General features: G+C 37.0%; 5 protein-coding genes and 1 long non-coding RNA gene across 7 annotated transcripts in view; 4 read left to right on the plus strand and 2 right to left on the minus strand.

The window, feature by feature from the left end:
- LOC127834795 (uncharacterized) overlaps positions 1-988 on the plus strand; it is a 4,735-nt gene extending 3,747 nt beyond the window's left edge. Inside the window, exon 2 of the mRNA XM_052360837.1 lies at positions 1-988. This exon is cut by the window's left edge and continues 2,860 nt beyond it. The gene's annotated coding sequence lies outside the window, so the exon portion shown is untranslated.
- A 5,246-nt stretch (positions 989-6,234) lies between these two features.
- Positions 6,235-64,935, plus strand: LOC127833723 (protein strawberry notch homolog 1-like). 2 transcript variants are annotated; one of them, XM_052359145.1, is made up of 29 exons: positions 6,235-6,338; positions 19,767-19,908; positions 20,957-21,074; positions 22,089-22,179; positions 24,852-24,959; positions 26,290-26,468; positions 28,268-28,336; positions 30,079-30,161; positions 33,578-33,684; positions 34,378-34,430; positions 35,038-35,101; positions 36,166-36,256; positions 37,414-37,493; positions 39,295-39,362; positions 40,738-40,848; positions 41,571-41,664; positions 43,086-43,205; positions 44,207-44,464; positions 45,504-45,694; positions 47,258-47,459; positions 48,478-48,558; positions 49,725-49,859; positions 50,652-50,713; positions 52,542-52,643; positions 54,181-54,357; positions 57,858-58,024; positions 61,278-61,383; positions 61,509-61,653; positions 62,060-64,935. In XM_052359145.1, the coding sequence occupies exons 2-29, from the start codon at positions 19,788-19,790 to the stop codon at positions 62,891-62,893; spliced, it is 4,017 nt and encodes a 1,338-aa protein (XP_052215105.1). In that variant the 5' UTR covers positions 6,235-6,338; positions 19,767-19,787; the 3' UTR covers positions 62,894-64,935. The 2 variants fall into 2 exon arrangements, with proteins under 2 accessions (XP_052215105.1, XP_052215106.1); XM_052359146.1 differs by having other exon boundaries at positions 52,542-52,639; positions 54,177-54,357.
- LOC127833726 (uncharacterized) lies at positions 59,161-60,067 on the plus strand. The gene is made up of 2 exons (XR_008027570.1): positions 59,161-59,354; positions 59,511-60,067. It is a non-coding gene; the product is annotated as an uncharacterized LOC127833726 (long non-coding RNA).
- Positions 64,936-65,065: 130 nt separating the features above from the next.
- Positions 65,066-74,961, minus strand: LOC127833724 (uncharacterized). The gene is made up of 5 exons (XM_052359147.1): positions 74,621-74,961; positions 73,601-73,915; positions 72,958-73,101; positions 71,039-71,230; positions 65,066-69,286 (listed from the first exon to the last, which is right to left on the minus strand). The coding sequence occupies exons 1-5, from the start codon at positions 74,676-74,678 to the stop codon at positions 69,069-69,071; spliced, it is 927 nt and encodes a 308-aa protein (XP_052215107.1). The 5' UTR covers positions 74,679-74,961; the 3' UTR covers positions 65,066-69,068.
- A 4,646-nt stretch (positions 74,962-79,607) lies between these two features.
- On the minus strand, positions 79,608-80,288 carry LOC127835854 (41 kDa spicule matrix protein-like). The gene has a single exon (XM_052362280.1). The coding sequence runs from the start codon at positions 80,286-80,288 to the stop codon at positions 79,608-79,610; it is 681 nt and encodes a 226-aa protein (XP_052218240.1).
- A 1,103-nt stretch (positions 80,289-81,391) lies between these two features.
- Positions 81,392-117,540, plus strand: LOC127836518 (uncharacterized). Its single transcript, XM_052363165.1, has 25 exons — positions 81,392-81,693; positions 90,860-91,078; positions 93,829-94,050; positions 98,940-99,158; positions 99,843-100,064; positions 102,826-102,944; positions 103,740-103,839; positions 104,753-104,983; positions 105,298-105,516; positions 105,903-106,130; positions 107,088-107,300; positions 107,703-107,830; positions 108,335-108,431; positions 108,791-109,003; positions 109,656-109,868; positions 110,221-110,339; positions 111,163-111,259; positions 111,587-111,699; positions 111,975-112,089; positions 112,741-112,953; positions 113,804-114,031; positions 114,422-114,628; positions 115,207-115,434; positions 115,912-116,133; positions 116,450-117,540. The coding sequence occupies exons 1-25, from the start codon at positions 81,402-81,404 to the stop codon at positions 116,704-116,706; spliced, it is 4,734 nt and encodes a 1,577-aa protein (XP_052219125.1). The 5' UTR covers positions 81,392-81,401; the 3' UTR covers positions 116,707-117,540.
- Positions 117,541-123,086: the final 5,546 nt, after the last annotated feature.

Raw genomic sequence — 123,086 nt, forward strand, 5'->3', positions numbered from 1 at the left:
AGGAGTTGCGACAGTCTTCTGATCAGCCCATGTCAGGGTCTGTCTGTCTGTCTGTCTGTCAGACGCGGGAGCGAACGCCGGACCTCTTATGCCCAAGAAAAGACATAGAATGCATATATTCACGTTCAGAAATGTATTCTTTAGGTCTTTGGCCTAAAACATGCGCCCTCTTATGGCAAGCGGTTCGACGCATAATCCCAAGACACTAGGTTTCTCATGAGAACCTAGGATCTCAGAATGAGAACCTAGGTTCTCGCTTGAAGATTGCACATGGCTTCCAGAACCTTGGTTTTCAAATGAGAGCCTAGGTTTTCATGAGAACCTAGGTTCTCATGAGAAACTAGGTTTCTCATGAGAACCTTTGTTCTCATCTGAAAACCAAGGTTCTGGTAAGAATCTAGGTTCTCATGAAAAACCTAGTTTCTTGGGATTATGCGTCAAACTGCTTGCCATATCCGTGGTTTTCATTTAGGAACCATAGTTCTCATGAGAACCTAGGATTCCGGAATTACGTGTCTTTAATACTAAATCCGTGGTTTTCATTTGGGAACCATAGGTTCTCATGAGAACCGCGTCGGGCGGCGTAAACTCGTTTGGAATACGAGTCACATATTTTTCAGGGCGCAGGATCAATGGGGTCCACATATGATTACACACGGACTGGACAGAATGACGCCGTTTAGAACTTTATTTTTTCAGATATCTCAAGTTATTGAAATATGTTTGCAAAGTCTTTACTACTCTTTAGTGCATAAGTTTTTCTTGCAGTGTGGGCCGATATATTAAGATTGAATAATACATTATTACACATTATCAATAAAGATTAAACTGCCATTTATACCATAATGATTGCTTAATATATCACATACATACTTAAAATAGAAACTGTACCGTACAGTCGTTTGAGGCCCAAACAAGGGAACTGAATATCTGAAACTCATGAATGCTGTAACAATGAATTATGTAACGATTGATCTGAATTTGTTTTAATTTTTAGTCTTAAAATAATATTTACAATTAAAGATGTATTTCATAAACAGTTTATTTTTTTATTAACGTGTTCAGACCAATGTCGACCGATTACTTTACTAATTTCATTCCTCAAGAACACCCATGCACGGAAAACGTCGTACACATGAACAAGAAGCGGTCACCGACGGCTTTTCATGAGAACCTAGGTTCTCAGGAGAACCTAGGTTCTCAGGAGAAACTAGGTTTTTCATGAGAACCTAGGTTCTCAGGAGAAACTAGGTTTATGAAATCCCAAGAAACCAGGTTTTTCATGAGAACCTAGGTTCTCATGAGAAACTAAGTTTATGAAATCCCAAGAAACCAGGTTTTTCATGAAAACTTAGGTTCTCGTGAGAAACTAGGTTTTTCATGAGAACCTAGGTTCTCATTTGAAAACCTAAGTTTACGCTAGAGAACCTAGGTTCTCATGAGAAACTAGGTTTTTTCCGATAACCTAGGTTCTAATAGACACATAGAACATAGGTTTTCATGAGAAATTAGGTTTTCATGAGAACCTAGGTTCTCATTCTGAGAACTTAAGTTCTTGTTTGATATCCAAGAACATAGGTTCTCGACAGCTTTTTTCGCGTCGTTCTCTCGGATAACCTAAGTTTTCATGAGAACCCAAGATTTCATTTGGTTCTCATGAGAACCTAGGTATTCATTCTGAGAACCTAGGTTCTCATGAGAAACCTAGTTTATTGGGATTATGCGTCGAACCGCTTGCCATACCCTCCCATCTCCTTTTTACTCCCTATATGATTAATTACACTTAACCGTCACTTCCGGTTCCATGTGGTCATTTGCCAGAATTATATGTTCATGCTTTTGATAAAAGTGAGAAGAAAAGGAATAAATAAGGCATCACAGTTACATTTTTGATCTTGTGTGATGGTTTGATGTATTGAGCAATGATCTAAGCCTATGTCACCGTGAGTTTGCATGTTTAGCATTTCTTCTAGGTACAACGATTCATACGCGGATGGCCAGCTTAGATACCAACAAAACAGCATTTTCTAACAGTGCTGTTTAAAAAAAACAACTTACATGTAACATAACATCTTGATAATTTTGTATTTTTGACTTTTTGGTAAGTGCACATGCTTACCTAACAGGCCATATCGAGGTTGTAGTGCGAAACTATTCTATGAGCATATAGATAAAGAATAAAATAGAATAGATTCGCACTTCAATCTCAATTTATGGTTTTCATAATTTGAAATGCCGTAAGGAACTGAACATTAGCTCTGAAAATGGGGAATATTAATATGAAACAAAGAAGGAAAATAATTTGTGGGGTACACCCTATACTATTATTGGCAAGTTTTAGGACATCGCATCAGTTTCCTCGTGCTTGAGGAGGGAGTTTTAAAAAAGATATTGTTTATACTAAAAAATCAAATAATGACCGGTAAGCTATATTCTCAATGGACTGTTGCAGAATGTGACGGACAGATATAGTGGTTTAAACCCTGATGTATTTGACTGACTTTGACGATGTGCAATTTTTACGCAAAGCGGAAGTAGTCAACTGTAAACAAAAAAGGCTTTGGTTACAGTAACGTAAAACATGTATAAAGGGCTTTTGTTTAGTTAATTAATTGATAATAAAACCGAAATAAACATTAAAACTCTTTTTTAAAAGTGCAAATATATCATATTTAGTACCAAATAAATGTATATTTACAAATAAAATTTCCTCTTCATAAAAAATACGAAGTATATAGTTACGAATACGAATACGAATATACAAATACGAATACGAATATTTATTTTGCAGTCAAAGGCCACCAGCCCATAATACAGACAATGTAATTGCATTATTATATAAAATATACTGAGTAGTTAAATAATACAAAGTCATATGATGCAACACACACATGCACTTTTGTAGAACAAATACTGCTATACATTATAATTTCACAATTTTTAAATATCAAAATGCAAGTATAAACATATTTACAAGGTAAGCCACAGCGTATGATTCATTATTTATGCCAAACAATATAATTATGCAGTTTTTTTAACCAAAACATGGTTTACCTAATAATGAAATACCTATGACAAGTTAGCATGCACAATAGTAACATACGTATAAAGTAATCTAAGAATCATTATTCTTTATCAAATATGAATAAACAATTTAATACAAGCATGCAGTATTAAAATGAAAGCTAGAATGCATGATAATTACGTAATTATTACATATTAGCAGGTACATAAATATATATGTGTATATTTTATGGCAGTCTAAATGCATGGGATTTACATTTAAAAGGAAAAAGGAAAACAAATGGACATCTAATGCAAACGTTATAAATGCTTTGTGCTAATTACATGTCTTCGTACTTTATTACATTCAGACAAAAATTTGGCTATCAAAAATATGTGCTTGTCATTTTCATCGGCCATAAGCATATTGAACAAATCGAACAGTTTCTATTTGATTCAGCCACTGCGGAATAAACGCATCGTGTCTAAGTGTGTTGTACAATGTGCACTGCATAAACATATGGTACTCATCTTCTACAATATAGACATTTCGCATTAGACAAAATTTACAATATCTATGATTATTCTGTATGTTCAAGTGTCGGCCTTTCTCAATCATGAGCTCGTGTCCGGAACATCGGAAATTTTAAAGACATCTTTTTAAGGCGTAAGGCAACTCAATTGACAGATATCGTTCAATATTAAGTAATGTTTTTTTATTCCCGATAATATTTCGCCTTAGGAGAACTATCCATTTGAGCTTGGAGTTTTTGCAGAGCACAATCTTTAAGCCTGTTTTTGAATAAGAACATGAACATTTTAGCATTTCCGACTTCGTTTGCTAACCAAATATAGCCAAAGCCATTCTCGAAAAGTACTCTTTTCACATGTGTAGCCCAATTGGTTTTGCCTGATGAATCGAGATTTCGAAGAAGCATGTACATTTGTCTCGGGTATCTGTTTGTTGGCATCTGAAGAATCCTGACCCAGTATGCAATGAGTTTACCCGTGTATGTCACATACAAAGGCAGCCGTCCACATTCAGACAAAGCAAAGAAATTTGACACATGTTTGTTTAAACCACAAAGCCGTTTACAGTAGTTGATGTGCACATGTTCAATACATTCTGCGTACTGGAATCCCCATATTTCGGCAGAGTAGCACAGAATCGGCGTGATCATAGCGTCAAAAAAATTGAACGCTTGCTTTGGGCTAAAATATCCAAAATGTTTCTGGCACCTATAAATGCTTCCTAAAGCTTTCATGGCTTGTTTTGCTAGCGTCTCCTTCGTCATTGTCCATGATTACTTCGGCGTAAAGTACGCACCTAAATACTTATAAATAGACACGACTTCTACATTTGCTCCTTTGTATGTCCAGTGTTCATATCGGCGTAGAGGGCCACCATTTCTTAAAACCATGATCTTGGACTTTTCCAGATTCACTTTTATTTTAACTTTATCACAGAAAACTTCGATATTGTTGATAAGTCGCTGCAATTGCACAGCTGTATCTGCTAGTCCCGAAATATCATCAGCATACATTAATACAAATAATCTATCGATTTCAGGAGAGCCATATATTCCATCGCCTTCTTTTGTAATATACTTTTGAATGATAGCGTGTAAATTGAATATGTTATCAACAGTTGAGTATCCCGACCTAAAACCAGCCTGTGATTCATCAAGGACCATGTTGTCGTCACACCATGACATAAGTCTGTTTGTTAAAATATTGACAAACACTTTGCTTATACTATTCGATAGCGAAATTGCCCTATAATTGTTTGGCTCTAAGGTTGATCTTTTTTTGTGAAGGGGAGTAATGATACTGCCACTCCAGTTTTCTGGAAATACACCCGTTTCAAATATATGATTGAAAGTTCTTGTCAAAACTGGCACAATTCGTTCAGCAGTGACCTTAAACATTTCTATACAGAGACCATCGTAACCTGCTGCAGTATTACTTTTTAGATCTTTTAAGCTCTTGCAGGTCTCTTCATCCGTTATATCTAGGTTTAAATAATCTAGGTTTTTCTATAACCGTCCACTATTGACAAACATTGTAGAAAACTATACCAAATAAGTTCTCGCTGTTCAAATACATTCAAACATACAACGGGTGTGCATGAAATAAAAGCGCCAAATCATGTAAAACTTTTGCGCGCCTGTGGTTCCATACCGCTCGATTTTCAAATACATTCAAAATTATATCGGGTTCGTAAAAAAAGCGCCAAATCGATAGCGCTTCGATAATATGGAATCGCTTTTAATAAGTCACGCATATCTCGCAGGTGAATTCACGCTCATTACACCGACAACAATAAACACCAATTTATTACCATATCCCTAAGCGGATATATGCATAACAGGCACCAGGTGAAAACCAACAACTCACACCATCGCACCTGGACTTTGACCTCAACTTGACCCGCTCCTAACAAAATGGCCGCAACACTATCGACTTGACCCGCACCTCAGAGCAACTCAGCACCTCTGCACCTCACCGCTCCTAAAGGCTCCTAAGAAAATGGCGCCGAAATGATTGTTTTTATGCTACTAATACCATGTATTAGTGTCCAATGTATGCTATTACATGTATTTAGTTTTTGCATTTTTTTAACAGTTTGTAATGGTTAAAATGTCAAACCTGATTCCCCTAGCCTAAATAATTAGAAGTATATTTTAGTGTCGATAAAAAGGTCGAGTCTATATTATACGAACCCTTTTATATTAAAACTCTAGTAAGTGCATATACACTAGTTTTATGGCATAAAAGGAATTTGCTCAAAATTTGCCCGTTTGACCGTATGGTTAATTTGCAGACTAAGAAAGCCAGCGCTTGTATATATATATATATATATATATATATATATATATATATATATATATATATATATATATATATATATATATATATATATATATATATATATAATGTTTTTGTTATCTTTTTAATAAGTATTGCCATTTGTTTGTGTTTTTGGCAAATGGGATATTTTGCGACGAAGTTTTTTTAATTAATTGATTTTAATTGATCTTATCTTTCTATAAGTTTAAATTGTTCGTTCCTTTACGTTCTTAGCTCCTCATTATTATTACATTCTGAGAAATGAATATTTATACTTTGGTTAAAAGTTTTATCCCTGGGTCCACAAGAGCTAAATGAAGCTAGTGTAATTGAAAAGGCAACATGTAAATATGAAATGTGCAAATTAATTAGTGATGTGTAGTCGAAACAACAACAACTGTACGAGTACTGTCCCTTTTAATGGCGGGTAAAAGTAATAAAGTAAAAATTCAAAAACGAAAGTAAACGAGACTTAAACACCCTATGTAAGCAAGTGTATTCCTTGTTACTAATAAAAACTGTCAAAACATTATTAACATGCGTTAAGATTTCTATGAAAATGTTTATTTTAACGATTTAATTTATTATTTTTGACAATATTACAATAGACTGCGATACTCGATATGACGTTTGTTGCAACTTGATAAGTATTACGGATATTAACAAATACGGATATTAACAAAATGATGTTCTGAGTTGCGATTGTATTATGTTTCGTTGTCAGTTGTTGATCAAGACTCGTTTGTTTTAATCCTTGAACAATTAGAAATGTTGTTTAGGTCTAAAAAGCCTATAATGAAATAAGGTCACTTCGAACAGTCTTTCTGTTGTGCTAGCTATTTAGACTTTAGTGACGCAGTTAGTGTGTCTGAGTACCACTCTGGATGTGCGGGTTCAATCCCCCATTGGAACTCAGGATTTTTCACTTGAATGACAACAAGGCGAACGATTCAGAAAGTGGGTGTGGGCTGTTTGGTGGTTTCTGGGTGGGCCATGCGGATGCAAGACATGCTGTTGCGGGCGTGTCCGGGCCTTGAAACATTAAGAGGGGTAAGAGTGTAGTGAAATAAGGTCATTTCTAACAGCTTTGCTGTTGGGCTAGCTCTTAAGCGATGCGGTTAGAGTGTCCGACTACCACTCTGGAGGTTGTGGGTTCAACCCCCCTTTGGAGCTCAGGATTTTTCACTTTAAGCCCTTTGTGTTGGGAAACATGTCCATTAATACCGAATATCACCACGTATACAGTTTTTTACTGCAAGGGCTTTTTTCCTGACTTTGTGAAGCGGCCCTGGCTCCTCACTTTGTGAAAAATGAGTCGCGAACTTGTCAAAATTGTGAAAAATCAAGTCACGAACTTGTCAAAATTGTGAAAAATCAAGTCGCGAACTTTTCAAAATTGTGAAAAATTAAGTCGAGAACTTCTTAAAATTGTGAAAAAAACAGTTGCAAACTTCTTAAAATTGTGAAATTCAAAGTTCAATGCATTAGTATAGTTAAAGCATGTTAAACACTTGAATATTATCAAAATTTCTTTAAATAATGCAATACAGGCATATTTTCCTTCTATGAATACTGTATTTGATACAAACACATAAACATATATCTGATCAGCAAAACATTCATGTACCAAATGCAACTAAAATACCTGGTCCCAACACTTCTTTACCACAGGAATAACATTTATAAACATAGAACATTTCAAGGGCACATAACTCGGACATGTTCTGGACTTTACAGCTTTAGTCTAGAACTATGTTCTTTTTACTCTTGAAAATGTCAATAATTCTCTCAATATATGAAGAGGAAAATTCCTTCTTCGTGATAATTTTCATCAGGGCTTTCCTTAGACCTCAAATCTCAAGAGTCAAGGACTCTTGGAACCATATTTTCAAGAGTCAAAATCAAATTTCTGAGAGTTCTAATAATAACGCAGGAGAGTCAATGATTATTTGCAATTTAAGCAAATTACTGAGATATAATATATAAAAAGCAACAACTTAAAAGATACATGTATGTTAACATTTATTTCTTGCATTTTACTGTCACTACAACACTATGCATTTAAACACAATATTTCAATGATTAATAAATACAAAACATGTATTCTAATACAACATTAACTTCATGTATACAGCAAAGTAATATGTCATATGTTCTTCTTTCGCACGTTTGGGGGTGTTAGGAGCACTGTCATTTAGATCTAAAGTACGCTTTGTCGTTGGCGTCTTACACACACTTTCAGAGTTACTACCGATTCCAAATTCGAAAAGGTTTCTCTGCAACATTTTCCGAATGCACAAGCACAATTACACTTTATCCAATAACTTTGTTTGACCGTTTCGCGTGGCTATTAAATTAAGAATGAAATACAAAATGTGAAAAAAAAACATTTCCGCTGACTATCACAAAAAAAACACAAAAAAACATACGGGTGGTACCTAAACACAATAGCCTATATAAGTCGGTAAACTATAAAAGGAAATTATTTCTACTCGCCCATAAAGGTGCCTCCGTATTTAATCCCATCAAAAATTCCGACGCCCTTTAATTATTTCATGTGCCATCTTCGCTGAAGACGTGCGACAACCACGCTGTTTTCTATGCCTTCTCAAACGGTCAATTATTACGCCTACATGTATTTTGTAATCAATTAGCTCATGCAAAAATTGTCACTTTGCCACAAGGTCAGTAATTTCGGTTCTATAGTTATTTTAAGCAACTTTGATGCAAAGCGTGTAATTTGACGTTGTAGACAGTACATATGCCAGCATAACTTTCGCGCGTCTTTGAACTGAGCAATCATGAAGTAAAACAGTGATGGGTGCATTCAGCTTTGGAAATACATTCTGCCATACTCTGGAAATATCTCAAAATATGCTTTACGGTATTCTGTGGATATGGATGTTATAATTTTATATTAAATATTATTAAAACTGACGCGTATGAGTCCATTCTTTTTTGGTTGGTTTATAGTTCTTCTTAAATGCTCTGAGCTTTTATGAGTACATACGTACAGCTCAGAGGGTCAATAGCTGGGAGTTGGATTATTGCAACTAGGTGGGTTTAATACACGTCTTTTCCGCAAACAGCTGATAACAAACGCTATGATAAATAATGGAAAGTTAATACACGCGTCATCGAACCAGCAGGGTTTTAATTGGTCAATACTAGATTTCTTAATTAACCAAACTCCGCCTACTGGGTGGACTTGTGCTTCGATGATTGGAAACGGGCGTTAACGATTAGCGTGTACTAAATGAGATACTCCGCCCCGAGCCAATTATCGCTTAGTCTTAACAACTTTTGATCTCGTTGACGCAAGTCGGTATATTCCCCCGGGTCAAATGTGACGCATGACGTAATTTTCTTAAGAGTCAAAAAGGGGTCTTCTGTAATTTTCAAGCGTCAAAACCCGGGAGCTCGGGTCAAAGGAAAGCCCTGGAACATGTTCTGTGAGCCTGACCCTCGTCAGTGCATGATGATCTCCCGGGGAGGTTGTCATTTGATCTGAAACATTAGGTATACATTGAACAACAGTACTTTTGTAAGAAATGTAAACGAGTTATTTTATTTTTCACGTGTTTTCACAAAGCATAAATAGACTACATACAAAGTTTGTATCATGATTATGCGTCATGAATATGCATTTAAATTAAAAAAAAATATATGAAGGGACCACATTATTACTTTAACCAAGATTTACAATCGTAAACAGATACGAATAACAAGTCTCGGTCATCAATACTAGGGGCCGTTTTGACTAGCTTCCATCAATACATAAGCTGCGGCAGATGCTTTCACTTTTATCAAATGACGTTCCTTATAATGTTATCAATGTGCATGTTTCAAAACTTACCCTTCTGTAGAAAGCTTTTGTTTCTTCACTGTTATCCCAAATTTTAATAAATCGGGATTATTTTTCGGTTTTGTAATTTTCTTCGTGTAGTAACGAGCGTTCCGCGTCGCCATTTTTTTCTATAGTGACGTTGCTAGGCAAAGCTTTTATTCATTACCCCGGTTTCAATGGTTACACAACACTTTAAAATAGATTAAAACAAGCAAACATCGGTAACGCGAGTCGACAATTTTTCGCGAATTCAGAATTAAAAACGAGGTTATGAAACTTATATTTCTATTCCGAAATGGCCGTTTTTGACAGTTTTGAGCACATAAAGTCCATTTTTCATGATTTAAAATGGCCGTTTTTGTAAATATTCACGGCCATGTCAGGTTTGTGAATTAGCCGTGTCAAAATTGTGAAATGTCCGTCCACGGCCAATCGCAAAGAAGGAAAAAAAAGCCCTGACCTCTATGAGACCTATTTTTTTTAGAAACCTTCCATTGGGAATTTTAAGCTCCCATTTGGGAAAAATATATACTTTTTATGTCCCCCACCACTATAGTGGGGGACCAATTGTTTTTACCCTGTCTGTTGGTTTGTTTGTTTGCCCCAACTTTAAAATTTGCAATAACTTGCAATATTGAAGATAGCAACTTGATATTTGGCATGCATGTCAGGGCTTTTTTCTTGATTTTGTGAAGTGGCCCTTGCCCCCTTATTTTGTGAAAAATGAGTCTCGAACTTTTCAAAATTGTGAAAAAAATTAGTCGTGTGAAAAACGAGTCGCGAACTTGTACAAATTGTGAAATTCAGAAATCAATGCAAAGTATAGTAGAAGCATGTTTAACGCTTAAATGTTATGAAAATTTCCTTAAATAATGTAATGAAATCATATTTTCCTTGTATGGATTCTATATTCAGGGGGTTCACTGGCCCAAAAAAGGTTGTTACCATTTTATCGCGGTGTGAAAACTGCTGGTTATTCTACATGTAACTTTATTAATTAGAACAATCATTTAAAGAATCTTACTACATTAATGAATAATGGCATTGACTATATTTTTATTACTTTTAGAAGTATGTTAATACATAAATAACAACAAGTACCTTCATAAGTCTTAATAAGCTTTATTTTCATATAATTAACATTTTTTCCACTTGATAAACCAGATAACCAACATAATATAATAATGTTAACAATAATGTAACAGTATGCTGCATAAATGTTTCAGAATTATTTATTGAAACCTAGAATCACACAAATGTACATGTACATCATCTGAAAGGAAAAATAAATACAAAATCTGAAAATAAAGCATCTGAATTCAAATTGTTAAACAGTTACATTTAATTATTTGGACATGTTATAAATCAACTTCTGTTTATTATCAAATTTCACAAATTCTAAAACAACACCTATTGTTAAAAGGTTTTCTGTTATCTGTGGTGGTCGATATCCAGGTTCAATTAAAATGAACATTTTTCACATCTATTTCTTGACTGAAAGGCACAGGATAATTGCCACCACTCATTATTTATTTATTTATTCATTTATCACATTTAAGGTCAATAGCACATACACATATATGACACATAAGACATGGAAATTATCACAGATTAACATAGAATATATCACAGATATCAAGGACTATGTTGATTTTCTTTTTAAAAAATCACAATTTAAAAGCAACAAATAAAACGCTGTTACAGTATGCATACTTTTAACAATACATGATTTTTTTTAACAGTAGTACGTTTATATGAGCATGAATGCTGAGGACCTATGGATAACCCATTAAGCTGAAAGCTTATTTAGTTTAAACATATTTATTGGTTCAAAGTATAGTACATTACATTCATGTGAATATCAAAAAAGAAAAAACCTTTCATGGATAAGAAGACAAGCATCTACGATGCTTATTTGAGTTCTTCCATGCTGGAGTTACTAGAGAATAAAATGCAATATGGATCAGGTAGTTAAAAATACTATTGTATGATCATTACTTTTTCATGTCGTTCTTATACCGTTTTAATATCTTTATTTAATTCCTTGTATGACATTTTGTTGTTATTACAAAGTAAAAAAGAGCTATATGAATTTCCACAACGTGTACAGTAATTCTATATGTCGAATCGTTTTGTTGCTGCAATGAAGCCGTGGACACGCTGAAATAGATAAGTGTTGAGTTCAAGTGAAAGCTGATCATCGCCAAATAGTAGATTGTTTAAAGTCAATTAACACGGCAGATTGGAAAGGAAAGAGTTGCGTATGTTATCAAAATTTGGGCACTGCAATAAGTAGTGGGATGGCGTTTCTTCGGCACCACATGATCAAAGAGGACTATTAATGATATTTCTACGGTGTAACTCATAGTTTAATGTGCTACAGCCTAGGCGTAGACGGCAGTGGTAAATCTCCGATTTTCGTTTACCAATATTGTAATAAATAGCAGATCATGAACGTTGTCTGTCTGTCAGTAGATGTTTGAAGGCAGTTAATGTAGGGGCATTTTGTGTGGGCGTTGGAAGAGAATTCCACAACCGGATTGTTGAGGGCAGAAATGAAGATCCGTACAACTGAGTCTTTGTGAAGATTGTTGGAATATCGTTATTGCTACGAAGCGAGTAGGTGCGATCATAATGCACGATGTCAGGTTGGAAAGGTATGGTGGAGTAAGGTTGTTTTTCATTTTAAAAAGTAGAATGAGCTTATGATGTTTTCTTCTATTGGCTAGGGATTCCCATTTAAGATCCATCATGAGACGGTCAAGGCTACAGAATTTGGTGGCGCCTTTTACGATCCTTGCAGCCTCGTTTTGGACAGACCTTGCGAGACCTTCATGTCCTTTCACACTTCTTCATTGACCGCAGTTTTAGGGGCATTTATCAAAAGCAGATCAAGTTCGGTGTGAAGGAGTTGTGTTTCGCATGTTAAGCTAGTTGTGAACGGGATATTTGTGGACTTTGTAATTGACAGCTTTCATCGAAAAATATGTGCTAAAGCTTGTTGAGTAATTTGAGACGCTATTTATTATCTGAGACCTTAATTGACCAGTGATTTTTTTCATCCAATTGGGAACGGGTCAAGTACCCATGCCATTGGGAATTTTCGTGTCGTGAAATCACCAAATTGGGAAAAAACGAGTCGCGAAATCTGCCAATTGGGAAAAATCAAGTTGTGAATGGTACCAATTGAAGAATGATATTTTAATGACTTTGTTTAACTTATGTCAGCTTTAAATGACACAAGAAAGCAACATAAACTTTTATTCACAGTCTTGCACAAACAACAACATGCTATTGGAACACAAATTGTTACAGAGTGTTTCAAGTATCGTAGGACTTGTACAAATAGCTTTGTCATATTCGTCGTCAATCTGCATTTTGCTACTGTCATTTTCGATTATTTTTATTGCAGTGTACTGAGGGGAATGGGTGGACGAAACAGACACCGAACTTTTACGAAGCTAAAATCACTTAAAGATTTGCTTTTGACTTCACTAGGCTTTAATTTCTTTGTGTAATACTTACTATTGTACTCATGGTGCATATTGCCGGAAGCGTAAGAAAATTCAGACTGGTTTATATTTTGCAATAACATACAGGTATTTAATGTAGGAATTGAACGATAAATGTTTAAACCAGTCAATGATTGAAAAGTCTAATCGGCTGCAAGTTAAAACGGTCTCGAAATACTTCAAGTTGTCGTTTTCTGGGATTGTTTACGCGATTTTGATTGGGATTTTTTGTATTTATTCGGAAATTGGGAATGGGTCAGTAGGTCATTGGGAACCTGTCCGTTAACCAGACCCGTCCAAAGAAGGAAAAAACCACTGTTGACAATTGAAAACGTTAAAATATGCAATAGCACCTCAGTGTGTATAAATATTCAGAGTTAAAAAGTGTTGTATTAAACGTTCGCAGCAACGACATCGATGGCATAGAATTTGAAGGTTTCAGACATCACCAGAAGACAAGTATAGACAACTTCCATTGCACAATGACGACATTAAAGGCCCCCATATTCTCGAGAAAAAAATCTTAAAAATATAGTGCTATGCAACCCATGCTCCTGATCGTATAAACGCTCACTTCTTTAAAAAAAAAAATACAGCGCTAAAAAAACTCTGAATGATTGCGCAATATAAAAATGGTGGTCATTTTCGGGTCCGATTTTTAAGTTTTTGGGTCTTGAATTCTTTTTTTGTCTCCATTTTGGCGTAAAACAAATTGCATGGAATAACCTAATTTTGTAGGTTACAATAGTCCAAACAGTAAAGAAGAAAATAAAATGGAGATAAATGTGCTACAATAAACCTTTTGCACATAATCGTAATGATGTTATCATGTTTAATGTAAACATATCAATGTACTAGTGCTATTTTTCTCCTTTGAGGGTTTACACAAGGTCACTGTCCTTCTATTATTAAATTTAAGCAACTGATGTCTACTTCGAATAGGAAGACATTAATTAACCTGGCTAGATTTTCTAAAATGGCCTTAAATCTAAGATCTAGTCACAATTAGTATTAAGTATATATATGTATACAGTAGACTCTCTGTAAACCGGACGGTCTCGGGACCGGCCTGATCGTCCGGTTTTCAGAGAGTTCCGGTTTACCAAGAGTTTGCATATTGCCGAAATATACATGGTATGCATTGTGTACAGAATCACATAAAAATAAAACAAACCATACACATTTACATGTACCATGTGATAACTGTACGCAGGTACTGGTGATGTTAATTGCATTCTTAAAAAATGTGTTTTTAATCGATTAAAAGCAAAATATATTCCATACCGACTTGTTTTGATTAATCCCAAAGTGAGCGTGGTGCTTTATACATGTACGTACGTGGCATTTGTCATATAGGCGAGTGACGACACAAATAAGATTGTTGTAGATACACGATTTATTATCATTATACATACACACAAGCAAACAACAGTGTCATAATTATTTTTTAAGATATTTTTTAAGATATTCATAATCTCAAAACCTACTAATTCTTGAAGTGTACGATTTCACGAAAAAGTCCAAGATCACTCTTTGCTTGAAAGCACATTTCTCCTTTTGTATAAAACATGGCTATAAGATCTTTTAAAATAACCGAGAAGATTACAAGAAAGTGATCGTCGAAACGGCATGCATGAATTTTTTAATTAAATTGTTTATCATAGGCGATAATAAATAATTAATAAAACGATCGAGTCAATCACTTTTTTGTGTTACCGCACGTCTATTATAGACATTCACAGTTTGTTTTACATTACTTAATCGGACCCCCATAGTGAGGTAACGACTTGACACCTTTATGGTATGTTTAATCCGATTATCGATAATTGCGCGAGCAAAATGTGTGACACCGCACTCGCTGTGCTGACTAGGTATTGTTATTTTCACGCCTCGGGCATCTTGAGAATTTAGACCGTCCGGTATACTCAATGTATTTTACGTTGAAAATGACCAAATTTACGGAGATACCCGTCCGGTTTCCGGTTTTCAGAGAGTTCGGTTTATTCAACATTTTTTAACAAAGAAATAGAAGGAAAAAATACGGGACTGGCCCGACCGTCCGGAATCGGGAGAGTTCCGGTATTCAGAGAGTCCGGTATTGGCAGAGTCTACTGTATTGTTTGTTGTTGTGTTGTTTTTGTAGTATTTCAGAAACTTATGTCACTACCATTGGTCTAGGTTGTGTTGTCTAAGAGTTGATTTCACTTTTTATGTGTTATTGTTGTCAACATTCAAGGGCTTTTTTTCTGATTTTGTGAAGCGGCCCTGGCCCCCTCACTTTGTGAAAAATGAGTCGCAAACTTTTCAAAATTGTGAAAAAAAATGAGTTGAAAACTTCTGAAAATTGTGAAAACGAGTCGGGAACTTGTACAAATTTTCAAATTGAGTTTTTTAAGAATTAGTACATGTACAGTTAAAGCATGTTTAATACATGCATCATATTAAAATATTCACGGTTGGCACCAATCGACTGACACTTTCAACAAATTACCACTTACAGTTAGATCAACACTATTCTCACTGATTAACTCTGTCTAAAACCATAGAAAAGCATAACCCCTGTCAATATCTTGTCTTGCTTAATAAACTTCTGTAAGAAATTAAAACCAGTTATTTAATTTTTTCAGATTTTACAAAGCATAATTATATACATTCTCTTTTTCAACACTGCTGCACTTCATGAAAATGCATTAAAATCAATGTTCATATAAATGGATCACAGTTATTCTTTAGTTTAACCAATATTTACAATTGTAAACGGATAAGATATAGAATACCAAGTCTCGCTCTCTGTTATCAATACATGTGCTTTGCCAAAGATTCTAATGACTTTGGTTATAATTAAATCCATGTCTGTTTCAAAAGTGCATTGTAAAAAGGCTGTCAGGGCACTCAATCTGTCAAATCCACGGCCAAAATTTGGCCGCATTCCCCCCCCTGAAAAGTATACTTTTTTTCCCTTTTTGGGGGAAAAATTCCCCCCCCAAAAAAATAAAATAAAAAATTATAGATAGATGTGTCTCTTATATCTCAAATCTATTTTAATTTAATCTTGCGAAACATACTAAATTATGAAAAAAGCAATGAATATAGTGCAAACATGTACAAATGTAATAATTAGAGAGTAAGTAAAAAATCCCCCAAAAAGGGAAACGCCGCGAAAACACTTTTCGAAAAAGGCTCTTAACTTCTGTGTCCCTTCAGATATTGCTTTCGTATTTGGTATGCATGTGTATCCGGACAACACCTTTCGTAGCGCATACAATTTTTGACCCCTGTGACCTTGACCTTGAACTTAAGGTCAACGTTCAGGTTTCAAAATCTGCGACTGCTATTCGAAAAAGGCTCATAACTTCTGTGTCCCTTCAGATATTGCTTTCATATTTGGTATGCATGTGCATCTGGACAACACTTTTCCATGGGCATACAATTTTTTACCGCTGTGACCTGGACCTTGAACTTGAGGTTGGCATTCAGGTTTTCGAAATCTGCGACTTCGAAATGAAAAAGGCTCATAACTTCTGTGTCTCTTCAGATATTGCTTTCATATTTGGTATGCATGTGTATCTGGACAACACCTTTCCATGTGCATCAAAATTTTTACCCCTGTGACCTTGACCTTGAACTTGAGGTCCGCGTTCAGGTTTCAAAATCTGCAACTGCGATTCAAAAAAGGCTCATTCCTACTGTGTCCCTTCAGATACTGCTTTCATATTTGGTATGCATGTGTTTCTGGACAACACCTCTCCATGAGCATAAATGTTTTGACCCCTTTGACCTTGACCTTGAACTTAAGGTCCGCGTTCAGGTTTAAAAATCTGCGACTGCGATTCGAAAAAGGCTCATACCTACTGTGTCCCTTCAGATATTGCTTTCATATTTGGTATGCATTCCATGCGCATCAAAATTTTTACCCCCTGTGACCTTAACCTTGAACTTCCGCATTCAGCTTTCAAAATCTGCAACTGTGATTCAAATTTTTTTTATAATGTTCGTGTCCCTTCAGATATTACTTTAACATCTGGTACGCATCTGTATCTGGACAAGACCTTTCCAAGTTTTGACCCCTATGACCTTGACCTTAAACTTAGGGTCTGCGTTTAGATTTCGAAATCTGCTACCGCGACCCAAAAAAGGTTCATAACCACTATGTCTAACTCTTGAGCTTTACTTGAAGCATTTTTAGCTTGGCTGTTTTTGGAGAAAACCCGAGGTATTGTCATAGCCAGCTCGTCGTCCGCAGTCAGCCGTACGCCGTAGGCGTCGTGCTAAATCATAACATTGGCTCTAAAATCAAAGTGCTTCCACCTACAACTTTGAAACTTCATATGTAGATGGAACTTGATGAGTTCTACATGCCACACCCAGTTTTGGGTCACTAGGTCAATGGTCAAGGTCACTGTGACCTCTAAAAAAAAAAAAAATCTGACAAGCTTTCGCAGCCGAGCGTTGGCACCCCTTATGCGCTGCTCTTGTTAATAATAATAAACTATTTGATATTTGTAAACTTTGACAGTTATAAAGATGTTGGTGAACTAGAAACGCACTACAGCCACCACAAACTTGTGTGGATAGCAGTTTAGAATTGAAGAGAATTCACAAATTATAGTTCAAAGGAGGGCATATTTTGTTCGGTCTGTCTGTGTGTTTGTGTCTGTGTTCTATTAGATTTACAATATTCATACACAATTATTTTGGTCATTCATTAAAAATTTGTTTGCTTAATATGTTACTAAATAGAACAAAAAAGGGTTAAAGTTTGATTGTAACAACATTAAGAATTAATGTCCCATCCCCGATATAATAGTAAACAAGTAACACAGGTATGCTACCATCAGGCGACACATCCAACTCGCGAAGTTATAGTTAAGAGTTTTAAACGGCAGTTTTTCGTATAAAATTGCAGCTGTGTTGGATTTGTGAATTGTCCATGTCAAAATCGTACAATGTCCATCCACGGCAAGTCTCAAAGAAGGAAAAAAAGCCCTGCATTCACACAACCATGTCCATTTATTAATGTCCATTATATATACCGTACTTTTTATCACGACATTTCCATTACATGTCTTATGTATGTTGTTTGGCTATGTACTTATGTATTAAAATTGGTTTGACTTGATTGTGCATTTTTGTTCATGTCATATTCCCGTTGTTTGTCAAGCCCTTTATATATGCCACTTAAAAATTCAAGTAAAACAGTTAAGCATTTTTTGAATCTGCTAAACAAACTGCTGCAAAATGTCACAAAATTCAAAGTACCAGGAAAAAAGATTATAAAGAAGACGCCTGTAAACAGATGGAAACTGTTTACAGACATTATTAAATAAACCATCATCCTCAAGCTCTTCAGTCATAAGTTTATGTTCTGTAGCAAGTATTGGTTCCAGTGTTTTTTTTTCATTTAAATTTGGGTCTGGTAAGGGGACCCATTCCCAATCAAAAAAGTATATATTTTTCCCAAATGGGACATAAAAATTCCCAATGGAAGGTTTCTAAAAAGAGAATATTTTTTTAATAAGTAAATTATCTCAAAGTCTAGCTCTAGTCTAAGTTGAACCTTAGAAAATATCATATTGAATTAACTAATACAGTGCTCCAGATAGGATTTGAAAAGGGCACTTTGGACGTGCAGTATTTTGTCAAAAGGGCACTTTGGACGTGCAGTATTTTGTCAAAAGGGCACTTTCGAGCGCGCGGGCGTTTCTGGAATGCTTCCTCATGCATGCTAATTTAAATGTTATTAATAATTGTTAAATAAATTATTCCCATCATCATTAAACAATTCAAATTTAATGACTACAATGAGGAATAAATTAATTACAATGCATTTTAATAAGAGATTTATTAATCATTATTATATTTTTTAATATATTATTTTTTTTTTTAAGGGCAGGGGGGGGGGCCCTAGGAAGGGCAGGGTGGAGGTTGGGGAGGCCAGGGCGGGGCGCCCTTCGATTTAGGCCTAGCTGGAGCACTGCTAATATTATCAATTTCATAGTATTTGTATTAAATCATAAAATCAACAACATTACTTTCCCAAATTTACTCAATAGAACGCGATATTTCCCAATTTAAAAGGACCCGGCCCCATTCCCAAAATGGTGAAAAAAACACTGGGTTCTTTGTCAGCAATAACAGATTCTAGCACAGGTTTTATAAAAATGTGTGGAAGCAAAAGATGTCAATTGAAGATGTTGATTGTTACTCAAATGTTGACCACATAAGGTGCATGAAAGTTAAATACATTTGTTAATTTTGTAAAATATGCTAAACATAGTGTCAGAAAACTTTTCAATCTAATAAAAGTGTTAAACTGTATTGCTCCTGTTAAAAAAATCGTATATATTTCCCCAAATACCGTAATGAAAGAGTGTTAAACTATGCATTGTTAAGCAACGGGCCAATTTCCCAAAAAGTAGGGAAAACCCCCCTAAATGCTGATGTACTCTTGACAACTTAGTGACCCCATCTGATACCAGTATCCTCAGATGCCTTCATCAAAGCGTTTTCAACCAAAGCAATAATTGATTTCACATTATAAATATTCTTTACAGAACTTATAAACTTAAGAGTTTATGACAACCATGTCCGATCCTCTGTCAGTGTCGGAGAGCGCTCATGCAGTGTTTCTTTCAAGACAACCAGCTCTACACCCAGTGTTGCAGCAATTACAGGAACTTAGGCAGACATTTGCAGGTTGTTGTGTTTGTTTTCACTTGAAAATATTGTATGAAAAAATGTTGTTGCCTTCTGAAAAGTGCAGATTTTTTTCTTATTTCTTTGGGAATTATACGGGCAGCTGACAGGACTGGTGTAGTGTTATTATAATTGTTTTTCTCCAAAATGAGAATTTGATCAGTTTAATTTAAAAAATTGCTTACATGTTTTTAGAAACAACAATGGTTTCAACAAATTAACTTAAGAATGCGGATTTTTCTTTAATCACTTAAATACTATTAGTTTAAAATATATTTTATGCTCTCAAAATGTGCTACTGCATAAACTTCGCTTAACTTAAATTAAGTTCAATACAATTCATGTATAGCCAAATACAACTTGATTCATTTACATGCACCAACCCCAGTGATTTTTAAAGTGCAATTAAGGGCGTAAATTCAGCCGCATTCCCCTACTCAAAAGATATATTTTCTCCTTTTAGTAAAATTCTCCTCTTAATTTAAGCTTTACTTTTGCCAAAAAATATGGAAACAAAATTGGAAAAAGGGTTACTTAAGTTAGAGGCATTTTTGTCAATAATTCCACCAATTTTCATCAAAACTAGCTAGATCAGAATCTAATCAAGCATTTTTAAAGCATTGGATCAATGTTTTATAGCAGTAGACTTTAAACATGTAATCATATTGATTTGTAAAAAAAATCCTGTTTGTCTTTAAAGTCCCCATCTGCAGGGCCCATCTTTTACCCCAAAGTGAAAAAAAACTCACTGCACTATCACTATTGTCGCAATGTTTTTGTCAAATTATTACACATGAAAAAACATTTTTAGCTTTTGAGCTTGTTCTGTGATAACCAGGCATAATGCATGTGTGTAAAGTGTTATCCCAGATTAGCCTGTGCAGTTTGCACTTAAACTGGATTTTTGCTAAGAAGGGTCTTCAAACAAAAAATACCATAAAATGGAAAGTGTCATCCCTGCATGACTGCACAGGCTAATCTGGGACGACGCTTAACGCATGGCATTAAGCGCACTTTTCCCAAAAGAGGCTGTTTCATATTTTTCTAGATCCCGTTGTGATACAGAGTTCCAGTGCTAGGTCAGACGTGGCTGACGTGGTGTTGGACCGAGTGCAGCCACCCACTGCTCACAATGATGATGAGCATGAACAAAATGAAACCATCAGGTCAGTAGCACTTGATTGGTCATTGTCGACTCGGGTACTACTTAAATGTACCCCAGGTTCTCTAAAGCATACTTAAATGTACCCCGGGTACAGAAATTATACTGAAACGTACCTGGGAATTCAAACACTAAATTTGTTGTTGTCTGCTTTTGTTTTTTTGCCCACGGTAGGGTGGCATATAGCATTTGAACTGTATGTCCGTTTGTCAGTACGGCCGAAAACTTTAACATTGGCCATAACTTTTGCAATATTGAAGATAGCAACTTGATATTTAGCATGCATTTGTATCTCATGGAGCTGCACATTTTGAGTGGTCAAAGGTCAAGGTCATCCTTCAAGGTCAAAAGTAAAAAAAATACAATCCAAGGGAAGTAATAAGCTTTATAAGGGAGATAACTTCTAAACCTGCCAAATGATATATTGAAATTTTACTTCAAAGCGGCGCAATAGGGGGCATTTTATTTCTGACAAACACATCTCTTGTTCAAATTAATTATGTTAATATGTATGTCAATATTCTGTAAAATGGCCTCAGTAGCATTAAAATGGGTTTTCTATGCTGTAGTGGATATGGTGTCATTTAGGCATAGGGGATCTGATGTCTGTCTAGTGATAATGAGGTCTAGTGTTTGATTCCCTCTCTGGCAATGTCCTCAAGATCTTCTTTTAAGACACTAGCTTTTGGTTCTACCCTGGGAACAGTTGAGTGTCTCGATTAATCTAAGAAATATGCTTTATTGTGATCCATAATTTCCAATTTTCACTATAAAAATGGAAAAGATACTGATTTTTGTTATGCACGTATTTCAGTATTCTCTTTTTTTCATGGTAGCATGTTTATAGATGTTTTCTTAGCATCTATTTCTGAAAACAATTGAATTCTTTCATAGCAGGTATAGCTTATGCTAACAGTTTTTATGTTGCAATAAATTGTCAATGAATAAAATCATACGAAGTAAATTAATATAAATCTATTCTTTTCTGCTGAGCAAACTCATTAGATTCCTTTTTCAGTGCTGAGATATTCAGTGGGTATCGTCACAGAGAAATCTTGCCGGGCTGTCAGCCCCACCCAGGAGACATCGTGGAGGCGGGACCTTTAGCTGTATGTAGCTGGTTGTTATTGACATTGATTTCTCTCAAAACGGCCTGGTTAAGGGTTTGGCCATTTTAGCACTGAAAATAAACCTTTATACTTCAATAATGATTCCAAATGTGAATTCTATGAATATGAGCTGGTCTGGGAAAATGAGGCTTAATGCATGTGTGTAAAGTGTTGTTCCAGATTAGCCTGTGCAGTCTGTACAGACTAATCCAGGATGAACCTTTTTGCCTAGACTGGATTTTTGTTCAGAATATACTTCCTTTCAATGAAAATTTCCATTAAATCCAATTAAAGCATTAAGTGTCGTCCCTGATTAGACTGTGCAAACCGCACATGCTTGTATTAGACGACACTTTACACACATGTATCAAGCCCAGTTTTCCCAGAGAGCAGCTCGGTGATGTAAATGACAAGGTGTTCAGTGTTCAAATGACAAGGTGTTCAGTGTTCAAATGACAAGGTGTTCAGTGTTCAAATGACAAGGTGTTTGGTGTTCAAGTGACAAGGTGTTCAGTGTTCAAATGACAAGGTGTTCAGTGTTCAAATGACAAGGTGTTTCGTGTTCAAATGACAAGATGTTCGGTGTTCAAATGCCAAGGTGTTCAGTGTTCAAATGACAAGGTGTTCAGTGTTCAAATGACAAGGTGTTCAGTGTTCAAATGACAAGGTGTTCAGTGTTCAAATGACAAGGTGTTCAGTGTTCAAATGACAAGGTGTTCAGTGTTCAAATGACAAGGTGTTCAGTCAGGGGGTTTATTTTAGAGAAAGGGGAAGACGCTGGACGCTGGGTGAAAGGGGAAAAAAAGAGTGCGAAAGAGAGATATTAGGGGAAAAAATAAAAACTGTTCATTTCAATGTCTATAACTCATCAAAAGAGACTTGTCTCTGTCCTTTTTGTTCTTAAACACATTTAACAGGTATTAAAGTCAAAGTCCTTAATAAAGTTGCAGGTGTAGATCTAATAATGGGAAATGTTTTCAACTATATTTTTGTACTGGGGCCGGGGGACGATGTCAATTTTGTGATTTCAATTTCATGATGAATGGGTTGACGATCTTGATTTGCTACAGTATTGGAAGGGAAAGGAGCGGCAGCTGCCGATTGTCTACTTTCACTTTCACAATGTTCGATGTTGATTACCTCGGAATCCTGCTGGGTTATAACGGTTTTCGATGATTCTTTCTTAAAAAATGCCTTGATGCGTTCAGTATCTTCCGAGTTCGAATGTTTTATTTTGTTTGTGTAAGAACGCTAATTGTGAGACATTTTTTTCTGTTTTCACGTTTATACCTCGGCTTGCACATAGCCCGGATGAAAATTCGACTGGTTTCCGGTAATTAATTGACGAAACACCCTTCTCGCGCAAGACCGGTATCCAGTAAAATAGTCACATGATTATTACGATTAGTTGCCCAGTTTACATGACGTTATTTAAGAGCTATATTTAGAATAACTGGGATTCCCAGATGTTGTGTGTTCGTCTGGAAAGAGAGAGCGCGAATTCATTGTACATGGTGCAAATTGGATAATTGTCGAATGCCCCAAGGAAAAATAAACATTTCTTTGAGAGAAAATATTATATTTTGGTGAAAAATGATATTTTTGGTGGGGAAATTGTATTTTAAGGGGAAAAATTCTGGTAGGGGAAGACGCCGATATTCTTAGTAAAAAAAAACCTGTCAGTGTTCAAATGACAAGGTGTTCAGTGTTCAAATGACAAGGTGTTCAGTGTTCAAATGACAAGGTGTTCAGTGTTCAAATGACAAGGTGTTCAGTGTTCAAATGACAAGGTGTTCAGTGTTCAAATGACAAGGTGTTCAGTGTTCAAATGACAAGGTGTTCAGTGTTCAAATGACAAGGTGTTCAGTGTTCATGTACAAAGTTTGTGGAATTCTCCTCATTTTTCTTGTGATTGAATCAACACTTTGTTTCATGTTGTGCCCTTAACCCTTTCCAACCAGCATAAAACCAGATCAGCCTGAGTGACTCACAGTCGGTTCAGGTTTTATGCTGTGTGCTGCTCCTCTGTATCTTAAGGTTGGAAATGAAGCCTTTAAAACTTGATTTTATTATAGAAGATTTAAACTTGAATAAGATTTATTTGGGACTAGAAAAAGTGCCTCTATACAGGGTTAAGATTTAAACATGGACGACTTTTGTGGTAAAATTCATGTTTTGGGAGTTTTACATTTAACCCGCAACATGTGCATGCGAATTAAAGAAAAAAAAAAATCTGTTTTCTACTTACATTGAATTATAATCAAGATTTCAGAAAGGTTGTGAATGATTAGTGGTAAGTTACATATTAGAATTAGCTGCACAAGGCTTTCTCTGAAATGCGCCAAATCAGTCAATTTCAGTTCTATATTCTATGGATGAAATTTCATGTTTTTATTTCAATATATGACTTTCATGAATTTCTGATTTGGAAAAAAAAGGGAATTTGTTTAATGTTAATCTTGTGGAATGTTCAACCTTGAAAACAATTAATGTCCTAATAATAATGACAATTTTACAGTATGCTAAAGAAATTTCTATTTGGCTTCAGTTTTCTCTCCATTGAGCTCCATAAAATATTAAAGAATAACAATAAGTATACCATGACACATAATAGAGTAAATTTGTGTGAAGAACATTATAAGCCTGTGTTATTTTGTGAAATCTTTCTACAGGCCATAACCCCACCGGATACATATTACCCTCTTGAAGAGTCTCTGCCAGGGGAGATAATCTCCAGTGGGAAACTCAGCAGTCTGCAATTAGAAGGAGTTATTCAAGCGGTATGGAAGGATAGATACTGGATGAATTAACAGACTGTGTTGTTTTTTGTCCCCTACCGGTTTCTTCAGAGGGGATTTATGGTTTGCGCTCGTGCGTCTGTCTGTGAGTCTGTCTCACTTTTCTGGATCTTGCGATAACTTTAAAAGTTCTTTATATTTTTTGATGAAACTTGAAAAATGGATAGATGGATAGATGTCAATATGGACATTACGCACGTCATTTCATTTTGTTTCTACGTCAAAAATTCTGGTTGCTATGGCAACAAATATTATTTTAAAAAATTCTGACAATGGTGGAGCCAGTAGGGGACATATATTGCTTGGCAATAGTCTTGTTTTATCATATCCTGTTGCGTCTTTTTTGGGAAAGGGGGCTGAATTTCAGTGTTTTTTTTTCACCATTTTGGGCATGAGGTTGTGTCCCTTTGCATTGGGAAAAATTGCGTTGTTTTAACAAAAATTTGGAAATTATTGTTGTTGATTTTTTGCTAACAAATACTTTAACAGTGAGACTAAAGGTGATGTCAATATAATTTCTACTTAGGTTTAACTTATTGAGCGGAATTAAATGTTGAGTTGTTTTTTTTTAATCACTTTGGAACCTTCAATCCCCTTACGAGACCCAAATTTGAATGAAAACTCACACTGAATTTTGAATATATTGAAAATATGCATTTTGTATGTGCAAATATTCCTTTTTGCTCTTGAAAATGAAGAAAACCTCTTTTCCAGCATTTGCTTGCACAAATATATGTGATTGCGACCACTCGCATTAAGCTACTACATGTACTACTATTAATCACCTACTACTAATTTTTAACGGAACAGTGGAAACTTGCGTTTTAACACACAGACAAAAAGGCCAACTGGAGTTTAAAAAAAAACTACTTTTAAAACAACAACAATATAAGTAACTAGTGATAGCTAGTGAAATTTAATGTTCTTTTTATTTATTCTCCTGAAATCTCAAGAGCAAGTGCTGCATATTGTTTGTGTCCTTGTTAATCGTGTCATTAGCTATCACAGTGCCAGAAAATATTTTAGCCTTGCTGTGGGAAAAGGGGGCTTAATGCATGTGTGATAAGTGTTGTCTGAAATCAGCCTGTGCCGTCTGCACAGGCTTGTCAAACATGACACTTTCCGCCTAAACTGAATTTTTGCTAAGAGACTTCCTATGAACAAAAAATACTTCAAAATCTTAAAGTGTCATCCCTGATTAGCCTATGCGGACTGCACAGTCTAATCTGGGACGGCACTAAACATTCATGCATAAAGCCCAGTTTTCCCTGCACGCGGCTTAAATGACATTGTTGTTGTTTTACACCCACAGTGCCAGAGGCATCAGATGGTACTGCCAAGCGGTCAGAGGGCCGGATTCTTTATTGGCGACGCAGCTGGGGTGGGAAAGGGCCGTCAGATAGCGGGGGTCATTTTAGACAACTATGCACGAGGACGCACAAAGGCTGTCTGGTTCACAATATCCACTGATCTTATAGTGGATACGAAAAGGTAGTTAATAGGGTTTAATGCATGTGTGTAATTTAAAAAAGTGTCATCCCTGATTTGCCTGTGCAGTCTGCACAGGGTAATCTGGGGTGGTACTCTATGGTTTTATTGTAGGTTTTGTTTAAAGGAATTCCCTTTTTAGAGAATATGCAAATTTATCAGAAAGTGTTGTCTCATCAGCCTGTGGGGACTGCATTAAACCCTGTTTTCGCAGAGGGTTGCTCATTAGTAGTTTTAATGAATTGTCCTTTGTTTCATCGTCATTTATATTATGAAGTTTCATGTTGAATGTTTCTATCCCACATTTGTATGCCCCCAGAAGGGTGGCATATAGCATTTGAACTGTCTGTCAGTCCGTCCGTCCGTCCGAAAACTATAACATTGGCCATAATTTTTGCAATATTGAAGATAGCAACTTGATATTTGGCATGCATGTGTATCTCATGGAGCTGCACATTTTGAGTGGTGAAAGTTCAAGGTCATCCTTCTAGGTCATAGGTATAAAAAAAATCCAAGGAAAGTAACAAGCTTTAAAGGGAGATAGATTCTGTTTATCATTTGGCAGGTACAGATCATTTTTACAAGGAAACTTATATTTTTTAAAGGGATGTAATCAAAAACAAAAATAAATAAATCAAAGCAGCGCAGTAGGGGGCATTATGTTTCTGACAAACACATCTCTTGTTAACTGCTGCAGTCTCACCAAAAGTGGCTGGACCAACATACATCGTATTGTTTATAAAATTAACACATCTAAGATGAATACATACTTTTTAGTTATAAGCTTGTTTAATGGTAGGCTCACATTTACGATGTTAAGTGGCAATGCGGCCCAATAAAAAAGAGGAAATTCAATTTAATGTCCTTAAAAAATCTCCCCAGTTTTGATTTTACTACTGGTAATTAACCAGTAGACAAACTAGACAAACAAAGGTACCAGTAAGTCGTCATCTGTTTATTAAAGGCTGCGTGCCCATTGTGTAACCATATGCTAATGTGAACCACTGACTTATGACCCCATAATTAGGCACAGTTGTAAAGTCATTATTATTTGTGGGACATTAATGTTGCTGATTTCCAGCGTTAACGAATCCATAAATTTAACACAAAGACATAAAAAAATGATGGATGCAAATTCCTCTGTTTATGCCTCTGAAGGAGGGCATATAGTGAGCGGACCGTCCATCTGTCTGTCTGTCTTTCCGTCACACTTTGCGTTTAGGTTTTGCTTTTAGGTTTCGGAAAATACTCATAACTTCTATGTCGCTTCAGATAGCAACTTGATATTTGGCATGCATGTGTATCTCATAGAGCTGCACATTTTGAGTGGTGAAAGGTCAAGGTCATCCTTCAAGGTCAAAGGTAAAAAAAAAACAAATCCAAGGGAAGTAATAAGCTTCAAAGGGAGATAATTATCTGAACCTGCCAAATGATAAACATTTTTTTTTTAATCAAAGCGGTGCAGAAGGGGGCATTGTGTTTGTGACAAACACATCTCTTGTTTTTTTCTCAAATTAGAAATCCAAGAATTTGCATGTCCACCAAAAAGGGCATCTTGTGAAAACCACAAAATTTCATACCAACGAATATAAATTAATTCACAGTATTGTATTATCCATTTTTTATGAAAATTGCAGTTTATGAAGTTTTGCTTAATGAAGAAGGCTTTATATATATGTTCTTTTCATGCCTTTTTACTCTAAAAAATTGTTTTCAGTGTCACTTAACCTTGTCAATATTTTTTTATTGCTTGAAGAAAGTGCGAAATTGCCTTTGAAGTGGATACACATTTGTTTTCACAGGGACCTTGGTGACTTAGGTTGCTACATCAAAGTGATAGATGGCTGTCAAGAATTGGACAAGCACACCAGGTAGCTTTAGTTTTAAACCTATTTTTTTTAGCTCGATTGTATATAAAGCCTGAGGCTTATTGAAAAGCTCTTGAGCCTGTTATCTGGGTAGAACCAGTACTTCGTCTCTTGGGGGGGGGGGGGATCAAAAGAAGGCTTCCATAGTGAGGAACAAACCCATGACCACCCAGTTGCTAAGCGGACACCATATCCAATACTTCATATCAAATTAGCCATGATGACCAAGGTAGCTTTCATTTCTTTTAATTTTGTTTTGACCCCCACATTTATGAATTTGCAAAATGACAGTGTCACTTAAAATAGGAAAACTGTTTTCCCTTTAATAAGTTAATAAATAATGATAGATGTATTGCGCTTAAATTTTCTTTTGTGGTAGCTTCAATTCAGAGGTAGATTGGAATTGCTTTTATGAATCAATGAATGTAAATTTTGAAATTGGTTTTGTGGCATGGCCACCATGTTTCTTGTTTAATAATTGATACAATTTTATGTTCATGCTAAACTCTTAAAATTATGTTCGCTATCTGACAAAACTGGGATTAATGCATGTACGTAAAGTGTCATCCCAGATTATACTGTGTAGTCCACACAGGCTAATCCAGGACAACACTTATTCAAGGTAAAAAGTCTTTCGGTTTGTGATAGAATTCCGGTTTTTCAGGGCACCAAAAAGGTCGTTTTCGTAATTCATGTAAATTTGATGAGATAATATAGGGGGGGGGGGGGGGGGGGGATAGGGGGTGACCCTCCTCGTATTTTCCAAGCAACACGCAACGTTTATCAAGCAAACGAAAACACGGAACCAAAAATAGACGCTTTGTAATGGTTATTGCGGAACGTGTTTCGTTGAACGAGCTGCATTTTCGGTAATTTAACAAAAGCAGGTGCCCAAAATAGTAATCGTTCTTTACATTATAATCCGCGCACAAAGTAAAGGGATGCGAGCGTTTGCGACATTGTCGAATCATTTACGTCAAACCAGTGCCATAATAAAAAATAGTTGCTTTTCGACGTAAAACAAATACAAAAAAATGTTCCTTGAACCGAATTCAAGTACAAAGGTGCTAGAATCGGAGTTCAAGAATAAATAGCGATGGGAGTGGTTGGCTGAAGTTGATGAACGTGATTGAACTCGGTGTAAAATTTGGCGAATGGCTGAAAAAAACAGACATCCCTGGTGTATGATTTTGTGTTCCATGCGAAAAGAGTCAAAGACAATAAGTAATAAATCAGCTGGAACAAGGCAGTGAAAGCCCATGCGATCGATGTGCATTAAATGTATTGCCTGGTATATGTTCATTGTTGATTGAAATTTTCGGTTTCTGACTATAACAAAAATAAAAATATATTTACTCTCTGTTATAAAATGAACTTGCAAAACAGATGTGATCTTTAAGATTTTAGTTTGTTTCGTAGCTATTTTTTATTTTGCTAAGTCTCAGGAGCTTCCGGGGGGCCAAAGGCCCCCTACCAGGGCTTTGACCTGGACCCACCGGGGGTCCTGGCAGCCCACAGGCCCCCAGCAAAAAAATTCAGGTTTTTCAGTTTTGCCAACTTTTAACCCTGCTTATTGCTTTTATAGTATTTTTCTTTAAAAGAAGTTTCTTAACAAAAATCCAGTGTAGGTGGAATGTGTCGTCCCTAATAAGCCTGTGGGTACTGCACAGGCTGATCTGGGATGACACTTTAGGTACTTACATCAAGCCCAGTTATCCCAGTACAAGGCTCATTATATCTTTCAGGGTGCTTGGACTTCCGTCTGACTTCAAGGAGGGGGTAGTGTTCAGTACGTACGCCACGCTGGTGTCTTCTGTACAGAGGGGAGGTAACCATTGCTTAGTGATTTGTATACCTCCGTCCCATTTAACAAGGCAGGGCGTAATGTTGGACAGTCGTTATTAGGAAAATATCTGCAGGTAGCTTCACTTTGCTCCTTTTTATGCCCTCGGATCGAAAGATCGGGGGCATATTGTTTTTGGCCTGTCTGTCTGTTTGTCATTGTATGTTTGTGTCCCAAAACTTTAACCAAAACTTCAGCCTTCGTTAAAGTTTGGTCATAACTTTTTGAATATTGAAGATAGCAACTTGATATTTGGCATGCATGTGTATCTCATGAAGCTGCACATTTTGAGTGGTGAAAGGTCAAGGTCATCCTTGAAGGTCAAAAGTAAAAAAAAAAAACAATCCCAGGGAAGTAATAAGCTTTATAAGGGAGATAACTTCCAAACCTGCCAAATGATATATTGAAATTTTATTTCAAAGTGGCGCAATAGGGGGCACTGTGTTTCTGACAAATACATCTCTTGTTATTCTCTTGACTGGTCAACACAAAAGTCTGAAAAATCTGTTATGCAAATATTTTATTGCAAATGAAAATACTGTTTACTCTCTCCCAACTAAACTATAAACTAAAATCTTCTAAAAACTAAACAGATGCTTTGTTAAGCATTTTTTCCCAATACCTTTAATGTGCCGAATGCCATAGTCTACTAGACTCTCTTAAATCTGTATGCCGAACAGCTGTAGCCTTAGTACAATCCTTTGTTTCAGTTTACAAATTTTCCTCTTTAAACTGAACAAAGCAGAAAAATGAGCGATAAAATATTTGCCAATTTTCTTTGGCTTGGGACATTCTCGAAGTAAATGTCGAAGAGTGTTTATCAGGTGATCCCCCGCCTTATGTAAATTTGTGTAGCATAATATATAGGAAAAACTCGATACAGTTTTTATTGTTAAAAAACCAAAGGTTAGATAACTTTGCAGTGAGTAGTCGGTTGATATTTTCACAGGTAAATAGCCCTGTTAAAAAGTGACATAGAGGTTCCAGTTGTCTCATTTATTGCTGAAGTTTCAGGCTATTCTGGTTATATGCTTGTTGTATTCAGCCATTTTCTTTTCGCTTCTGAGCTGAAAGAATTTAATAGTTACAACGAGGCTCCAGTTGCACCATGTTGTAGAAATGTCTGAGTTGATCAGGACAATATTTTTAGATAGAAAAACAAAATCAAAACAAGGGACAAAATTGTCAAAAACCAGGTTTTCATTGTGAAAACAAAGTCTGATAAAGGGAGACAACTGAAACTGAACTTTTGAACTGAACAAACAAGATTAACCCCCTTTGTTTCAAAATAAATATATTTTTAGTCGTGGCGATCTTGACCTTGGAGATATTTATGTGATTCTTTTGTGCGACACACTGTCCCATGATGGTGAACAAATGTGCCAAATGATCGCAATGAATGACATAGTAATGTCCCGGACAAGCTCATTTATGGCCATTTTTTACCTTTGAACTCAAAGTGTGACCTTGACCTTGGAGATATCGACGTAATTCTTTCGTGCGACTCACCGTCTAATGGTGGTGAACAAATGTGCCAAATGATTTTAAAATCTCACAATGAATGACAAAGTTATGGCCCGGATAAGCTTGTTCCGCCTGCCAGCCAGCCCACCCGCCGACATTCGCCAATCTAATAACCAGTTTTTTCTTTCGGAAAACCTGGTTAACAATGTATGCATACTGGTATTATATTGCATAAATTACTTTATCAAAAGCCAATTTCAAAATGCTTATCTTTGATCCCAGTGGTCAAATTACAGTCTTAGCAGTTTTTGTATATCAAAATCAACCTTTCAAATTGATTTAAAACGTATTGCAAAAAATCTTTTAAAGTAATCTTTTTTTTTTGGTATGGTATTTGATAGAAGAATTATTGTTTATTGCATGGTATTTTACAAGCACATGGTATCAACAAATGAATTCCATTTGTCAAGTGACGTTTTGTATAATAGGACATATCTGAATGTCAATGGGCAACAGTAATTATACCCCCATTGCCATTGGTAATGGGGGCTATATAGGAGTCACTTTGTCGGTCTGTCTGTATGTTTGTCGGTCAGTTGGTCTGTCCCGAAATCTTGTCCGGGCAATATCTATGTTGTTCATTGTGAGATTTTAAAATCATTTGGCACACTTGTTCATCATCATTGGACGGTGTGTCACACGAAGGAATTACGTCGATATCTCAAAGGTCAAGGTCACACTTTGAGTTTGAAGGTAAAAAATGGCCATAAATGAGCTTGTCCAGGCCATAACTTTGTCATTTATTGTGAAATTTTAAAATCATGTGGCACATTTGTTCACCATAATTGGACGGTGTGTTGCGGGAAAGAATTACACCCATATCTCCAAGGTCAAGGTAACACTTTGAGTTCAAAGGTCAAAAATGGCCATACATGATCTTGTCCGGGCAATAACTATGTCGTTCATTGTGAGATTTTAAAATCATTTGGCACATTTGTTTACCATTATTGGACAGTGTGTCGCGAGAAAGAATTACGTCGATATCTTCAAGGTCACATTTGAGTTCAAAGGTCAAAAATGGCCATAAATGAGCTTGTCCAGGCCATAACTATGTCTTCGTTGTGAGATTTTAAAATCATTTGTTCACCATCATTGGACAGTGTGTCGCACAAAAGAATTATGTCGATATCTCCAAGGTCAAGGTCACACTTTGAGTTCAAAGGTAAAAAATGGCCATAAATGATAATGGCATAATAATTCTTAAAAATCGCCATAAATTATATCCTCTTGTTTTGTGAAGACAACATGCAAAATAGTCTGTGTCAATGTGGCACGTGGGGCTATACGTCACGTCTGTGACAAAGCTGTAGTTTTAATTTTAACATTCAATAATTTGTTCACACAACATAATTATATTAAGACGTAAGGGTTTAGCTTATGATATGTAATAATATGTGGACACAACAAGTTGTAACTTAGTACTAACAGTACTTGGCAAAATTTATTGTATTTCTTAATGGCCCTTTATATACCTCTAAATGGTGTTCAATCATTGGATATTCTGTGGAGACCAACAGTTTTCATTTGAACCAAACTTGATTTAGAGAAAGTATTTAAGGTTATAATGTCTCATTTTGATGATTGTCTGGTCACATGACTCATTTCCAATTTAAGACAAATATCATGTGAAGCTAATTGAGCTTTGTTTTTGGAAAATTGGGCTTAATGCTTGTGTGTAAACTGTTGTCCCAGATTAGCCTGTGCAGTCTGCACTTTCCGCTTATATGGAATTTTTTGTTCTGAGGAATTCTCTTTAAAAAAATCCTGTTAAGGCAAAAAGTGGTGTCCCTGATTAGACTGTGCGGGCTTATCTGGGATGCACATGCATTAAACCCCATTTTCCCAGAACGAGGCTCAATTGTTGACGATACTTTCAGGCAGTGGTAGGACCCGACTACAACAGCTGGTTGACTGGTGTGGAGGGGAACAGTTTGACGGCTGCCTGATCTTTGATGAATGCCACAAGGCCAAGAACTTTGTGCCCGTATGTAGAATAATTGATTGACCAGTATTCGTGTCAGTCAAGGATAAAATTGACCAATGAACTGTTTTATTTTTGTAATAAATGATAGCCAATGGTTGCTTTGTTGGGATACTTATGAATTGTTAGCTCTGCACCTTTTTTGTGGGGTGGGGTGGGGGGATTTATTGGAAAATTAACTATGATTTGAAGTTTTGATTCACACCTGTGTGTTAACCCTTTCCCACTCAGAAGCAAAGTGAAAATGACTGTTTGCAAATAGCATACAACCAGAACAGCCTGCCAGTAATTCACAGTCTGTCAAGGTTTTATCCTGTTTGCTGCTAATAAGGGTTATGAATAAAGCCTTTAAAACTTGAAAATAGAAAGAATGGTCTTTAATTGAATTTGACTTTGTAAGGGATTGTAAATAGGTAAAAATATGTATCTAAGTGGTAAAGATTTAAACCATTAAGACATTGGCTGAGAATCACCTAACACATGATCTTCTTATCTTTATATTAAGTTTTATAAAGAACCAAAAGGTACTTAAGGGGTTGTCTGTATGTTGTTATTGGTGTAATTGGTATTTTTCATGTATTTGACATGAAAATCGTTTAGTAGGATGCCAATTATTACAAAAAACATTTATGTGCAATGGCTGTCATTGGCTGATGACATGATTTGTTTAAACAGACATAAATTGTAAATTTTCAGGGTAAAGAGCAAGCCAGCACCAAGGTTGCCCTGGCAGTGACGAGCATACAGAGGTTAGTGTACCCTCATGGTAATTTTTTTATGCCCCCAGTAGGGTGCCGTGGCATATAGCAGTTAAACTGTTAGTCCGTCTGTCTGTCTGTGTGTCCGTCCGACAACTTTAACATTGGCCATAACTTTTGCAATATTGAAGATAGCAACTTCATATTTGGCATGCATGTGTATCTCATGAAGCTGCACATTTTGAGGGCATTTTTTGTATATAACTATGTTTTAATAACACAAGACAGGAAAGGACGAGTGGAAAACTGCCAGGAACTTGTCAAACAGGATAAAAGCCTAATATAAAGTGTTCATGCCCTTTCAAGATATGGGCCATGCTCTGTGAAAATGGGGTTTAATGCATGTGCATTAAGTTTTGTCACAGATCAAGTTTAGACAGACTACACAGGTTAATCAGGGACGACACTCACGCCCTAAACTGGATTTTTGCTGAGAAGAGACTTTCTTGAAACGAAAAATATCTTAAAAGCGGAAATCGTCTCCCCTGATTAGCCTGTGCAGATTGCTCAGGCTAATTTGGAACGACACTTTACGCACATGCATTAAACCCTTTTTTCACAGAGCATGGCCCATATGTTTGTTTGAAATGTTTTCCAGGATGCTGCCTAAAGCCAGGGTTCTGTACTGTAGTGCCACTGGTGTCACAGACGTGAAGAACATGGTAGGCGCCTCCAGTCATCAACAAACTGTTTGCTTGTTACAAAGTCCAGTATCAAGAACATTCTCAATTTTTGAGCTCAACACAAAGTTGAGTCCGAATAAAGACTTAAGAATGTTTGTGATACAAGATCCTGGAGTTTGTACACTTATAATGTATTGGCTAATTTTTATGCCCCAGATCAAATGATCGAGGGTATATTGTTTTTGGCCTGTCTTTCTGTCTGTCTTTCTGTCCCAAAACTTTCATGTTGGTCATAACGTTTGCAATATTGAAGATAGAAACTTGATATTTGGCATGCATGTGTATCTCATGGAGCTGCACATTTGGAGTGGTGAAAGGTCAAGGTCAAAGGTCAAATATATGGCTTGAAAGCGGCATTAGGGGGCATCATGTTTCCGACAAACACATCTCTTGTTGTTTTATGTGTCTATATTGGAAAATCAACAGTTTGATATTAAGCTAATTTCAAAAGTCTTTCAAAGCACTGGTCATGGTAATTCTGTGTGTTACTTTCTACCCAAAGTTAATTTATGGTTGCCATAACTTGAAGTTTTGTCCAATACCAGAGAATACCAGAAAAGTTGAATGGGTTGTGATTAATTTGTAAATGGTTGCTGATTTTGCATGAAGCCCTGTTGAATCAATATATGCCTCATTGAATTTTCATTGATAGTTAGAAATAAACAAACATTGTTAACTAATCACTAATTGATGTTAACTATGTTTGTTAAAAATAAACAAACATATCCGTAACAACCGTTATTGTTACCTAATAAATCGAAATTCTGTGGGTTGTGCAAAATTCTTTTTATTCATAAGAGTTGCACTAAGGCCTCATTCTGGGTAAACATTTCTTAATGCATGTGCGTATAGTGTCGTCCCAGAAAAGTCTGTGCAGGCTAATCAGGATCAACACTTTCAGCTCGTATGGTATTTTAATTTGAAAGAAATGCTCCTCTTAGCAAAAATCCAGTTAAGGTGGAAAGTGTCTTCCCTGATTAGCCCTAGTGCGCACAAGATTTAAGCCCTGTTTTCCCAGAGCGACCCCTACTTAATGTTTGTAGGCTTTCATGGAACGTCTGGGGCTATGGGGCGAGGGAGCCCCCTACAACAACTTTGAGCAGTTCCTTGTGTCTGTACAGAAAAAGGGACTTGGTAAGTGAGGCCATTTCAATTAAACCTTTCCAAGTCAGAAGCCAAGAGAAAATGGCAATATACAACCAGCATAAAACAAGAACAGCCTGCCAGTTACTCGTAGTCTGTTCAGGTTTTATGCTTTTTGCTGCTCATTAGTATCTAAGTGTTTAAAAATAAAGCCTTTAAAACTTAAATCTATTAATTAAGGTAGTAAAGGGTTAACCAGTCGCCAAATTGTCGATTGCTCTGTACACTTAGTTATCTTGCATATGACAATCTATCCTTTACTCTTGCATGCTTTGTTGGAAAAAAAATCATTTTGACAATCAAGTCACTAAATTCAAAGCTGAAGGTTTCACTTTCAAATATGTTGAATTATATAGTTTCAAAATGAAGACATTTGAAGGTAAAATAGCCATTTTTAGCTTGGCGTTTTCGGAGAAAACCCCAGGTATTGTCATAGCCAGCTCGTCGTCAGCTGTCCGGTGTCTGCCATCCGTGTTGTGCTACAACCTTAACATTGGCTCTAAAATCAAAGTGCTTCCACCTACAACTTTGAAACTATATGTAGATGCACCTTGATGAGTTCTACACCCCACATCTATTTTGGGGTCACTAGGTAAAAGGTCAAGGTCACTGACCTCTAAAAAAAAAAATAAATTATTTATTTAAAACTGCACCCGTTATGCGGTGCTCTTGTTCTGCTTTGTTTTTGTTCAGAAAATTTTAATGTTATGTAGTTTCATCAATAATTCTTTCAAATCAATTATATTATTTGCTCCAACTTGAAGGTAAATTAACACATAAAATGCCCAAGTTTACTAGATACAGGTCATATTCTCAAAATGGGGAAACAAAGCTATGGATACTGATGTTAACCAAAATGGTGTTGGGCAGTTGGTCGACAAATCACTACAAAAGTCAATGTGATGGCAAAATCCCGGCCACTATACTTGCAGGCATACAATGTAATGGCAAAATCCATGTCACTTTACTTGCAGGCATGGCAGATTTTCATATACTGTTATCAGTAATTTTTCAAAATTAGTTGATCATTTTTTTCCCCAATTTATGGTGAGTTAATTGTAAAAATGCCCAATTTTACCAGATATATGTAATAGTGTCGACAAATCACTAATAATGTAATGTCATAATCACTTTCACATTACTTGCAGGCATGGCTGAGATTCTTGCCATGGAGATGAAGTCAGCGGGCATGTACGTGTCCAGGGGCCTCAGTTACAAACAGGCAGAGGTACAGGCATCGTCCAGGGGCTATAATCTGAAATACTTGTAGTTGGTTTTCTCTCAGTTACAAACAGGCGTAGGTACGGGCATTGTGCAGGGGCTAGAATTTAAAATACTTGTATTTGGTTTTCTCTCAGTTGCAAAAAGGCAGAGGTACAGGCATTGTCCAGGGGCTAGAATGTAAAATACTTGTATTTGGTTTTCTCTCAGTTACAAAAAGGCAGAGGTATGGGTGTCGTCCAGGGGCTAGAATGTAAAATACTTGTAGTTTGTTATCTCTCAGTTACAAGCAGGCAGAGGTATGGGCATTGTCCAGAGGCTAAAATCTAAAATACTTTCAGTTGGTTTTCTCTCAGTTACAAAAAAGAAGAGGTATGGACATCGTCCAGGGGCTAGAATAGAAAATATTTGTAGTTGGTTTTCTCTCCGTTACAAACAGGAGTATGTAAAGGCATTGTCCAGGGGCTAAATGTAAAATACTTGTACTTTGTTTTCTCTCAGTTACAAGCAGGCAGAGGTACGGGCATCGTCCAGGGGCTAGAATCTAAAATACTTGTAGTTGGTTTTCTCTGAGTTGCAAACAGGCATAGGTATGGGCATTGTCATGAGGCTAGAAGGTAAAATACTTGCAGTTGGTTTTCTCTCGGTTACAAACAGGCGGAGGTACGGACATTGTGCAGTGGCTAGAATATTAAATACTTGTTGTTGGTTTTCTCTCAGTTACAACCAAGCAGAGGTACGGATTGTCCAGTGGCTAGAATGTAAAATACTTGTACTTTGTTTTCTCTCAGTTACAAACAGGCAGAGGTACTTGCATCGTCCATGGGCTAGAATGTAAAATATACTTGCAGTTGGTTTTCTCTCAGTTACAAACAGGTGTAGGTACGGGCATTGTGCAGGGGCTAGAATCTAAAATACTTGTAGTTGGTTTTCTCTCAGTTACAAACAGGTAGAGGTACGGGAATCGTCCATTGGCTAGATTCTAAAATACTTGTAGTTGGTTTTCTCTCAGTTACAAAAAGGCAGAGATACAGGAATCGTCCAGTGGCTAGAATGTAAAATACTTGTAGTTGGTTTTCTCTCAATTACAAAAAGGCAGAGGTACGGGCATTGTCCAGGGGCTAGAATGTAAAATACTTGTATTTGGTTTTCTCTCAGTTACAAAAAGGCGGAGGTATGGGCTTTGTCCAGGGGCTAGAATGTAAAATACTTGTACTTTGTTTTCTCTCGGTTACAAAAAGGCAGAGATACAGGCATTGTCCAGTGGCTAGAATCTAAAATACTTGCAGTTGGTTTTCTCTCAGTTACAAAAAGGCAGAGGTACGGGCGTCGTCCAGGGGCTAGATTCTAAAATACTTGTAGTTGGTTTTCTCTCAGTTACAAAAAGGCAGAGGTACGTGCATTGTCAAGGGGCTAGAGTCTAAAACACTTGTAGTTAGTTTTCTCTGAGTTACAAACAGGCGGTGGAATGGGTCTCAACTAGGGGCTAGAATAAAAAATACTTGTAGTTTGCTTTCTCTCAGTTACAGACAGGCATAGGTACATGCATCATCCAGGGGCTAGAATGTAAACTACTTATTTACTGTAATGTAAAATACTATTTGTTACATGCTCTTCTACTGTTGCTTTCTTGAAATTAATGTTGAAAACTTTGCCAAAACACATCTTGAAAATTTTTCATTTACCTTTGATGTTTTTAAATGGATTATAATGCCTAATTATGATGCAAGCCAAATACTCGCTAGAGTCAAAAAAGAATTAATTGTAATTATCTTGCATGAAGAAGCTGGATTTGGGTTCAATTTCAGTTCATAACAGTGGAGGCATCACTGAGTAAGGAACAGAGAAAGGTGTATGACACAGCAGTGCATGTGTGGTAAGTAGTATTAGACTTGTTCTGGGTAAACTGGGCTTAATGGATGTGCGTAAAGTGTCATCCCAAATAAGCCTGTGCATTCTAAACAGGCAAATCAGGGATGACACTTTCCGTTTTGATGGGAAATTTCATTTAAGGGAAGGAAATCCAGTTAAGGCATAAAGGGTTGTCCCTGATAAACCTGTGCAGACTGTACACGCTTATTTGGAACTTTCCAAACATGAAACAAGCAGGTGTTTTCCCAGAGCAAGGCTAAACTTATGAAAACTTTTGCTACATTCTGATTGGATAATTTGACCACATAACCTGGACTGAACATTCTGATTGGATAATTCGACCACATAACCTGGACTGAACATTCTGATTGGATAATTCGACCACATAACCTGGACTGAACATTCTGATTGGATAATATGACCACTTAACCTGTCCTTTCAATCCAAATTGACCCACTTTGTATGTTAGTTTGATATTACTCATGTCTCAGGATTTTTGGGCCTCACTTAATAAACTAATCCATTTTCAACACTATCATAGTATTCTCTTTACACAGTTATGAGTTGACATTTAACAGGAAAATATAAGCGTTGCTTAGTCCATTCTATTCTTTTCAAATCGTGAAAAAGGACCACAAACGGAAAGATAATTCTGTGTTTCTCTATGTGATTGTCCATGTTTGTGAATAGGGTACAATAATTTATATTGGATGAAATGTCGTGGTTTAAATAAAAGACTTTTGTGAGCACCTTGATTCGTGGATTTCTGATTTTGGCAAAGAAAGAGAAATTTGCGTCTGTAATTTTCCTATGTGTTTGTGTTAAGTTTGTGGATCAGATTTTACATTTGAGCTTTTTATGCCCCAGGTAGGGTGGCATATAGCAGTTGAACTGTCCGTCAGTCAGTGTGTATGTCAGTCTGTCCGTCCGTCCGAAAAAACCTTAAACGTTGGCCATAACTTTTGCGTTATTGAAGATAGAAACTTGATATTTGGCATGCATGTGTATCTCATGAAGCTGCACATTTTGAGTGGTGGAAGTTCAAGGTCAAGGTCATCCTTCAAGGTCAAAGGTAAAAAAACTCAAAGCGGCGCAATAGGGGGCATTGTGTTTCTGAGGAACACATCTCTTGTATGATTCTATTGTGACGGTGAAGTTGGACATAACTCAAAATTTGAATTACATTTGAAACCTTATGCTTGGGAATATGTAAAGCATTACATTTTTATGTTAAAGCAATACAGTTAAACTTTAAAATTAGAACAGTGTATGTGAATTTTTTTTCATCTTTTGAATTAAAAAAATTACTGCCTAGTTTAGTTTATATTCTTTTACATCATAATGCATCATGCATTATAGATACCTTCCTCCTTTTACAGGAACGAGCTCCGTAAAGCTCTCGAGTCGGCTGTGGTACGGACAGCCAGTTCAAATACTCGAGTGTGGCAGCAGTTCTGGTCCTGTCATCAGCGCTTCTTCAAACAGCTCTGGTACGCACACATGCAAGCACTTAATTACACTTTAATGAATGTGTCTGAAGTTTCGTCCCAGATAAGCCTGTGCAGTCCACACAGACTAACCAGGGACAACAAGTTCGGCTTTATGGAATCTTCGTTAATTTGAAGTCATTTTAAACAAAAATCCAGTTGTTTCTTAAAGTGTGATCCCTGATTAGCCTGTGCAGACTGTACAGGCTATTCTGGGATGACACTTTAGACATATGCGTTAAGCCCAGTTTTCCCAAAAGGAGGCTCATATATTGTCTTCAAAGATTATTGAAGGTCAAATTACAACACTGTTAACAAAACTCTGTCTGTTTTAAAGCAGTATATCAGGCAGTTAATCACCTATTGTGATACTTCTGAATTTCAATTTTGTAACATGAACCGGAGCATGATGTAGATTCTACTGACATTTCAGTTGGCTGGGTTAATTTGTTAAACTGGAAGGTTGGGGTTACATACTTGCTAAGTTGTAAATATTACACTAGCTATGCTATGGTTTTGTTTTTACAGCCTGGGTATGAAGGTCCCTGTTTTGTTTTCCAGCCTGGGTTTGAATGTCCCTGTTTTGTTTTCCGGCCTGGGTATGAAGATCCCTGTTTTTTTCCCAGCCTGGGTATGAAGGTCCCTGTTTTGTTTTCCAGCCTGAGTATGAAGGTCCCTGTTTTGTTTTCCAGCCTAAGTATGAAGGTCCCTGTTTTGTTTTCCAGCCTGGGTATGAAGGTCCCCACTATCATATCAGAAGCCAAGAAGGCCATGGACAGGGGACAGTGCATTGTGATTGGTCTGCAAACCACTGGCGAGGTAGTATTTGAGATACGTTCAGGAAAAACTGGGCTAAATGCATGTGCGTAAAGTGTTGCACAGATTAGCCTGTGTAGTCCGCACAGACTTATAAGGGACCAAACTTTCTGCCTACACTTGATTTACATTCCGAAATGACCTCCTGAAAATGAAAAATTCCATAAAAGAGAAAAGTATCCTCCCTAATAAGTCTGAAGAGGCTAATCTGGAACGATTCTCTATGTACATGTATTAAGCCCAATTTGTATGAAAATATCTGTTTTGTTGCTGGGATGGGGGAGGGGCCCAGTTTAGATTCAATGATGACAAAATCTAAAATATATTATTGTGTTAAGTATTATGCTGCTCTATTGACCGGTTTGTTATATCTTCAAAGTACTACATGTTTGTTGGGTATAATGCAATTAATTTATTGAAGTCATCTTTCTGGAAATAGAAAAACAACTTTTGTCTTCAGTAGACATGACTCCTCTGGGTGCAATAGTTACTATACCCCTCAACTGCCTGTACTATTTATATAATATGTCATATAATAGTGATTTTTTCCTTCTTTATAAAGTTCCCATGAAAAGTACTTTCCCAATTGATGACAAATTACAAATTTCCCAATAAGTGTCTGAAAAATTCTCAAAAGGAAGGAAAGTTGTGTCAATTTTCTTCCAAATGTGCATCATCTGCAAGAAAAAAAGAGTATTATAACTGAACATTTCAGGCAAAACTGTAAAACAGTTTTTAACTGGGTTTATGCAATTAAGTACTAAGCAATCGAAAATGTCCATAAAGACATATCTGAAGATTTCACAACACAATTTTCCCCAAATTTCAGTCTTTTTTGTGCATATTTTTAGCACGGCTGTTTGTGGAGAAAACCCAAGGTATTGTCATAGCCAGCTCACCGTCTGGCGTCTGCCGTCCGTGTAGTGCTAAAACCTCAACATACAACTTTGAAAATTCATATTTAGATGCCGCTTGATGAGTTTAACACGCCACATGCATTTTTGGGTCACTAGGTCAAAAGGCAAGGTCACTTCTGATAAGCTTTAATTTATTAAAAACTGCACCTACAGCCGAGCGTCGACACCCACTATGCAGTGCTCTTGTTCCCAATTTGCATGGTACTGGTACTTTTCTCAATTGGTCGAGAATGTTTAATGCATAATTTATCAAATATTATGTTACATACTATAACAAACTATATAGCACTATAAAAAAAGATGGCACAATATATAAGACATTATTATTTGAGCCACTCTCTGAGAAAGCACGGCTTTATGCCTGCATATTAAGTGTCATCCCAGTTTAGCCTGTGCAGTCCTAAAAGGCTAAACATTGTAGAATGCACAGGCTTTACTGGGACAACACTTGACCCTCATGCATTAAGCCCTGTTTTCCCAGAGCACGGCTCATTTCCTTGATTTCAGGCCAGCCTTGACAGCGAGTTAGACAAGACGCGAGGCAAACTGACGGGTTTCATGTCCCTGTGTCGGGAGATATTGTACAGATTCATCGAGAGTGCTTTTCCCACTCGTATTGTTCCAACAGTGAGTGTGGGACGATTTGCTTTAGTTAAAACCTGTATATGAGCCTCATTCTGCTAAAACTGGGCTTAATGCATGTGCGTTAAGTGTTGTCCCAGATTAGCCTATGCAATCCGCAATATTTCAAAAATGTCTTGTCGTACAAAATATGCTTGTTCTGAAAAGATGTGGAAGTATCTAAGTTATTTTTTTGCTCCCAGTAGGGTGGCATATAGCATTCGAACCGTCTGTCCGTCCATCTGTCAGTCAGTCCGAAAACTTTAAGATTGGCCATAACTTTTGCAATATTGCAGATAATAACTTGATATTTGGCATGCATGTGTATCTCATGGAGCTGCACATTTTGGGTGGTGAAAGGTCAAGGTCATCCTTCAAGGAAAAAAGTAAAAAAATATAATCCAAGGGAAGTAATAAGCTTTAAAAGGGAGATAGTTTCTAAACCTGCCTAATGATATATTGAAATTTATTTCAAAGCGGCGCAATAAGGACCATTGTGTTTCTGTCAAACACATCTCTTGTTAATTTATAAAAATTAACATAAAACAATATTAACTGCAAATGCTTTGAAAATATCTAAATAGTTTAATTGTTCCAAAATTAAATAAAAAAGTAAAAATAAGTTAACACCCTATATTTATATTGGAAATGTGTCTGAATTGAAAACCATTTATTTAAATCCCAGAAAAAGACAGATTAACCCTAAACCACTTTGATACGTATTTTCACGCAATTGTAGTCACTTAGAAAGTTATATTTAATTTAATACCTTTCTTTCAAGTTTCAAGTTTTTAAGGCTTCATCTCCAACCCTTAGTTACTGATGAACAGCACACAGCATAAAACCTGAAAAGACTGCGGTTACTCACAGGCTGTTCTGGTTTTATGCTGGTTGCAGATGGCCATTTTCACTTCGCTTCTGATTGGGAAAGGGTTAATTTATGCCTGACAGTTTTATGTATACGCCAAATCTTTTAATATACTCCTGAAAGTTGCCTGCATTTTCAGAAAGAAGGTGATGTTGCAGAGGATGAGTGGAGTGTAACCGCTAAAAACATGCTGCTTGATTTCACGAAGAAGATCAACCTGCCGGACTCACCGTTGGACGAGATTATCGACAAACTTGGTGGACCGAGTAATGTGGCGGAAATGACAGGTCGAAAAGGCCGAATAGTACGACACTCGCCAAACGACACACCAAGATATGAGACTCGAACCCTCGACTCTGAGGCCTATGGAGCTATTGATAGCCTTAATGTGCAAGAGGTAATTCTTAATAAGTGTTTATTATGCTCCCCAAAAATTTATTTTGGGGGAACATGTAGTTCGCTTTGTTAAATTGTTGTCTTTAAAAAAATTATATTTACAATGGTTATGCATATATAAACTCAATGATGTTATTAACTGGCAATATGCCATACAACTTTCACTGTATTTTCATAGTGAATAGAAAATACCCCATTTTCATGTGACATTTCTCAGCCATTGCAAATACATGATTATAGATTGGCAAATAAAGATTGATAAGTGTGAATATTGGAGTTGATTTTTGGTCAGTTTGTAAGTCGATCCATGGTTCAGGAAATTCTTATTGGATGTTAACATGTTGTTGAGGGAACTACTTCAACATTTCTCAAGCAATTTAATTAAAACTTCGAAGATGTCATCACTATGCAGTAGAGATGTACATGACACTTCAACCCCAAGAATTTATGCATTTTGGAGTTATTTTCCCTGGCTTAATCATAGCTGAAAAAGCAGAAAGGTGGTATTTGTCATGACGTTCTAACAAAGCAAGAGTTTTAGTAGAATATGAGAGATAAGAATAGAAAGAACTATGAACCTTGTTCAGGGAAAACGGGGCTTAATGCATTTGCTTAATCCTTTACCACATAGATTAGTATTTTGATGCTTTTGTAGTCAAATAGAAAGTTACGTTTAATGAAATACCTTTCTTACAAAATTCTCGTTTTAAATGCTTCATCTCCAACCCTTAGATACTGATGAGCAGCAAATAGCACAAAACCTGAACAGACTGGGAGTTTATCACAGGCTGTTCTGGTTTTGTGCTGGTTGCAAAAGCCATTTTCACTTCTTATGGGGGAAAGGGTTAAAGTGTCTTCCTAGATTAGCATGTGTAGTCCACACAGAAAAATCAGAGACAAAACTTTAAGCCTGTGCAGACGACACTACGGATATGCATTAAGCCCTGTTTTCCCAGAGCATGGCTCATGTGCAGTCTTAAAAACAGATCATCTGTTTCAGCGAGGGTTATGCAATCTTAATAACAGAGAATCCTTTTCAGCGCAACATGTTCATGGAGGGTAAGAAGCTGGTGGCGATCATCTCAGATGCGGCCAGTACCGGTATCTCGCTTCACGCTGACCTGCGGGTGGCCAATCAGTGCCGGCGCGTTCACCTTACTGTGGAGCTACCCTGGAGTGCTGACAAGGCTGTACAACAGCTGGGTCGCTCTCACAGGTCTAACCAGTCCAGGTGGGGGATGTTCTGTAGCTCTAAATTAAAGGCAAAAAAATTAACCTCTGGGAGAAAGAGGCTTAAATTCATGTGCGTAAAATATTCTCCTAGATTAGCCTGTGGATTCCCAATCAGGGGCGACTTTTTCCGCTTTTATGGATTCATGTGCGTAAAATATGGTCCTCGATTAGCCTGTGGATTCCCCATCAGGGGCAACTTTTTCCACTTTTATGGCCCTAGATTAGCCTGTGGATTCCCCATCAGGGGCAACTTTTTCCACTTTTATGGCCCTAGATTAGCCTGTGGATTCCCCATCAGGGGCGACTTTTTCCGCTTTTATGGCCCTAGATTAGCCTGTGGATTCCCCATCAGGGGCGACTTTTTCCGCTTTTATGGCCCTAGATTAGCCTGTGGATTCCCCATCAGGGGCGACTTTTTCCGCTTTTATGGCCCTAGATTAGCCTGTGGATTCCCCATCAGGGGCAACTTTTTCCACTTTTATGGCCCTAGATTAGCCTGTGGATTCCCCATCAGGGTGACTTTTTCCGCTTTTATGGTCCTAGATTAGCCTGTGGATTCCCCATCAGGGTGACTTTTTCCGCTTTTATGGTCCTAGATTAGCCTGTGGATTCCCCATCAGGGTGACTTTTTCCGCTTTTATGGTATTTTTATTTTAAAGGAGGTCTCTTCTAAACAATAATCCAGTTGAGGCAGAAAGTTTTGTCCTTGATTAGCCTGTGCAGACTACACAGACTTATCTGAGAGGACGCTGTACTCTTATTTTATCAGATTGTATTCTGCCATTAGCCAAATATGCAAATGGTTACCAGTTAGCATATTAGGCAAGAGATTTTTCTATTTGGCTACACCTTTTCCTTATACAACCCCAAAAAATGTCTGAGTTATAATAATTCTGATGCTATACTGGCTATGCGCAACCCATGCGAAAGACAAAAAATCTCACCAGACAAGAGTTCCAATAACTTAAATAATAATAAAATTTACCAGACCTTACCAGATTTTACCGTACCTTGTTCTACTTTAACCACACAAAAGAAAATACCATTTATAGAATTTATTTTTAGCTCGGCTGTTTTTAGAGAAAACCCAAGGTATTGTCATAGCCAGCTCGTCGTTTCATGTCGTCTTCGTCGTGCTTAAACCTTAACATTTTGCCAAGGTTTTGAACATCGGCTCTAAAATCAAAAATATTATCAGCTGGTTCTGGTCGGATGATTTTTCACAGAGTTATGGCCCTTTGAAATTTTCCATTAACGGTACATATATTGCAATTCTTGTCCCCCCCCCCCCCCCCCCCCCCCCCCCCCCCCAACTACTAGACGTGTCCTTTTATCTGAATATATAGTGCAATATTGTGACCTAAAAAAACTTTGGGGAGCATCACCTGTCTCCGACGGTTTCTTGTTTTAAAAAGTCTTTTCTTAAAGAAAATCCAGTTTGATGGAAGGTGTCATCCATGATAAGCATGAGCACAGCTCATTTAAGAATTCTGGCTTGCGTGGACAAACGGTTTATATCAATTGATGATGTTTCCCTCTATTGACACTGTTACCCTTCCAGTGGACCCTTATACAAGTTGCTGACCACTGACCTGGGTGGGGAGAGGCGGTTTGCAGCAGCTGTTGCTAGGCGACTGCAGTCGCTAGGGGCCCTTACAAAGGGAGACAGAAGGGCAGCGACAGGGGCCGACCTAGCCGAGTTCAACTTTGACACCCAGTACGGCCGGAATGCCCTGCGTACCATGTATCATCACATATGTCAGGTGTGTGACATTTATAGTTTCTGCAATGTATGCCATCTCATAGAAAAAATTTAATGCAGATTTTCATAAAGTATATTGGAATTCAAATAAGGGAGTTATGAGTTAAACTTCATTTGGTGAGGAAAAGTTTTTTGTTGTTTGAAACTTCAGTAAATGTACATGTATATGGCATTTTATCTACTATCGTACAGAATACTCGTTTTTGAGGTCGTAGTGGATATGGTGTCCGCCTAGCGATCAGGAGGTCACGGGTTCGTTCTATTGGAGCGTTCTTTAGATTTCCACCATAGACACCAAGTACTGTTTCTAGCCCCAGGAAACGGACTGGAGCGCGTTTCAAATAAGCCTTTGGCTTTATATGCAATCAAGCTGAAATAAATGGGTTTAAAATAATACTTGTTTTTCATTGGCTCAGCCAGGTCATTTGTTGGCTGTATTTTCCAAACGGGGGGGGGGGGGGGAGGTCAGTTAATTAATATTGGTTGAGAGTGCAGCACAATGTTTGGTTGGGATCAGTAATAGGCTTAGTATTTATTTGTATTTATTTGTATTTAATGTAGTTTACACACTACCAATATTTCATATGCTCTGATTGATTGTTTCAATTAAAGTATTGTGTAATCTTCAGTGGTATTGCCTTGTCTCTGACCTCAAAACATTAAACAACTTTTATATGATGTGTAAGGCATACATAATATCTTGGATAATGAACATTACCCACCACAAATCGCAATGAATTAAATCCTTCCTCTGGGAAAACCGGGCTTAACGCATGTGCGTGTCATCCCAGATAGCAAGGCTAATAAGTGACTACTCATTCTGTGTTGATGATATTATTCATTTAAGGAAGGCTTTTCTTAGCTGAAATACAGTTGAGGCAAAAAGTGTCTTATGAATAGCTGGTGCAAACTGCACAGCCTTATCAGGGACAAAATTGTATGCACATGCATAATGCCCCATTTCTTTAGAGCGCCACTCAATTATTTTTAATGCTGCATTACATTTTCCACATTTTCAGAAAAAGCTGGTCCCAGGTGTGTCATTGACAGATATCACAGGGGGAAAGTATGATGAAGAGGTCTTCAGCCTTCATATGCAGGTAGGTAGCCGGGCTTTTTTCCATGTCTTTGTAAAGTGGCCTTTGGCCCATCATTTTGAAAAAAAAACATTAATTTGAACTTGAGCTTTTAAAATTGTGAAAAAATGAGTCACAAACTTTTCAAAATTGGGAAAAAATGAGTCGCAAACTTTTTCAAAGTTTTATATTTTTTAATCGTTAACTTCTCAAATTTATGCAAATTTGAGACGTTAACTTCTCAGAGATGTTAAAAACGGCCTTTTTCTAAGAAGGAAAAAAGCCCTGCATATTTAGGGGTTAATATGCACTAAGTAGTTAAAATGGGGAAAATTTAATCCAACCAATACCCACAATATGTGTTCTGCCGTCTAAATAAGGCACTATGTTGGCTACTAACCCGCTTAAATACAGTGCCTTTTTCCCATAGATTATTAGAAGTTCCCTGAGAAATTGGTGCTTACAAGAAGCAATCATTGAGATCATTGAGAAAGCATTTAATACTTCCTACGAGATGAACTGTTATTCTCCATGTAAAGTAGATTATTTAATAAACGGACTGTTTAAAGTATAAGCAGGTTGTGAAACCGGTTACCGGTAATAAAATTGACACACAAATTCTCCTATTTGAGGATTGTTTTGGCATCCTACGCAACAGAATGGGGCCTTGCCAATAATACTTATGCTGAAAAAATTCTTTAAAGTTAATTACTCAACATCCCAAGTTGAGTTATTATAGATACAGCTTTGTTGGTTTTAATGGTTACTTGAATAATGAATAAACTTTTGTATGTGACATCTATGATGGTGATGTTTTGATGGTGACAAGTTGCATATGTTTTATACAGATCGGTATGTAAAGTTTCTGTGATCAAGTATTACTAGTGTTTATGGATTTGAGTATGAACTGTTGTAATGATTACATATTTCGATCATAATGGGTTTTGTAAGTTTCCATGTTCAAAGTTATAATATGTGACTTAATTTAAAGGCATGATATATATTTCCATAGTAATTGGTAATATATGTCACCGTGGTTACAGATATATGTCAGAAAATTAACCAGCATTATATTATATCATGGTTCAAGAAATAATATTATTCCATAGGTACATGTATATCATTTTACCAAAGATTATAGTAAAATATGTTACCATGGTTACAAGTATAGCATGTTACCACGGTTACAGGAGAGCCTGGTGCTGATGGGGTTGGTAGATGTTGCCATGTTGAGGTCTGGCCTCGTATTGAAGGAGAAAGATACAGGAGACGTGAGCAAGTTCCTCAACAGAATTCTGGGTCTCCATGTTGACAAACAGAATATGGTAGGCTAAGTACGGTCCCATTATTAGGCATTTGATGGAGACACTGATAATAATTACCCTAAGTAAAGACCAGATATTGCTTTAACTAGGCTTTTTAGAAATTTTTCAAAAGATTGACTGAGCTATAGGCAAGATTAAACTAATTGACTAAATTCCAATTTCCATAGGGAAATATGATAAAACTTATAACTTTTAAAGCATTTTTCTTGCCTTTTCAATACATCAAATATTGCATTTTAAAGATAAATCTGTCCTTTTCCAATGAATGCAATAAAAAATAAACCTTCTCTCAACTTCTAAGAAAGTAAATCTTGTCTGAATGCATTTATCATTGAAACAGTGTTTCAGATGGCTTATTCGAAAAAAAGCCCCATACAACAGAAAAAATCCCACCCACCCCCCCAAAAAAAAATTCTTTAAAGTTAACTTTCAATCCAAGGCAATTAGGTACACCAGATACATACAGGATATTAAAAATAAACACGTAAGACATGTCTCACATTCTGAAATGGCCTTTCTTCAAGAAGCAACAAAGGAACTCCTTAGAAATGTGCGCTTCTTTCAAATGGACTATGGAGGGACACAAAATGATCTAGTGTACTGTAACCTATTAGCTGAGTGCCCTGTTAAAGTTCCTTTTGAAGCTCTTAGCCCTTTACCCCTTAGATACATATTTTGACCCATTTGTAGTAACTCGCAAGCTGTTCTAGTTTTATGCTGGTTGCAAAAGCCATGTTTACTTTGCTTCTAATGGGAAAAAGGGTTAAAGTGGGATATATTTCTATGTTTCAGATCTTCACCTACTTCACTGAGTGTATGAAGCTGATGATAGACAATGCCAAGAAGGAGGGAAGGTATGTGGTCGGGGTGGTGGGGGTGGTTGTGGTAGACATAGAAACTGGAAACATGATGATGACCTTGAGAGAAGGTATGTGGTCCGGGGTGGTGGTGGTGGTTGTGGTAGACATAGCAACTGGAAACATGATGATGACATTGAGAGAAGGTATGTGGTCGGGGTGGTGGGGGTGGTTGTGGTTGACATAGAAACTGGAAACATGATGATGACCTTGAGAGAAGGTATGTGGTCCGGGGTGGTGGTGGTGGTGGTTGTGGTAGACATAGCAACTGGAAATATGATGATGACCTTGAGAGAAGGTATGTGGTCTGGGTGGTGGTGGTGGTGGTTGTGGTAGACATAGCAACTGGAAACATGATGATGACCTTGAAAGAAGGTATGTGGTCGGGTGGTGGTGGTGGTTGTAGACATAGCAACTGAAAACATGATGATGACCTTGAGGGAAGGTATGTGGTCGGGGTGGTGGTGGTGGTGGTTGTGGTAGACATAGCAACTGGACACATGTTGATGACCTTGGCTGCATTACCTTCAGCTTGAGAAGACATTTCACTGACAAGGTATACAGGAAACGTTAAGTTCCTTTTTTGGCATCAAATTTGCTCTTATATTGCTTTTAAGTTCACCTGAGCAAAACATGTTTATGGCAAGTTTATGTGATTTATTGCAAAATCTGCATGAAACTTGCTCTTAACATTAGCCCCAAGTAAAACACTTTGGATTTTGAAAGTTGTTTCAATTGGTGAATAACATGGTGCCAGTGGATAGGGATTTTTTCAGGTCACATTTATTGCTTAATCCTCATGATTATTGCTCAGAAGGTTAGTCTGAATGAAATCTCAGCCAAGTTCCATACTGGTTCTGGTCTGTTATATGTCTGACATCTTCATGAAACTTGGTCAAAATGTTTGTCCCAATTATATGTCAACAAGCTGAAACTGGTATGTTAGAAAAACAATGAATAATTATGTGTTACATGTGTACATTAGTTTTGCCTTCAAAAAATAAACATTGGGAATAATTGTTCTTTTAATTCGTAATTGTGTGTATCATTCTACCCATGACATCAAAAAAAATTGACATCACAAGAATAATACTGATTTTGCAGGGATTCCTATCTTTGCTAGATCCAAAATCACACCTGTGAGATATACTGGTTAACCAATACATCAGTTACATGCTCAACTCATTTGTATGCCCTCAAAGGAGGGCATATAGTGATCGCACTGTCTGCCCCTCTGTCTGTCTGTCGGTCACACTTTGTGTTTAGGTTTAAAAAAATTCTCATAACTTCTATGTTGCTTCAGATGTAACATTCATATTTGGTATGCATGTGTATATGGACAAGGCCTTTCCATACGCACACACATTTTGACCCCCTTGACCTTGAACTTAGGGTCTGCGTTTAGGTTTCAAAAAATGCTCATAATTTCTATCAAAGCGTTTATAGGGGGCATATGTCATCCTATGGAGACACCTCTTGTTATATTTCATAAAAGTGATCTGCACTCTGAGAAAAGGGACTTAATGTATGTAGGAAAAGTGTCATCCCAGATTAGCCTGTGCAGTCCACACAGGCTAGCAGGGATGAAACTTTCTGCTTAATGGAATTTTTTGTTTGAAGTAAGTCTCTTCTAAACCCCAAATCCATTCTATGCGGATAATGTTAATGCAAGATAAGCCTGCGCTTACTGCACAGGCTAATCCGAGACTACACTTAAAGTACATGTATTGAGTCCAGTTTTTTAAAATTCACATTAATCATATAGATATCATTGCTTAATCATTGGATTTTGAATACTACTGGATTTTGGTCATATGTACTGCAGGTACAGCGAGGGAATGCTGGACATCTCAGCCTCGTCAGTAGAGATGGTGGGTACGCCACGAGAGATCTTCACCAAGTTCAACAAGGGACACACCTCCACTAGGTGAGAGCTGAGGTGTTAAGTTTAATTAGTTTAAACCTGTTAATGCCTTATGGACTCTCCCATCCTTCTAAATTGGATCAATTTATTTCCAAAACTATGGATGTCTAGTATATTTATTTCTATATTTAGAATATTTCTCACAGAAATTCCTTTAAGCAAACAGCGCAGACCCTGATGAGGCGGCATGATGCAGCGTCTCATCTGGGTCTACGCTGTTTGCCAAGGCCTTTTTTCTAGACGCTAGGCATAAATGGGTTAAACCTGTTTATTTAAGCTTGATTGAATCAAAGCCAAAGACTCTCAAGTGTAATATGCATAAAGTGTCGTCCCAAATAAGCCTGTGTACTTAGCACATGCTAATCAGGGACAACAATTTCCGCATAAACTTGATTTTCGCTTAGAAAAGATTTTTATGTCCCCCACTATAGTAGTGGGGGACATATTGTTTTTGCCCTGTCTGTTGGTCTGTTGGTTGGTTGGTTTGCGCCAACTTAAACATTTGCAATAACTTTTGCAATATTGAAGATAGGAACTTGATATTTGGCATGCATATGTATCTCATGGAGCTGCACATTTTGAGTGGTGAAAGGTCAAGGTCATCCTTCAAGGTCAGAGGTCAAATATATGTGGCCCAAATCGCTAATTTTATGAATACTTTTGCAATATTGAGGATAGCAACTTGATATTTTGCATGGATGTGTATCTCATGGAGCTGCACATTTTTAGTGGTGAAAGGTCAAGGTCATCCTTCAAGGTCAAATATATGGGTCAAAATTGCTCATGTAATGTCACTTCTGCAATATTGAAGCTAGCAATTTTATATTTGAAATGCATGTGTATCTCATGGAGCTGCACATTTTGAGTGGTGAAGGGTCAAGGTCATCCTACAAGGTCAAACATCATATAGGGGGACATTGTGTTTCACAAACACATCTTGTTTTTTAAGAAAAAATACAATAAGAGAGAAATTTGTTTTTCATTTATTAATAGCAACCTTGGTACCTTAAACAAATTCTACTTCATTTCGATGGCAGGGGATATCAGGTCATATGTGCTTGTTATATGTGAGCTGCGATCTGAGAAAATTGGGCTTAATGCATTTGCGTTAAGTGTCATCCCACATTGGCCTGTGCAGTATGCACAATCAAATCAGGGACGACACTTTACGTTTCTATGGTATATTTCTATTGAAGGAAGTCTCTTCTTAGCAAAAATCTAGTTCAATTGGAAAGTGCAGACTGCACAGGCTTACCTGGGATAGATTATTAAGCCCTGTTCAATCCAGTTCAATTGGAAAGTGCAGACTGCACAGGCTTACCTGGGATAAATTATTAAGCCCTGTTTTCCCAGAGCAACATTTCGTTATCAATTTTCAAATATTTGGAAGCAAAAATCAAATACATCAATTTCCCAATGTGAAGGCTTTATGACGCAAATTTTCCCAACAGGGTTTTTCGCACAAATTTTTCCCAATTGGGCTGGTAACGGTACTTTTGGGTAAAAAAAAAATTGCTGCTATGCATACTCTCAAACCCAGGCTGGTTGAGCTAATGATAGACCGAGGCATGAGTTGGGACCAGGCCGTGGCAAGGGCAGACAACTACAGCGGCAAACACGACGGTTTCTACGTGTCGCGTCGTGAAGTGTGGGGCAAGAAGCTCTACATACTGGCCACCCAAAAGGAGAACTCCACGCATCTCTTCCGTATTGCCAGGTAATGCACAAAACATTTGAAATTGTTTTTAAATCTATTATTTATCGCGAAGATATTACTAGTTGAATGCAAGTCCAGTCGGCCAAATATCAATAACAATATCAATTTTTTTAGCTCATCTCGGTAAATTATAGTTGAGTTTCCACTCAGATGAGTATTGAAAATGTCAGTCAGCTCACAAACAATCTCATATCTTAGCCATAAAAAGACGCACTTTTTCCCGCTCAAACTCGGGGTGGAGTCAGGCTCAAATTTTTAAAATCTTATTCTTCTATGAACACCAATTTGTGCATGATAATCAAATTTATCTAAAAAAATTAGAAAATGTTCAAAGTCAAATAATGACTTAAGTATGTTCGTGATACCAGGCCCTGGTGTTTTATTGTAGGGGAGTATAGGTCGCCCTCCCTGTGTCATTTAATTTGCCTGTCTATATATAGATCAGTCTGTCAGCAAAAACTTAATTACTATCTTAAAAGTTACAAATGTACTTGCAGGGTTCGACATTAACTTTTTTTACAGCAAGACCGTCGGACCAGCTCCTCTTAAAATGTACTAGCCCGAATCTGATGTCTGCTAGACCACAAATGACATAGCAAATGAACACAAATGTGTCATGTAACTGTTAAATCAGGATTTATCAGTAAATAATCAGTGAACAACATATTTTTTTATGCATAGAGTAAAACAATAAAATAAAACTTTTTTTCTTTTCTCCGTCAAATTCAATCCATGGGAACTGACTCGATTTTCCATCTAGGATAAAATTGGTGTTTTCGTGTTTCTTCATATTTACGTTTCGTGTCAGTTTAAGTGTCGGATTCTTTTTTATTTACTGATTTGTAGGACGAAAAACCGAACTTGAACAAAGCCATTCTTTAAATTACATTCTCTTGTCTGCTACGCAAAAATGTTTACATTGACAATACCGATTTTCGATAGAAGTCGTAAAATCATGCTCTACAGTTTTACGACACTGCAGAAAATTATTAATATTCATGACAACTTGACCAATGGAAACAGGCAATTTCTGCAGGAAGCTCTCCTTTGCGTCTAAAAATAGCGATGAATCATGTGAATGCTCCGCGTTTATTTAAATACACTAGTTTTATTTTAATGTAAATAACGGATACGAGAGTAATTTTACACATTAAAAATAAAGGTTTTCACAGCAGTTAGTTATAGTTATATGAATCAGTATAGATTTTTGTATGTACGACCAGTCGGACAAGCTAGACCGCAGTTTTACTAGCCCGACCACCGATCTTACTAGACAATGTCTGTCGGACGTGCCTTAGTGTCGAACCCTGACTTGTAATATGAAGGTCATTTTCCCAATTGAGCAAAATAAATCACAGAAACTGTCATGAGTATGTGCACTTGGGCAGTACGTAATGGTAAATCAGTTTTCACAAAAAAGTGTGTGTAAGTTAAATGACTGCTGTGATATAACTTAAACACTGTTGAAAACAACTAAAAATCTAATTGAGCTTTTTAAGCTCACCTGATTACTCGGGTTAGCTTTTGTGATCGGTCTTTGTCCGTCGTCTGTCCGTCCGTTGTCCGCATTTGTTTGTAAACACTCTAGAGGCCACATTTCTTGTCGGATCTTCATGAAACTTGGTCAGAAGCTGTGTCCCAATGATATCTCTGTCGAGTTCGAAACTGGGTCCTGCCGGGTCAAAAACTAGGTCACTAGGTCAAAAAAAAAGAAAAACCTCGTAAACACTGTAGAAGTCACATTGTATGCCCAATCTTCATGTAACTTTGTCAAAATGCTTGTCTTTATGATATGTTGGTTGAGTTCAAAAGTGGTTCTGTTCTGTTGAAAAACATGGCCGCCAGTGGGCAGGGCAGTTTTCCTTATTTGGCTATATAGAAACATTTTTAACACTCTAGAAGTCACAATTTTTGCCCAATCCTCATGAAACTTGGTCAAAACATTGGTTTCATTGATATCTCGGATGAGTTCGAAAATGGTCCAGATGGGTGAAAAAACATGGCCACCAAGGGGCGGGGCAGTTTTCACTATATGGATATAGTGAAAACATGTGAACACTCTAGAAGTCACTTTTTTCGTCTTATCTTCATGAAATTTGATCAGAACATTTGTGTCCTAGAAATGTGAGTAAAGTTCGAAAATTGTTCCGGTCCGTTGAAAAACATGGCTGCCAGGGAGACGGGGCAGTTTTCCTTATATGTATATAGTAAAAAAGGCTTGTGAACAGTCAAGAATTCACATTTTTTGCCCAATCATCATGAAACTTGGTCAAAACATTGGTTTTATTGATATCTTCGACGAGTCTGAAAAAACAGATTAGTGAAAAAACATGGCCGTGAACACTCTAGAAGTCACATTTTTGGCCCAATGTTAATGAAATTTGCTCACAACATTTTGCCTAATCATCATGAAACTTGGTGAAAAAATTGGTTTTATTTATATCTCAGATTAGTTCGAAAATGGTCCTGATCGGTCAAAAAACATGGCCACCAAGGGGGGGGGAGGGGGCAGTTTTCCTTATATGACCAGAGAGAAACCTTTTGAACGCTATAGAAGTCACATTTTTTGCCTAATCATTGTGAAACTTAGTCAATGCATTGGTTTTATTGATTTCTCAGACAAGTTGGAAAATGGCTCAGATCAGTGAAAAAACACACTTTTTAGCTCACCTGATTGCTCAGGTGAGGTTTTAGCATTGGTCTTTGTCCGCCGTCCGTCTGTCCACATTTGGTTTGTAAACACTCTAGCATTCACATCTCTCAAGCATTCTTTATCAAAGTTGCTGAGAAGCTATATGGCCACAAGATCTCAGTCAAGTTCGATCACAAAATCGCATAATAAATGCCATAATTATTGCCCTTAGATTGTCAAAATTTTCATTATATTATACAAAATCCTTGTAAACACTAGAAGTTACAATTTTGTTTCAGATTTTATGAATCTTGGTCATAATATTTATTTTTGTAAGCAAAGTTTGATGTTTGGTTCATTAGGGGTCAACTCAAAATATAGGTCACCAGGTAAAATCTTGCAAAAACCTCGTAATACACGAGAGTTTTGGTTCAATAATGATGAAATTTGACCAGTATGTTTGTCTGGACAATATCTAGGTCAAGTTTGACATTTGGTAAAGACTGAATCAACCGACTCCCCTCAGGTGAGCAAACTAGGGCCATCTTGCCCTCTTGTTCTGGGAAAACAGGGTTTAATGAATGTGCTTAAAGTGTTGTCCCAGATTAACCTGTGCAGTCTGCGCAGGCTAATCCGGGACAACAATTTCTGCGCAAACTGGATTTTTGTTTAGAAAAGACTTCCATTTAACGAAAAAATTCCATAAAAGCAGAAAGTATTGTCCCTGATTAGCCTGTGCCAACTGTACACACCACAGGCTAATTTGGGACAACACATTACTCAAATGCTGTACACCCTATTTTCCCACAGCAAAAAAAAAATGAAATGAAACAAAAAACTGGAGAAAAAAAAACATTTATTTCTGCAGACCAAACACTGGCTTATCCTATATGGATGAAGAGAAATCAGATCTCAACCTGCGTTATGTGCTCGTGGACCGCGCAAAGGCAGAGGCAGGGTGGCGGGAACTGTACGAGGCGACGAGGGATAGCTGTGTGCATGGGGCGCATTGCAAGAACAGGGACTTTTGTAAAGGTAAGGAATACTGCACTTTAGCCCTGTTTTCACGGAGCAAAGCTCATACGTAAGCGTATCTTAAGATAGACACTGTACAGGTTGGAGAAGTGTGATTTTCAGACCTGCTGTGTCCTTCCTGGAACAAATTCAGCCTCATTCTGGGGAAACTGGGCTTTATGCATATTCGTAGTGTTGTTGCAGATAAGCCTGTGCCATTTGCACAGGCTAATGAAGAACAACACTTTCCGCTTAATGTATAATGATATTAGAAGTACAAACACCATTTGGCTAAAACAACTTAAGGTAATGTAAAGCATCACTGATTTTAACCAGTGGGATGATGATCAATGACACCAAAACATGGGTGGCGTTTATTGCATGAGGTTGCACAGGACATCCCTTCGAAAGCGTACAGTATTTATTTTCAACTATTGACACAATAAGACATTTGACTGTGAGAAATTGTTGTCATTACTATGACAACCTTTTATTTTGTAAATATACTGCTGTGGAAAGGATAAGGCCACAACTCATTGATCTGATGTTTGTTGGATTTGCCACACTCAAAAATCTTAAAGGGACTGTCAACCACGACGACGAAGAAAAGAAAAGTTGCAATATACCGTATTTTTTTTACAATTATTAGTTTATATTAAATTAAAATATCACGACTTGTATATTACATTACTTAAAAAAATTGTTAAGTTGTCATATTTTCAGTATATCTGGTAATAAATTTTACTGGGTATGTCTACCAGGTAACTACCAGTTAATAATAAAATAACGCCAGTAGATTGATCATCATCGTCACGTGGTAAACCCAGGAATGCAAATTTTGCATGCGTAGTGAATTGTATATATCTAATATATAAAATGATCAATATACTTGCGTTATTTATAGTGTGTATATCGTTATGTCACCTATTTTCGCGATGTGCTTTCGATTTCATATCACAAAAGTTTATTACCGAATATACTGAAAATATGAACTTTTTCAAGTAATGAAATAAACCAGTTGTTATATTTTAATAAATATAAACTAATAATTATAAAACAATACGGTATTGTAGAACTTTTCTTTTTTCGTGATTTGTGGTTGACCGTCCCTTTAACATGGAAGATACAAAAATATATTTTGCATGCTCGCTCCATTTTTATACGCCCGTATAAAATACGGGACGTATTATGTGAAACCCCTTGGCGGGCGGGCGGCGGGCGGAAGGCATCACTTTGTCCGGACTCTAATTCAAATTGTATTCATCCGATCTTCACCAAACTTGGTCAGCAGTTGCATCTAGTTGATATCTAGGCCAAGTTCGAATATGGGTCATGCCGGGTCAAAAACTAGGTCATAGGGTCAATAAGTGCATTTTCAAAGGGGCCACTTTGTCCGGACTCTATTTCAAATTGTATTCATCCGATCTTCACCAAACTTGGTCAGCAGTTGCATCTAGTTGATATATAGGCCAAGTTCGAATATGGGTCATGCCGGGTCAAAAACTAGGTCATAGGGTCAATTAGTGCATTTTCAACGGCGCCACTTTGTCCGGACTCTAATTCAAATTGTATTCATCCGATCTTCACCAAACTTGGTCAGTAGTTGCATCTAGTTGATATCTAGGTCAAGTCCGAATATGGGTCATGCTGGGTCAAAAACTAGGTCAAAGGGTCAATTAGTGCATTTTACTTTGTCCGGACTCTAATTCAAATTGTATAAATCTTATCTTCACCAAACTTGGTCAGTAGTTGCATCTAGTTGATATCTAGGCCAAGTTCGAATATGGGTCATGCCAGGTAAAAAACTAGGTCATAGGGTCAATTAGTCCATTTTCAACAGCGCCACTTTGTCCGGACTCTTATTCAAATTGTATTCATCCGATCTTTACCAAACTTGGTCAGTAGTTTCAAGATAAGTAATATCAGTACAGGAAATACTGCCATTCTATACCTATGTAGGTCTAAACAATTATGATTTAAATATTGTGTTTTAGAGAACAAATGAGACTAAGTGTACACTTATTGATATCAATGCATATATATGAATATATCAGTTATATAAGTTGTTGTTGTTTTTTTTGCTTATTTCCAAAACAAATACATCAATCATCAGTGTATCATCTCCAATGGCACACGAATCGGGCGTATATTGCTCCGTCATGCGGCGCTCTTGTTGGGGATCTAAAGTCGGTCAAAGAACTGATCAGTTTTTAGTTACCTCATCGGTTTATCGATTTGTAAAGATACCTAAAGCTAGGAAATGTACAGGTTGAAGAAATGCAATGTTCAGACATGCTGTGTCCTGCCTAGGAAAAAAATGTATAGGGTGTTCTGGGAAAACTGGGCTTAATGCATGTGTAAAAAGTGTCAGATGACAACACTTTCCGCTTGTATAGAATTTTTCGTTTAAAGAAACTCTCTTGTAAACAAAAATCTAGTGTAGTTGGAAAACGTTGTCCCTGATTAGCCTGTGCATATGAAAGGTTGTCCCTGATTAGCCTGTGCATATGAAAGGTTGTCCCTGATTAGCCTGTGCATATGCAAGGTTGTCCCTGATTAGCCTGTGCATATGAAAGGTTGTCCCTGATTAGCCTGTGCATATGCACGGTTGTCCCTGATTAGCCTGTGCATATGCAACGTTGTCCCTGATTAGCCTGTGCATATGAAAGGTTGTCCCTGATTAGCCTGTGCATATGCAAGGTTGTCCCTGATTAGCCTGTGCATATGCAAGGTTGTCCCTGATTAGCCTGTGCATATGCGTGGTTGTCCCTGATTAGCCTGTGCATATGCACGGTTGTCCCTGATTAGCCTGTGCATATGCACGGTTGTCCCTGATTAGCCTGTGCATATGCAAGGTTGTCCCTGATTAGCCTGTGCATATGCGTGGTTGTCCCTGATTAGCCTGTGCATATGCGTGGTTGTCCCTGATTAGCCTGTGCATATGCAAGGTTGTCCCTGATTAGCCTGTGCATATGCATGAAGCCCAGTTTACCCAGAACAAGGCTCAAATGTTAAAGTGAAAATGGCTGCTATGTGCAAACAGCATAAAACCAGAACAGCCTGCGAGTAACTCAGTCTGTTCAGGTTTTATGCTGTTTGCTGCTCATCAGTATTTAAGGTTTGGTAATAAAGCCTTAACAACTGCAATCTAGTAAGAAAGGTCTTAAATTTAATATAACTTTCGTATAGACTACAAATGCTCGAAAATACGTATCTAAGTGGTAAAGGGTTAATTTGTGTATTAATGACCTTGTCATGTTTTTTACTTTCACAGTGGGAAGTCGCTGCTATAGTCTTCACCTGCTGTGTGGTAGCATTGTCACCTACATGAACGCACTGGAGGCTACACTCAACAGGAATGCGCTGAAACTCAACCTAAGGTGAGGTCACACACCACTAATTTCTGGGGAATGATCCTTAGTATCCTTTTTAAATGGCCATATTAAATGAGATAAGCGTGCATGCACTGTAAATCACACGTCATTTTCTCTCGCATCTACTCCAGCAAGACGGAGTCCAGTATCCGCGTGGTGCGGGTGAAGCTGAACGACGGAGAGCGTGTGGTGGGCGTGCGATACCCGCAGATACTCATATCGGAGGTAGAGGAGACATTGCGGGAACAGAATGCTCTCGAGGCTGTTCAACTTCAGGTATACAGGGATAGATCCCGTTTTTAGCGCAGTCTTGTGGCTTGGCCCCGTCATCCACTTTATATTGGGGTTACGGTGTATATCTCTTTTATTCAATCAGGATTTATCCTGCCATTTGCCAAATAAGACAATCGCTAAAATTTACCACTATAGGCCCAAATAAAATTATTTTATTGTTTTTATATTTGATTCTTTGTAATGTTCTAAAAAGTATTCAAAAAATGGGAACAATTAAATGGTACATTTTGCTGGAAAAAAAAACTTAATTTAAACATGCATGGCCCTGCTCATGAGTTCTTATGAATGTGCGTTTGTTAGGGGACTTAGTGACTTTTCCCTTTAACCAGACCCTGTTGAATAAGGATAGCAGCTTGTCACACTGTTATATTTTCCATTTACCTTTCAGCAACAGAGAAATATGACCAATGGGGATCAGCTTCCCTCATCACAGTCATCATTGGTTACCCAGGGGTTGTGGCCTCTTTCCCAGCCTGCATCCCGATTGGCCGATCTCCTTACACAGCCGACCAATCAAACGGGGCCCTCTGCAGGCAGTAGTGAGGTGGTAGTCACTGGCAGGAAAACGGTGGTCGAAGACGTCACACCGGTTAAACCTAAATGCTTGGCAAAGGCTCTGCGTCCACCAGTTACCATAAAAAATTTCTTTAAAACTACTGAGACTTCGGTAAACATTTCTAAACAACCTGAAAGTGGTGATTGTGATGACTTGAACAGTTCTGGTTCTGGGGCTAGTAAGGAGCCAATATCTGGCGAGAATCTAGTTAAACCGAAATCAGTGCGGGAAATTAGTTACCAGGAGTTTCTGAACAGAAATGATTCAGACTCTGTGATAGACAAAAGCAACTTAGGCTCTGTGATAAACAAGTGCAAGCTGAATGTCTATAAAGCTGCTGATGGTGAAGAAAGTGAAAACAAGAAATTGGTTATTGCTACATGTATAACAGGTGCTTCTGGTGTCGGTGAAACGAAGGAAGAAAAAATGAGAGTAAACCAGGTGAATTCGGTTCAAAAGAAGCGACCACTGGAAGAGAAGTCTAGTTCACAACCACCAAAAAAGGCCAAACAGACTACGCTGTTCTCAACTTTTCAGAAAATGGAGTCAAAGAAAAGTGTTGAAGCCATGAGGGAAATTACATGCCCTATCTGCCAGAAGGTGTTTGACAAGGGAATATCTAATACAGACCTGAACGAGCACATTGATAACTGCATTATTGAGTGATACATCAGTGTTTTTTTTCTGCCTTTCTTACTTATTTTAGAAAACATTGTTCCTACGTTTTGGCAGGAAATATACCAACTTTTTAACTAGTTGATCAACTTATGAAAGGCTTGTTAAAAGCAAATTTGTTCATAGACCTCCTAATGGATGCTGCTTTTACTTTTGAAAGAAACTTTTGGTTTGTTCTTTTTAGCTTTTCTGTGGGTAAACAGGACTTAATGCATGTGCGGATGATGTCTCCAAGATTAGTTAGCCTTTGCAGTTTGCACAGGCTCATCTGGGACAACATTTTCATCTAAACTGGATTTTTGCTTAGACAGAACTTCCTTAAAACAAAAAAATACCATAAAAGCTGAATGTGTTGTCTCTAATTAGCCTGTGCAGATTGCACAGACTAAGTGCATTGGTTTTTAATCTCTGTTTTCATACTGGCTAAGAAATTGAATGGTTAGTTTCATTGTTCTGGTACATTGAAAATCACATATTTTTTTATTTTCTTTAACATGAATACATTTGTAATTGGTATTTTGCAGATTGACTTTTATGTTTATACGTCAATCGAATGTTCTTGTCTCTTGGAATGTATCTTATCGTAATGTTTATCGATATTTTCTCGCTGTTTTGTCTGAAAAATGTATACATGTACATGTAAATGTTATGCATACTCAACTTAATTACGTTACAATTGCCACCAATAGTTCATATTTTTAAGTTGCAAGTGTAATAATGTTTGCATTGCTGTGCATTGCTTCATTTTATATATAAAAGCATTTTGTTGTTACTAATTTGACATAATAAATGAAAGTGCACTTTTTATGCTCCCCCAAAATTTTTGGGGGGAGCCTATTGTCGCCACTTCGTCTGTCCGTGCGTGTGTCCGTCCGTCCGTGCTCAATTTTTGTCCGGGCTATTTTTCAGCAATTAATGACCGGAATTCAATTAAACTTTATGGGAAGCTTCACTATCAAAAGGAGATGTGCATATTATCAGCCAGTTTTGGTCGGATGATTTTTCACAGAGTTATGGCCCTTTGAAATTTTCCATTAAAGCGGGTATATACGATTTTTTATATGTGTTTAATTGTAATATATTGATAAAATATGTCAAAATAATACAAAATAGGCAAGAAAAATTATACATTAAAGCCAAATTTCATAAAATGCAGCAAAGACAAATTAGCGCCCCGAGCCGATAGTGACGTACATATTTTCCTACAATAACAGAAGCATTCGTCTTTGTATTAGGATCGGAGATAGTGTTCGTGTGTCGTATGAATAGATATCGTTGCAGGAATTCAAATAAACCGTTAAACTAAGTTTAGATGCACATCGTACATGTATGGTATACATGCTGGCGAATTCGGCTGTACAGCCGTTTTCAATTTCAGAATTAAATATCTGGCTTATTTCGCATTTTTCGACACATGTTCTTCTTAACTTTTATTTTAATTTATATTGAAATATATATATAATAAGTTTTTTACACAGTTTATATAAATTCATAAATATTTGACAAAATCGTATATATCCGCTTTAACTGTACATATAGTGCAATTCTTGTCCTCAGCAACTAATGACCGGAATTCAATGAAGCTTTATGGGAAGCTTCACTACCAAGAGGAGATGTGCATATTATCAGCCGGTTCTCGTCGGATGATTTTTCACAGAGTTATGGTCCTTTGAAATTTTCCATCAACTGTAAATATAGTGCAATTCTTGTCCGGGCTATTTCTCAGCAACTAATGACCGGAATTCAATGATGCTTTATGGGAAGCTTAACTACCTTGAGGAGATGAGCATGTTATTTGTGGGTTCTGGTTAGATTTTTTATTTAGAGAGTTATGGCCCTTTGAAATTGTTAAGTTGCTAAACCATTCATGGTATTATTTTGTCCAATGTTATGCCCCTCAAGACGTTTCCTTTTATTTGAATATATAGTGCAATATTGTGACCAAAAAAAACTTTGGGGAGCATCACCCGTCTCCGACGGTTTCTTGTTCATTTGAGTCACATTTTCAGTTGAAATAAACTTGCCAAATGCTTCATGTTTTCCAATTTGTCATCCATTTCCAAGCATCATCCCACAGCTAATTTGATTAATTTTTGAAAATTAATAGTGAACATGGTGTCATACAAACTATTTTAAACCTTTCCATGATTTGACAAGTCGATGTAAAGGTTTGCGCTTATTTATTCACAAATATCACAACATATCTGACAACTTTGGTACATGAAGAAAGAAAATACTGGAATATTAGGTTGAGCATTAACATCTGTATAAATTTTATATCTACTGTTAAACCCTTTACCACTTAGATAGGTATTTTGAAGCATTTGTAGTCCCTAAGAAAGTTACATTTTATTAAATACCTTTTTTACTAAACTCAAGTTTTAAAGGCTTCATTTGAAAACCCTTAGTTACTGATGAGCAGCAAAATGCATGAAACCTGAACAGACTGCGAGTTACTCACTCTGGGCTGTACTGGTTTTATGCTGTTTGCACATAGCCATTTTCACTTTGCTTCTGTGTGGGAAAGGGTTAAACTGTAGTTACTGTTAATAATTGCCTTGAAAGTATGAAACAGAGATTTTTGCACCTTAAATTAATATATTGCCATGCATGTTTAAACAAATACAACATAAACTTAAATTCATATATTGCCATGCATGTTTAAACAAATACAACATAAAGGCAATCAGGAGACTCCATTAAAGAGATAAATTTCATGTAGAATACAATAAATTTAGTGAACATAAATATCGTAAATTCACAACCATTTAACTATGGATCCAATACATATATATCCTATTCTATTACTGACAACTTAGCGCAACACATGTTAGCTAGCAGAGGGACCTGGAAGTTTTATAATTGTGGAGTAATAACATTGCTCCTTGCCCACAAAGGTCCTGTGTTAGGAGTAATAACATTGCTCCTTGCCCACAAAGGTCCTGTGTTAGGAGTAATAACATTGCTCCTTGCCCACAAAGGTCCTGTGTTAGGAGTAATAACATTGCTCCTTGCCCACAAAGGTCCTGTGTTAGGAGTAATAACATTGCTCCTTGCCCACAAAGGTCCAGTGTTAGGTCATGTACAAATAATATTTAAATTTACAGACAACAAAAACTTATTAAAAGATTATTATTGCTGTTTGTAAAGTATTTATTAAACATTAACATTAAAAGAATTACAAAATACATTTGATATGGAATGTAAAATGATAACTGTTGGAAATGTTATGTACATGTGAATATTGCACAGGCTACATATTCAATCAGATGAAAACAAAGAAAAACAGACCTACTTTCAACTTGTGTATTAAAAAGTCCTTTTCAAATATAATGAGATCTACAAGTGCATTTTAAAAAGAATCTTGATCTGTCCAATTACAAGAGCACAAACTTAGTTAAAATTGTATAACATCCCTAAAAATAACTCGTTCATAAATGTTTTGTGGAATGCACAAGATAAAAGTGGATAGCATACAGTGCAAAGCAGAAAAGGGTCTCACCAAAGTATCACATATGCTAACCATAAGCCGATTAGCTAAAATCATGTAAGTCATGTTCTGGTAAAACTGGGCTTAATGCATTAGTGTAAAGTATTGTCACAGATTAGCCCGTGCAGTTCGCACTGGCTAATCAGGGACAACACTTTCCGCCTAACCTGGATTTCAATTTAAAAGAGACTTCCTTTATATAAAAAATCATAAAAACCAAAAGTGTAGTCAGCACAGGCTTATCTGTAATGACAATTTACGCACATGTATTAAGCCCAGTTTTTCCACAACGTAACTCATATCGTCCTATTGAGATTCTACGACTTATTTTTACACGATTCAGTAAAAACTGGAACCTGTCCCAATAGGGACAACAACCCCAGCATGCCTACGTCATGGCCAGTTTTTACCCACCCCACCAGCATTTTTTTAGCAAGTTTGTAGAGAACCACAATTCCATTTTACTTAAAAAATGTTAAATGTTGAGTTTTGTGGATTCAGAGAAAATATTTTTAAGTTATTTTACTGATTATGTCTATGTAAATACTATGATCCCCTGGGTTCGGCCAGTTACTAAGTAGAGGGGTAATATGCCATGTTACATGTACATACCAAATATAACACATCTAGAAGTTATACTTTTGATAATAAAGTCTACAGTAACACAAATAAGGTTACAGAACTTCTTAGTTGAAACAGTGGCACAAATGTTGTAATGTTTAAAGTAGGACAATGCAATTCGCACCTGACAACTTCATATCATCAAGATCAAGGCCTGCAAGTATCAATATTGTACGTAGAAAGATGTAAGGGGGTGCCTGCGGATAATTTTATGTGGACAGACAGACTGACGGATGAACAGACGTCTTTGGTGATTCCAGCGTACCCGCCTTTGCTTCGTAATGAAGTTTTTGAAATTATAAATTTAGGTAAACAATATCTATCAGAGGTGTCAAAGTTCAGGATTATGCCTGAATTCAGGATTTAGGCTCTCGAGTACCACTTTTTATATTGATATAAATCAGAGGATTTTTTCTGTTTATTTTTAAATTCTTGTAACAAAATGTGATTTTAAACACCAATTATTATACTTTGAAGTATTGTCTACATAGTTGACATAATTAAATGAATTATCAACCCACTTTTGGCTCTTGTCCCCCTAATGCTAGGCTTATTTTCAGGATTTTGGAGAATTGACACCCATGATCTATGCAGTTAACTACAGAAAATCGTAAATGCAACTCGTATTTTAGGATCTGTCCCATACAAATCAACAGGACGATACGAATACCTTAAACATCAAGTTTATAGCTAACAACATTCAGCAACTACAAGAAATTTACAACCAAATAATGTTAATGGTAAAATCACAACACTACAATATACATTAAGTGTTAATGCAATGCCATTTACTTTCACAATCACAAAATTTAAATATCTGGTTACTATTTCATAGGTCTTCAAGTATGGGCGACTTCTGTCTTAAATGTCAATAACAACATCATTGTTTATGATATTCACAATATGTTAAGATATACTCCTCATGTCTAGCCTGCAACATGTCATCGTATGATAGAAAAGACTATTGCCAAGAAATATATGTCCCCTACCAGCTCCACCATTGTCAGAAATTCCACCATTGTCAGAATTATTTTTTTTGTTGCCATAGCAACCAGAATTTTTGACGTACTTACAAAATGAAATGATGTGCATAATGTCCATATTGCCATCTATCCATGTTTCAAGTTTCATGAAAAAATATTAAGAACTTTTATAGTTATCGCAGGATCCAGAAAAGGTTGACAGACAGACAGACGCACAGAGCGAAAACCATAAGTCCCCTCCGGTGAAACCGGTAGGGGACAAAAAGACATATGTTTTAAATGGCAATAGATAGTTACCTTTTAAGACAAAGATCCTTCACCCAAGGATGTGCCTTCTAATTGCAATGTTGCATGGTAACTTTTTGCACCAATTAGGCGATATTAGAATCATAACACGCAAAACATGCATCATTTAAAATGATGATCAAATGTGTATGGCTAGTACTAACTATTAAATGTTTGCATTTATCACATGGGAAGACCCTGTTTGTATTGAAACTGATTGTGTCATTTATCAAGTGTTGACAGGTGTATTTTTTTGCCAAGCATTCATAAAAAACAGGCTATTATTAACAACATTATATCAAATAAATAAAGGGAATCTTTAAGTTGTTTAGATGTGCAGAGACTTTGACTGCCTCGTAAAAAACAACCAACCGGTACTTGTAAACTAATGAACAGACTGTGAAATGCAATAGAACAATCTAGAACACATGTGTAATTCATGAATAGTCAAATCTCTTAGGTGCAAAATTAAGGAATACCAAATTGTCTACTGTGTTCCCATGTGAATAATATATCAGCCTCACGCTGGGAAAACAGGGTTACATACATGTGCATAAAGTGCTGACCCAAATTAGCCTTGGCAGTCTACAAAGTCTATTCAGGGACGAAACTTTCTGCCTTTATTGGATTTTCTCTTACAAAAGATTACTTTTAAACCTGAAATACATGTAAGAAAATAGTGGCATTTCTGATTAGCACAGGCTAATCTACGACAAAACTTTAAGCACATGTATTAAGCCCAATAATCCCAGAGCAAGGCGCACATGGTTTCTTGCACAAAATCTATTTAAATGTGGATTGTTTCAGCCTCTGTTTCATACGCCACCAGGGTGTTGCTAAAAAGTCGATACTCTTTGTGTCGGCCGCGCAGGAACCCCTTCTTTACTGCCCAGCATATGATTGCCACAGTAGCGCATACCCCAATACACGCAATGCATGTTGGAATTATGATGATGATCGCAGTACGCATGCCGGCTGTCTCGCCTGTCTCTACTGTACCCAGTCCTGTCCGAAAACATGAATAATCATTTTTGGGAGCATGTATAAATTCTCTCAGAAAATCAATAACAAATCTTTAGAACATGAAAAATATATCTTGAAAAAATTAATAATAAGTCTTGAGAACATGAATGCATAGTAATAAGTATTGAGGAAATGAATAATGCTGGTAGTTCTTTAGAACATAAAAAACAAACATTGAGAACATGAATTATTAGTCTTGAGAACATGAATAATAAGTATTGAGAACATGACAAAACAAGAGCACCGCATAACGGGTGCCAACGCTCGGCTGCAGGTGCAGTTTTGAATAAATGAAAGCTCGTCAGATTTTTTTGATTTTTTTAGAGGTCACAGTGACCTTGATCTTTGACCTAGTGACCCAAAAATGGGTGTGGTATGTAGAACTCATCAAGGTGCATCTACATATGAAATTTCAAAGTTGTAGGTTAAAGCACTTTGAGTTTACAGCAAAATGTCAAAGTTTTAGCACGACATGGATGGCGGAGGACACGAGGAGCTGGCTATGACAATACCTCGGGTTTTCTCTGAAAACAGCCAAGCTAAAAATCTAGAGAAAATGAATAATAAATCTTGAGAACATAAATAATTAATCTTGAGAAAATGAATAATAAATCTTGAACAAATGAATTATAAAGCTTGAGAACCTAAACAATAAATCTTGAGAAAATTAATAATAAGTCTTGAGAAAATGAATAATAAATCTTGAGAAAATGAATAATAAATCTTGAGAAAATTAATAATAAGTCTTGAGAAAATGAATAATAAATCTTGAGAAAATGAATAATAAGTCTGAAGAGCATGAATGATAAGTCTTGAGAACATGAATAATACAGTAAAATCATTATTATTTGTGGGACACCGATTTTTGTTTAACTTGTTTGGTTAAACGGCAAAAAAAATTTTAAAACAAACACATTGGATATTGACTGACCAACTTTATAAAAAAAAATACAAAATCAGACAATCATAAATTTCGTATTGAAAAAGCGATTTTTTTAAAGAACCATGAAATTTAATGGCGATGAAAATCAATGATTTTACAGCAATATTTCTTGAGACCAAATCTGTGACATTAACTGTTACTCTGGACACAAAATCTCAGCACCTTTAATTAAAGATAGATATTCATGACAAGTGAATAGTCCAGTTATCACCTTCTGTTGAGATATCATTTATTTTAAACCAAAACCAGCATGAATGAAAAAAATCGTTTTAGTCCAGAGTTTAAAAGATTACTAAATTCCTAAAAAAATGTAGTCACTAAACTCCCTTTATCTCAAAAGGATAATTTGACAACAAATTGTTCATACAAAGATTGCAGCACTATTATGACCATTTCACTTTCAGAAATACAAACGAATCTTTTTCATAACATCAAATTGCAAGGGTTGTCACTGAAATTGTTGTGGTAATCACAGGTAAATTAACACTTTCTATACGCCCCACATTTCCTTCAGAAGCATAAATGAGCCATGCTCCGCGAAAACCGACTTAATGCAAATGCCTTAAATGCCATCCAGATTAGACTGTGCAGTCTTCACAGGCTAATCTGGGACAACACTTCTTGTTTTTATGAAATTTAAGGTTGACTGCAAGTCTCTTCTGCACAAAGATCCTGTTTAGGCGGAAAGTGTCTTATCAGCCTGTGGGGACTGCACAGGCTAATACAATGGGTATGGCACTTAATCAACATTCATTTAGCCCAGTTTTCCCAGAACAAATACAAAAGCCTACCTTTAGTCATCTGTATCCATCCAAAGGATGCGTTCACAGGTTTGGTCACATTACCAGAGAAGTATGAACCCTCCTTGTAGTTCACGATACGCCCCTTCATCTCAAACTGTGTGAACAGAGGAAACCTCAGGTCCCCCGGCGTATACATCAGGCTCATGGCAAACACTATGTCCACTCCATTGACCGAGGTCCCTATTTAGAGAATATCATTACATGATTGATGTGGTAATATAGTACAAATGTAAGTAAGTTGAATCATTATGCTAGTCTCCAACTGAGCGGATGTACTGTTTTAATGTAAACAAGAGCGATCTCCACAGGATGACATACATGTATGCCCCGGATAAACCCTATGATAGAAGTTGTGAGCATTTTTTAAAATCTAAACGCATTTTTCGAAACCTAAACGCCGACTCAAAGTTCAAGGTCAAAGGTGTCCAAAATTTGTGTGCGTATGGAAAGGCCTTGTCCATATACACATGCATACCAAATATGAATGTTACATCTGAAGCGACATATAAGTTATGAGCATTTTTCAAAACCTTAACGCAAAGTGTGACGGACAGACAGACGGACAGTGCGATCACTATATACCCTCCCTAAGGAGCATAAAAATCAGCAGAGCATAAGATTAAAAATGAAATACTCTGTATGTTAAATTTTGGTGTGATAAGCTTAAAATCATAACTGAATTTTTTTTTTTACAGGATTTCTTTCAAGTCTGTCTCCCTTTACACTGATGATATTATACGTTAACACTTAGAAACATATTTTGACGCATTTTTAGTCCCTTAGAAAGTTACATTTAATTAAAGGCCTTTCTTACTAGATCCAAGTTTTAAAGGTTTCAGTTCCAACCCTTAGATACTGATGAGCAGCAAACACCATAAAACTTGGACAGATGGGCTGTTCTGCTTTTATGCTGTTTGCACATAGCCATTTTCATCACTAAGCTGAGAATCCCACAGAGGCAAGATCTGTTTCCAGTTTGAAATTCCACGAGGATGCATACACGAGCCATTATTTTGTTGAAGAACTTATGATAAGGTGTCATGTTACCTCTACTATAGTAAATATCATTCACAAAATTAGACTGATGAAATATATTTTCAAAGTTAACGAATTCTTCTTATACTGAATGAATATTATTCTGGTCTAATTACGTCAATTTGAACAAGGGCTGTTTGTAAAACATGCATGCCCCCCATATGGGCTGTCAGTTGTAGTGGCAGCCATTGTGTGAATACGATTTTTGTCACTGTGACCATGACCTTTGACGTAGTGACCTGAAAATCAATAGGGGCCATCTGCCAGTCATGATAAATGTACCTATGAAGTTTCATGATCCTAGGCGTAAGCATTCTTGAGTTATCATCCGGAAACCATTTTACTGTTTCGAGTCACTGTGACCTTGACCTCTGACATAGTGACCTGAAAATCAATAGGGGTCATCTGCCAGTCATGATCAATGTCCCTAAGAAGTTTCATGATCCTAGGTGTAAGCATTCTGAGTTATCATCCGGAAACCATTTTACTGTTTCCAGTCACTGTGACCTTGACAGTTGACCTAGTGACTTGAAAATCAATAGGGGTCATCTGCAAGTCATGATCAATGTACCTATGAAGTTTCATGATCCTAGGCCTAAGCGTTCTTGAGTTATCATCCCAAAACCATCTGGTGGACGGACGGAAGGGGGGGGATAAAAAGTATATACTCATTTAATGAGGGATATTAGGCTAAATTTCTGCTCCCAATATTCCTTAGAAAACAGTTAATGCTTAAACCTAAGCATAGAATGTTCACTTCACTACAATTGAAATTTGTTCACAATCAAGCCAGAGAAACGCTTTTTTTATCCTCAAAAAGTAGACAAATGAGCCCAGTCATAAAAGGTGACTGATATCTTTCAATATTTTACCATTCAAGTCAAATCGGGCCCCATCTTCCTCGTCATAAAACGTTGCAACAAGAACGTTAGGATTGACTGGATGTCTATACTGCACAATGAAATCAAATGTATAAGTTTTCTCTTTGAAGTTGTACTGCCCACTGAAGTGGTGCGCTGAAATAAAATAAGAAACATGATTTGAAGTTTGGAAAACGGGGCTTAATGCATGAGTGTGTGTGTGAGTGTGTGTGTGTGTTAAGTTTTGCCTCAGAATAGCCTGCGCAGTGTATACAGGCTTATCAGGGACCACACTTTTTTCCTAAACTGGAATTTCGTTAAGAAGAGACCTCCCTATAACAAAAAATGTTAACAAAAAGTACAAACTGCTGGGCCCGTATTCACCAACCGATTCTTAGACTTAAGAATAAAGAATAGACTTAGAACCAAGAAATATGTGTTCAGTGTTTGAATATATACAGGACTCCACTGGTGATTATGTCATTAAGAAAATGTTCTATGTGAAGAACAATATAGTAAGAGATGTTTACAGCAGAGTTTGACTCACAATTAAAGAAATTCTTAAATATTCTAATTTAAAGAATTTTCTTAATTTTTAGACTTAAGTCTAAGACTTGTTTGGTGAATACGAGCCCTGGACTAATCTAGAACGCACCTGTAATAAAATAGTCCATCCATTTTCTGTCATACACTGGAACGGGTGACGTTTGTGATGTTGTTTTTGTAGTTATGGCATCAGTCCTAGGAACACTTGTAGTGCTGGATTGACTTGATGTTAGATATGGGCCACTGTTGTTAGCACCACTTCCACTATTTGTTGTCACTGATGGAGACTTATCTACTAAAGGAGTGATGTTTTTATGGTTTTCTTCTGTGCTGAGATCCTGGTTATTTGGATTTCTCGTTGTTGAATCAATACTATCAGTGCTAGGTGGAACTGAGTTGTCCTCACATAATGTCAATCTTGCACCTGAAATTAATCAACCATGTCACTATATTTATAGCAAAAAATTGTTTTAACAAATCGTTAAGTTTGTATGTTTTGTGACTAAAGCTTTCTTATTTCTTTGCCTTTGATCCAATTGTTAAATGCATAAACCAATCAGATGATGATGTTTTTATTTAGTATATTAATAATAAATCTTAATAAATGGGATGGTGCTTTTTTCTGAAGTTTTCAATAAAGGTTCAAATCAGAAAATCATTTTTAAAATGTGTTTGTTTAAGCTGTTGGTGCATTCAACATGTTATTGTAACAATATTTATATTTATAGAACATTAAGAATTGTACTGTAGTCTCTATACATGCATGTACCAGACTTCACGGTTAGTACAAGCCAGACAGACGGACTGGTGAAATGGTATTCGGGCTATTAGAAATAGCCAAATGTATATAGTCGGGCTATTGGATTTCTTGACTGTTTCAAATAAAGCATCATTATTCGGGCTAATGGTTTAAATATATTACCGTGAAGACTGCATGTACATTTTCATTTTTTTAATTGCTTAGCATTAGTTTTTTTGCGCTTACAAAAGCTGCTCTAATCTTGAGGGCTGCAATATGTGTAAAGATGGAAAACATTCCACCAAAAATTTGATACTTAAGCCGTTGAATTAGGAGACAATATTATTATTTAACAGAGCATAACATTGGGTTCTGAAAAAATATACATACCACAAAGTATGCAAATAACAAGCCAACTCATTTTGAATCGAAGAAAATGATATGGCATTGTTAATTACTGAGCCAACACAAACAAAGACTCTTTGATAGAGACTTCAGTAGTTAAGTTTTCTGCAAAAACTGTCAACAAACAAATGACAACACTTGCACTCCAAACATTTCCAGCCTCCTAGGAGAAGGGAGCTTTTGTCCATTAAATAAAAACACATTTTAACTAATGCGACACATTAAAAACGTGTCAGTACATTAATTAAACGTGTATTTGTAATAGAAAAACATCCCAATTCCATTAATATATTCATCCGATTTCCATTGTTTGTAAAACTATTGTTTCGTTTTACTTGCCAAAAGGGTTACAAACAACTATAACGAATGCAGATTCCTTAATTTCCGCGAAACACTTTTCCGCATTGATCTACAACAGTTTTTGCTGCTGCAGCTGCTGTTACTTTAAATAATGCTACTGCTGCTGTTACTAAGGCAGCTGTTGCAGATGATAATTGTCATCATATCACTATTGTTATCATATCATGATCATCATCGATAGCAGCAGCAGCATTGAACATTTGTTGGATCAAATATTTGTAACAGTGAAAACACGCAATTTCGGTACATGTAAACTATTAAAACGCATAAAAACTCTTTGGACATATTTCCGAGGTTGTATTTTTAGTACTATCAAAGGTCATTAAATCATAAGTTTGACACACACAATGCACACGACGTGAGCTAAATTCCTTCATCGAAAAACGTGTCGTTAAAATTGCTTTTTTGTTACAAAACTGTCAGACGTCGTAAAAAGAACAATACGTTATTTATGAAACTTCTTTCCTGCTTCACAGATGAGAGTCACGCGCGTCAAATACTTGACAACGCCCTATTAGTTAATTAAAACACTAATCGAGTTTAAAAAACTCAGCAATGTTCCTTTATATTCTATACCATATTTAAGAGATACAAAAAAATCAATATGTGATACCAGATCGTTATATGGAGGACGAAGCATCATCTATAAGAATGGAAGCTTACCATGCTGTAATTAATTAACTTGCTGTAGCTATAATACAATTCGGCTGTAGTTTATATGCACGCTATTTAATGCACCGAACGAGTAAATTATCGTATTTCGACGCACTAAAACTGAAATTTCTTCTACTTCAAACTGACTGTTCCAATGCGGTGACTCCATTGTGTACACCTTTGTATGTTTTGTGTGGTGATGTACAGAGTTTTTGATAATATAATGATTAATATGAGCCGAGATCTGTGAAAACGGGGTTTAGTACATGAGCGAAAGGTATTTTCCTAGATCAGCCTGTGTAGTTCGAACGGGATAATCAGAGAAGATACTTTCCGCTTTTATGGTATTAGTCGTTTAAAAGTAATCTCTTCTTAGCAAAAATCCAGTTTAGGCGCAAAGTGTCGTTCCTGATTAGCCTGTGCGGAATGCACTTTACGCACGTGCATTAAACCCCGTTTTTCCAAATATCAATTTCAGCGGTGTTAACCGGCAAATTGCGAGGTACTAATTAGTAATTAGAATGACATAAAACGGAAACCTGTCATCGATTGACGTCATGGTGTGCACAAAGAGAATACGATTTATTTGGGGTCTCCGTTGTGGTCACCGAAATAATGAACACTCCTTTAAACTCAATACTTAATTGATCTCAGTGAACTTCACAGTCTTTTGATCACACGACCACACGTTAACCCAAATCGATATGACACCCTGGACGCAACGTAAGATCGAAGATAATCGACGTTGAGCAGAGGTTTTACACCCCTGGCGTAACGTAACGGACGTAACGTAACGCGACTCTTAAGTGGCGACGGCAAACACGTTTCGTCAATCAACGCTTGTCAAAAGAAGCCGTGAAGACATTACCAGCGCAACTTTTGTAAAATATTTCGCCGCGCAAATAGGAAGACAATTGTATTAGTCTTAATCACAGTTTTCATGACATAAGCAGTATATTTCCAAATGCATTAAGATAACGCTTAACTGTAAGAATTGTTAACGTTATTGCTCATTATATATAGGAAAAGTTGGATTTATTTTTTCGTGACGTTTGTTTATTCAACGCTAGCCACGTCAGTACGGAAAGAGGATACGAGCGCAAGGAGTTTATTACGAAGGATTTAATTTGGATTTATTCGCATTTGTTACAGGTATTTTGTTTTATGAAACTTTTTTTTAAACAACACAAATCGTCGTTTTTTCCCCCATTTTTACATTATTTATTTTTATCAAATCGAAGTAAGCGTTTAATCACATTTGCCAAGTTTGCGCCATATTCAATCTACCCTAAAAACATAAACCGGTATTCACTATTTTTTATTTTTCCAAAAAAGATCAATTTTTGACAACTGAAATACAACTAATGTTTCAAACAAAAGTATTTATAATTATATTTTCATTATATTAACGACCATTGAAACAATCCGTGATGTTAACCCTCTTATGCTTAGCGTCTAGAAAAAAGGCCTTGGCAAACAGCGTAGACCCAGATGAGACGCCGCATGATGCGGCGTCTCATCAGGTTCTGCGCTGTTTGCTTCAAGGAATTTCTTTAAGAAATATTATAAATATAGAAATAAATATACTAGACATCCCTAATTTTGGAAATAAATTGATCCAATTTAGAAGGATGGGAGAGTCCACTAGGCATAAATGGGTTAAAAACATAACACAATCTGCAGTTGATTTCTTTTTTTTTTCAATAGAAAAATAACACACTGAAGCATGGTTTGGTACAAGGAGTATAGGCACTGAAGTATACGTTCTCCATAAACCAAACCCTGCTATAACACCATACTTTAAATAACAGGTAAAATGCAAATGTGCATGATGCTGACATCCCTTTAACGAATGAATGTCGTGCATATATTTGACAAATACAAATGCGTTTACGTCGCTTAGTGTGCAAACAGTGAAGGAATGTGACAGCACCTCAAATATATCACTTACGCAATAAATACCTGCATAAGAGAGATAATGATGATATCAAAACTATAGGGTCATGGAAATTATAAAGAAAACTAAAACAAGTTACCATGACGAAGATGGTGATGTTGCTGTTGTTGATTATGTTAGTGGTTTTGTTTATGTTGTACATTTGAATATGCACAATTAATATATGATATGAAAATAAGCATACAATTACGGGTTATGTGTGTGCAAACTATGGTTAATCCGTTGTGTAAACTAGAAATATATAACGTAGTACTTTGGGAATCAGATGCAATAACTCCATAACGTCGTATGAACTATCCGTATGAACTATATATATGTATTAACTATATAAAATAACACTTGAACATTAAGGAATCACTTGTTTAGTAATCTGACTGTGCTTTTTTAAATTGTGAAAAATCAACCTAGCTTATATTATATCCTGAATGTTATACATTAAAACGAACAATCATGTTCTGTTGTTGTAAACGACATTGTGTAAAACTTTGCATGGAGCATATATACGAAATCAAACAATTTTATGTCTGAAAAGCACAAAAGTACCATGGACGGAATAGTTCTTTCTATGACTATGTTCTGTTGATATATAACTCAATTAATTAAAACTGTTTACGACATGGTACAATTAGAATAGGCATAAGTCAGTCTTTTCACTGTTGTGTCTGATGAACAATAAAACATAGATCTCACTATTGGTAATAGCTCTCTGTTTACAAATGTTTCTCTTTTTAAACACACAATGGCAAAACGATTTGGTAACCATCCACCTTTCTAAATGTCGTCATTTCTGCGATCGTGGATTCCATTTGGCTTCTTTACAGAACAAAGCGTTCTTACACGTATTACTACGCAGCTCAGTTTAGGTACAAGCCATTGTCGGCTGTCAACTGGATAATATACTTGACACACTCGTTAGTTCATGCACTAAAAAGCGTGCATTCTGTCAGTACATCTCGTTTGAGCCAACAAAACATTGAACATGCATGCACAGTTACATGTAGCAACACAACTCACACGCAGACGTTCTTCGCGCGTATGTATTGACCTGCGTGGGTGCAGACACTAACACGATTTCAACACAATTTGGATTTTTGTCTGGTCAAGTAGCTATAAGTGCACCTCTGCCAATTCAATAAATGTCGAAAAGGATCGTCGATTGTCCTTTCATTTTTCTGACAATAAGGATACATTTGTGCCGGCTGTGATTCGTCTTGGCTGTCAACACTTACGCAAACGATGATTAACTTTTCTGTGAATTTGTTAACAGAAGATCATATTCGGACAACATTATGGATCTATGATCCTGCGAAGAATTATTCATATTGAGTCGATACATTGGGAAAGAGGACGTATATATATTTTTTTTTTAACAAAACAATTAATACACGAAAACCTTTTTTTTAAATTTCATGATATCCGATCGTGTATAAATATATATAAGTACCCAAAACGGGTAATTCGCTGTTTTCAAATAAGGCATCCCCCACCCCCAAAAAAGTTTTATTTAATCTTAAGTCATGACCATACGATACAGTTACGTCAATTATCACGCGTAAATTTTAATCGGTGTTCTACAGGACCAATCAAATACCCTCTCTATAATTATGCTCTCTTGCTCTCTGAAGAACATATTACACAACATGGTCATAAATCCGCTGTTGTTAGGGTTATTACATCAGAGAAACATTAGTGTCACTTGTAAGCAAGTAACACACGACAATTATTACATGCTATAAAAGCGAGTAATGACCTTTATATGTATGTTATTAGAAATATTAGGCGACAACGATTTGCGATGAAACACAAAAGCCCACAGATAAAATCTAACGTTTTCGCCAATATTGCATACACATTTTTTATAGAAATAAACATATATCAGATACTGTAAAATATATATATTCGCGAATGTGCGTCGGAGATTTCCGATTAAGTTTGGCTTAATTCGTGGATTGATCAACCTACGAAATCCACGAACATTCATGTCTCATGAGTTTACAGTATTTATTGTCTTCTTGTACAGCGGATTTTTGTTTGGTTTTTGTGTTTCTCCAGAAAGCATTGGGAACCACCAAAGCTTTTATGGTAATTGGCTAGTGTATCCCTGCTCATGCCCATTGCTGGCTGGGAACCACCAAAGCTTTTATTGTCATTGGCTAATGTATCCCTGCTCATGTCCATTGCTGGCTGGGAACCACAAAAGCTTTTATGGTCATTGGCTAGTGTATCCCTGCTCATGCCCATTGCTGGCTCGGAACCACCAAAGCTTTTATGGCCATTGGCTAGTGTATCCCTGCTCATGCCCATTGCTGGCTGGGAACCACCAAAGCTTTTATGGTAATTGGCTAGTGTATCCCTGCTCATGCCCATTGCTGGCTGGGAACCACCAAAGTTTTTATGGTCATTGGATAGTGTATCCCTGCTCATGCCCATTGCTGGCTGGGAACCACCAAAGCTTTTATGGTCATTATATAGTGTATCCCTGCTCATGCCCATTGCTGGCTGGGAACCACCAAAGCTTTTATGGTAATTGTCTAGTGTATCCCTGCTCATGCCCATTGCTGGCTGGGAACCACCAAAGCTTTTATGGTCATTGGCTAGTGTATCCCTGCTCATGCCAATTGCTGGCTGGGAACCACCAAAGCTTTTATGGTCATTGGCTAGTGTATTCCTGCTCATGCCCATTGCTGGCTAGGAACCACCAAAGCTTTTATGGTCATTGGCTAGTGTATCCCTGCTCATGCCCATTGCTGGCTGGGAACCACCAAAGCTTTGATGGTCATTGGCTAGTGTATCCCTGCTCATGCCCATTGCTGGCTTGGAACCACCAAAGCTTTTATGGTCCTTGGCAAGTGTATCCCTGCTCATGCCCATTGCTGGCACTCCTTTGATGTTTAACTCATGTCTTGACGATGATACACATGATTCTCGTAGTCGTAAACGGGGCATAATTCACGTGCATGCGCACAGGCTTATCAGCGACGACACTTTCCGCTTTACGGTATTTCTCTTTTAAAGGAAATCCCTTTCGAGCGAAATTTCTATATAGGCGGACATTGTCTTCCTTGATGAGCCCCATGGGGACTGCACAGATTAATATGGGCCAAAATTTTACCGACATGCAATTATTCAGTTTTTTCCAGAACTAGCTTCAAATAATGTAGCTATACAAAAACACACACAGTGCAATAATGAATTACTTTGCTCTGTCAAAATTTATTTTGAACGTCTTTTAATTTAAAAATCAAGATGTTTACACCAAAGTTACAATAATTAACACGCATTTCAAATATACTTGTACTTTTATTCACAGATAGGATGAAGGAATAATGAATGTGAAATCCGTAATCATATAAACAGCTAAACTGTTTAATATTATGCTAATAGTATTTGTGTTGCCTAACTACAAGATACCACTATTTATTAAAAAAAAAATAGGATGAATCCGTCAAAACTTTCCTTTGTAATTGACCTAAGCCCGTACGTGCTTACCCATTCTTAGTCCTAATAATAACGAATAGGCTAAGAACCAAGAAAATACGTTCAGCATTTGAATATGTACAGGCATTTACTTGTGATTATGCCATTTAACTGGTCTACACGAAGAATGACGCGGGTTGAGGTGGAAAATGCAAAGTTAGACGCAATATTAATGATTGTTGAAAATACTCCAATTGAACGACTATACGTAATTTTCATTCTTAAGTTTAAGATTTGTTTGATAAATATGGGCCCGAGCGTATATGCGTGTACATTCTTGACTCACTTTATGTACCTGCTTTCAGACAGTGTGAGGCTATGTTACTTCGGGCGTGGTTGCACGCAACATGCGTGCTACTGCTGATGAGCGCACTGGCGGTGGACGCGCGAATGAAAAGGGGCAAATATGCGTTCCTCGAGCCCTTCTGCACAGGACCGGAAGTATACGTAGCGCTGCCCTGGGACTGCACCGGGTATGTGCACTGCTCGAACCTGGGCTCGCAAAGGGATGCGTACTGGATTGAGTGCCCAACGAATTTGTTCTATAGCATGGAGGCCCAGACGTGCACGTGGCCTAAAGATATGAGGAGACCATGCCCTCCGCTTAAAGGTAACACTTCTGTAATTGAGTCGCGCTCTGGGCAATTGAAGTTTAATGCATGTGCGTAAAGTGTCGTCCCGCTGACTAATCCGGCCCGACACTTTCCATTTTTATGTTATTATTCGTTCCCTTTACCACTTTGCTTACTTGGCATCCATTTTGTCAACGCTTCTTTATCGGCAACCCATCTTTGTGTCCGTTGATAAATAGCATTTGCAGAAAATCATTACTTGCTTTTTAAACTAGGGCGGAAGTGTTTGATGGTTAAAAGTATTAAAAAAAAACACCAACCCTTCGTTCATTAGGTTTGCAGTCAATCAAAAAGTGACGAGCTAATATTATGTATATGGTTAACTTTACATGGATTTGTAAAGAATTTATTAGGCTTACTCAGTCTTTGACCTTCACATGTCATAAAAACACGTGTATCTATTTAAAATTGTTGTTATTTTCTTCAAACAAAGGTATATTGTGTGCTTATTAAATGCAATGCTATTTGGTCATGTTTTACACGATATGAATGACAGTCGTTGTTTCTGGATAATTAATTGCAGGTTATTTATGGTTGCGCTGCTTTGCTTTCCTCAGTTAAATAATATTATTGCCGCTGCATTATTTGGATAATGTTATTTAAGAAACATTATCTGGTGAGAAGTTTGTGTAACCGTACTCCAGTTAGCGACAGTCAGAATAATGTACAATACATTACAGTGCATAAAACACAACACTGGACATAAAACTATTACGGCCGGGGTCAACGCCTTGGAACGGTCAATCCAAAGCAATGGCTAAAATAATAAGCGAACCTGACACTTCTTATATCAGCAATAATCACTTAAAAGGCAAAGAAAACACAACTTTAAAGCCATATACCGCAATTACTCCATGTGTTTGGACACTAAAAAATAATTATTTGTGTTCGTGTCCGAAAATTTAGATACGAAAAATATTCAAACATTACAGGTGTCCGAAAATTAAGAGACAGAAATTAAGATGTACGAAAATTATATAAAAAATGAAATAAATGCAATTAATCAATGTACAATAATTTTCTTGTAATTAACTCTTCTTTTTCTACTTAAAGAAATAAATACAATTTCACACCTTTGCTTAATCTCGCCTGAAATGGTATAGAACAAAAAGTAATAACTGAAAACATTCTGCTTCCTTAAAGGGGCCTTTTCACAGATTTTGGCATATTTTGAAGTTTGTCATTAAATGCTTTATATTGATAAATGTAAACATTGGATTTCAAAAGCTCCAGTAAAAAATCAAGAATAAAATTAAAACATGAAAAATAAGTAGCCGGTACCAGGGCTCGAACCAGTGACCCCCGGAGTCCTGGAGTTAGTCTTAAGTAAAAACGCATTAGTCCTCTCGGCTATTCCGCCGAGTATGCACAGAACACGTATTTTATACTTTATATAAGCAATCTTCGTAGTTTCGTAAATTTAAACGACAACAACAGAACTCTCCAAATTATTCAATCGTTTCGCGTTGCAACGCTTTATAATTTTTAGGTTTTCAAATCATCAAAAGATACATATAATGGCTATATTGGACTATGGTAAATGTTCAGTAATACTGTTTCCTCACAAATATCATAACTAAATCGAAAATTTGCGAATCTGAAACAACTTTTTTCAATTTTGTCAATTTACCAAACCGTGAAAAGATCCTTTCAATGGGACGACACTGTTTCAAATGTTGTAGGGTGAATCCATTATTTTCTACCGGTACACATGGTTATTTACCCAAACAAGTAAATGTTTTGGTCCGTTGCCATCAGGAACACACCTTCCAGGTTTTATGACCTTAATCCGTTTGTAATAATCCATGATCGAAGTGTCACGAGATAAGCAAAAACAGGACTCAAGTCTGTAGAATAGCGCGGTAAGATATATTGTCCGAAAATTAAGAGACATTCATTATGGACGCAATCCCATGTGTCCGAAAATTAAGAGTCGCTAAAAATATTTAAAATAAATACGCGAGATTGGCTTCGGGCAGCGTGTGAACCACGACGTAGTTCTCATGAGCTACCCGTGGCATATCTCGCGTTTGCTCATTAATGTACGGATATAGTCAAGGGAAATTCACGTGGAATATATTATCACACACACAAATAAAAACGAGCACTTTGCATTTCGTTAAATCTATGTTACCAGACAACATCTAACGTTGAAATTTTGGCTATAGTCATAAGGAACACTGATATTTTATGAAGTACTTTATTTTTCGAAAAATTTTACGAAATGTTCGTTGATTTTGAGTGTCAATGGGCTTTTAAAATAACTGCTTATCTTAACACCGTACGTTCTGAATAAATAATTAATCTGCGAGGCAAAGCAACCGTATACATTTTACTTTAAAAACAAAGAAAGATATATATTACGCATTTCAAAGTTGATGCATTTTTTCCAGTGAACAAATGTGTTTTTTAAACTTTTTTTTGCTTCAATCAATATTGCTAGAAATCTTTTTACTGACTTATACAGATAGCCCAATCCATCTTTGCAAATGCCATGACAAAATACAATTTTCAAAACACTGTCACATATAGATCGGATCTTAAAATGATGCTCTGATTGATTCACCTGGCAGGCATTGATACTTTGTGTATATAAATCTTAAAATTACCTTGTTATTTTTGAACATAATTATGTAATTTATTGTTCAAATGGCTTTAATGAAACTTGTGTTCTGCAAGTTTTTGCCTAAGTTTGATACTAGTATTTTATTCAGCAGTACATTAACGGGTTAAACAGTAACCGCCCTTGAAGAAAGTCTTTAGAAATCGGCATGTTTAAAAAAAAATACAATGCCCCTTTTAATGCACAATTTACATGACTGAGTTTTGTAAGCCTATTTGCTGACTAGGTTTGTGTTTTGCCGTTGTCCGCAGTATTTCAGTTATATGAATGCGATCATTGACCCAATGTACACTTTTCCTGGGCTAACTGGGTAACAAATACTTGTAGCTCATATTAATGCCAGTAACTGACAATGGTCCTACTTGAATCAGAGGTATTGGAAGAATTAAATTATTTCTTCAATTATGTGGGCCGGAGATCGAACCTGTGATCATCGGATTTGTAGTACAGCGCTCCAGCAGCGCTTTCAAACTTACACAGTTGCTGCTTTAGATCATGTTCTATTCACCAGTATCACCAAGCCTATACTTTGATCGTGATATTGATAAAGACATATCCAAGAAATGTAAGTTCATAACCATTTCATGCATTCATGCACCGTGCATGTGTTGAACACAGACTCTTGTTTCGATATATTTTTAGTTTGTGCAAGCGTTACTTTCGTTGTCAATTCTTGTGTAAGAGAAGAGGTGTACATACTGAAATGTTTGCTTTTGACAACATGCTGATTTAAGGTAAAGTGCCTTCATTAGTCGCATTTTTAATACGTATAAATTATCGGTAATTTCATCGATAATGAACAAGAATATGTCATTCACGAAACTTGTCTAATATGACGTACGCCTGTCATATATTTCGCACGATGTGTACATATATGTTAAATACAATGAGCAATTAAACTCAGTGGTATCAGTTTAACACAATGAGCAATTAATCTCGCAACGATCGAAGTAGAGTTTTCAATTAAAATTCGACAGACTGACAGGTGATCCATTAAAGATGCGAAGCCGATGTCAGATGTTTAATTCTCATAATGGGGTTATTGTACATTACATGCGAATCATTTACATTTGTAAACTTCGCTTTTTCAGCAAATTGTTGCCAATGTTATGAGTGTTCGTTCGACATATTTAAGGCAATCTCAACGCAGAGTTGTCCATCCATGCTCTCACATATATTGTCAATGACCGGTGACCGGTGAACAGACCGGTCACAATATGATCGATGACGTCACCGGGCAATACCCGATAACGTCACCGTGCAATACCCGGTGCCCGGACCGGTCAATGACCGGTGAACGGGCCGGTCATAACATGACCGGTAACGTCACCGGGTAATACCCGGTGACCGATGCCCGGACCGGTCCCCGGAAGTTGTTAGACAATTAATAAAATTTGTCCGAACAATAACCCACGAATACGCTATAAACAGATCGACAATCTCTGCCATCACAAGAAAATTCCAACAGATTTAGCATGATTATATTTTTGTTTAAGTATTTTATTATGGATATTAGTATCATATTCTTTTATATTTTGAAAATACATGTAGTGTATACGTTTAGTTTAAACAAAATATATCAATTAAAAAAAAGTAGAGATAACAACGGGGAAATTATTGTTCGACATGGCTCGGCTATCATCACGTGGTTGGTTTTGAAGGCAGATATTTGATCCAGCTATGCTGATTTTAGTCAAATCTATGCACAGTGGTTTATGTTAGGATGCTGTACAAACGAAAATCGTTTCGTTCTTAAAGGCACTTATTCAGTTATGAATATTAGTAAAATACATGTGTTATCAAAATCACGACAGACTCTTAATGTCATTTGACAAAACCAATTGACAAAGCATTAATTGTAAAGAAATTAAAGACTTAGATTTCCCTGTTGTAATGTTGAATCGAAACTGGTACACGATGAGCTGGCTTTACACGAACAACAACACAAAAAAACAACATTGTTGTGTAAACCTTTTTTTCAGAAGATGTAGTTGTTTTCGGCGAGCAGGAATTCCACAACCAAGCTAAATATATTGTACGGAATATGCCTTAAATCACATGCCGTCAATGTCTGCCTCCGTCTAGTAAACGAGCTATACTTGTCAGAGGATTATGACCCAATCGATGGCAAAAATGACTCGTAAAACATGATCTACGTCGACTTTAATACGTCATTTTCACGATTTATTATAATCGTGCGATAAAATTGCTATTATTAAACTTCTGTAAAAGGTCTTCAGAACGCATAGAAGCTACCTTGATATTTAATCAACCTAATTGATTTTGCTATATGAGTACAAAGACAAAATATAATTATGTCAGTATACATGCTTTACGTCGAATCAGCAAAAATGATTCGAAACACGCATGTACATGTATTATATTAATCAGGGACCTATACAAACATGTTTGTATAGGTCCCTGTATTAATGAAGAAAGCATAACATGTCAATACTTAAAGACAATGTCATAACCAGTATAAATATCGTTTCAATACGAACAACATTAGCGGATTATTCAATTCATACATAATGAAGTACTTTAGCGCTTTTGAGAGGCTGACTACGAATCTTTTCCAAGATCTGTTAAATCTCTCGTTCAAAATTTTTATCTGTGTCATGCATGGAAGAACCTGCTGACTATTAATAGTAATTTACTAGTTAAATTATTGTTTCAGTCTATTATTAAGTGTCAAAACTATCAATCATACATCAGAATGGTCCACATCGACATGAATTTGAAATTCAAATAAGAACACATTAATTCCCACCTGCCACCTCTCTAAAGCTGCGGATTGTATAGTTTATCCCTTTACCATTTAGATTCTTATTTTGACGCATTTGTAGTCCCATAGAAAGTTACATTTAATTAAAGACCTTTGTTACTAGACTCAAGTTTTAAAGGCTTCTTTTTTATCTCTTAGATACTGATGAGCAGCAAACAGCATAAAACCTGAACATACTGCGAGACTGTTCTGGTTTCATGCTGGTTGCAAAAGCCATTTTCACTTTGCTTCTTGGGGGGAAGGGCTAATTATCACATTTCTATATTAGATCTTTGACTTCTTTGATGAAATAAAGATGAAGTGTGTTTGTTGTATTCCCAATATATATGACGTAAGTTTTTCCACAACCGTAAGTCTGGAAATTCGCCAATCTTTACAGACTGAAACCGATACGGACATAAACAGATATGTTTGATTGAGTTGCTAATATCATTATATTACATGCATGCGTTTGCTTATTCAGTAACGAAATAAAACGAAATTAAAGACAACATACAAGCCTTCAATAAATACGTTAAGTTTTTCAGATATAACGTAAACTTAATGTTTTGAGAATACGAATTTTGGGTCAAACACATACTATTGAATTGAAATGATGTGACAAACCATGTCATTTCTCTGCGTCCTGTCCCTTTTCATATCAAAGTTGGCAAGTATTCCGGATATTTCAATGCAATACTTTTCCGTATCGTTTCTTGTTATAATCACGTGCACTGTCATATCAACTGAACATTAATTTGCTTTTGAAAGGGTCGTATAAGGACAAAAGCAATTTCTTTCCTTTTTTTGTTAGGCTCGATTGATCATTCTTTGGCAAATAAACACAGATATACACACTGTGTCATTTAGAGGGATTGGAAGGTTTTGTCATTGATCTTAGTTGATTGACCGAATGTGATTAATAGTAAACTCTTAGTACACTTTACGCCACAATAATGATAAATTTTAACGATTTTGAGTTTGAAACATTTGATAGTGCATTTTTTGTTATATGATAATGTGATCTAATCATCGCCTTTGTTTGTGCGATAAACGCGTGAAATAACCCATTGTCATCTCTTATAAAATAAAAAAATAAAAAATCCCAAGAAATAACGATCATAGCACTGCAGTGTTTTGCGTTTATATATTAACTATTTTACTGTCTGTTCTTATGCGGAGTAATAAATAATGTCATAGTGTAACATTTACAGTTACAGTGTTTTTATAGTCGGTCGATCAAGGCTTAAGATCAATTTAACAAATCATCATTCCCCAGTACTAATCCCATTGTGATCAGACTGTAACGCATGAGTGAACATACCATGACCACTATCCTTCATAACACTTTATGAAGTTGATGAATAAAGTGATCTCCATGTGTTACAGGTTAGTTTTACTTTTTATAATTAGTTATCATATCTTTCAGAAATGTTTATTAGATATGTTGTTATATTACCATATTACAACAAGCTTTAATTTGTTTATTACCAGTAATCATGTATAAATGTATGAATAGTTGCTATCTAGCTATGGATTATAAATAACAATATGAAACGTATAGATTTTATATATAAATAAATATATATATATATATATATATATATATATATATATATATATATATATATATATATATATATATATATATATATAACACTTTATGAAGTTGATGAATAAAGTGATCTCCATGTGTTACAGTTATCCTTGATTGCCCACATACAGAACCTATACAACAAGAAGAAAAAACCCCATGACAATAATATACATGTATCTATATCTTTAGAATACATTATAATACCTGATGCCACTTCCCCATGTTAAATTTCCATAAGTCAATCCCTGCATAATTTTAAAATGCCTTGACGTTGAAATGTAAATATATCCGGGTTTGGCTATATATTTTAATTACCCCGTGCGTGGTGCTTTACATAGTAGCACGAGTTTTTTTTCCGTAAAATAAAATAAATATCACAAGCATCCGTAATGGTAAAGTTAATATTTTCCCCTTGAAGATTTATGTACACCTCCGCTTTAAACATCGATGTGCATTACTCTCCTTGGGGTGCAATATTTACCCCTCAACTGTTATGGTGTCCGCAAAGCGACTGGGATGTAACAGGTTTATCCCCACTGTTGGGAGGTGAGCGTTCTTAAGATATCCCCTTAGTCACCAAGTACTGGTTCTACTCAGTACACGGACTCTAAGATATCCCCTTAGTCACCAAGTACTGGTTCTACTCAGTACACGGACTCTAAGATATCCCCTTAGTCACCAAGTACTGTTTCTACTCAGTACACGCACTCTAAGATATCCCCTTAGTCACCAAGTACTGGTTCTACTCAGTACACGGACTCTAAGATATCCCCTTAGTCACCAAGTACTGGTTCTACTCAGTACACGAACTCTAAGATATCCCCTTAGTCACCAAGTACTGGTTCTACTCAGTACACGGACTCTAAGATAACCCCTTAGTCACCAAGTACTGGTTCTACTCAGTTCACGAACTCTAAGATATCCCCTTAGTCACCAAGTACTGGTTCTACTCAGTACACGGACTCTAAGATATCCCCTTAGTCACCAAGTACTGGTTCTACTCAGTACACGGACTCTAAGATATCCCCTTAGTCACCAAGTACTGTTTCTACTCAGTACACGCACTCTAAGATATCCCCTTAGTCACCAAGTACTGGTTCTACTCAGTACACGGACTCTAAGATATCCCCTTAGTCACCAAGTACTGGTTCTACTCAGTACACGAACTCTAAGATATCCCCTTAGTCACCAAGTACTGGTTCTACTCAGTACACGGACTCTAAGATAACCCCTTAGTCACCAAGTACTGGTTCTACTCAGTACACGAACTCTAAGATATCCCCTTAGTCACCAAGTACTGGTTCTACTCAGTACACGGACTCTAAGATATCCCCTTAGTCACCAAGTACTGGTTCTACTCAGTACACGAACTCTCTAGCGTTCTTAGTCACCAAGTACTGGTTCTACTCAGTACACGGACTCTAAGATATCCCCTTAGTCACCAAGTACTGGTTCTACTCAGAACACGGACTCTATAGCGTTCTTAGTCACCAAGTACTGGTTCTACTCAGTACACGGACTCTATAGCGTTCTTAGTTACCAAGTACTGGTTCTACTCAGTACAAGGACTCTATAGCGTTCTTAGTCACCAAGTACTGGTTCTACTCAGTACACGGACTCTATAACGTTCTTAGTTACCAAGTACTGGTTCTACTCAGTACAAGGACTCTATAGCGTTCTTAGTCACCAAGTACTGGTTCTACTCAGTACACGGACTCACCAAGTACTGGTTCTACTCAGTACACGGACTCTATAGCGTTTCAAGTACTGGTTCTACTCAGTACACGGACTCTATAGCGTTTCAAGTACTGGTTCTACTCAGTACACGGACTCTATAGCGTTTCAAGTACTGGTTCTACTCAGTACACGGACTCTATAGCATTTCAAGTACTGGTTCTACTCAGTTCACGGACTCTATAGCGTTTCAAGTACTGGTTCTACTCAGTACACGGACTCTATAGCGTTAGTCACCAAGTACTGGTTATACTCAGTACACGGACTCTATAGCGTTTCAATAAGCCTTTGACGATATCGAGCTAAAATAAATAGGTTTAAAGTAACTGCCTATGATACACATGTATTTATATATTATCCGCCAAATGCACGAATGTGTTGGCTACGAAATTATCAGTATAAAATATCAAGTGCCCTATTCTTCAGACATAATCGAGAGTTACTGCACCGACAACCCGACCATGCGGTTTCAGAGCCCGGACCACTGCGCCCAGTACTTCGACTGCAGTGACGCCTCATTCACCCCGGGGCTGCACCCCTACCTCAAGGAGTGCCCCTTCCCCATGCTCTACAACCCTGCCACAAACATGTGCGGCGAGCGCGAAACCGTCAACTGTATGGAGAGATTCTCACCTTCAAACAAATGTATGTGTATTTACAACTTTGATACGTATTTAACCCTTTACCACTTAGATACGTATTTTACCCTTTACCACTTAGATACGTATTTAACCCTTTACCACTTAGATGCATATTCAAGCCTTTACCACTTTACCATATTTATAGATACTCCCCATTTCGATCGATTCTTACAAAAATAACTTTATTTCTGTTATGTTATATATCTTAGCCGGGTATTAAACATCGTTTGGTTATAATTCATTTATACTGTATTTTTGTAATCTGCAAAATTGTCATTTTGTCATTCTGTGAACTGAAAGCAGAATAATTGCGTTCCATATTATTCTTAACTAATGTGCATGAATTCCTAGCAATTAAATTTACTGCAATTTGAGTCTATTTTTTCCGTTTTTGTAGTTCTTTTATCCTTCAAAGTTCACAGATTTTCGTATTATTGAAAAAAAAGTTATCAAATGAATTCACTGACAATACACTAACATTTTGTATATTAAAAAAATATATTACAAGAAAAAGACGGAAAAAGTTAAAATGAATAAAAACGTATGCATGCCCCGGGTTTCGAACCCGAGACTTCTAGACGCAGAAGCTAGCACGCTTCCACTGCACACCGCAGGCCTTCAAAATTGTTGAGTTGTGCAAACGCTCTGTCAGTAATACGCGTTTTGCTGAATGTTCGATGAAAAGCGTTACAAACGCTGTATAATGTTTCAGATTTTTAAAAATGGTTAACCATAAACCACTCAATATTTATTTTCTTTACATTTTTGTAAGAATATTATTATTTCTTCTTTAAATATAATGCGTCATTTTCTTTAATATAACATTTGTTTTGAAAATTATGATTTTACAAAACTTTGAACAAGTTCCTCTAAATTTACTCTGTAGGTGCATGGTATCATAAAACTACGTGTGTTCTTGTATTGCATATTCTATATTGAAACCCTGATCATAAATGATAAACAATAATGATCATTTGTGTGAATTTTATGGCTGAGCAATAAATGCCATTCACGCTGGTTGCATTTCGTAACGATGGAAAACAAACTATTGTGGAGCAATGAACGTAGACGTGTCAGCGGTCTTTAGCACGTTGTACACTAATTGAAGTGGTACGTATATGACGTCATTATTTGGAGCTATAGCCATCAAATAATGAACTCATGACAAATTAATAATAAATATATAGTTATGCTGATAGTTTAAAAGTTTGTTTTCGAATGAAACGGAAAAATGATGTTTTTGATAATATCAACAAGTATTCAACATAAATATAATATGTTTTTTTAGTAATTATGATCAAGTTAACATGCATTAATTAATATAAGCTTCACACTTTTTTATGAATTGAAGCTTCATACTTTTTATTTAAGGTTCAATGACATGTCCATACAATTTCTAATTATTAAGTTATAAAAAAGAATAGTCATGTTAAATTAATTCGTTTTATACGTTGTTTTCTGTGGTAACTTAATCAATTTAGATTTAGAACAAGTGAATCAATTGACTGACTTGCACCACTAATTAGCTATAAATATATTTTATTTTCATTGTGCCACATACGTTATGACGTGAAACTTTGCGTAAGCAGCGTGAGGAAACTGCATTTGTACTGTTCTATATTTATTATTGTCATTTATTTTAGTAATTTATTTTTACAATGCGACAGTAAAAAATAATTCCTCACTGTGATTAAATACAAAGCGGTAAGGTCGCAAATTTGGGAATAGTTTTCAGCGTTATCAAATTTGGCATGAAATGCTTTTCTCCAGAATTGCTGACGAGTTTTGTAATCGTATAACTCAAGCACATGTTTTAGACGAAGAAGGTCGCCAACACTAATAAGCGAAAAATATACCAGAATGAACGACACTTATAAGGTCGCCGATGTGAGGATTATGATATAATGACACATTTTGATTTTAATGGATGTGGCGGGCATAATTTTTGTTTTTCGATGTTGGCGTTTAAGCGACCTTCTCAAAACTCGCCAATACGCAAGAACGATATGGCCGAAATAAACAATTATATAGTTTTTTCTCGTCCAATGTTGAACTTTGTACTATACAATTTCCTCGTGGAAAACAGTTTTCATTGTCACGAAAACGCAATACAGAGTTACAAAATCGAATTGCACAGTGCCTGTGGCAATTGGGAGGTCATAATCGTACATTGAGGGTGGGGGGGGGGGGGAGGGAAGAGGGAGGGGGTAACGTTGTTGGGCTCGTAACAGTACTAGAGTTTCTCTAAATGCAGACTTTACAGACTCAACAATCGAGCATTAAGACAAAGATTAAAGTTTTACTAACGTAAATGAAAACTGTAGCATAAATACGATACATCGAACATAGATGGTACAAAGGTTTCAGTTTTACCAACGTAATCATGCATAAATACGGTACGTTGATAAAATTTTAACTATAGTAACTAAACAAACAAGCATAAATACGGAACATAGGTTAATGTTGAACAAACGTAAATGAACAATCAAGCTTAAATACGGTGCATAGGTTTAAGTTTAACGAACGCAAATTAACAATCAAGCATATTTACGGTACATAGGTTTAAGATTAACGAACGTAAATGAACAATCAAGCATATTTAAGGTACATATATTTAAGTTTAACGAACGTATATGAACAATCAAGCATACATACGGTACATAGATTATTGTTAAGCAAACGTAACTGAACAACCAAGAATAAATACCGTACATAGGTTTTCTGTTTTACTAATGTAGATATCTTTGTCCGCAGGCGATTACATCCAGCACGCGGGCGGGACTGGAGCAGAATGCGAGATGATCTCGACCCCGGGGTGCGAGGGGATGCAGAACGGGCCCAACCCCTATCCGGCCCGCCTGCTGACCCCCTACTACCTGATGTGTCAGAACAACCGCACCACGAGCACGCAGATGTGCACAGACGGACAGGTGTTCGATCCCATTAAGCTGATCTGTACGAAGGACATCGACGTATGTAAGTAGGAAGGGGGGGGGGGGGGAGTAATTTGTGAAAAACAAATAAATTTAATTGGCGGATTCTGAGCTATATTTTGTATAAGACAGCATTCATACACAAATGCGTATTTTAATCGTGTGATGCATTTATATATTTAACACGATATTTACTCTTGTTGATTATGGAAGGCGTAAAACTATCGACGATTGTATTCAGTCAGCAGAATTTCTCACGCAAAAAAGGCAATGCATAAATTTCAAATTGAGGTATACCATCACGATTTTTTAATTCGTACCTCTATTTTTATTCACGACCACCACCAAATCCAAACAAATTATTTTTATTGTATGCATACAAATGATTACTTTTGTATTTTTTGCCATTTCGGACAACACAATTTTTCCGTTTGGCGGCCTCAATTTTTCTTAAAGAAGCTCTTCCGGTTTTTTTATAAACATCAATGCAGAGTAGTCGCCCTTGGTAAAATTGCCTTTAGTTGGGGGTCACATTGGGGAAACCAAAGATATCTAAAATAGTTCCAGTTAAACAATGAAAATTATCGATAATTTTCACGTTTATTTTTCACTGTTTAAAACAGTGAAATATCAGATATAAATAACATATATTTTTCTATAAGCCATCGAAAAGCTTAAAATAATGTTCGGTAATAGCGCTGGCTTTTTTGTAAAAACAAACGACTCGGAGTTCCGACGTATACGAATGAAACCACGGGGCTATGATAACACATATCGGAACGACACACCATGTGTTATTACACTTATAACCATCACCAAGTCTTACATTTTTTCGATTCAAGCACGAATTTATATAATTCGTCTGTTAAATATTTAGATAATTTTTTAATATAAACTACGCCTCTTTTCCGCAAAAAAATATAAATAGGCGTTTCCATGACGCCATAGTCAAAATGACGTTGGTATCATCCCTAATAAATAAAGAGCGAATTGTATACGTGACGTGCTATATATTGTTGAACACATTAATGCTATAATTGTTAATAATAAATGCAAAATTAACCAACCCTAAACATATTCTGCTGCCTTATTTATTACATTTGCACAACTTACTGGTTTTTACTGCGCCTTATAATGCAGAAACTATGTATTTTGCCTAACGTTTGTTATATCGCGGATATACGGCATGCATTTTAATGAGCAATGTCTTTGAATTCTGGGAACTACTTACACATAACTATTATTCGCACATGATATGTCGCAGGATATACAACACTAGTTTTCCTCCTTTGGCTATAGAAAGTAGGTAACGGGTCGTGTTCAATTATGTGTTTTAAGCGTAAGTACCTGCTAGGTCTGAAACTGGTTCTTCGATGTTAATAATGAATTATGCAGGTCATATGTTAACTTTCTGTTCGGATTGGGGCAGACCGATTCATTCAATCGGTTAAGCTGTATGCAGAGACATTAATTGTTCATACTTTATAATTATTTTTAATTTATGGCTCCTTGTACATTACTGATCGGTGATAATATCATATACGGAAATGTCACGCAAAACGATAAATGCCATGTATTTACAAATGCAAATTATTACACAGATATGTATAAGGTCACGTATTTATAAATGCAGGTCGTGAATAGCTAATTAACTACCGATACCGTAAATCGGTGAAATTTTTACTTTTATTTAATTATATGTGTCGTAAATTTCAAAGTCAATTAAGCACCGCAACATACTGTAAAAGTCGTCTCGTCTAGCAGAATGTGTGTTCACCGTTCTCAATATGCTTCCATGTTCTTCCAATTAAGTAAATAAGTGAAGGGACTATCCAGTTCTATGTTTCTGACGAATGTACCACTAGGTCTGTGCATTAGGACACGCTGAAACATGGCTAACTTGAAAAAAAAATCCCTGACAGTGATTATTACCCAATGGCGGTATATACTACCCCTGAAGGCAATCAATAGCATCTTACTTTGATTTATACCGAATGTCAGTGATTTATACCCCCGATTGGTGATTAATATCTCCCGGACGGTGATTAAAAACCCCTGACGATGATTATTACCCCCCTGGCGATGATTAATACCCTTAACGGAAATTAATACCACATGGCGGTGATTTATACATCGATGGTGCTTATAAATACCCCCGCCTTCCCTCCCCCGACGGTGATTAACAACTCCTGGCAGTGATTAATAGATCTGAAAGTGATAAACACATCCTGATTAATACCTATGACGATGATTAAAACTCACTAACGGCGATGAATACCGCTGACGGTGATTAATACCTCATGGCAGTTATTAATAACTCTGGCGGTGATTAATATTAATAACCCCGAACAGTATAAAAACTCCCATATATTGCTTCTATGACGGATATGAAGCTTTGGCAGTGCCGTCAATTGGGTGAGGCTGTCAATGGAGCCAAATGGTTATGGTGCTCGTGTAAACATATGTAAAAAAAGTTTAAGGACCATAAAACTGTAGATTCCTTTTAAATATATACACGTATTTAAGCAATACATATCCCCTGTTTTTAAGCTTATATGTATCTAGTAATGTTATAATAATGAAATCTTAAACAAAACTATAAACAATTTCAACATATTGTTTCGATACACGCCTCCAGTGGGACTTTAACTCACGACAAAAAATAACTTACAATGAGATTTTTTTACTACGCTGCAGTACCGTCATCAATATTGCGAATGCGTATGACGGTAGATTCGACACACAACGATTTTACTACATCTACTGAATGTTTCCATACCAGCTTTATGTCAGCCGGGAAAACTCTTTATATTTTTATATTAAAATAAATAAATATGTTAATGTGTGTCAAGTAACCATTTTAAACATTCTTTAAGAATATAGTTTCATTTTGGAAAGTAAAATATCGTATCATCATCATCATCATCATCATCATCATCATCATCATCATCATCATCATCATCATCATCATCATCATCATCATCATCATCATCATCACCATCATCATCATCATCATCATCATCATCATCATCATCATCATCATCATCATCATCATCATCATCTTCTTCTTCTTCTTCTTCTTCTTCTTCTTCTTCTTCTTCTTCTTCTTCTTCTTCTTGTTCGTCTTCTTCTTCTTCTTCTTCTTTTTCTTCTTCTTCTTCTTCTTATAATTATTATTATTATTATTATAATTATTATTATTATTATTATTATTAGTAGTAGTAGTAGTAGTAGTAGTAGTAGTAGTAGTAGTAGAAGTAGTAGTAGTAGTAGTAGTAGTAGTAGTAGTAGTAGTAGTAGTAGTAGTAGTAGTAGTAGTAGTAGTAGTAGTAGTAGTAGTAGTAGTAGTAGTAGTAGTAGTAGTAGTAGTAGTAGTAGAAGTAGTAGTAGTAGTAGTAGTAGTATTTAAAATCATCTTCTTATTTTTATTCTTCATCATCATCTTCAACAACATCATCTTCTTTCTTCCTCTTTTTCATCTTCTTCATCTACAATTTTGAACACCAAATTTGGGCTTACACCAAAGTATAATACAACACAAAACTGCGTCCCGCACTATGGTGTTACATACCAATCTTGAGTTGACATCCAAGTGTGTAGAGTGTAGTCCCAGAGTAGTCTGTGCAGTCCGCACAGGCTTATCAGAGACGACACTTTCCGCTTTTGTATCTTTCGTTTTAAGGAAACCTCTTCTTAGCGAAAATCTAGTGATGATGGAAAGTGTTGTCCCTGATGCTTTAAACGCCGTTTTCCCAGAGCTAGGGTCATACGTATACAGAGTTGACAAGGCAGTTCTTCCATTCCTGTAACTTTATCTTTAAACGATTTTAGCCATCGTAGAATTTCAGATATTTAACCCTTTTAGCGCTGAAACCGAATTTTGAAGGCTTTTGCAAACAGTTTGGATCCAGATGAGACGCCACGTTATGTGGATCCAAACTGTTTGCTATTCTGATAGTATTCTTTGGAAAAAAAATCGAAGAAAATGCTAATTTAAGAAATTCTGCAGAAGACATTTTTAGCAGACGACAAATTTCCCAGCATGCAAAGGGTTAACCTCGCCTATCGCGGAACTGACGCCCATTACAGCTTCAAATCTGTCGTATGTATCAACTCGGACATAAAATAGTAACATATAAATCAATATAAACTCTGATACGTTTCCTGCTTGAGATTGAGGGAGGATACTAAAACATGAATCTCGATCAGCAACTCTCATTGACCTATATATCAGCTACATGTTAAATCTCTTACGAATGTAAATAATGCAGATTGGTTTGACAATATATGCGTTAAGATGTCAATCGTAAGAGAATGCGTTATTTATGCCGGAAACAGAGCGGCACATAGTGTACATGTGTGAGATATGTGCCCATGCGTCAGTGTAAAGTGTGAGCACCGTTATGAGAAAACTAGGCTTAAAACATGTGTGCAAAGTGTCGTCCCAGATTGCGTTCTTATCATTACCGCTACTACGTTCTACCGTTAATTTACGTTAATTATGTTATAATTACCGCTAATACGGTAGACCTTTAACTTAAGGTATAACTATTATAATAACCGCCAATACGGTGTACAATTTACTTTCACTTTTGCTATTATCGTGAACTTTTTTACGATATGCAACTGTACTTATAACATGCGCAATTTATACTATTATGATTACCGCTAAAACGGTTTACTCATAGCTTAAATTATTACCACTATGATGACCATATGAGCACACCGGTATGCCATTAATTAACGTTTTTACTATAATCATTGACGCTAATAAATTATACCAAATGTCTTTCTATATTCATAACCACGAAGATTTTGTACCATTGGCTTACATAGTTATTGTCATGGTTACCACCTATACGGTATACTTTTAACATACGCATTTACAATAATAATTACCGCTAATTTTCTGCATCATATCATTCCTTGTAGTGGCCGTGGAGGTATATTGCGCGCAGAATCTCGGTGAGAGGATCCCACATCCTGCCAACTGCGCGCGCTACATCGACTGCCGGGCCAAGGTGAGCCATCCGCAACTGGGGCGCCACATGGCGGAGTGCACGTACCCTCAGCTGTACTCGGCCACCACCTCCCGCTGTGAGAACTTCGACCAGGTGCAGTGTACCACGAGATACGAACCCCGGGCGCCATGTAAGTGCTACTTTTCTTTCTTCTTTTTTTGCTCAGACTTTTGGGAACGTTTTCGCCTAACACAACAAGTATTTTTAAGATAATCTGAACATGATATATCAATTACATTCATACAGTAATGGACAACAAAACAAGTTACAAAATCTTAAATGAATTCTTCTTCATAGATAGTCATAGAACGTTTAAGAACTTTGCACGTGCAACAAGCGAATGATACAGCGGATGGAAATTAAAAAATGTAGATGAGTTGATAAAACATATATTTAGATATACGCTACATAGTGCAGAAAGAGAGTAACACTGACTGGGAAGACAGAGACAAAAGTGGGAACGGGTTGTTAAAGTGTTGGCGGCAAAACTTGAATATGCATTCAGTTTAAACATATTTATTTCATTTTAGCTGGATTGAATAGAAAGCCTAAGGCTTATTTAATACGCTTTCGAGTCTGTTAACTGGGACATGAACCAGTACTTGGTGTCTATGGAGGAAATCTAAAGAACGCTACGGTGAAGATCGAACCCATGACCTCCCGATCGCTAGGCAGACACTGTATCCTCTACACCACTGCGACCTAAAGGTGTAATTTTTGACTGGCGCAGTTGTTCGATATGTTTCAGGGATAAGGTTATCTCGGGTTTCGGGCTTGTCGTAATATATTACACACGTATTATGTACCTTTACAGGCGAATACGCCACATTGATTGGTAGTGGTTCACCTCAGAACTGCATGGGCACCTACTTCAGCTGCGTAGGACTTCCGGACGGCGCGAACCCGATACCCGGGGGCCTGGTGGAGACGAGATATATCATGTGCCTCAACGACCGAACAGTTGACGTCGTGACGTGCCCCAATGGAAACACGTTCGATCGTTTGAAGAGGATTTGCACGGTGTCCGTTGAACAGGGTAATACACGAAATATGTTTGAAAAATAGATATACAGCGTTGGTGTTAATTGTTTAGTTAGTTTAAAATTGTCACTGCTTAAATCAATATGATCAATGAGTTATGAATCGTGTTGGGGATTTTTCCATGACATTTCTTAGCCCAATTCATTAAATCTACATAAGTTTTAAATGAGGACGAACGTAACATATTATCGTATCGGAGACCCTTCCCCGAGGCTGTTAAATATCCAAAGGAGGCCACAGGTGGTTAGCGTGGGGAAATGATATTAATTAGTAAGAACATAAATGATCATTTAAAAATGAAAAATAATCAAATTATAACGAAAAATCATCTTCTCTTTAAAACATATACTACGAAATATAAATACACTATATATTTTTGATCGCGATTTTTTCAGAGAAGTTGATTTTTCGTTATTATTTGAATATTTTTCATTCTAAATGATATTTTTACTAATTAATATGATAATTCATAGCCACAAGCTAACCACCTATGACGCAGGTTAGAATTGTTAAAACCAAGCTTACATATAAAGATGGCAAGTGTCACTCTACTGATTTCATGCCATGTCAACCAAGCTTACATATAAAGATGGCAAGTGTCGCTCTACTGATTTCATGCCATGTCAACCACACAGCTTACATATAAAGATGGCAAGTGTCGCTCTACTGATTTCATGCCATGTCAACCAAGCTTACATATAAAGATGGCAAGTGTCACTCTACTGATTTCATGCCATGTCAACCAAGCTTTCATATAAAGATGGCAAGTGTCACTCTACTGATTTCATGCCATGTCAACCAAGCTTACATATAAAGATGGCAAGTGTCACTCTACTGATTTCATGCCATGTCAACCAAGCTTACATATAAAGATGGCAAGTGTCACTCTACTGATTTCATGCCATGTCAACCAAGCTTACATATAAAGATGGCAAGTGTCACTCTACTGATTTCATGCCATGTCAACCACACAGCTTGTCACTCTACTGATTTCATGCCATGTCAACCAAGCTTACATATAAAGATGGCAAGTGTCGCTCTACTGATTTCATGCCATGTCAACCAAGCTTACATATAAAGATGGCAAGTGTCACTCTACTGATTTCATGCCATGTCAACCACACAGCTTGTCACTCTACTGATTTCATGCCATGTCAACCAAGCTTACATATAAAGATGGCAAGTGTCGCTCTACTGATTTCATGCCATGTCAACCAAGCTTACATATAAAGATGGCAAGTGTCGCTCTACTGATTTCATGCCATGTCAACCAAGCTTACATATAAAGATGGCAAGTGTCACTCTACTGATTTCATGCCATGTCAACCAAGCTTACATATAAAGATGGCAAGTGTCACTCTACTGATTTCATGCCATGTCAACCAAGCTTACATATAAAGATGGCAAGTGTCACTCTACTGATTTCATGCCATGTCAACCACACAGCTTGTCACTCTACTGATTTCATGCCATGTCAACCAAGCTTACATATAAAGATGGCAAGTGTCACTCTACTGATTTCATGCCATGTCAACCACACAGCTTGTCACTCTACTGATTTCATGCCATGTCAACCACACAGCTTGTCACTCTACTGATTTCATGCCATGTCAACCAAGCTTACATATAAAGATGGCAAGTGTCACTCTACTGATTTCATGCCATGTCAACCAAGCTTACATATAAAGATGGCAAGTGTCACTCTACTGATTTCATGCCATGTCAACCACACAGCTTGTCACTCTACTGATTTCATGCCATGTCAACCACACAGCTTGTCACTCTACTGATTTCATGCCATGTCAACCAAGCTTACATATAAAGATGGCAAGTGTCACTCTACTGATTTCATGCCATGTCAACCACACAGCTTGTCACTCTACTGATTTCATGCCATGTCAACCACACAGCTTGAGCAATCCAGATATAAACTACACGTAATCACTTTTTAAATACGTAAATTATAAATATTTAAAAAAAGACAATTTTACATGATTGGACGTAATTTATTTAAAAATTAAATAATGCTCAACGTGCAAAGCGTATTTATGATTTGTTTCCGTCGTAGTTCAATTGTTTCATTAACTTTTTAAGTTTTATTGCATACACTTTTGAATAAGTTTTTAAGATGTATTATGGTATATATCGCGATGTGTTCACGTAAATCTGGGATTATAAAATGTATGTATACCGTCACTTTATTTACAAAAATTTAATATTTTAAAGAAAATATTTCTTGCGCAATTGTTTAATCAAAATTGAATGGCACAAACGCGTCGTGAGATATTTAAACGATTTTCCTTTAATCATGGCATTACTTTAACCAGAAAGATCTTAAATGAAGACATTCGGCGATATGTTCATGGTATGTCAATAGTATATTCTTAATGTCTTTTCAACGATGATATGTACGAGGTTTGATTAATTTAATAAGAAACATTCCACCATATAAACAAATTTATTAACATGAGCGCGATTATTCACGATACTATTTACAATCGAATAAAAGACCAATATACGACAAACACTAAAACAGGTCCTTTAGAAGAACGCGCGTATGTACGGAAGATTTGTATGTGGCCGGTGACCTATATGTTTTTATATATTTTCAATCTATATAAAAGACCTTTCTAACTGGATTCAAGTTTTGAAGGCTTCATTTCCAACCCTTCGATACTGATGAGCAGCAAACAGCATAAAACCTGAAATGACTGACATTTGTAAGTTATCGTCTCCATGAACTTAATTTTTACCAGATTCTGTGGCCTCGAAGTGTGCGGCCAACCCCCGGGCCATCCTCCCTGACCCCGACAACTGCGCACGCTACTTCAACTGCAGCCAGGCCGCCGTCCAGGCCAGCCTTGTGAAATACCAGGTAAGGGGACCTAATAAGGAATAATTAATTAAAAAAAAAAATCATCTGAAAGATATTCAGCGCGTATAAAATAACAATGCATACAAGAATGGAACGCAAATCGTCATTTAGTGGAAAAGATTTGAACGCGTATAGTCAAACACTGTTCAAAGTCATAAATACAGTTAAGAGATGGGTCTGATGTACAACGGGGTTCTCTCGATTCTCGAAAAGGATATATATAGATACATATGGTGGGGCAGTACGTCTCATGGATATTACTGCTTCTCGAGTGTAGCGCAGTGATACATGTATATCGATTTACTGACTCGTGGAAGTAGCTCCCCCAACACCGATTTCTGAAAACTGACACCATACTAAATCTTACTGGCATGCTCCAAAAATCTTATGCCAAACGCAGAGGGTGAGGTTAACGATATATACTATAAATTCGTTACCGTAGCGATCAGGTAATCCTATGTTTAAAGGAATTTTAATTTAAAGAAAACGAATATTTCTATGGTTTATAATAATTTAAAGTTCATGAATACCTTCTTTAGCTAGATTGCATGGAAAGCAAAAGGCTTATTGAACCTCTCTCGAGTCCGTTAACTGGGTAGAACAAGAACTTAAAACTTGGGGGGTATCTTAAGAACGCTGCCACAGTGAGGATCGAACCCGTGACCTCCCGGTCGCTAGGAGGACGCCATACCCATAGCGACACTGCGACCTTGCAATTAAAATATAAATTAATACGGTATTGCGTTTCATTTTGAACAGACACGTGATTATGATTGACGTCATACCCGGTTTCAGGCGGAGTGCGACTACCCGTTTTTGTTCAACACCCAGACCATGGCTTGCGATGACTTCGAGATAGTCAAGTGCGGAACGCGCCTCGAACCCAAGGCGCCTTGTAAGTCACGTTACCGTCTTGTCCTTATTTTTTCGTGCTCTTGATTACTATAATATCCAGAGCGGGGTTGATCACGTGATAATCAAGATTGCGACGTCCATTCCGAGACAGTTATTTTTCGCCTTTGTATACCCTTTATAATTTTGTTTAATTTTTCAATGGCGCTCACGTACCAGCCAAATCAACAAGAAAGTGATTAATTTTTATTTCATATGAAAATTTACTCGCCGCGAGTTATCTTAGTGGAGCTGTTTTTAGGTCATCCCGCTTAGAAATTTTGCGGCGACTTAAGTCGAGACATAGATTGAAAATTATATAGAAAAAACGCTATCTTGACTATCACGTGAATATCCCCTCTTATTTCGCTCTCTTTTTTCCCCCGACTGTGACTACGTTAACCATCACTCAAACACACCAAAAGGGACTTGTTTACAGATACACGTATATTATGTTTTTGGAAAATGTCTTTAAATATGTTTATTGACAAATCTCTTGTGTTTTGAATGGTTTTAACTTAATAATATAGCAAGAAAAAAAGTTTATTAAAAATATTTCTTTACTCGAGTTTTGAACCAAGGATATCTGGAAAATGTAAATGCGCTGTCTTTGCGCCGCGCAGACTTTAGAACGTTAGCAAAACTTAACGTTATCTAAGTACACAACGTATTTTCCTAATTATCGTATTAATTTATCTAAGGTCGACATGATCAGAGGCACAATTGCTATTTATAATACTTATTTTATATAAGTAAGCATTATTCACATGAGAAAATAAACATAACTAAATATTAAGATTAGATGCTTGAAGCACTTTGTCATAGGTTGACATCGCTGTTATAGAGAAGCCGATCTAGGCCATTGCAGTGAGCTTATATACACCATACGCTAGCTCAGTTTTATTTCGATCTCGCAGGCGATTACCTCTCCACCACCACGAAATGCGAAGGTCCCCTGTGCACCCTTCCATGCCTCGAGCGATCCCCGAGCTGCGTGGGCATGCCGAACGGAAACAACACGTACCCGGGCCGGGACCTGTCCCCTTTCTATATGACATGCATCGGTGAGCGCACAGAGACCGTCGGCATATGCAGGTTCGGCGTATATGACCCTAGCCGAAGGTCCTGTACCACGGAGCTGGACCCAGGTATGAGAATACGATTTAACAAGAACATAAAAAATTAATTAATTAAATATATTTACAAACACATCTATAATCTATAATAATGTTTTAAATAGTTCTAAAGTTTTATTATAGCACGCTCATAAAAAACTATTGCCTAAACCGGGGTTTGAGCACGTGACCTCTGTAAGCAAAAGCGCATGCGCTAACACTAAGCCACACATGCTGAAATATTTCAGCGCGAACATAAGCGCTACTTTAGCACTCAAAGCATTTTCCTTATAATTGAGGAAAAGCGTTACAAACGCATTATTATTGACACAAAGTCGTTGTTACAGTATCCATCCAAGACTACTGCACGAAGAACCCTGCGGGATTGATCCCCCACTACACGAACTGCGCCCGCTACTACAACTGCAGCAGCCCGACCCCCGGGCCTGAGGGCATCAGCTACCTCCAGGAGTGTCTCTACCCGCAGCTCTTCAACCTCGACCAGATGACCTGCGATCCATACGCCTCCGTCGCATGCACGTTCAGATTTGAGCCCAAAGGACCCTGTATGTTAATTCTTTGTATTTATCCCCCCTTTTTTAAATTGTTAAATTTATTTGGTACACACAAATATGATGATGAAATGTTTACTTCTGCCGTTTTATGGAATAATCCACCATTGATAAATCTGATGTAAATATAAAGAACTATTATTATTATTATTATTATTATTATTATTATTATTATTAGTATTATTATTATTATTATTATTATTATTATTATTATACCATACTTTTCATTTAACTCCACTTATCGCATAAATAGTGCACATTTAGCTTAACACTTTTAATACTTGAGCGTTCTTTTAATCACCAAACTTTTTAGCCGTTGATACATATGAACAAACATCTTTTACTAGAGATCTATACAAACACTTGTGTCGCCATTTCAGGCGAGTACCTACAGAACCAGGTTTGCCCAGACGGTTTAAGTACGTGCCCCCCGTGCGAGCAGCGGATCCCGAGCTGCGCTGGCCTGGAGAACGGGAACAACTCGTTCGTGGGGCGGGACAACTACTTCATCGTTTGTCAGGATGAGCGGACGCTGTTCGTTCGGGAGTGTGCGGAATCGTTCGATCCTCTGACACGCATGTGCAGCACGCGAGAACCGTTCGAGATTAGTACGTTGTTCCTAGTTATTTTGTGGATTGTTTTTATAACTGAAGGTCATTCAACGTATAGACCTTATTCGGAACTCACCAATATTCAGGTACACTAATTTTGTTACTGTAACATACACTTGTGTAACAATAATATTCAAATAATTACAGAATATGTAAGGCCACTTAAAGAGGCCTTTTCACAGTTTTTGGCATGTTTTGAAATAAGTCATTAAATGCTTTATATTGATAAATGTAAACATTGGATCTTAAAAGCTCCAGTAAAAAATCAAGAATAAAATTTAAAAAAGGAAAAAAAAGTAGCCGCAGCAGGACTCGAACCAGTGACCCCCGGAGTCCTGGAGTAACCTGGAGTAAAAACGCATAAACCCGCTCGGCTATTCTTCCAAGCATACTGAATTGAAGTATTTTATGCATTATATGATCAATCTTCGTAGTTTCACAAAATTTAACGACAACAATAGAACTCTCCAAATTATTCAATCGTTTCGCGTTGCAACGCTTTATAATTTTTAGGTTTTAAAATCGTCAAAAGATGCATATATTGGCTATATTAGACCATGGTAAATGTTCAGTAATACTGTTTCCTCACAAATATCATAACTCAAACGAAAAGTTGCGAATCTGAAACAACTTATTTCAATTTTGTCAATTTACCAAACCGTGAAAAGATCCCTTTAAGTTTGAACGACAACATACCATTTTAACTTCATGGATTTTAGGAATCTGTATAGTTTCCTTCAAAACGACTCAAACACACAATTAAAAAGAAAAAGAAAATACGGAACCACGATCGTTCCACGCAATTGTAAATTTGGTTTTAGGGTTTACTTCAAAATGTAAGTTTTCTTTATTTCAAAAATGGGTTGACGCAACACGTTAAATGGCAGTCACAACAAAACGTAGTTATACTCGGATTCGATGTCAGCGCAAAATGGTTCAAATAATGTTTTTCAGATCGTCCGGCCAAGTACTGTACCAGGTATCCCACGGACCGCGTGGAGAGCCCGCTGTCGTGCGCTCAATACTTCGACTGTTCCAACTCCCTCAGTCCTCTGGGCAACTACAAGAACGAGTGCCCATACCCACAGCTGTATGACAACCCGTCCAGTAGCTGCCTTCCCTACAACTTGGTGAAATGCGGTCGAAGGTTCGAACCTAAGGATCCTTGTAAGTGATCGTTGTTTTTTCCACAGAATTACCATGTTTAGTTCGATGCTTAGTGCGAAACCGCCTTGTTCATGGTAGCGTCTGCTCTAAGACGTAATCAACTTTACTGGAACTCTGTTTTACTCGAAAACCTTCTTACATACACTTCCGTTTGTTTCATATTTGTACGAATGGAAAACGTGACTTTCATACACATTTTCAACGAGATATGGTAAAACAAAATCTTTTTGGTATTGACCGGTCCTTTTTTTCAAAATTATATCTTACGTTAAGTACTGGTTCATCCAAGCCATTGACTCAATAGTGTGTCTGTAAGCTAAAGCGTTTGATGCACGAGCTGACATAAATATGTTGAAACAATGAATATGAAGTAACTAGCCTACGGGGTGATCGTGTTTTCAGGCGAGTACGAGACGAACCTCAGGTGTCCTGGAGGTGGCACGTGTATGCCATGCAAGGACAGGTTCGTTAGCTGCAAGGGAAACCCCAATGGCAACCACAGCATTCTGGGACGACCGTCCGAATACAAGGTTTGCACTAGACCGAAAGTCACCGTTTGGGAGTTTGCGACCACACTACATACTACATTTAGTACCAAACTTTTTGAAACTGCATACACAGACGTTCGAGCGACCTAAGACACCACGGCCGTTGTTTTCATTTTTAAATTTTACAGTGTCCCAGTCCGTGATGAAAATTGCATGTCTCGTTCGATCGGCAGACTTTTAATGACTTTTAATCATGTTTCTTCATTGAAAGGCGAGCATATGCCATCAGTTTAAAATTTAATAACACAGTACGCTATCTTCTGGATTCTCCGTGATAAGAGTTGGTTGTATTTAGGCAGCTTTTGTATTTTAGTTTCGTTTGCAATTCGTATACCTATCATAAAATACAGAATAATCTTAATATAAAAAGTTGTTTGTGCGAAACAAAGCATTCACTAATTGTTATTTGTTAACATGTGAAGTTTAGACTTTGTTTAAGATAACTTAATGCTGTTATGGAGCCTCTATTCAATGAGTCTATTGCAGATCTGTCTCGACGGCCGAACAATCGAGGTACGCCAGTGCGCCGGCAATGGGATCTACGACACAGCACGTGGCGGCTGCCAGCTCTCATTTGATCCAAGTAAGTGATCAACAATTTCTCATGTTGTACGTTTGATAAATTGCTTTGGTTCACAGGTTAATTAAAACAGGCTTAAATGGATTTGATATAAGTGTGATAGGCTTATTAAGTATAATTCAAAGTAGGTTCACTAAAATTTACCGTAATTACCTCTGAAATGAATATACATTAGAATGTATCGAATAAATTGTATCTAAAAAATTTTGTTAACATAAGATGTAAACATTTTGGAAGGAAAAAATGAGAATTTTAAGTATATCGCTATTTGAAAATAGTATTCTTATCTGTACAAATGTGAATCTATGGCTATGTAAAAGAAGCAGTCATTAAAATCTGCGTGCTCTTCGTTCATACCTCAGAGAACCCCTTGCCGTACTGTTCCGTGTACCCGAACGCTCTGATGGTGAACCCGACGAACTGCGCGCAGTTCTACGACTGCCGCCAACAGAACACGATGTTCGGGAACTTCTTGCGGGAGTGCCCGTACCTTCAGCTTTACTCGGACGTCGACAAGTCGTGCCACAGCTTCGATTTAGTCGCGTGTGGCTCCAGATACGAACCGCTGGCTCCGTGTAAGTTATACCATATGTATGCGTAGGTCAACACCTCGAGTTGTGCGAGTAAATCTTATTGTATCTGTATCTGTGTTTATCCACTTTAAGTTAAACCTGCTTACATGTATCATGAATATTGCTGGGCCAAGTGTGAGGTTGAGCGCTATTAAACCGGTTAAAACCCCCAATGTTTTCCATTGACCGTTCCAAGGCGGTAAGCTTTTTTCTCGTATGCGTGTATGTTGTTTCGTTTTGTGCTGCTTCGTACTGTTATGGTCATCTGTCACTTGCCTTATATAAAGGACCAACAAATTGTGTATAATAAGAATGCAATACTGCCCCAGCAGCTGGAGTTTCACTTCTTTATGTTGACAGACTTCCAAATTTCCATACAGGGACTCCCCGGGCTAATCTGGGACGGCATTTTACGCACATTAATTAAGCCCCGGTTTCACAGAGCGCAACTTAATTATCAACTTGCAGCTCTTCGCGGGCAGTTTGATAGTTATAAACAATTTAGAACTTCACAGTTGCCTGCAAACTGATTTAAGAAAACAAAATACGTGTTGTTCGTTGTAAATCCGCGTCATACTGCGACTGTACTTCAACCGTAGATGAATCGTCTCCCTGGTAAAATATACACTGAAATACATCTTGGCGAATTCTCCAGGCGATTACCTCCACAACCAGAAATGCTTTGACCCGGCCGGTTGCCCGCCCTGCGCGTCCAGTAAACCGAGCTGTGTCGGCCTCCCGAACGGAAACAACACGTTCCCGGGGCGCGCTAAGGAATACATCGTCTGCGCGGCGGGAAGGACGATTACCATGGAGACGTGCCTGTTCGACTATGACGTGGATCGGCGACGCTGTGGCCAGGACATGAGTACGTTGGCATTTGTAGAGTTTTGTTGAATGCAAATGCTTTTGTGGGTTTATTTATTGCTGTTCATTTCTTTATAAAAATTTCTTAATTTTATTGATATTTATTTTGCATTTCTTTATTTAATTTTCGTGTTTGCATTGACATAAAAATATACTCCGGTTAGTAGAATTATACGGAAATAGTACCGAATACGTTTTTTTGTATTTAAATTATTGAAATTAAAGATTACATGGTTTGAATTAATTATATTAGTGGTAGGGGGATAGTAAATACTAAGTGAAACACGTTATAAAACCTTAAATCCTTATAAACAAATACAGCTTTATGTCGTCTTTTTACTTCTGTATCACAGCCAACCCCTTGATATTCTGCACGGTGCGGCCCCAAGGCGTACTGGCTCACCCCACCCGCTGTGCGATGTACTACGACTGTATGTCTAACCAGCACATCTACGGAGAACTCAACCTTCAGGTAAGACATATGTACGAGTTACATACCAGTAACTCAGTGTGTATTCCTCCGCGGTCCCTCGAATGTAGTGCCTGATTCTAAAGTGTGCCTTTTCTCTTCTCGTGTAATATTAATTTAACTTTTGGGGCCATACTTTTCGGTCATGTCCTATATTCTAAGTTTGTTTTTAACAGTTTGTTGCATTTCATTTGAGACCAAGAGTATTGGAGACAATTTTGGAAAGCCTTTACTGTGGAATGGTGCTTTTGTGGAAATTTCACTGTCGAAACCCTGCATGATTTTTGCCGGTGTATGCATTTAGGCGTTATGAATATAAAATGAAATGCCTTTTTTTTCGATTTCCGGATGAGGGCAGGTTTATCTTAAAACTGACAAAATGGAAAACAAATACATAACAATTTTGCAGTTTGTTATGGGACACTTTGAAATTCAAAATAACTTGCAGGTCATATCTTGGAAAACATTATTAGTTTATCAATGTCGATGCGTGTTAACACTGTTGTGGGTGAACTAGAAGTGACGACATTGCTAGTGTTTTGATTCGATCCAGAAGGGATAAGTTACAGATTGCTCTATCATACGGAAGTGCCAATCAAACATCATAGCAATAATGCGCATAAGTCAATCAATGACTTGCGATAAAAAAGTGTATAAATAAAAAGAAGAAGAAAAACGAGTGAAATCTATAATTTATAAACAAATATTTGAATCGAACATCATCGCGCGGTTTGATTTTACGAAAGCGATTTGCTAAGAAATTTATTGAACACAAGTAATACAGCATTTTTTGAAGCTTAAACATATACTGGTTTCTAACATACAGGAGTGCCCCTACCCTTCTCTATTTGACGCCACCCTCGGAGCATGCGCGGCCTTCACACAGGTCAAGTGCGGGGCACGTGACGAACCCAAGGCGCCATGTATGTACACCGATAGTTTTACTTTTGAATTGATACAGTCCGATTAAAGAAGGCATCCGATTGATATATTCGTTGTTGTTATATCATTTTAAGAACGAATGGATTTCCTAAACCTGAGTCCATAGGAATTAATAATATTATCGATGTAAAAATAATATGTGTCTACATTACAATGATTTTTGTGTGTGTTTGTTCCATGATTTACTGCATAGTGTGCTTTAATGCAATATACACAATGTGCAATAAATATGCCTTCATTTGACTAACGTTCGTCTTCACGATAACACTACTATAATGCTATGAGCGCTTTGATTTCCCACCAACCAGGTGACTACACCGCGAACAAGTGTCGCGTACAAGGCCCCACATGTGTGCCCTGCACGGATAGGTTCGTGTCATGCGTTGGCAGACCGGATGGCAATAACAGCTACCCGGGCCAGGTAAATCTGAGTATTTAACCGACAAAAAATCTGTTGCGGCTTATACCTAATTTAGAAATAATTCGATCCTTTAATATTATAATTTACCCCGCTTTTTATTAATTGATATCAGATATTATTTATCTTTTATTGACTTATCAAAGTATAATTTTAAAAATATGTTTCTATTTGATAGCAGTCTTTTAAAATAAAAAATGCTATTACTTATCTGTTTAAATGTTTTCAGTTTAATAATATTTAAGTTCATGATTTAAACGCCGTGCTTCCCATTTCAGTTAATGACGACACGCTTCTTGATTTGTCAACAAGGACGAACCATGGGCGAGGGCAGCTGTCAGAATGGCTACTTTGATCCAGTGAAACGCGCATGCGCGACAAGGTTGGACTCGGGTATGTTTAAGTTAGTAAAAATATTCACTTGTTAAAAAATTAGTATTATGAAATAATTTTTTTAAAGTTAAAACTTAAAACATTTTGACACGCGTTTGTTTAACTTTGTTAGGATCTAAAAGTACGGTGAATGTTGTCACATAATGCCATATTACAATTTTGCTAATTGTTAAAATATAGTGCAATTCAAGTAAACAAATTAAGTGCTCTTGCCGGTGTCATCTGTAGTATATCATAATTCAAAAGGAAGTTATTATTGCCACGAGCGCGTCCGTTTATGAAAACACCGTAATGATAATGTTTGCGAATTATCTCCCTTTCCAATAGTGCATTTGGCGTTATCACACCAAAACCAAATTAAAAATTGTGTTTTATTTGATGATTTCAAGTATGGTGTTGTATTCAATAACACAATAACACACACACACAAATCGCCGTTAAATGTATAATATGCTTGCAATTGTTTTTTATATTGAAAAACGCATGCGAACCCAACAATATATCGTCGTAATTGTGTTGCTATTAATAGCAAGGTTTTTGTTACGGTTTATAGTAAGGTTTGTTAGACGATGACTTTATATCACTGGTATTTTCCATATTCCATTATGACGCTCCTTGTTACACTGTGCCGGTATTGATCGTTTGTTACAGCGTCCATCCAGATATTCTGTCAGGAGAACCCCGGCGAGATCGTGGCGAACCCTCTCAACTGCGCTCAGTACTTTGACTGCAGCCCGGAGAGCGTTACGGCCGGCACCTACCTCCGCGAGTGTCCGTACCCGATGCTGTTCGATACCAACACTCTCGTCTGTCAGAACTTCACGAAAGTCACTTGCGGGCTCCGGATGGAGCCATCTGAGCCATGTAGGTCACGTATATCTCGTTAGAGGCATACACATTTCTTAATATTTTGCATATTGAAAGTGGTAATTAGCAAATGAAAACATCACACCAGACTATGTTCAATTTAGTCGGCGATTGTTTACAACTAATGAGATATATATTACGTGTTAAAGTCAGATTCTTTGATCAAAACTAATAACCGAGGTACGAGTCTGTTGGTAATGAGAATTGATTGAAAGTCTCACAACTTTGTAACTGTTTATTTTATACAGTAAAATGACCGTGTTTTGCTTACAATACCTTTCTTGAAGTTGTATTCGTGTACGGGTAGGCCCAGTTTCTATGTGAGGCCCCCATATGTATACCTTACACACGTTAACATCAAGGTTCTTTGTGAGAGCGCCAAACGTATCAATTAACATGACACACGTTTTCATCAAGGGCATACTTCGAGGTCAAAGGTGAACACACGACCTATATTGTCGATTCAGGTTTTTCCGTCCGAGCTATAATTTCCTACCAGTTTTACACGTGAATTTAGTTCCATAGACCAGTACGTAAAGAACAGGTCTGACCACAAACTATTAAGGCAAGGTCATACGTCGAGGTCAAACATGAAAATACGACCTTTATTTTAAAAAAGGGCCTGTATTTTATAGCGTTTTATATAAAGACTACAATAATCGCGCTTTAAGAGCTCCAGATAAACGTTTAGTTTGTTCCGTAGGCAAATATCTACATTGTATGATTGGCCAGTCAAGATGAAGGTCAAGGTCATTTGTCGAGGTAAAAAAGGCTATTTATTTTTAGTTGGGTTTGCCCCTCCAAACTGGAGCCCCCTTTCCACTGACACGTGTATCTCATTCCGTAGGTCAGTACCTGCAGAACATATGCGACCCGCGACAGCCAGGGTGCGTCCCCTGCCAGCAGAAATACCCGAGCTGCGGGGGACTTCCGGACGGCGACCATGCGTATCCGGGGCGCCTGCTCACCGATGAATACATCGTCTGCCAAGCCGGAAGGACGGTGGCCACGCTGCGATGCGCTGTAGGCGTTTTCTTCCCGGAAAGGCGAGAGTGCAACGTGATCTTAGATGAACGTAAGTATTGACTCTTCAAAAAGCATGGTATGTTCAGCTATTTGTTTATAAGCTTTAAATTATATTTTGAGTTTTAATAAATGCGCGCGCTGCTTCAATTCTTTTCACATTCCATTTTATGAGAGAAAGATCTGTGTGATTAATTTGATAATTTGTTTAAATGTAATAGTTGTTTGCAAATATTAAATGGAAAAAAACCCACAAGCATGTGATATTTAACCTTAATTACCAGTATTGGTCGATCCTAGATCTTTGCACGTACATGTAGTAAGTTTCCCTCGTATTGTAATTTATTCGATTCAGTTGAAGGCACCGCGACGCAAAGTAATATCATGTTATTCTTATGATAGTCTCGGGAATCTTGAACTATTTGTTTCTCCTCAACTCAAGAAATGGCCACCCAATACTGCGTCGCCAACCCGAAGGCCATCGTGGCGCATCAGCAAAACTGCGCCCAATACTACGATTGCCGGAACGCTGTTGGCGGAAGTTACCTCCGGGAGTGCCGCTACCCGCAGCTCTTCCACGAAGGGAACAACACGTGCAAAAACTTCTCCGACGTTCGGTGTGGCATCCGGTTCGAGCCCCAGGCGCCGTGTGAGTGAGACTGTGTTGTGTTCGTTATTTTCTAATAAATAATCATTGAGCCACGCTCTAGGAAAACGTCGCTTAATTTATCTGCTTCAAGTGTGGTACTATATACGCCTGTGCAGTCCGCACAGGCTAATTTTGTATTTAGGTATAACTTCTTAGCCAACGTGTTTGCGATTTGGCAACACAAATAAAAAATATAAACGCCTATTAAATTTTGGATCTGTTTTGTGATTGCTTAAATGGCTTCACCACAAGTAAAACTGTTCACATATTCAAACTGTTACGATGCTGCACTGGTGCATAAATGGTACGTTTGTATTTCTTTTTTTAGTTCTTCGTTCATTTGTTCTTTCTTCCGTGTGCTCGCTCGCACATTAACTTAAATTTATTATATCATCCATTCGTCAATTCATTTATTCACCTAATCACTCCAGTACTCCAATTTAATTACCGATCAATTCATTAATACATTAAGTTTGTCAGAAAGTTATAAAATATGTCTCAGATTTAATTATCGATCAATTCTTTAAGTCAGTTATTTATTAAAAACAGTCATAATAATTTGTGTTTCGTTCACCCAGGCGAGTACCTGCAGACCCAATGCCTCCAAAACGCCGTCAACTGCACGCCATGTCAGGAACGTCTACCGAGCTGCATCGGCCTCCCCGACGGAAACAACGCCTTCCCGACACGTCCAAACACGCAGTACTACGTCAAGTGTTTCCAGAACAGAACGGTTGCCGTGGAGGTGTGTCAGGTGTCTCTGTTCGATCCGGCGACCCGCGAGTGCGCTAACGTTATTGACGCAGGTACGATGACGGGGTGTGGGTTGGTTGGGAAAGAGTTGGTAAGTGGTGAGGGAAAAAGTCAGTTAGTGTGGAGGGAGTGGGTAGTACTTGGGATGGTGAGTTAATTTTAACTCCGAATGGTGAGTTTGTGTCGGGACGGAGAGATTGTGGTGGGGAAGATGAGTTCTTATTAAAGGGCTAGGTTTGTTTTCAGAATGTCGGGTTTATAATCGAGATGGTGAGTTTGTAGACCGGATGTTGAAACTGTTCAGGAAATTATGAATTTATATTCGGAAAAGAGAGTTTAAAGTCGGTTGGTTAGTTATTAGTCGGAAAGATGAGTTTGAAGTAGAGATGGACAAGGCTATTTCTGTTGTTTTTTATGAGTAAATACAATCTTGCAGACTAACACAAATGTTAATGATGATTGTCAGGGTACTGCTATGACAATGTTGATTACAAAGTGAGTAATAAAGTTGACGTCGTAATTTTCTCCAGGGGTGTTACGCGGTTTCTGCCAGGAGAATCCCTCGGTTCTCATCCCCGACCCCCTGCACTGCGCGCGCTACTATAACTGCAGCGACCCCGGGGCGCGCCAGGGCCTGGGAGTGCCCCACCTCCAGGAATGCAAGTACCCGCGCCTGTTCGGCTACGGCGGCACGAGCTGTCAGCTGTTCACGGAGATCACGTGCGATACAAGATACGAGCCCAAGGCGCCATGTAAGTGTTTGTGTTTGAAACTCGTGAAGTTGAGTGGTTTTTCGTAACTGAAAACCTGCAGTTTGCAGAGGGCATGCGTGTTTATTCCTATTCATAAGAACCTAGAATCGTTGTTATCTTGCAGACTCACAACTCTTAATTAATATATATAATAAAGAAATTGCCGTTGAGTGCTTTGTAAGGAAAGGTTAAGTTTAATTGGTATGTTTATAATATAATATCATACGATAGTAATTTTATCACCATACATTGATAACAGTATCTCGTACTATCTGAATTTGTTCCATATTGATTTGTCTCCGTTTATTATATTTAGGCGAGTATGTAGAGAACCAGTGCTTCAACAGCACGTGCGCCCCGTGTGAAGAAAACTACCCGTCGTGCGCCAATAAACAAGACGGAAGCAACAATTTCCCGGGCCGAGAGGGCACCGAATATTATATCGTCTGCTACAAGTCTCGAACCGTCGCCATCGTCACATGCACGACCGGATATTACAACCACGCGACGCGCTCGTGCGAAGCAGTCAATCCGAACACGGGGGCAGTGGGCGGAAGCGGAAGTGTATTCTAGTTTGCGCATGCGCAACTGTGGTTTAACTTATTCGGAATGTTTCTGGAAAATAACGTCATGCCCACGATTTGTGTGTAATGCTTGTCATCCGAAGGTTTACTTCAGGAGATAGTGTGTTTGTAGGAACAAAGCGCCCAGTGGTGATTAAACGAATTTATGCGTACGTGTTTATTTATATAACTGCGATATTGCAGTGTTAAAATATAATCACCACTCAATTATGTTAAAAACATTTATATCAAAGAATTCATTAAAAAACAAACATCTTAGGTCGTAAGAAATCTGCAACATTAATTGTTTATGCTATGCCTTTTCTCTGATTAAATCGTAAATGGATTTAAACGTTAATATGAGAAATATAAATGGAGTAAAAAATAAATAAACAAATAAACATATGGAGGTTCTGAAATACGTTATACTAACAAAAAAGAATTGAAAAGATACTGCAAGTTTGTACGAACAGATGTACCCTGCACGCAGTTACGGTCTATTTATCATTTGGACGTATTTTATATTCTTTTCAAGAGTGCCATGTTCCCATTCCTGCACTGAAAAAATGCATAGCATCAAATGGGAATACTTGGAAACACATGTAGTTTGTTTTGTAAGAAATTTCAGCTTTTATCATCGGCTGTTTTAAAGATAATTTTAATTATACATGCATACAAGCGTTCGGACCCAATATTTTTTTCTTCAAATATGAGAGGATAAAAGATTTCAAGGAGAATGATATATTTCGTATAGAAAAAAAACTATTTCTATAGTGTTTTGTCATTTTTTGTTGAGTGGGGTAAAGTGTGTTACTCTCAGCATGTGAATTTTACAAAACATGTCCGAAGCATTTTGAATTGTTCATATATGTGTATTCATACTTATGAATAAATTTAATCCAAAAACGTTCTTTTTTGTTTAAAACATTTAATCATTTGACATCAGTATACGAAACACTACATGTTTTGCAAGAAGGTACCGCAGTCATGACGTGAAATCCCATGATGCAATGTTCTGTTCAGACCAACTGCAGGTAAAATGAGTTCAGGGACGTGTGCCATAGGCGCTTGGTTGTTCGACAGAGTTAATATAATTATGTTTATATAACTCGTAAAAGCATACACACATGGGCAGTTTCCTTTCGCGGTGGAAGTATGTTGTTTGAGTATGATAACTTAACCCAGACGTACCTTGTTCATGCGAACAATACTTCTTATACTACGATAACGACATTTTAAATAGATATTATTCACAAATGCGTGTTAGCAATACATACAATAATCAACACAATTACAATTCACTACATTACAACAAATAATGGATGTCGGTACTTAACTTGTAAAATTCAATACGAAGTTTTAAACACGACCTGCCCGAGGTCTTCACAAAGGCTAACATTGTACATGAACATCAGTATCAATCAGTCTTGAGAGCAAGTCCTATTACATCTATTCGTTGGTACCAGGAGTATTAGTTATTTAATTATTTACGAAGCAGGAAGAGCATGTTTCATCATCATTTCATCTATCTATGGACTGTCTGGAAAAAAATAAAGTCGAATTTGCATCTTTTTTTTCAACGGTACGCAGCAGCCTTCACATACCGGTAAATGATCAGACATTTTTCTAACCGTTCAAACGCGCGGTTGTACATTACTGAAAAATACTTATTTGTTTAAAAAGATCAGGATACCTATAGAAAACTCTTACGAATGAGCGGGCTCTCCACTTCATCCCATTAAAAATGGTGAAATATTTAAAAAGAGATCCTTAAAAATGTTAACTGGGTCACGCTTTATTCTCCCAACACAGATCCGAAAGTCACGTGGTATAGGCACCGTGTATAAACAACGTATATCTTCATAGTTTAACAATTATTTTACATCATAAATCATATTAATATTGAAAAAGCTGTGGCAAATACCAATACTAATTTTAAATTAGATTCTACGATGTAAATATTTTTTCATATAGCACGTTTATTCTGTTGTTGGAATGTCGCGCATAAGATCACAATTTAAACGAACAAGACTTTTTAATACTGTTATTTACCCAAATAGACCATAACATATCCCAAAGGATCATTTAACAGGGAAATATGAAGAAAATGACAGTTCATCACAATCTGTTTTGACATTTTAATATATATATCAAGTATTCATATGCATACATGAAATCCACGCCCGGTTGTATACGCCTATGCTATAGACGTTTAAACCTGCATTTTTCCTCGCCGTCATGTTTGAAAGAGGTCAAATCAACGTCAAAAATAGTATCGCTATAAACTTTGGTCATGTTACAACGTTGGTGCTGGTGAAAGAATGGTTCGCTGAAAGACGAATTCGTCACACGGCTTCTTATTTATGCCGTAAGGTGTAATACGGGCCAGTATGAAGTCGTGTAACAAATAATATCCGCATCAGAAACGCGTCGAGTCCATTCTCAATAATTTATAAGTATTTTTACTTTTTGCATTTTTCAAAGTAGATTCATCTCGACATGTCAAGCCCCTTTTAAAAAATGCTTGTAAATACATAAAAAGCTGCACCATGACCAACCAATAGTGTAACCTTGACATTTGCGCAAAGGGCAGGACTAGCCCGTGACCAGCTTTTTTCAATATGGTAAAATTTGTAAATATGAACATATTTGGCAATTTGTTTCAAATTGCACGATGACTGAGTGAGAACGTTACAGAGTTTCAACCTTTCCTTGGATCTCTCAAATGTGAATTTTGAGCTAGGGTAAATTAAACATGATGAACAACGATGTTGCAGTACTATAAGCTGTATTGTGCCAAAAGGATACTCAATCTCGAAGGTTAACCTTGATCAATGAACTATTGAGATTTATGATACATGCGACACGCGGTTTATTCTTAGTGGTAATTTGTTCAAAGTTATTGTACGATTGCATGAATGAAGAAGTAAAAGCTGTATTTTGCTCAAATGCAACCTTTACCGCTTGTGACCATCGAGTTGTGGAGTTAATTTCACTTGACACGCTCTCTCCTCTTGGTGGTAAAGTGTGGTGTTATTTCTAGAAAAGCTTGCATGGAGTAACGCACGCACGCTTTTGCATAAATCGGACGCAGCGCAATTTTCTATAATTACATTTCTTTGCTTTAAATTGATCTTTTGTAAGGAATAGGAATGCGCACATGAAAGAGATTAAATTTTCTAATAAATATCTATATTAGAGTTCAGTGATGTTTTCTAAAAAAAATTATGCATTATGTTTACACAAGCGATATAACGCTCTTGGGTAAGAAAATGATTCAAATATTGGCTCATTAATGCATTATCATCATTCGTAATCGGTAAAATAAAAGAACGTTTGTAACGCGTTTCCTTGTTCGTTTGGAAAATAAGTCGAGTATTACCATAGCGGTTGTTTGAACGATTGCGTGGCGCAGTGCTTCAAGATGACCCGAGTTCGGATCCCGGGGACGACACTAATTTGTATTAAACTTGTTCGTGCTATAAAACTAGTAAGATCTAAAAAAAACATTAAAGATTTGTTAGAAAACATACTTATTGCCAATTTACAAAAATACGGAATTATGTGAACAAGGCCCTTTAAAACAATATAAACGTCTTTAATTTTAAAAGTGTTGTATTTTCAGAATGGCTGTCGACAAATATTCAACGATATGAAATGTATCGAGTTATATAAAACAAAAATGTATTTATCAAATATTGGGATTCGACCAAATTTGCTTGGGACGTAAAATAATGAAGCTACTAGGGCTGCAACGGGTACCCGAAATATCCGATGATATCGGATCCAACTTCAAATTCGCGGGTACGGATCCACCCCTGAAAATTTCGGTTCCGGATATTTATTTTCATAGTTGTATGTAACATAGCGCTGTTTTCACAAGTATTGTTTTTTTATACAGACTGGTTCTGTTTAGGTCATAATACACTAAATAGTTTCCCTATATAATTCAATGTAAAAGCGACAACTTTGAGCGAAAATAAATGCAACATTTTGCACATATAGAGCCCCATAACCATACCTTTTCTTAAAGGCCATTCTAAGCGAAATCGATTAATGCAATAAAAAAGATATGTCATGAACAATGCAAGAAAGAACTTGACACAAATCAAAATCGACTGTTTTTGCAACTTTTTTTCCGGCCGTTTCTTAGTGGAATGTAACCTTTTATAGTGCAATGGTTTCTATAGTCTTCACGTGTATCATATTTCAGGGATTCAGTAGTGAACACCTATTCATGCCCTACCATTATCACCGCAAGATAACACCCGAATAATGGTAAAAAGTGTAAAACATGCCTTCCTGTCAACTATGATATTTTTTTAGAGAGTACAGCCCTACATGAAGCGATCATTTAGTGTATTGTAACCTTTAAAAGATTAATCATACGTGGAACGTCTCTTTTCCATTGTCTGAAATGTCTCTTCTCCATTGTCTGCAAAAAGGCAGTGAAACACCAAATTACGCTACATTTTTTTTAATCAGCAAAACAGTTCAACGCTAAATAGTTTGTGCATGATGTTCAAAAGATTTAAGTTACATTTAAAAGCGAATACGTTTGTTCGTAATATGTACGGTACCGACGGACTAATACATTTAAAACAAAAAAGTCTATTTTTTCAGTTCTTTCCTTCTAGAAGTCTAGCCACGGCGTGAGAAAATAATATTTCAAATTGCATTCGTTAGCACACCTCATCCTTAACCACTCAAGATTATTTTAAAATCGAATTATTGTTCTTGACTATAAATAGTCTATAGTCTTTACTAAAATTCGAATATGGCCACAGTAAATAACACTGAAAATCGCACCATCGTTCATTGCTGAAAGTCGACTATGGCCACAGTAAATGGCTCTTAAAAAAATGAGACCATCGTTCATTTGTGCAAGTCGAATATGGCCACAGTAAATGACTCTTAAAATGACACCATCGTTCATTACTGCAAGTCAACTATGGCCACAGTATATGACTCTTAAAATAACACCATCGTTCATTACTCAAAGTCGACTATGGCCGCAGTAAATGACTCTTAAAATGAAACCACCGTTCATTACTAAAGGTCGACTATGGCCACAGTAAATGACTCTTAAAATGACACCATCGTTTAATACTAAAAGTCGACTATGGCCACAGTAAATGACTTTTAAAATAACACCATCGTTCATTACTGCAAGTCGACTATGGCCATAGTAAATGACTCTTAAAATGAAACCACCGTTCATTACTAAAGGTCGACTATGGCCACAGTAAATGACTCTTAAAATGACACCATCGTTTAATACTAAAAGTCGACTATGGCCACAGTAAATGACTTTTAAAATAACACCATCGTTCATTACTGCAAGTCGACTATGGCGACAGTAAATAACTCTTAAAATGACACCATCGTTCATTACTCAAAGTCGACTATGGCCACAGTAAATGACTCTTAAAATGACACCATCGTTCATTAATAAATGTCGACTATGGCCACAGAAAACGACTCTTAAAATGACACCATCGTTCATTACTGAAATTCGACTATGGCCACAGTAAATGACACTTAAAATGACACCATCGATTATAACTGGAAGTCGACTATGGCCACAGTATATGACTCTTAAAATAGGACCATCGTTCATTACTGCAAGTCGACTATGGCCACAGCAAATGACTCTTAAAATGACACCATCGTTCATTACTGCAAGTCGACTATGGCCACAGTAAATGACTCTTAAAATAACACCATCGTTTATTACTAAAGGTTGACTATGGCCACAGTAAATGACTCTTAAAATGACACCCATCGTTTATTATTACAAGCCGACTATGGCTACAGTAAATGACTCTTAAAATGACACCATCGTTTTATACTAAACGTCGACTATGGCCACAGTAAATGACTCTTAAAATAACACCATCGTTCATTACTGAAAGTCGACTATGGCCACAGTAAATGACTCTTAAAATAACACCATCGTTCATTACTGCAAGTCGACTATGGCCACAGTAAATGAATCTTAAAATGGAACCATCGTTCATTACTGCAAGTCGACTATGGCAACAGTTAATGACTCTTAAAATGACACCATCGTTCATTACTGGAGGTCAACTATGGCCACAGTAAATGACTCTTAAAATAACACCATCGTTCATTACTCAAAGTCGACTATGGCCACAGTAAATGACTATTAAAATGACACCATCGTTCATTACTAAAAGTCGACTATGGCCACAGTAAATGACTCTTAAAATGACACCCATCGTTTATTATTACAAGTCGACTATGGCTACAGTAAATGACTGTTAAAATGACACCATCGTTCCATACTAAACGTCGACTATGGCCACAGTAAATGACTCTTAAAATAACACCATCGTTCATTACTGAAAGTCGACTATGGCCACAGTA

This window comes from Dreissena polymorpha, chromosome 6 (assembly GCF_020536995.1).
Source record: "Dreissena polymorpha isolate Duluth1 chromosome 6, UMN_Dpol_1.0, whole genome shotgun sequence".
Taxonomy (NCBI): Eukaryota; Metazoa; Mollusca; class Bivalvia; order Myida; family Dreissenidae; genus Dreissena; species Dreissena polymorpha.

Coding starts and splice junctions, on each gene's coding strand:
- LOC127833724 (XM_052359147.1), bottom strand. CDS start 74,678: ATGCCATATCATTTTCTTCGATTCAAAATGAGTTGGCTTGTTATTTGC. Junction 73,102..73,600: donor GATGGACTATTTTATTACAG/GTGCGTTCTAGA, acceptor ATTTTATTTCAG/CGCACCACTTCAGTGGGCAG. Junction 69,287..71,038: donor ATGGATACAGATGACTAAAG/GTAGGCTTTTGT, acceptor GTTTTCGGACAG/GACTGGGTACAGTAGAGACA.
- LOC127836518 (XM_052363165.1), top strand. CDS start 81,402: ATGTTACTTCGGGCGTGGTTGCACGCAACATGCGTGCTACTGCTGATG. Junction 105,517..105,902: donor ATTTGAGCCCAAAGGACCCT/GTATGTTAATTC, acceptor TCGCCATTTCAG/GCGAGTACCTACAGAACCAG. Junction 112,090..112,740: donor CGCGACAAGGTTGGACTCGG/GTATGTTTAAGT, acceptor CGTTTGTTACAG/CGTCCATCCAGATATTCTGT.
- LOC127835854 (XM_052362280.1), bottom strand. CDS start 80,288: ATGGGCATGAGCAGGAATACACTAGCCAATGACCATAAAAGCTTTGGT.
- LOC127833723 (XM_052359145.1), top strand. CDS start 19,788: ATGACAACCATGTCCGATCCTCTGTCAGTGTCGGAGAGCGCTCATGCA. Junction 30,162..33,577: donor GTCTTCTGTACAGAGGGGAG/GTAACCATTGCT, acceptor CGATACTTTCAG/GCAGTGGTAGGACCCGACTA. Junction 52,644..54,180: donor AAGGGACACACCTCCACTAG/GTGAGAGCTGAG, acceptor TCTCAAACCCAG/GCTGGTTGAGCTAATGATAG.